The sequence below is a fragment of the Gastrolobium bilobum genome, unplaced genomic scaffold (assembly GCF_033153095.1).
Source record: "Gastrolobium bilobum isolate Gb01-03AN ecotype WA unplaced genomic scaffold, APGP_CSIRO_Gbil_v1 utg5259, whole genome shotgun sequence".
NCBI classification, from domain to species: Eukaryota; Viridiplantae; Streptophyta; class Magnoliopsida; order Fabales; family Fabaceae; genus Gastrolobium; species Gastrolobium bilobum.
Window position 1 is genome coordinate 206,135 of NW_026898073.1, and position 119,457 is coordinate 325,591.

The window sequence follows — 119,457 nt, forward strand, 5'->3', positions numbered from 1 at the left end:
TGTTGCTTATACATCATTTCCTTAAATTTAATAAATAAATGAAGAAATGGAATCAAACTTCAAATAATAGTATGAGCATATTTGATGGAACACGACATCACTCTATTACATAAGATTTTTGAAAATGTGGCCACCCTCAAACTCATGGAGCCAGCTATATTGGCCTACCCTGCGGAGGAAGTTACAGAGGGAGGCCCTATCTATACAGGATGAGATTATCTTGTATGTGGAGGCTATCTTTCAGAATTTCATAGTGGAAAGGGCAATGATGCAAAGAGACTTGTGTTACTAACCTATCAAATAACGTGGTGGATCACTCCTGCCTCAATAAGAGTTTGGTAATTATGCTGCATTAATGTCAAATATAAATATTTTGCATTAACAAGAATGTGAAAAAAAAAGGGTAAAAAAAAAAAAAAAACATTATTGAAAAAGAGAGTTGAGATAATGCAATTGGATCTGGTCGCTTTGTAGATTTTTTGGCATTAACTGCATATGCAAGCACCATAGATGCAAACTGCAGACAGCGGGGCTCACAGATTAAAGTCTGAGTCAGTGAGTTCATGTGCTGATCATTAAGTTAAACAGATTCAGAAATCCTCATTCCTCCCTCCCTCCCTCTACAATACCAAGTATGAATATTCTCTTCTTGTTTCAACTTTGAACCTTTGTGGTAGTACCATGCCTAGTTCCTTTATATACATACACTCATTATTTTTCTTTAATTAATTCAATAATGTTCGATCCTTCTATCTATATTTGTTGAAAAGCAACAATTTCTGGTAAAATAAGACGTTTCTTTAGAATAATTATCATAATTAGATTGACTACGGTGGTTATTATCAATTTTTTTTAATATCCTCCTAGTGTGCAAAATAAATAAATAAATAGAAACATATATCATCATGCATCATTCATTAGAGGCCTACCATGTGAGAGTTTCATTTGCTTTCAGGAAAAGATGATTTTAGGCATCTTTATATATCGAAACAAGAGCAAGGATCAATAGATAAACAGAGAGACAAGTTCGGATCTAAAATGTGAACAGAAACACACTCAGATAGGATGTCCACACATTTGCACAATTAAATTAGATGTCCTATGTTATATTATATAAGAGATTAATATTTTTTATATTGTAGACGATAAAATTATCTTCTACACACACGTAAAAGTGTGTAAATTCACGTGAAAAGAAGAGAGAGAAAAAGAAAATATAAACCCCACACAGTTTTATGTGTGTAAGAGATAAAAATTATCTCTTACTACACGAGAAATATTAATCCGATTATATAATATAGCTCTGCTCTCTCATCAATTATAAAACTATATGATCCAATTTCGTACAAGAAATGGTGGTACGGATCCCCATTACCCCCCATAAGAAAGAAAATGGGATTGAAAATATTGAAAGGGGGGCATTAAATAAAACGGAGTGTAGTGTGTGAATGTGACAAGAACAAAGGGATCCGAGTGGGTCTGAGCACATGGAGTCCCATATGCCCAACACAACAAAATCTCTAATACAATCCCAATGACCCAATACACCCATTGGTTTCCTTCTTGGAAACACCACCACCTCCCTTCTCTGATTCTCCACCCCACTCTCTCAGGGCCACCATCACCAAACACAGGGGACCTTAGCTCACTAAAGCTGTTAACCCAATCACTATAAAATAACATACATCAGTAACCTTACCATCTTATTTATACATCCCTTCCTATCATAAATTTTTTATCATATCAAACTTATAGTGCATGATTGTTTCAAGATGGAAATAATTTCTTTTTTAATTTTCACTAAAAAATTATAAGAAAAATCATTTTCGAAATACATGTTAATTCATACACGCACTTAGATGTTGAGTATAATGAATTCTGATTCTTCACTTAATACATGCAAATTAAAAGGAAAAAGGCTTAAATTTATAGAAGAGATGTGCATAATTAATTCAAAAAGAAAAGTTATGAATGACATGTGTCATTCTTAAGGATTAGTAGACAAAAAGATCAAGTCTCTTACTTCTAATTTAATACAAGCAAAACAGTTGAGATTTAAGAAGAAAATAAATTTAATGTGAAAATAAAAATTAATGTAAAAAAATAGTTAAAATTGAAGAAGAAAAATAAAATCTTAATGTAAAAAAATTGAAAGCAATTATTTTGAAAGTGACAAAATTGAGATTTAGAAATAAAGAAGAGATTTCGTTAAAGAGAAAATAAATTAAATAGTAATTTATAGTTTGAGAAATAAAAAATCTACACAATAGTGAAACAATGATAACAATCTGTAAATATCAATACTTGGAAATGAATGTTATACAAAGAAAAGTAATTTTTCGTGAAATAAGATTCAATTTTATAAATTTATTATTATTGAAAACATCTATGTTTTTTATATGAATAAACTTTCTTATAAATTTCATAAACTTAATTTCATCACCATTTTTTATTTTTGGTTCTCTTTGTTCTTTTATCTTTTGCTCACCATCAATGATCCATTTTTTTTAATGCGTAGTGTCTCACTTTTTTTGTGTATGTTCTGTAAAATTTATTATCTGTGCTGCAATTTTTCAAATAAAATTTGTCATGTAAGGTAGTTGATATTATTCATTTGTTATTACTGATACCATACAAGCAATCATCTAATAAATTACATATATCAAATCAATCGCTTAATAAATTATTTTTTACTTTAAAATAATTGTCGTTTAAAATATTGTGTAAAGATTTAAAAAAATATTAAATACATTCAATTTAAAAAACAAATGAATATATTTCATTATATTAATCTTTCACTCAATTACTCTTGTATCGTTTTAATTAGCAGAGATAATAAAATAAAAAATCTAATTTTAATTTTTTGACAGTAATAAACAATTTAAAATAAACTAAATTTTTTATTGAATAATTAATTAAAAATAAAAGGAAAATATACCGTATTCATATTTCTTTTTTGCTCTCTTTCTTCTAGTTATGTGAGTAAAATGAGAATAGATTCTCTCATGTGAAAAAGTAGTCATGTGATCATGTTATTTGATCACAATCATTCATTTAAAAATTATATATTTTTCTCTCTTTTATCTCATCATCAATGAATAATTAGTTAATCAAGATTTCCTTAAATTCCCCACTTGTTAATTTGATATGAGTTGGAAATTGGAAATAGATATGATTGTGGGTTGTGGCATATTACATGCTTGATTTGGCCTAATAGGGTTAGGGGAGGTTTTTTGGGGCTCAAGGTGGGGTCACTGGAAAGTGGACACGTGGAATTCATGCGAAGGGTGGTGATGCAGATCATAGAGCACATGAAAGAGAAGAGAGTGGAGAGGCACATGGGTGGGTGTTAGGTTCAAGGAATTCATGTGAGAGCACATGTGCTTTCTTCCCTTTGTTTTGTGTCTTGTGGGACCATTTCTTTTTTTCTTTTTCTTTTTTTTAATTTTACGCTCTCACTCACACAACACATCTCCACAAATCAATCCTCACCTCACCCCTTAACGGGGTTGCATTTTCAGTCACATTTCTAAACTTTATACTTTCACTTTTAGCTCTCCATTTTCACTATCTTACTTGCGCGTCTGCTTCTCTCTCAAACCCAAAACCAACATTTGAATCTTACTGGCTAAGAATCCGTACAATCCAATTGCAAGATATTTATAAAGCGTTAGTAAGATGCTGTGTTTGTTATGTCTTATGTGTACGAAAGACCATAAATATCTCATTTGTGCTATGATGTGAGTTATCTACTTTGAAATCCATAGAAATATTAGAAGACTATTGATTCATTTTTTTTTTTCAAACTCTTATGAATAATGTTATTAAATTCGAACCAATTATTAATTCAATCAGGATATTAGATCAACAGATCAATAATTCAAACAGTGAGTCATGAGTTGAGATACTTACATTGAATTTATGTAAAAATATGTAATAAATATATAAATAAAAATAATATATCAACCAAAGTGATGTAACTTTGTATAGTCAGTTAATTGATTAAATTGGATCGGCTAGTGATCTGATTCCCGATTCTACCCGTGGTACCGAGCGAATCGGATCAATTTTGATAATATTGCTTATGAAAGAAATGGTGAGTAATTAAAGTACCGTAACATTTTATATTTAGGGAAGGGTTACGTTACAATTTTTCCAACTTTAATTTGTAGTACATTTTCAAGTATTTTTACTCTTTGAAATATATAGTTAAAATAAAAAAAGTTATAAACATAATTTTGACCTTATATTTATTAATAAATACATGTCAGCTAAATAAAATAAATAAATATACATATGTTAAATTGTGTAGTTAAATACAATCATTATTCTTAGAAATTCAAAATCAAATGTAAAAAGCTGCTAATTAATTAAAACTGCATAATAGTACACACGATTAGACATATAAAACATAGTAAATGGAGTAAGAGGTGATGGATAGACGATAAATTTTTTATATTCGAAAATTATGATTCTCAAAAATATATAGTGAAAAAATTACTTTTCTAAAAATATTATCAAGAAATTATTTAATATGCCAAAATATTTTTCGAATTTTGTTCCAAAAAAAAATATAAAATTTTCTCAACACATGATATTTCAAGAATACCATTTTGGATGACATTTTGAAATAAAAATTATACACAAAATAAAATCAGTTCTTTTTTACCTTTTTGTCATTAATTAATTAATTAATAACAATTTTGCTCCTTATCTAAAACTATCTACCAATATATCCTTCTTGAATCGATTAACTTGAAGATTTAATCGATTAAATGGTCAAAACTAAAAAAAATGATTGACTTGAAGATTTAATCAAATCAAATCTTCAAGTTAATCGATTAAAGAGAAACAGATTAGTAGATAGTTTTGAATAAGGAGAAAATAATTATTAATTAATTATGAAAGATAAAAGGGTGAAAAAGCCAAATAAAATCTCAAAAAAATTAGATTCGTGAATTTTTTTTCCTAAAACCTTATAACAAATATAGATAAATAAAATTACCATTATTACTTAATCTCAAAATATTTTCCTTATCAAACACCCCTTACAAATTTTAATTTAATCATACAGAACAAAAAAACAGTTCTCCATTAGAAAATATTTGCCCATAGACCAAACGTTTTCTAATGGTGTTTAGAATTTCATGGAAGGGTTTTAGAATTATCACGTAACATGATATAACATTATTTTCCTACACACACATTAAAGAGGTGAGGTCCACATATTTTTCTTTCTCTTTCATCATTCCACTTTCTCTCTTCATTTTTTTGTGTGTGTTGGAAACAACACTTAAATCATGTAACATAACACTAATAAAACCCTTCATTGAATCTATCTTATGTGAAATATAAGAAAACAAAAATATAGAAAGAAAGAAGAGGGTAAAAAATGAAGAGGTAAGAGGACGCTCTTGTTGTGGAGCGTGAAGGTCACCAAATTACTCCAATCCAAAACTTGAGGGCTCGTTGTATTGTAAGGCCAAAACGAGTGGGACCAGCTTCGTTGGCATTGACATTTCTAGAGCTCAACAATAATTTTACATCTTCCTCCTTCCCTCCCTCCCTCCCTCACTCACTCATTCATCTTCACAATTCACAAGCACAATCTCATATCATATAACTCCCCAACATTAACTCAAAAACACAAACACACACACTCTCTCTCTCTCTGTTTTTTATATTTTTCTTTTATTTTCTCTCTCACTATTATATATATTATATACATCCATGGAAAATGAAAATACAGAAGAAACACAGAGAATCATACCCTCGTTCCTGAGAAAACCAGAGCAAAACTCTCCTATGGTAACTCACAAGTCTTTGCATGTTTTCCGGCGAAGCCGAATAAGGAGGTTGAGAGAGGGTAACAGGGAACTGAAGATGCAGCAGATTAAGGAAGTGACAACTGTGAAGGAAGTGAATGTGAATGGTTGTGAATGTCTTGTCAAAGAAGATGGAGAAGAAGAAGATGATGATAGGGAAGAGGTAGAGAGTAAGATTCATGCATTGCAGAGGATTGTGCCTGGTGGGGAATCATTTGGTGTTGACAAGCTTTTTGATGAAACTGCTGGGTATATAGTGGCCTTGCAGCATCAAGTTAAAGCCTTGAAGGCTCTTGCTGGTTTCTTTGAAAAGTTGGAGAAGGAGAAGACAAAGTTTGGAGGTTGATTAACATGAAGATGATGAATGAATCCTTTGTGATGGACCTTAGGTTAGGTTCTTTTTCTTTTTTTCTTTTTTTTACCACAGACCCATTAGTTAGATTTGTTTAATTTTTTTGGCTTTTTTTTTTTTTTTTTAATGTACTTTTGGTTGGGATCAAGGAAAATGTTTCCCATGTTCTTAGATTTAATTTTAATTTTTGATGTCCTTAATTAGTTTCTTACCATGTTTTATGACTTTATCTTTATATATCTTGATAGTTGATATTCTTACTCTGAAGAAAGAGGTTTGTGTTAGCATTGCACTGGCAAGTTATGAATTTTGGGCAATTGTTATAGGAATCTATCTTCATCTGTTTTCATGATATCTGGAGTAGTGTGGAATGGATGGAAGTTTATGGCATTATTATTATGTGCGATCTATTGGTGATGCATGTGGGCTGTGGGAGAGTTTTCATCTTGGTCCAGTGGGCCATCCTATTGGGTCTTAAAATCCGGATGAGATCAGACATTTTCAAAAGTAACATGGTACGTACCCATGGAGTCATTGGTCACTTTCTCTTTATTTTTGTTGTGAAAATTTTCCTTTGGGGATTTTGGAATAGGGTTGTTTGACTTTTCTTGCTGTTAGCCATTACTACCACAATAACTTGGACTTAGAATGCGGAATACAGAGAGAGAGAGAGAGCATCCAACTTGAAGGATTGTAAAGTTCACATGGCTTCTCTTGTCATCCGAGGGAGGTTGATCTTGATTTAAGATAAAACCACATATTGGAGTAAATCATTATGCAGACATATGTTGGAAATTGATGACTCTTAACTATCTTACCTCCTGTGTGTATTTCAAAGACGGAATATAACTTGCAAATAACAAGAAGAGTCATTACCGAGATTTCGTTTGGATTCACTTTTTTTTGCTATGCATCTTTTAAAAAAAAAGTAGAACTTGAAGGGTTTATTTTTTATTTTTTTTAAACTAATAATCCCAGCTTTTTGAAAAAAAAAAAAAACTATCAAAAAATAAAAAAAAAAATTTTATTGTAAATTCAACTCTGAGGGAGTTCTATTTTAGTCGAGACTGAAGTAAGTTATAACTATATAAATGAAAGGGATTTTATAAATTTATTATCTTAAGATTTTGGATTAAAACTTGATATATAATTAACTTATTGTGATTTTTTACTTTTTATTTGATAATATTTTATTTTTTTATTTTTAAATACAAATGAGAATTGAGCATATACTTAATACAAACTACCCAGACCCCTCGTCACTAAACCAAATCTAATGGGTTGATAATAGTTCTTTTTTACTATAGACATTTGTTCTGGAGTTGCCAAAAGAATTACCTCAGTCATCCTAGGCTATGTTGCACCAATATCGATACGGGATATGATACTTCGACAAGTTAATTTTAAAAAATATTAGATTTCGACACGTTAGGACACGTTTTGATATTAAATAATATTTTTAATTTATGTAGTGTATATTATATTTAATATTCAATAGTTTAATGAAACTACACTTATAATACCCATCAATTTTGCAAAGATACATAAGATATTCCAAATATTTATATTAAACTCAATAGAATAGTAATCGTAATCCAATGAATCTAATAGTTTGAACTAAACGCAACATAATACAACATTTGATCCTTTTTTTGAATCTCTACAACGCATGTTGGAGTGTCGAGAGGTATCGGACATGACACATAAGAGTTTTTGAAGTGTCGTGCTTCATAGATCCTAGGAGTAAAAACAAGTTAATGATTTGTACCTAAATAAATAAATGGTTTCTCTTTTCTCATGTCACATGAGATAACATCTCTCATGCTATAAACACAACAAGTGATAGGTCCCACCACTTGTTAAAAAAAAAAGAAAAAAGATAGCACAGATTTCAATACCTGACAACATGAGAAAACAATCTCCAACAACATGAGAAAATGATTTTCCATAAATAAAAGGGTATTATTTTTTTCACATTACACGAAAGAAAAATTGTTTCATAGTGGGACTTATATTGCATTTTGTGTATGCATGATAATGTAACATGAGTAAAATAACACCCATAAATAAAATAAAATAAAAACTAAAGAAATGCAGGTAATCCGATCTAAGGATAAAAAAACCAAGCCTGTGATCTGAGTAATCTATACTCCTGTCTGTCACTATACTGTTTTGGAGATCCAGCACCGCATCCTGGCAATCCAATTCCAGCACACGTTGCGGAAACTTGCAAACTTTCTGGAACTATCACAGTCACAGTCACTATGTTTTCATCATTTTGAAGAATCATGAACCCACTGAACACCATATGAAAAAGCTTCTTGCGCCTGACATTTAGCAGTGTGGCATAGCGCACAACAATGCTTATCCTCACTATCCATCACAGCCTCACAGGACACAAAGTATCACCATCATTTATCCTGAATACTTAACTTGTTACTTGTTTGCATGCTAAAGCCGCTGCATAACCTGCAATTTTACCTCCAAAGACCATTTCATTCGTTCTATCACAACCACAACCAGTATTCAACTCATTCGTTCTAATATACAATTATAAGCTTCTAAGTTTAATTTTTTTTTTTTACATAAGATCATTCAGGCATACTCAATAAGAATTGGATTGGAAGGATAACTTGGGCCTGTTGGATTGGGACCAAATAGTTGCTAAAGAAAAGGACTATACATGTATCGATATATTACATAATATTATATAAAACACAGTAGTATTAATAATATGCAAACGGTAGCAAATAACACAGGTCAATTATTAGTTGAAAAACCCCCCTTCAATTCCCACTACTTTTTCATACAAGCGGTTACAATGACACGTGTCAGTATTAAAATTTTAATTATCTAAATTATTATGTACTATTCAAAATTGATGAAATGAAGATAATTTAATTTGTTCCCTACTAATGTTATTTGTATAATTAATATTAGCTATTGATTATAGACTAAATGCATAAGTAATATATTATGAATTGATTTTTTAAATATTCCAACCTAATGTAATAATATCAATGATAAGAAAAACCCAGTATATGTAAGTGGTAAGAAAGAACATGTTAGTCAAAGAAATGCAGCGCGGGGGGAAGATTAATATATTATTATTTTAATAAAAAATTACGAAAATATGGTTGTTTTGCATCAATTTATGGGTTGATTGCACTTAATCGTGCCCCTGCCCCTAGTAGGCGCAACCTATGCAAAATCACACCCCACATAGGCGCGACTTGTTCAATGACGACATGTGGCATAAAAAAGTCAACAGTTTGATCGTAAAATTTTGGAAGGTTAACTTTCGATTCAGGTGTTGGAATCAGGTTTTTTTTATTACACATAACTTTTTGAGATGTACGCAGTAATATCTCATTGAAGAAGATTTGGTAAAAAAAAAAAAATTCGGACATCTGAGCAATAGTCCATGTAATCAGTTACATAAGCTCAATCTTAACATTAAACTTTGGAAGACTATAACTTTTAGCTCGAGAGTCCGAATTAAGTTTTTTTTTTTTATGTAACTTTTTGAGATCTACATATTGAAAAATTCTCAGAGGATTATTTGTTATTGTTGAAAAGTGAAAATTTAAATAACATTATTCACAAAGATAAAATATGCCAAACTGGGCACAAGGAAACATTTTTTGTGAATTTTTTTTTGACCAAATCCCCTACGGATACATGTATTTGCCATGCGTAACTCTTGAAAAGTTATATGAAATAAAAAAAAGAGCATCTGATTCGGACACTAGAGTCAAAAATTATGGGCTTTCGAAGTTTTAAGGTAAAATTCTCAATTTCGAAAAAAAAATTGGAATTTTTTTTGACCAAACCACCTTTAATGAGATATCATTGTGCAGATGTCAAAAATTTATGTGGAAACAAAAAAACACCTGATTCGAATATCCTATTCGAAAGTTATGTCCTTCAGAAGTTTTATAATAAAATATCTCAAATTTGAAAAAAAATTGACTTTTTTTTCCTACTAAATCCCCTTCAATGAGATTTCATTTCTTAGATGTCGAAAATTTGTACGGATTAAAAAAAATCACCTGATTCAAATATTTGAGTTGAAAGTTATGGCTTTTCAAAATTTTACGATCAAATTTTTTATTTTTTTTTATGCCATGTGTCGTCATTGAACTAGTCGCGCCTATGTGGAGGGCAACTTTGCATAGGTGAGCCCGTGTGAGGCGCGACTTGATGCACCTACTAACAGCATAATTAAATACAATAGATACATAAATTGATTCAAAATAGTTATGTTTTTATAAATTTTTATTAAAATAATATTTTGTGTGTGTGCCCATTTTAGCCTACAAACATGACGTTCGCCGACATGTTGCTCTTGCATTCTAGGAATTATCTTTGTTGTATGGTTTGTCCTTCGTTGTGCGTTTGAATTGTTTGAGAAAGATGAATGTAAGAAGTGGAATTGATCCCTAGATAAATTAACTGTTATTTTTTCCTCACTTTCTATCTCAACTCTTAAATTTTTTTTTCTCTCGTCATTGTTAATTTATTTTTAGACGACTGAAATAATCTTATATGACCTGAACATGTTCAATGAGAATACTTCAATTACTTCCAATGGTGGTGAGAAAAAAGGAGAATTAATAATGTGAGATCCACATCTGTTGTCGTGTTGAAATTGAAAGAAGAGTTGAAGATAATATCTTAAGTGTTGACATGTGCCTTGTAGTCAAAAGTATATCACAAAGAAGAAAAGCCATTAAGAATGGGTGAGCGGTGATAATTTGTATGAGGTTATAGTTTATGTAATGTTTGGTTGAAGGTTTATTTTGGGATTGATGGGAAAATGTAAGCGGATATTGAAAAATATTACGTTTGGTTCAAGTTTTTTCAAAAAATACTAGGCAAATAAGATAGATGGGAAAATGACTTTCGTGTTGATTTTTGGATGAAATTCACTGGTACAGAATACCACTTGAGATGTGGTATTTTGAGATATCTGGGAAAATGAAAAAACAGGTGTAAAGTTTTTCTCGAACATATATTTTGCATATTTAAATAAATTTTTCTGGTAATATTTCGGTCAACCAAACAACTTTTTTTACATTTTCCTACCAAACTCACTTTCCAACCATTTCCCTAATAAAAAAAAATTTCTCCTGAACCAAACAGTACCTTAAAAACTTAGTGTCGCTGTTGTATATGAGAAACAATATACTTATAATTTATTTTTGTTTACAACCTCTTTTAATTATATATTAACATTTGATTTTTTCATTTATGATTTTTATTTTTTGTGTTTATCTCTCTTCTAAAATGACATAACTTATGTCATTTAAATTGACAAAAATCAAACCCTTTATTTATTGGGTCATAATTATAATTTAATTGATTATTAATTTTCATAAATTATATCTATTAAATTGATGGAATTCAAATGTTAAGATTTGGTTAGAAGAATTTGTAAGCAAAAAAGTTTGTAAATATTTCTTATATAATATAGGGTTTTATTTTTCTTATGTTGCAGGACACAAGTTGTCTCATGCAACACACAAAAAGTGGATGAGACCCACTAAAAAGGAAGAGAGAGAAAATAAAAAAAACGAGTCCCACCCACTTTTTGTGTGTTGCATGACACAAACATAAGAAAAATAAAATCCTATAATATTTCGCTGGCGGTGTGTATGAAAAATATTTTGTTGGTAGAGACAAAACTCAATTCGATAATCTCTACATCTTCAAGGATTAATCGGTCGGAATATTTCAACGAAACTCAAAAAAAAAAAAAAAAAAAAAAAAAAAAACTATCTCTATTTAAAGAGTTTGCGAATCCGATCATAAAACGGTGGATGGAAATGGAATACCCGATACCCAATCGACATTGACATCACAAGCATGCATGCCCAACCCAGAAGAGCATTTCAAATCTGAACCGTGGGTTGGTTATCGCTTAAGCCTTTTCTGAAAAAAAGTGAAAATGATATTCATTTACAAAACATAAAAATAAAAAAAAAATGAAAAGAAAATTATAAAGTTGAAGATATTTTCACGCAGACAGCGCAGAAACCCTAGTCCTCCTCATATCCCAAGCCTTTTTCATACAACAAAGGCTTGCCTCCTTTTGTCGCTTTCCCGGAAAATCTTCCCCTTTTTTCCCGGAAAATTCATCCTCCATTTTCTTCCTAATTCAAACTTCTCCATCCTCTACACCGCACTATTCTTCGGGTTTCTCTCCCACTATGCTACTCTTAATTTTTCTCTTTGTTTATTCAAAATAATAGGACAATTTTCCCCCCCTCTTTCCTAGTATAATATGATCCATGGATCTTTCATAAGTAACTTTTTATTTTTATTTATCTCTGGAAATCAAACGGTGTTCTCCTTGATTTTCATTTCTGTCTTGCTTGGTTGATTTATGTATATTTCGATTTTTATGCTTTTTCTCCTTGTTTCTGCAGAATTAACCATGGCGGAAGATGGCTTTGTCAACAACGGTGTTGACAATCAGTACTCTGAAGAATTCGTTATGAAGATGAAGGCGTTGGAAGAGTTAGGAGAGTTGGGACCAACAGATGAATTGTTGAGTGAAAACACTGATAGATCTGAGGAAATCAAGAAGTTGAAGATGGAGCTTGAGGGGTTACGAAGCAGTGATGATAAGATGAGGAAAGAGATGGAAGGAATGGAGAGAGAGGTGCTGAGGTTGCATGAATTCGAGAAATCTGCTGAGGTTATTGCTGCTAGGGCAGCTGAGTTGGAAACTGAGTTGGCGAGGCTCCAACATGATTCCATATTAGAGATGAATGCTGCAGAGGAAGCCAGGATGGAGGCTTCCGAATTGAGGAAGGTTTTGGGAGAGAAGGAGTCTAGGGTTGAGTATCTGGAGAGGGAAATGGAAGGGTTGAAGAAGGTAAAGGTGGAGAGTGAAACAAAGTTGAGAGATTTGGAGAGGAAAATTGGGGTTCTGGAAACTAAGGAAATTGAGGAAAGGAACAAGAGGATCCGGGTTGAGGAGGAGTTCAGAGATAACATTGATGAAAAGGAGAGGGAAATAAGGGGGTTCAGGCTGAAGGTTGAGGATATGGAGAAGGTCATTGCTGAGAGTAAATCTGAATTGGAGGAGAGGGGGAAATTGAACTTGGAGGAAGCACTGAGAAAGTCTGAGGAGAAAGTAGCTAGTTTGGAATCTAATATTGCTCAATTGCGGGAGGAAATAGTGGAAGCTGAGAAGGTGATCAGTTCGCTGAATGAGAAGTCTGTTGAGACTGTCAATGGAGGTGTAAATGGCATTCATGGTGAAGGGAATGGGTTGAAGTTACAGTGGCCATTGGTGGCAGCTACAGGAGCTGTTGTAGCAGGAGCAGCTGTAATCTATGTGTGCCATGGGAAACGTTTGTGATTTTGTGACCAGAGAGTAACCAAGGAAGGAGGGAATTTGAATGGGAGATTGTAGAGGTTAGATTCATGATGTTTTTAGTCACATACATGCTTCAGTTTTGCTGGTCATCAAATAATGTCGGCTTTTGTTTTGAAAGCCTATGAATTTTGATTAATGTCAAAAGGCTTACTTGTTTGGTTGTTAGTTGCTCTTTTTGAGTATCAAACCATTTTGTGTGTTGGAGCAATTCTCTGGTCAACTTACTCTTACTAGATTTTTGTTGTAATGACTATGAGTATATTGTAGTTCCTTTCTAAGTTTGGATTAAATACATAGATTGAAAAGTTGAGGGTTTGATCATTATTAGCGTGGAGGCTAAAAACAGTTTTGGGCGGCTCACTTGGTATCATGGTCATTGCTTAGTTTCTGAAGTTGATACTTCTCTGCTATTGGTCTTTTTCATGGTAAATTTCACTGCATGTGTTAGAACATAGAACACATGTAGAACCTAGCTTGTGAATCCTCTGTGATGGTTAGATGATATCACTTACTGTTATTTACTTTTGGATTTTTGTCAGTTATTGGTGCGTGCCATTTTAGTTCTGATTGATGGGTTTGATGCCACTATTGGAATGCACTCATACACGGATGTTTATCTGTTTTTGCTTGTTCATTTACATGCTTATACCCCCATTTGTAGTGTTTGTTTCTCCAAGAATTCGTATTTGGTTGAAAGTTCTTTCCACTTATTGGTGGTGGCTTTGGCTTATCACTTATGTAAACTTCATGGTGACGTTTGCTTGCATCCTTTCTTTAAACTTTTAAAGTTGTTTCTGTCGTAGTTGACTAGTACTATTAGCGTTTTGCTTTAATTTAAAGCGACCCATGAGCCTATTTTGTGGAACTAAAGATCAATGCCAAACGAGTACGCATTTTAGATAGGTACTCTTGCTACGCTACCGTTGAGATAGCTTAAGGTAGATATTTAGTTACTGTTGACTGCTTGGGAACCGAAATTTTGTGATATTGTAGCATTTTAATTGGAATTTTTATGTCATTTATACAGTGGAAAAGATATATAAGGAGGCATCAAAAACTGTTTTTCTAATTTCAATTTTTATCAATTTCAAATCTCATTAATTACGAGATCAGACATTTTTAACTACCTATCTTAGCTAATACGGTCAGGTGTGACCTAAATATGGGTTAGATGCTAAAATTTAGAAGGTATTTTTCCGTTTTTCTCATATATTAATTTTCCTTAGAAACAACGTAGAATTATGCTTTCATAGCATAATAACAGCCTGTTCTAACCCTCGGCTTTGATGTATAAACCAAAAAGTAATATTCATAGACTAACCTCACCCAATGAGAATTGAATGGCCGAGCGTTTTTTGCAATATAATTTTCTTAAGCACTCATTTATGTTTTTAATTGGTTTTTGTGTGAAGAAAGTCTGATTATATAACATTAATCATGTGTAAAAACCTAACGGCTATGAATATATCTGCAAGCTACAAAACATAGGGCAACGAGATAGAATCAATAGAACCTTATGTAGGATATAAATATAGTGTATGTAAAATTCATTTAATAAACATTTTCAGTTCACGGAAGTTTAGAATGTAACAGAGACTGAAACATACAAAATTTTTCGCCTCCCTCTCATTGTGAAACGAAAAACTAATTATACGGGATCCAAGCAGTAAAGCACAGCACAATAGAAATTAGAAGAATATATAAATATAATTAATTTATTTTTATTTTAGGAAGAAGATTCTTTGATGAAATGATAGGAGTATGTTTGAGGATCCACTCGTAGCGAGAAAGGCAACAATTTGTTTCTGAAACAGTTTGTTAAAAAAAAAATTGAATTTATCGGTTTTATGAGTAATAAGACAATTCATTATTCATCATGGCTTGGAGGATTTTTAATATAAAAATAGAAAGGAATAACCGAGCAAATTAGTCTCCAATTTAAGGTAACATGGAAGTCAACGTTATGCAGTGCCTTAAGAAATCAGCGTAAGGTGCAACCTTTTCATATAATTTTGTTCTTATGCTAACATCAATTACGGACGGAGCTTAATTTTTTTCATATAATTTTTACGTTGTTCAAAAAGTAAAAGCAGACATCAAGAAGGCATATGATCACATAGTAACTTGCTTAAATTTAAAATGAATTGGAATTTTAAAAGGCATTTCTATCTCTATACGAAAATGTAGGGAAGAAGCTTAAAGAAACACATATGAACTTAATTCATATATAATGTGCTGATTGTAATTAATGGAAGTGTACCGTATACCACAACTGAAATGTACCATACATTTTTTTGGAAATGAAACAAAATAACCACTCTGGAACCAATCAGTAAAGCAAACTACAACATATAACAATACATGCCTCTTGATGTGAGGCTCAAAGTAAACAAACAGAACAAATTTTGACTCCTTTAGAAGGGTGCCATCACAGCCTATGATTGTGCAATGCCTCAATACCTTAGCTCAATTTCTAACCTTTGAAGATTCTCTGCCCTATAATGTTGAAAAATCAAATAAACAAAACGATTCACAAGTTAGAAAATGGCCACAAAGCAAAGTTACAACTCAAGAGCCTAATTCTAAATAGATTGTAACCCTGTTTGAAGGGAGTTGTAAAATTTGATTTGAGAAAGCACGAGAGCTCTAAACCATTGTTATTTCCAAATCCACTTTTTTTTCGTTTCAGATTTAACAGAACATAAACAATTAAAGACATTCTGATACCAACTAGATTATACTCTTTAGTGGGTAAGGCAATTTTTTTGAAAATGTATGCAAATAGGTCTCCAAGTCAAACCGACAAAACAAAAGGTATCCATATCCCCATAAAGTTAATATTTTATCATAGTGACAATTAATAACAATAATACTTCAGATCCAAATGAAGAGATTGGTCAATTATTTAACATTTATTATGGCCTAAAGCAAAAAACCATTAATTGAGGTTTACTCACCTTGAATTATCTATCACCACGACTCAGAATTTCAAAGAGTCCGCAGCAACTCTTCCAAGAGGTGTATTGCCTTTGAGTCACAGGAGGGACAATGGTCTGACAAAAATAAAGAATAGTATAATCATTTAAACCTTGAAACAAATCGCATATAAAATAAAAAAAAGAAGACAACCTTCTAAAACTTTATTAAATGAAATTATCATAAAGTATGAATTACCAACCGGATTTTCAGTGCTTCTAGGTGCTTCAGTCTGGTTTTTCACAGTGGCACTAGTGCTTTCATCATCAGTAACATTTGCCGATGGTTGAAAAGAATCCTTAGCAGTTTCATAGGATGACTCTTGGGCATCTAAATGCTCCTCATCTTTCTCAACCATAGATGGCACCAATGATCTCTCAATTCCCTTTGGTACTTCTCCTGTTATGGTTAAAGGAACCTTGTCACTCTCGTCTGATTTTGGAATACTTGCCTCCTGAGTTTCCTTTGAAACCACATCAGTTGGAGGCTGAGAGGAAAAATTATAGATCTCATTTGGTTCTTCACCCTCCTTAAGTAACCCCTCTGTTACAACTGAAGACAAATCATTCTTCTCCTCTTCAGCAACAGTTAAGTCATTAACTGTTTCAACCTCTTCAGTTTCTTGTAAGCCCTCATTTCTTGAAACTGAAGAGAGCTCATTGTTATCCTCTGAAGGAGGCAATTCTGTTTCCTTTACCCCATGATCTGAAAAAATCCCACCAGTATCTTCAGGAGATTGAAAATCTTTTCCTTGATCTTCCTTCAATTCCAATTCTACAGTATCTGAGACCATTATATTGTCAACTTGAGCAGCTTTTATTAGATCACTAAAATCATTAGGCTCCTCAGAAACATCTTGTGTCTCTTCCACTTTGCCTGACTCAACAAGCCCGCTATTCTCCTCACTTTGTGTTGCATGTTCATCGCTGAGAGACTTGGATATGCCATCATCAGCATCAACTTCAACACTCACCTCCTTATCTTCACTTAAAGATTCTACTTTCTGGGCTTCTTCACTTAAAGATCCTTCCATTTTGCTATGATTTGCACAAACAGTAGACAATGCAGATAAAGAACGCCCCTTTATCTTGCTTTTATCCACTTCAACTACCACATCCTTAAGGGGTTTAAGATCACTGTTGCCTAATCCAGTTTCTTAATTGTTGTCGAATGAGAAACAAGAAAACAAAAGGAGGGTGTGAAAGGCAGATTAAGGAAATTAACTCAAAACATAAGGGATACCCAACAAGGATGTAAATAGAACAGACAGAGATACAAAGAGACATAAAGAGAAAAAGGGAAGACAGGTGGGTGGGGATGGTAGATGGGGAAATAATAAAGAGAGTGATCATCACCTTGGAGTTGAACAGAAGGTGAAGAATGGTTGTTGGGTGTAGTCAAAGTTCTGTTTTTCTTGCCATTTTTTGCTTTCCTTCTTGGAGCTGAAGGCATGACTAGTTGCTGGTTCTTTCAACGAGAATGGTGGATAAAGATGATGTGTGTTGGGGTCAAAGGTTATGTTGTGGCTTCCCTTTTCTTTTTCGTGTTTCTGTTTATATAGGAAAAGTGCTTTTAAATTGAAACACTTATGGAGGGAACTCAAGTAAATGACACGTTGAATCTACAATAAACTCCCCAAAGGCCAAAGTCCTAACACACCTTGAAGGAATTGGTTCGAGTATGTGTACATAATAGATGCATACAATTTTCATCTGAAGTAAAATTCGTTCACATTGTTTTTTATTTTTGTTATAATTTTTCAAATTTTATTAGAACTGATTTAGTGACGAGCGGTTTGATAGTTTGTATTAGGTTATGTGTCAATTTTCACTAATTGTATAAAAAAAATTAACCAAGAAACTTTAATTTGTAAATATTTTTAGCACAACAAGCATCAAAATCATATGATTAGTTTTAGGAAAATATTACTCTCCTTTTATATAAGATTACTTCTCTTCTACTCTCTCACTTCGATTTTCGCACCTCACTTTTTTCTTTTTTCTTGTAATGGTGGGACCCACCTATTTTATCTCTACAACATAAGATACTTATCTTATGTTGAAGGAGAATAATAAAACCCTTAGTTTTACGGAGAAACAATAAATATTTTTTCCTACCAAGACGTTATTTCTTGATTCTTATTTTCATTTTCTTGGTAGACTTAAATTTTGACCAGCTGTACCCAAGAAGCGGAGGGCATTTTGAGTATAGTGGTATTGAAAATTAGGTTCAATAGTATGTTTTATGAGAAAATATTATTTATGCTTTAGGAGAGTATTTTTCTCTCCTACACATATATCAATTTTCATGTTTTTTTTTTTCTTTAAGTAAGTGAGTCTCACTCATAACTATCTCTATGACATAAGAGAACTTCTCTTATGTCACATGAGATTAATAAAGTCCATATTTTATATTAAGTTTTACTAATAACACTTTAGTGTAAAGTATCTAAGTAACTTTTTTCTTTCTTTCTTTAATACAACACATGCTAACGCGGCACGCTCCCATTGGAAGGATCTACCTACGACGGTGGTATTTAAAATTTTTCCCAAGAAGCGTAACCCAAAAGATGAGGTAGTCGGCAAAAGTGATGATCGAAATTTGATAATAAAAATAAGGGAGGAGTTATATTAACAAATTTTTTTCCTCATAAATTATACTAAACATGACTGATCAGACTTTAATTAAGAGTGTATGATCAGTGTTTAGTTTGTAAGAATTTGTAAATAAATTTTTATAAATATAACCTTCTCCTAATAAAAGAGTTAAAGTTTCTCTTGTTATAAAAGATAAAATTATTTTTTACACACATAAAAATATATGAGATTTAATTTTTCTTTTATTTCTTTTCTTTTTACGTAGCTTCACATAAACCCTACACATTTTAATATGTGTATAAGACATAATTTTATCTTATATGCCATAAACTTTAAACTAAAAATAAAAGAGTCAGTGTGGTTTTGCTAGTACATTCGTCTGGCAGGGGATTTTTTTTGTTTTTTTGCATATTAATATGGTAGTTCTTATGTTCTGTTTTGGTCATTTTATCATTTACTGATTTAATGTCAGTGTGTATATTGGGCTAGCAGTTAATCATTAAATGATTATCAGGTTAGGTCAGCAGCTTAAAAAAATTGAAATATATTTTTTATTTTTATTGCATAAGTATTATTTTTATTACATTTATATAAAAATAAATAAGTCATATATATATATATATGTGGTTTTATAGTTTTTCTGTCACTGTAAACAAAAATTCTGTAACAATATTAAAATACGGTTTGGTATCTTGGTATGCTTTTTTTTTTTAAAAAAATAAATGAGACTCACTTGCTTTGTGTCCATTGCATTCAATAAGATTTTGCAATGAATACAGAGATGCAAAGCCCATATATATATATAAATATATTGTATAATATATGGGTTCCCTTTTTGTCATTTGACATGACAAGAGCATTTTCCTACACACACAAATCAAGTGTGGGTCCCACGCTTAAAAAAAAAGTCAGACCAAAGTCAGGATACGACGCCGTATCCTTGTTGCAGGAATGAACAGTGCCATTCCTGCAACATGATTCTTATATTTCTCATAAGATATATAACCGGTACAAATTCTTAATTTGTAAAATTTATTTTACTGCACATCAGATGTTATGTAAAATGTAACTGTTCAACTGAAATTCCTTTTCATGAAAAGATATATTTTCTCAAGTATTGTTAAATTAGAAGATTTTTTTCAATATTATTAAAATTTAAACGTGTAAAACATTGGTGGGATACCTCCAGCTTATCAACCAAAAAATAAATATAATTAAAATAAGAAACAATGATGACTCGTACACTTGAAATAATATACATTCAATGATAATGTAAAAATCTCTTAATCGAAGGAAAACCAAATAAGCTACCATCTCGGATGCATGGTTTGCACATAACAATATTGATGAGGCAGCATGATTGCAACCTTTATTCCAAAGCTGAGTGAACATTGTTCTTGCGGCATTCATATGGAAGACCATGAGCATATCGTCTAAAATCGCGGCAATAGTCGTAAACTGCCCATTTTGAATGGATCTCTTTGAGTTTCTTCCTGGTTTCAGCACTAAGACCTTTATTTCGTCCACCATTGAAACCAACACAAGATGCCCCAGATCTTGGTATGCATGCATTGGCATTGAAATTTCTGAAACCTGCTATGAATGGAGCTTGTGACCAATCGAGCTTCACCTGCCCCCATCTTGTTGCCCACGAGTCTCCATTCCATAGAGTTGTATAAACTCTCATGGGTTGCCTTGTTGGGAATGGAACACCAATGCTTTGCCTGTTATGCATCACTCTTATGGGTATGTTATCCACCAATATTCTGCAAACACAAAACATACATATAGTTAAAGTTATATATGTCATGAACCTATTTTTATTAAAAGAATGATGCGACAAAGATTAAATCCTAGACCACTTATTCATGGAGACTTTGATATAATGTCACGAACTTATTCTCCAAAATCTTAAGCAGATAGACAAAAGATATACGAATTATTATTTTCTTTTGATAAATAATATGTGAATTATTTTATTATATCAACCCCTAACATATTTATATTATGGTCAGATTATTTTATACTTGTATAAGTTATACTCTTAATTTAGATTGTTGATATCATTTATATCAAATCTATCTAATTTTTTAGCTATGTGAGTCACGTTAGATACAGATGAATCAATGACCAAGATTAAATATAAGGCTTCTTTTAATATCTTATACTGATTTAAAAATTAACTACCCATTGTATATTATACCTAACAATCTACATGCGTATAGTTCCAGGAAAAGAATTATAATATCACATGTATATTTTGTTACTTACATTATGCGCTGAGCATTCCAATCAATAGAATAGGTGTGGAAGTCCTGTGTGGGATCAAACCAAAGATAGAACTGCATCTCGCGACCCCCATTACCATTGGCATATATATTGGTTGAGAGAAGATATGGATCACCGGACAAGTTGCCCAAGAACTCTAGATCAATCTCATCATGGTGATCTCCTTGAGAACTTAGCTGCATATAATTAAAATAGAAATCTGTGTAAATATGCATGCAATATGTGTGTGTATGTGTGTAAACGCATGGATGGGAGAGAATATAATAAGCAACTTAATTAATTAATGATGGGTTTGGAACAAATCATACATAAAATGTAGTGACAGTGCCTGCCGAGTTCCCTGGTATAAGCTTGATTTGCATGTCAAATCGTCCAAACAAATACTCAATCTTGGATACTATGCCAGAGCCAGAATATTTGTCCATTGTGAGGGTCATACTTTTGCCTCCATCTTTTATGTTAGCACGTTTATCTCCATAGAGAATGTCAAAATCGTTGTAGAAATTTCCACCCAAAGCAACTGTGCTAAAGGCTAAGCAGAGAGAAAGCAGGAAAAAAATTGAACTAGAATATGAAGAAGCCATGTTTAATTTCGTTTGTGGAAATGAATCCGAAAAAATGATTTATATAGAAGTTACATTCAAAGATTGCGATTATTAATTACAGTTAATGCAGTGGACTCAGATCAATTTAGCTGTCACCTAAGGCTGTAATAACTGCCTCAACCGCAATGTTATGTTGTCACAATTTACAGTTGCAAACCGCAACTCAAAACCTTTAAGAAGGAAATATGTTTTTTAATTACAAATTTTTTTAGGGGTCATATGGCCGTGTCTTGAAGATCAACGTTGGAAACAAGTCAAGTCCAAATAAAATAGGTTAATACTTAAAATAGAAATGCTAAATACGATGATGGGATCTAAATCTAATATGTTCTGGATTACAGCTCCTTTTTTTATAAGACATGAATTGTATAAATTAAATTCAAGTCGTCTAGAACTGTGACTAATTAATTAAAGGGTTTTGCGATAGTCCTGTTATAGGACCTCCATTCCCGTTCCTGCAGACACGTGCACATTTTTTTATTAAGTTGTTTTTTTCAAAAAAAAAAAATACATATATTGGTGGACCCCATAAATATTGTGTCTGTGATATGATACAACAAATATCCTGTTACATGATACTTCTATTACTCTTAATTAAATTCACTTTATATTCTTTTTAAATAAATTGATTGTTTTTTGTGTATGCACAAGGGAAATATATATATAACTACTGTATCTGCTAACTAAAGATGAGCCATAACTTGAAATGTTCATGCCAACATCCCGTCTCTTATAATAACGTGAAAATTCAATCATATATATATATATATATTAAATTTGAGCTTTTTTTTTTAAAAAAAAAATTACTTAATTTTTTGTATTTGGTTTTGAGCTATATTGGGATGAGAGCTAGGTCTATTTCCCTCAAGTGGTATAATATATGCATGTAAGGTTGCTCAAGGGGTAGTGGTATAGACCAGGGCTTTTGGAGAGTCATCATAAATGCAGTTGTGGAGATGGTTGTGATTGAGGTAGTTTTAAATTTCGACAGAGTAACAGCTGATAAAAGTGTGTGATCTCAGATATCTTTCCAATGAGAGAAGAGAAATTTATATAAGTGAGAGAATATTCTTTTTTTTTTTTTTTTTTTTTCTGGAAACTGATCCTAATTACCTCTTTGTATTACAACTTGAATCCATAAAATGAATAGAATCTGAAAAACTGTATTGATACTATGGTTTACTGATATTTATATCAGTAGTTATACAAAAGAGTAAGAACGAAAGCTATTAGTCACGTACTAACAAACCTACTAACTGAAAAACGATCTAAGCTAACAAACTAACAAAAATAACTGCTCAGATAACAAGAGTCAGTTAATACATTACAGCTGGATTAAATTAAAAATTTTAACCGTAACACCCCCCCTCAAGTTGGGAGGTGGATATCAACAAGTCCCAACTTGCCAACAAGAAACTTGAAAGGAGAAGGCTTCAAAGGTTTAGTGAGAGCATCGGCAAGTTGAACAACAGAAGGTATAGGAAGTAAACGAACTAAACCAGTTTGAATCTTTTCTCGGACCAGATGGCAGTCGAGTTCGATGTGTTTGGTGCATTCATGGAATGTTGGGTTGTGAGCGATATGGATGGCGAACTGGTTATCACAATAATTACAGGAAGCATCAGAAGGAGATAAATGTAAATCACATAACAAATAATGAAGCCACTGCATTTCACACGTGACAGCAGCTAAGGCCCGATACTCAGCTTCACATGAGGATCGAGAGATGGTAGTCTGTTTCTTGGATTTCCATGAAACCAATGAAGAACCCAAGAAGACACAATAGCCGGTGATGGAGCGTCGTGTATCAACACAAGCAGCCCAGTCGGCATCAGAAAAACCAGTAGGGACTAGATCATTATCGGCTGCAAAAAAGACCCTTTCCAGGAGAATTCTTCAAATATCGAACTACCCGAAGTGCAACATGCGTATGAGTATCCATGGGATTGGACGGAAATTGGATCAGCTGTTGAACGACATAGCTGATGTCAGGACGAGTGTTAGTGAGATACAGAAGACGTCCCACTAAGCGTATGTAACTCAAGGGATCATGGAAATGAGAACCTTATGCCTTCTGCAACTTAAGAGAGGAATCCATGGGTGTGGAAACTGCCTTGGCACCTAATAAACCAGAATCAGCCATGATTTCAACAGCATATTTACGCTGATTCATAACAATGCCTTTCGAAGAACGACAAATTTCAAACCCAAGGAAAAAACACAAAGCTCTGAGATCTTTAATCTTGAACCGATCATCCAGTTGAGCCTTAACATATTCAATCTCTTTGAAATCATTACCAGTAAGAACAACATCATCCACGTACACCAGTAAAGCAGTAAACAGAGCACCATTTGACTTGATGAATAAAGAGTGATCAGAAGGAGATTGAGTATAACCAAAAGATAACAAAACGGATGTGAGTTTAGCGTACCATTGCCGACTAGCTTGTCGGAGACCATAGATCAATTTCTGTAGCTTGCAGACCTTAGAGGATTTAACTGAATCAAGGAATCCAGAAGGAAGAGACATGTAAACTTCCTCATTTAGTTCTCAATGCAGAAATACATTATTGACGTCAAGCTGTTCTAAGTGCCATCCTTTGGCAACAGCGACAGAGAGAAGAACTCTAATGGTAGTCATTTTAGCTACAGGGGAGAAAGTATCAAAGAAATCAACTCCCTCTAGCTGGGTAAACCCTTTAGCAACTAGGCGAGCTTTATGACGTTCGATGGAGCCATCAGCTTTGCGTTTTATCTTGAAAACCCATTTACAACCAATGAGTCTCTTATTAGCAGGAAGATCCACTACTATCCAGGTGTTATTCTTAGCAAGAGCATCGAGCTCAACTTGCATAGCCCTTTGCCAACAAACATGTGTGGCAGTTTCTGAGTAGGAAGAGGGTTCTACATCAGTACTGATGTTGAGGCAATAAGATGTATAAGGATGAGAACATTTGGCAAAAGATAAGACAGAAGAAAGAAGGTGGGAAGTAGATGAGGTAGATGAAGGTGATTGAGTGTGTGAATAGTTGCAATAAAAATCCTGGAGATAATGTGGTTGTTGGTGTTGTCTGTGGAACGACGCATAGGTAGGGTATCTGTTTGTGAGGTAATAGCAGGGAGTGGTGCATGGGAAACAGCTAAGGACGAGTTTGGATTTGTTTGTGGATTTGTTGGCGGGTTGGATGGATGCAACAAATCGAAAAAGTCAATGGGTTGGTGTGTGATAGGATGGGCTATATTAGTAGTAGGATGTGAGGGTGTATGGGTCTGTGATTGAAAGGGAAATGTCATTTCATAAAAGTAACATTGCGTGAGACAAAAATTTCTCTGGACATAATGTCCAAAACAATGTACCCTTTGGTTCCTTCTTTATAACCCAGGAAGATACCTTTACGTGCTCTTGAGGAAAACTTGGATCTATGAGCAGTCAAGGTACTAGCATAGCACAAGCAACCGAAAATCTTCAGATGAGAAAAGGTGGGAACACAACCGTGTAAAACTTCATACGGTGTTTTATTAGCAAGCAGAGGAGTGCATAGTCTATTTATGATATGGACAACGTGGGATATACAATAGGACCAGAGATTTAATGGAAGATGTGCTTGGAAGAGAAGGGCACGTGCCACATTTAAAATGTGCTGGTGCTTTCGCTTAGTGACACCATTTTGCTGTGGTGTTTCTACACATGTTCTTTAATGTAATATGCCTTTTTGTGAATAAAAAACAGGCATGATAAATTCTTTGCCATTGTCCGAACGAATAATTTGAACAAGATGTTCAAACTGGTTCTCAATCATGTTAATGAAAGACTGCAGATGACCACGAGTTTCTCCCTTTGAATTCATCAACACAGTCCAAGTAAACCTCGAAAAATCATCAACTATGGTTAAAAATTAATGATGATTATGTATAGATGAAATTGCAAACGGTCCCCAAATGTCAACATGCAATAAGGCAAAGATGCGAGCAGATTGACTAACACTGCAAGTATAGGGTAAACGTCTTTGATGTGTGTGCAAATTGGCATACATCACAAACATCACTATGACTACTGTCAATATAGGGAAAACTCTTATGCATATGTTTTAAAACGTTTTGGGAAGCATGTCCCAAATGAAAATGCCACAATACATGGGCTGGAAATACATCCTTATTTCTATATTCTGTACTATTACTGTAAACCAGTGATTTCTTCCTTTCACTGTCACTTTTATTCAAGGCTCCACCATCATTTGATCTCTCAGCCTTCATGACAAACAGGCTATTGTACCTCTCAGTTGTACCAATCATCTGCTGAGTAGGTACCTATTTTATCCAACAACCAGATGCATGAAAATCGAGTACACAATTAGCTGAGTTAAGTAACTGGTTCGCAGATATCAAATTGACAGAAAAATCCGGAACATATAGTACACTATCCAACATAAGAAATGAGGAGATAGAAATGCTTCCAGATTCTCTAGCATAGACTCTTGAACCATTGGGAAGTGTAATTGCAATTGGTTTAATTGATTTCATATTAGTAAACTGATCTGTATCATATGAAATATGATCCGTGGCAGCAGTGTCTAGGAACCATAACAAAGATTTCTTACCAGTATTGTTTGCATCAGCTGTCAAGGCTGTGTTGGTGGTTTGAACCACGTTCGAGGAATGTACATTGACCTCATTGGGATTGTGATGTTCAAGAAGTCCAAGAAAGCGCTGATATTGGTCCTGTGTGAGCATAACTCCTGGATTCTGATATGTAATGAGTTCTTCATTCAAATCTTGCACAACTGTATTTGCTGAGCGCAGATTCACCGGTACTTTGTATCCAAGAGGATAGCCATATTTCTCAAAACATGTATCCACTGTGTGATTGACTTTTCCACAGTGTGTACATAGTTTCGTGTTGTGTCCTCTTCCTGGACCACTGTTGCGTCCTCTTCCTCTTTGTGAAAAGGAACCTCGAATTGGAGCTCGATTTGAAATGAAGACTCTCGACTCAACAAACAAGTCTACTTGTGAATTCGAGTTCATCTGGCGTTCTTGTTGAGAAACAAGTGCAAACACCTTATTCAGATCCGATAAAGGCTCCATGAGCATGATTTACGAACGAACCTGAATGAACTGATCGTTGAGTACTTTCAAGAGACGTATAACTTGGATCCTTTCTCTTGATGTGCGTACTTCCACCATTGCACCATAAGTACATGCAGGAACACATCTGCATATTGGTAATGGTTGGAGAGTTTCCAACTCATCCCACAGTGACTTCAGTTCAGTAAAATAATCTGAAACTGAACGATCTCCTTGTTGCAAACGAAAAACGTCTTCAAGAATTTCTGCAATTCTGAAGACACTGGACTGAGCAAAACGCTGCTCAGGTCATTCCAGACATCTGAAGCGTGTTCCATCCACATGACTGAGTTGATGATTGAATCTGCAATCGAACGATGAATCGAAGAGAGGACCATGTTGTTGCAGCGTTTCCATACCGGATAAAGAGGATCAGTAGCTTCGGGTGCATCGATCGAGCCATCTACAAAGCAAAGTTTATTTTTGGAAACTAAAGCCGTACTCATAGCTCTACTCCAAGTGTGGTAGTTCCTTCCATTCAGCAGGGAAGAAACTAGAGCTAAAAATGGTGATTCACTTGGATGTAGGAAGTATGGATGTGATGGATTCGTGAGATATTCTGGAAGAGAGTTCTGGTTTTGATTTGCCATTGTGAATGCTATCTTGCAGTAACAAGAACAATGAGAAAGTGCAAGAAAATAGCGAGAAAAGGCAAGAAAGTGGCAAGAAAGTAACAAGAAAAATACGAGAGCTCTCTTCAGAGCTCTGATACCATATTACAACTTGAATCCATAAAATGAATAGAATCTGAAAAACTGTATTGATACTATGGTTTACTGATATTTATATCAGTAGTTATACAAAAGAGTAAGAACGAAAGCTATTAGTCAGAAAAACGATCTAAGCTAACAAACTAACAAAAATAACCGCTCAGATAACAAGAGTCAGTTAATATATTACAGCTGGATTAAATTAAAAAATTTAACCGTAACACTTTGAGGCGAATCAGAATCCCCGGTATCCCCACGGGTTCGACTCTTTGAGCAGCCTATGGGACTAATCCAAAGTTCGGGTGCGAGTCCAAGGATTACGGTACTTATGCCCCTCCCCAGATGGTATTGGTGGGATTCGAACCGAGGTCCTCTCCCACTACTTAGTCCTATGCTACCAACTGAGCCACCACACTTGGATCAGAGAATATTCTCTAATAATGATAGAGGTGAACAAAAAATTATTCAAATCCTCACATTTGTAGCGAGATACCATCATGCATGTACGATGATAAACTGTGCGGTGGAGAAAAAAATCCCCAGAAGAAGAGGTCCATGAACTTATCTAGGGTGTCACTGAATTAGACCCCTAATGGGTCATTTACGGCCGGCCATTGCAATGTGCCTATAGAATGAATAATGATCGGCATCAAATATTTCTTCTATTTCTGTCATACTTTGAACTTATCAGAGCATCTGTTTCTCTTCTCATTTGTGTTTTAATACTTAAATATTTAATTGTGAGATTCGGAATTTTATAAATTCCATAAGCATAACAAATCATGAGTTTCAAATCAAGTTCCTTATCAGTGACCACTTGCCACAATTTTTTGTCAGCAATTTAAGGGAGTTATTTTCTCGGAAATGGTAACACCAATATCTTACCAAGATGTTATATTTCTTGATTCTTATTTTTATTTCTTGGTAGACTTACATTTAGGTCAGGAGTAACACTAATTTAGTTACATTTGTTCACAAGCCCAAGCAGCGTAACCCAAAAGATGGGTAGTCAGCAAAAGTGATGAACGAAATTCGATAACAAAAATAAGATAAGAGTTATATTTACAAATTTTTTATTTATAACTTTTTACAAATTACATTATGTGTTTTTGGAAGTATACTAGATTATTATACTATGTACTCGAAAGTAGATAGTGTAATTTGTAAAAATTTGTAAAAAAATTTTACAAACGAATTCTTCCACTAAAAATAAATTATATGTTCATTTTGAGGATGAAGAGTCACTGTGGTTTTGCTTGTGCATTCTTCTGCCAGGGGAATTTTCTAAATTTTTTTCCGCATATTAATAAGGTAATGTTCTGTTTTGGTCATTTATCATTTACTAATTTAATGTCACTGTGCATATGACGGTTCATTGAGCTATGCAGTTAATCGATAAATGATTGTCAGGTTAGATGATCAGCTGCTTAAAAAAATGGAAAAAAATATTTTCTATTTTTTAGCATAAATATTTTTTCTGAGTTCTATTATCAAATGAAAAAAAGAGAAAAATTATCAAATTCTTTTGGCATGGGTGGTAACGAGTTTTGACCATTTAACCAGAGGTCTCGAGTTTGAGTCCTGAGAATAAAAAAAAAAAGGAGAGTCACCCCAGAAAGATCCCTAAAAAAGATCTGACGGTGCTCGATGAGGATTAGTCTTCGATTACGGTTGAAGAATACCCTTTTAAGTTTATTGAAAAAAGAAAGAAGAGAAAAATTAATAAAAACAAAGGGAAAAAAGTTTCTGATGTTACTTTAGACAACTTTGTCTAATGTTCATTAAAACGACGTCGTTTTAGGGTTGAAAAATTAAAAAATTAGAATGATAAAGACTACTATAACCCTAAAATAAATTAAAATTACAAAAATACCATGATTTCCGTCCCAAAACGACGTCGTTTCAATGAACATTAGATAAAGTTATCTAAAGTAACTTTAGAAAAAATAAACCCTAAAACATATTCACTTTTATATAAATGTGACATAACCTCATAAAAAAAAGTGACAGAAATTATATTTATATTTTTAAAAACAGAAATGTCAAATCCTCACTAAATATGTCCTAACAATCATGTTCACTTGTTTTTATGATTTATTATTTGACATGCATTATCCGACATGTTTAGTTTGAATTATTCTTAATATTTCTGGAACGCTATTAATAAGGGAAACTCTGAATAACATATTATGTTCAAATTGATTGTATAAGATGAGAAAGATTATTTTATATTAGTATAAATTATACTTTTCATTTTAGTTATTGATTTTATTTATATTTAGCGGTTCAATTTTATTAATTATATGAGCTATTAGTTATAAGAGAATGAAGAAAGATAATGGAGAATAATTCACCTAGTATAGGAATAACTTTCAAATACATATATACTTTATTCAATAATTTTTTATAATATACGAATAATAAATTTAACCATTAAATTATGTGATGTTATTTTCATGATCATATGCACTATAAATTAAGCATTTATAAATATGTAATTTTATAATTATACTTTTTAATTTTTAAAAGCATATAATGTAGTGTTAAATTTAAATTGTCAATTGAACAATAACAAAAAAAAAAAATTGTCTATTGAACTCTCAATTAATTTTTGATTATTTAACGTGAACTTTTAATTCAACGGTTAAACTGATAAAATACGTCTATAAAAAATTATTAAATGAATCCCATCACATCTACCAAAAAAAAAAAAAGGATCCCATCACGTACGGTCACCCATATATAAGTAACTTTTTAAACTTTGCTCTAATAAGATGTACAACCACTGGAGTTTTTTTGTTTGTGCGAGGATTGCTGAAATTCTACCTGTTGGTGTGAATATTGGACATTTCTGACCTAAAATATTTTGCTACATAACTCTTTACACGGCTTTTTAATCTTTTTACTCTTCATTAATTAATTAAAAATTATTTTGTCCCTTATTCGAAATTATCTATCAATATGCTCATCTTTAATCGATTAACTTAAAGATTTAATCAGTGTTTAAAAACTCGGACCGGTCATCGAACCAGTCGAGGTACTGGGTCACTGGTTCAACCGGGTTGAACCGGTTTTACTGTTCACATATTAAAAATATAAAAATATTGCTTATATTAATAAAAATTCACATCAGAAAACTATCTATGTGCTTCAAAAAATAAATTGGTTTTCAATGATAGCAAATATTATATACTTCTGAGCTTCTAGCTCTAGACCGTTGAGATGAGATCATGAGACCATCACTGTTTATCACCATTTAACTTCATGAGATCATTATAAGTACAACTAAATTACATAAACGATCTACACTAATCTAAAATACCTTATTATTTTCACCTTACTTTTAATCATATTCATCATAAAATATGAATATGATTTAATTCAAGAGTTCTTATCAACAAAAAAAAAAAATTACCAAAAAAAGGAAGAAGAAGGAAAAACCGGTTTAACCCGAGTCAACCGGGTCGCCGGGTTTCGGCCGGGTCAACCGGGCCAATCCGGGCTGATTGCATAACCGATCTAACTACCCGCTCGGATCGGGGAACCCACCGGGTCACCGAGTCCCGGGTCGACCCGGCCGGTCCGAGCCGGGTTTTAAAACACTGGATTTAATCGATTAAATGGTCAAAACTGACAAAAATGATTTACTTGAAGATTTAATCGATTAAATATCCCTCTTAATCGATTAAATCTTCTTCTTAATTGATTTAATCGATTAAAACTTATATTTAATCGATTAAATATACCAAATGAGCGTGAAAGCATTGACTGATTGCTTTTTGTATTTAATAGAAGTTGATTGCGTTTTGTATTTAATAGGAGTTGAATGCGTTTTGTATTTAATAGGAGCTGATTGCGTTTTATTAGGAGTTGTCATTTTACGAGTTGGTTACAGATTGTCACCAATTCAAATTTATTTGTAATTTGTAATTCTGAGCCTATTTATGGCAACATTTCAATGAAATGAGTAAGAGTGTACATATCAACATTTATTGGTGACAATCTGTAACAAACTCGTAAAATGACAACTCCTAATAAAACACAATCACCTCTTGTTAAATATAAAACACAATCAACTCTTATTAAATACAAAATTCAATCAACTCCTATTAAATACAAAACGCAATCAGCTCCTATTAAATACAAAACGCAATCAGCTCCTATTAAATACGAATCGCAATCAACTCTTATTAACTTGCTGATTTGCTTCATATGCATGGAATTTGCTTTTCTTTATGGAGGAGATTTGACCTTTATTGTCTGTTGGGAGATTTAATCGATTACATCTTCAAGTCAACCATTTTTGCCAGTTTAGGCCATTTAATCGATTAAATCTTCAAGTTAATCGATTAAAGAGGAGCAGATTAGTAGATAGTTTCGAATAAGGGGTAAAATAGTTATTAATTAATTAATGAAGGATAAAAGGGTCAAAAAGCCGTCTTTACACCCTTCAAAATATTTCTGATATTCTCTGCATCCTCTGTACAACGAGAATCTCTTTGGTACTACGGATGCACCGAAAACTCGGTGCTTCTTTCACTCATATTGTGACAGTGTCTTACTTTATATGAAATCACTCTCTCTCCTAATTTTAAAATAAATTATTTATTATTGATTTGACAAAAGTAAGACACATGTCACAATATGAATAAAAGATGTACTGAGTTTATGGTGCATCGGTAGCACCAAAGAAATTTCCCTATACAAACCCTTTGGGTATACTGTCTTCGAGATGCATTTAATAATAAGAAAACTTGCTTAAAAAATTATATTTATATATATGGTTTAATGTTTCTTCAGTCAATGGAGATAAATTTCTCCATGAGTTTAAAACGACATCGTTATTTTTGCGTTGAAAAAGAAGAATGTATCGTTATTTTTGCGTTGAAAAAGAAGAATGCATTTTTGTAATTCTAATTTATTCTAAGGTTATATTAGTCTTTATCATCATAATTTTTTAATTTTTAACCCTAAAACGAAATCGTTTTAAATTCATTATATTGGAGATAATTTATCTACATTGATAGAAGAAACATTAAACCTTTATATATATATATATATATATATATATATATATATATATATATATTTATAACCGGTACACACTCTTATTTTGTAAAATTTATTTAACAACACATCAGATGTTCAGATGTTATGTAACATATATCCGTTCAACTGAAATTCCTTTACATGAAAAAAATATATTTTCTCAAGTGTTGTTAAATTAAATAGAAGAATATTTTTTTGGGTTTTATTAATCTTATGTCAAAGGAGATAAGTTATCTCATGTCATAGAGACAAACTTGTGAGCTCCACCATCTGAAAAATAAAAAGAAAAGAAAAGAAAAAGGTGACACAGTTATCGAATGGTGTGTATGATAGAAACTGATCACATGTAACATGAGAGTAGTTTTTTTCCTAATTTTTACATTATTAAAGGCGTTAAACATTGGTTAATTACAATATTAAAAAATATAATTAAAATAAGATATAATTTAAGGGTTTATTTTTTTACTTTAGATAACTTTATCTAATGTTCATCAAAACGACGTCGTTTTGGAGCGGAAATCATGGTGTTTTTGTAATTATAATTTATTTCAGGGTTATAATAGTCTTTATCATTCTAATTTTTTAATTTTTCAACTCCAAAACGACGTCGTTTCGATGAACATTAGATAAAGTTGTCTAAAGTAACATTTGATACTTTTTTTCCATAATGGAAATAATAATTTTTTTTTTGGAGAATTATAATTGAAATTGAAATAATATATGTTCAACGATAATGAAAAAATCTCTTAATCTATGAGAATATAAAATTTCCTTCAAATAGGAAGGAAATCCAATAATCTACAATCTTGTATGCATAGTTTGCACAAAACAATATTGATGAAGCAGCATGATATTGCAACCTTTATTCGAAAGCTGAATTGTGCCTGCGGCATTCATATGGAAGACCATGGGCATATCGTCTAAAATCGCGGCAATAGTCGTAAACTATCCATTTATAATAAATCTCTTTGACTTTCTTCCTGGTTTCAGCACCAAGACCTTTTTTTGGTCCACCGTTGAAACCAACACAAGATTCCACAGAACTTGGTATGCAGGCATTGCCATTGAAATTTCTGAAACCTGCTATGAATGGAGCTTGTGACCAATCGATCTTCACCTTCCCCCCTTTTGTTGCCCATGAGTCTCCATTCCATAGAGTTATATAAACCTTCATGGGTTGCTTTGTTGGGAATGGAACACCCATGCTTTGCCTGTTATGCATCACTCTTATGGGTATGTTATCCACCAATATTCTGCAAACACAAAACATACACAGTTAAAGTTACATATGTCATGAACCTATTTTAATCTATTAAAAGAATGGGTGCGACAAATATTAAATTCTAGACCACTTGATCATAGAGACTTCGATATCATGTCACAACTTAGTTATATGAATTGTTATTTTCTTTTGGTAAACAATATATGAATTATTTTATTATATTGATCGCTAACGTATTTATATTATGATTAGATCATTTTATACATGTATAAGTTATATTTTTTTTTTTGAAATATTCCAATCGATTCATTGCTTCGCAACTAATCCGATTCGGGGCGAGTCCAGGATTAAGGCTTTAAACCCCTCCCAAAATCATCGATCTCATTTATATCTAATTTCTCTAATTTTTTAGTTATGTGAGCCCTTGGATATCAATAAATCAATGACTATGAATAAATATAATACTTCTTATTTTTTACACTAATATAAAAACAACTTGCGCATTATATATTATACCTAACAATATACATGTATAGTTCCATAGAAAGAATTATAATGTCACTTGTATATTTTGTTACTTACATTATGCGCTCAGCATTCCAATCAATAGAATAGGTGTGGAAGTCCTGTGTGGGATCAAACCAAAGATAGAACTGCATCTCGCGACCCCCATTACCATTGGCAAACAAATTGGTTGAGAGAAGATATGGATCACCGGACGAGTTGCCCAAGAACTCTAAATCAATCTCATCGTGGTGATCTCCTTGAGAACTTAGCTGCACATAATTAAGATAGATATCTGTGAAATATGCAAGCAATATGTGTGTGTATCTGTGTAAACGCAGGGATGGGATAGAATATAATAAGCAACTTAATTAATTAATGATGGGTTTGGAACAAATCTTACATAAAATGTGGTGACAGTGCCTGCCGAGTTCCCTGGTATAAGCTTGATTTGCATGTCAAATCGTCCAAACAAATACTCATTCTTGGATACTATGCCGGAGCCAGAATAGTTGTCCATTGTGAGGGTCATACTTATGCCTCCATCTGTTATGTTAGCACGTTTATCTCCAAAGATAATGTCAAAATCATTGTAGAAATTCCCACCCAAAACAATTGTGCTAAAGGCTAAACAGAGAGAAAGCAGGAAAAAAATTGAACTAGAATATGAAGAAGCCATATGTTCGATACGGCGAATATGATGATTGGTATGTTTACGTAGGATTTAGATGTCCTCTCTCAAGTACTTATAGGGGAGGTATCTTAAAAAATAGCAGATGACTATACACTATAATAACGGTTGGGATGTGTGCACGATGACAATAAAGAGAGAGAGAGAGGATTTTGAGTTAGTGCATATATGTTTGGCTTAACCATTTATTTATAAATGGGTTACTTAGACTTCTGGGCCTCTAAAGAATATTGGTGGTCCGGTTCTTGATCCATCGCTGTCGCATTAGGATTAATATAATTCAGGAATATTTCCTTAATTTTCCTCTTAACTGTTAGCCCTTCTTGACTTGGTTATTAGTATTGTACGATACATGATTCGATTTATACGATAAGATACAATTCATAAACTCAGCGATACGTATCGTGGGGTGTATCGAAAAAGGAATTGTATGGAACGATACGATACTGTATCATGTATCAGACGATATGAAAATAAATCAATATTTGTGATTCTTAATATAAAAAAAGAAATAAAAATTTGATTTATGTTTTAATTTAAAAAAATCTACAAAAATTATTATTAATAAGGAAAAGAAAATAATGATTTGATTTATAATTTAAATTCAAAAAATCAATCTAATATATATATATATATATATATATTTATATTAATAAAGGAAATAATTAAATAAATATATATTTTATTATGTATCTTTTTATTTTTTAGGTCCTCGAAATCTTAAAGCCGATAGGAATGAAAAATGTAAAGGCATCATTATACAAGAACAGGATAATGACAACTGGCTTGATAAACGAAATGATATTGCCAACAAAAATTATAAGGGAAAAAGATCTCATATTGTTGAATAAGAAATGGAAGATAAATCAAATGACTAAATTAATGAAAAGGATTATGAATTAACTATGTCACTGATTGATCAGATAGTGATGGTACTGTTTAATATTAGTCTTGATGATTGATGAGTAGGAGATTAATTGATTTGCACTTTAGTGATGTATTTTGCTGATCGGATACTTTTTGGAATTTGAATTTATATGGAGGTAGGATCCTTTGACACCGGTGTCAAATTTGAAATTTGACACCTCATCTGAGAGCCGTTAGATCAAAAAAGATCAACGACTCTGATTTATAAGCATGTGACACCATTGATCTTTTTTGATCTAACGACTATCAGATGAGGTGTCAAATTTTGACACTGATGTCAAAGGATACTACCTCATTTATATGATATTAAGTATATTATATATTTTTAAATTATTTTTTTATTATTTTTTTATATTTTATGATTTGATATGATTTACGATACACGATAAAAAAACTAATCAAACGAGATATGATACGTTCTGCGATTCATCAACCTTTCTTCTTGATGCTTTTAGAATATGGGCTTTTATGTATGTCCATAACACTATGTTTAATTCATTTGTGATAATGAATCGGAAAAATGATTTAAATAGAAGTTGCATTCAAAGATTGCGATAATTAATTACAGTTTAATGCAGTGGATTCAGATCAATTTAGCTGTCACCTATGTGATAACTGGCTCAACCGCAATATTAATTATATCGTCACAATTTACAGTTGCAAACTGCAACTGAAAACCTTTAAGAAGGAAAATTGTCTTTTAATGGCAATTTTTTTTTGGGTTTTACTTTTATCCTTTAACATAACACAACAAACTTTCATACTCTTACAACATTTTGTGGGGCCCACACTTTTTAAAACAAAAAAATAAATAAAAAATTAAGGCATGCAAAACGAATCTCTATAACATTACACAATCATTTTTTCTACAACATAACTCTTATAAAACCCTAGGGGTTTATATGGCCGTGTCTTGAAAATCAAAGTTGGACACTAGTCAAGTTCAAATAAAATAGGTTAATACTTAAAATAGAAATGCTAAATACGATGATGGGATCTAAATCTAATGTGTTCGGGATTACGGCTCCTTTTTTACAAGACATGAAGTGTATAAATTAAGGTAAAAATATTTTTTCTTTTAAAGAATATAGGTTGTGGCTTTTTAATTTTTAATATTATATATGACGTGTAGTATATATTTATAATATAAAATGTTACTCTCTTTTTTCTCTTTCCACAGTTACTTTAGCTGACGTAGAAAGTGAAAAAATAATTTTTCATATTATAATTATGTATTATTCGTAGTATATAGTGTAAAAAATTCAAAGGATACAACTTGTATCCTTCTAAAGGACACATGATAAACCCATAAATTAAAATCAAGTTGTATAGAACAATGACTAATTAGTTTAATTTCATTGGATGAAATCAAATCAACGGATATTAGTTGATGCATTTTTTTTTTCTCTCTTCAACTACTTCCCCCACTTTCTCTCCCCTTTTCTTTTGCCATCGTGTTTTGCTAATCACTATACAACGGTTATAAAAAAGATAGTAAGAGGTGATATAATTAATTAGTGATAAGTATAACCATATCTATAAATAAATGGTTTTTTTAGGTATGCATAAGAGAGAAATAACACTACTAGAAAATTTCATTTTTTCGTCGAAAATGGTGAAAATTCTGTCGAAAATTGTATTTTCGACGAAATTTTCGACGGAATTCAGACCGTGGAATTTTCCTTCGTTGATAAGAATTTTTCGACGGAATAAAAACTTTCTTTTGACGGAAAATCAATGAAATTCCGTTAAAATTGTTGTATTAGTTTTCGACGAAAAATGAATTCCGTCGAAAATTTTTGACGAAAAATCAATGAAATTCCGTCGAAAATTGCTGTATTGGTTTTTGACGGAAAATGAATTCCTTTGAAAATAATAGTTTTTTTTTAAAAAATTCTCTTTACAAAATTTATACCAATTTATATACTTTACAAGATAAAAAATATAATCAAAGTAAATAATGAAATCTTCTTAATCAATTCAGTAAATGCATAAAAGTCCATATCATATATTAGGCTAAGTATGAAAAAAAGACATACAATTATCGAGCGGTGTACAATTAGTATATCTTGTAACATGTATAAAATTTAAAAATAAAAATTAATATATCAATACACAATGTAAAACTAACTTCATAATTCAACGAAACAATTTTCTCTGAGTCATTTTTGAACTTCATATCAATACAGAATCCTTCTTTTACAATACATATAATATTCAACTTCACCAAGTACCCAAACCTAAGAGTGATAAGTTTTGCAAACTTGGAATCAGAAGCCTCGTCTTCATACACAAGAATAATGATTTTAAGTGAGTGAACTTGAAATATTTCTCCCTGGTCAAGGTTATACTTGACTTGAACCCTTCTTGGCTTTTTTCTACGTCTCTGACCATCTTCTTCTTTATCAGGAGTTGATGGGGTTGGATCATAACTTTCAAGTTTGAAGGATCGAAACATAAAGAAGCTATTTTGATATTTTACTCTCATACCTGACAGTATGCATTGTTTTCACTTCTTGAAGGGTCGCGCAGTCCACCATCTCATGGCTCTGGTGGTGGCTATGGAAGCACACCACCATCTCATGGAACCCCATCACATGGAGGTGGCGGAAGTTACAATCCAAGTCCATCCCATGGAGGTGGCTATGGAAGCACAACACCCTCTCATGGAACCCCATCACATGGTGGTGGTGGTGGAAGTTACAACCCAACTCCATCACATGGAGGTGGTGGAAGTTAAAATCCAACCCCATCAACTCCCCCAGGCAGTGGAAGTTATGATCCAACCCCATCAACTCCCCCAGGCTTTTTTCTACGTCTCTGACTATCTTCTTCTTTATTCCGTCGAAAAATTCATAAATATAATTTATTTTTGATTTATTTATTTTGTAATGGTTTCCGACAGAATTGCTTTTTCGTCGAAAATCTTCGATGGAATGTGATTTCCGTCGAAAAATTCATAAATATAATTTGTTTTTGATTTATTTTGTAACAGTTTTCGACGGAATTCCTTTTTTGTCGAAAATCTTCGACGGAATGTGATTTCCGCCGAAAAATTCATAAATATAATTTTTTTTGATTTATTTATTTTGTAACAGTTTTTGACGGAATTCCTTTTTCGTCGAAAATCTTCGACGGAATGTGATTTCCGTCGAAAAATTCATAAATATATTTTGTTTTTGATTTATTTACTTTAATTGTTTTCGATGGAATTCTTTGTTGGAAATCGACAATCACACAGAATCGAGAAAACAGAAAAAGAGATAAGAGTAGAGAGATTGACACGATGATTTACCCTGGTTCACCCAATATAGGCTACGTCCAGCTTGTCTGTACTATATTCACTTCACCGCCACTCGTTACAAGTCTCTCGGTTTACAAGGCAAATATAAATAGGATTACAAGAAACCCTAACAGCAGCTATTCATGGGCCCGACAATTAGGGCCAACATCATCATGTGAAGTATGAGCCATACCCAACATTCTTTTCCCGTCGAAAATCTTCGACGGAATGTGATTTCTGTCGAAAAATTCATAAATATAATTTCTTTTAGATTTATTTTTTTGTAGTTATTTTCGACGGAATTCCTTTTCCGTCGAAAATCTTCGACGGAATGTGATTTTTGTCGAAAAATTCATAAATGTAATTTCTTTTAAATTTATTTTTTTGAAATTATTTTCGACGAAATTTCTTTTCCGTCGAAAATCTGCGACGAAATATGTTTTTCATCGAAAATTTTCCACAGAATAAAATTTCTGTCAAAAATTGTCGACAGAATACATTTTTCGTCGAAATTTTTGTAGAAAATTTGAACTTTTCTAATAGTGTAACTAAAGCATCTGTTAACTAAAGATGAGCCATATCTTGAAAGGTCAACATCTCGTCTTGTATAATAACGTCAAAATTCAATCCTTATATTAAATTTGAGTATTATTTTTTTTAAATTACTTAATTTTTTGGATTTTGTTATAAGCTGTAGTGAAATAAGAGTTAGGTTTGTATTCTCTCAAACCGTGGCGGACCTACTTATGCGCAAGTGTGGACACAAACTTTTGAAAAAAAAAAATTACACCCAATCAATCTTAGTTATTACTGCAAACAAAACACGCATACAAAGATAAAGATGGCGATGATACTGAGTGAGAGAAAGAAGAAACTGGGATCGTTTTCTTCTCAAACAAATTGGGATCGACATTTCAAAATGTAAAGATTCCACCTTTTTAGCGATTCAAACAAAAAAAATTAGATTAACAACAAGGAAAAAGATTTTCAGCAATTCAAACAAAAAAAAAATCAGATTTTCAACTATCCCACCACATCGTCGACTAGAAGTTGCGAGCATTCCTCCGACAGCCTTTCAAAAATTTGTATACCCCAACCAAGTCTATGTGCCATCGATGCCAACTGGTCCGGCTACACGGTTTGCTTCTCCGAACTCATAGGATAAGTTGAGAGAGAGGAAGATCAAATACAAGGTCACGGACACCTACACGTCTCAATTCTTATCTAACATCTTTTATTTTTTTTTTATTTTTTTTTTACATATTCCAATACAAATTTTTGACTTCAATCTCATTATTTTTCTTTTATTTGAATTAGCAGAGTAGTTTATTTGTATAATTAATAATAATAATAATTAATTTCTTCTTTATAATTTGATATTTTTAGTTAAATGATGATTTGATTTAATGGTTATTGAATATATTTGAATTAATTTGGATTATTTGTTATTGTATAATTTGGATTGATTGAATTAATTGTTATTATATATATTAAATATAATTTTATATGTTCATGTAATTTTATATGCACATGTATGATTTTATAATCTATGTCGATATTATGATTTATGATTTTTTTATCCCTTATCGATCTTAACAATATTGTCCATGACACACAAATATTAGAAGCAGCCACTTGATGCCGAGTGAGTGATTATATTTCAATTTAAATATAAAAAAATCTATCTCTTTATATATTCTTTTGTTAAGTTGAAATTTTCTTGTTTATATTATTTTATTTTTTAATATATATAATTTTTTTTTAAAAAAAAAAATTCGAGGACCATTAAATATGCGGACATGAATAAAAATTTCTAGGTCTGCCACTGCTCTCAAGAACTGTGGATTCTCAATAATAGGGTGCTTAAGGGGTAGTGATATACATCAGAGCTCTTGGAAAGTCATTGTAAGTGCAGTCACTGAGATGGTTGCAAATTGGATATATAGACTGTGTTGGTTCTAAATTCCAATAAAAGTGTGTGATTTCAGATAACTCTTCAATGCTAGAAAAGAGATTTATATAACTGAGAGAATATTCCTTAATAACAAGATATAAAGATGAACTAAAAATTATTAGTCAAATCCTTACATTTGCATTAAGAAGCTACCTCATCATCGTACACGTGAGCTATGCGGGAAAAAGGATATCACCTTATGTCCATAAACTTAACCTGTGCGATGTCACTGATGGCCGGCCATTGCAATGTGCCAATAGAAAGAATAATGATCAGCCTCAAATATTTATTCTATTTCTATCATACTTTGACTTTATCAAGCATCTGTTTCTCTTTTTTTCTTTTTTAGGGATTTTTTACTGTACTAATGCATTTTTCAAAAAATTCTATTTGTTTAATTTTTTGTTCAAATATATTATCAAATTAATGTAAGAAAACGCACATAAAATATTTATGCATAAAATGCGCGTCTATACACGTATGCAAGGGCTACGCGTTTTGTGCTTATAGACATTACTAAGAATGTGTTTGGTTGGAGGATTGTGGTGAGATAGATACGCAAATTAGAAGTGAGATTGTAAGGTGTCCATGTTTGGTTGACCAACTTCCAAATTTGCCTACCTAAATCAGTTTGCTAAGTATCTCATTTGCATGACTATTTGGATCAAAATTGATGGACAAATATTCTCACTTTAGATGTGGTATTCCCCCATTTTTATGGCTATCTTGGATTTTGTTGGTTGGTGTCTTTGTTTCCCATCTATATTTTACTTACAAATTATAAAAGTTACTTAATTTTTCCGGTTAAATTTTTTTCAACCAAATAACTTTTTTTTATATTTTCTTACCAAACTCACTTTCCTACCATTTCCTACCATTTTTCTATAAATATCATTTCCCTGTTATTCATAAAATTTCTCCTCAACCAAACGCAAACACTTATTATTTTCACGGACATTGCTCTTATATGCTCTCACGGACACAGATTTTCACTCATCACTGTACATGACTTTATTTTTTGTATATGTTATCTTTTTTCATTCATACTCCCTCCGCCACTTGCTGATATAAATAATGGAGGTTGATTACCAAAAATAAAAGATAAAATAATGGAGGTTAATTTGGTACACGTAGACAGATATTAACGCAGCCAGCCAAATCAATGAAATAAAAACAAAGCCTTAGTATTTAAAGTACATTGCTGATATAAAATTAAGTAGTGTTTTAATACTTAATATTTAATTGTGGCAACAGTTGAGGAAGCCAGAGACTTCATTTTTAAATTATTATTCAGTAAATACAAATTCATCTTAGTTGTTTAAATGGTGACCTTTCAAGCAACTGTGTTTATGTTAGGTATGTTCACACTATATGTGAAAGACCATGTGAGATTTGTCTATTTTCGAAACGATGTATATCTAATAGTAATTAATATTCGATCTTGCCCACTTTAGTTTTAGTTCCTATCTTTATTCCTCTTTAAACTTTACATGGTTCGTTTGGTTCCAAAGATTCAGAATTTTATAAATTCCATAAGCGTAACAAATCATGAATTTGAAATCAAGTTCCTTATCAGTTACGACTTGCCACAATTTTTTGTCAGCCATTTAATTGAGTTATTTTCTCGGAAATGGTAACACCAATATCTTTTTGGGTTCCCTTTTTGTCATTTGACATGACAATAGCACTTTCCTACACACACAAATCAAGTGTGGGTCCCACACTTAAAAAAAAAAAGTCAGACCAAAGTCAGGATACGACGCCGTATCCTTAGGATATAACGCCGTATCCTTGTTACAGGAATGAACAGTGTCATTCCTGCAACATGATTCTTATATTTCCCTGTCTTTTTCTATTTTTGTGATTTCAATGGATATGTTTCCCATAACATTCTTTTTCTCTATATTTTTTGCTAGAACATTTTTTCCAGCGGAGCCAAAAATTGGTATATGTTACTTAGAAACCGAATGGAAAACTTATGATCCATGTCCAAATAAGCAGTAACATTTGCTAGCACAGAATGGGATAGAAAACAGAATAAAATTAATTATTATTTTATTGGTAATGCGTGCAAAAGTAAAATCTTTTATGTGATAAAACAAAAGAAAAAAGAAGTATTTTTTTTTTAAATGACACGAACTTGTGTTCTTTTAGGTAATTTACACAAAGTATGTCATACTTTATAAAAATAGTTGCTTTTTTTTTCTCTCCCAATCACATCATATCGCTAACGTGTAAAGTGAAAAAAAAAAAAAAACTTTTCATATTTACGCAAAGTATGACTTTGTGTAAGTCACTAAAATGACCGGTTTAACTGACACACACTAAACCCTAAAACAAATTTGTTTTGAGCTTGTCTCATGTAAACTTGGGAGAAATTCTGATGGGCATTCCAAGAGAAGGGAAGGGCAGGGGATCCATTGTGACTGGCTCATCTGGATACAGTAAGAACCACTCATATTGTGTCACAACATAATGCACAAAGATAAGGATATTTAACTTGGCTAATTGGTACCCTGCACACACTCTTGGCCCTCCTCCAAAGGGAACAAACACATATTGGGGTATTCCCTCCTCAAACCTACTTGGGTCGAAACTCATAGGATCCTTAAAATACTTTTCATTATAATGTGTACCATATGTTGTCCATAGCACCTGAAAAGAGCCAGAAAACCCCATATAATTCCAGTTATAAGATTTAATTCAGAAATTGACAAATGTTGAGTTATTCATGGATTCAGTTTGTGTAAGAAGGCAGGAAGAAAATAGTATTCACCTTCCATCCTCTTGGTATAGTGAATCCTTCATATTCAATATCAGTAATTGCCTTCCTGAATGAGCCAAAGATTGGAGGGAACAGTCTCATGCTTTCTCTAGCAACTTGCCAGGTATACTTCATCTTCTTTATGTCCTCAACTGTGAGATTCTCACCCCCACTTTTGTTGCTCATTATATCAACATGTTCTGCATACAATTAAATTACTTTCAATTATCAACTCCCAAAATTTTGGATAATTTAAAGATGGTGATTTTGAACTGCAAGAAAGCTAAAATTCTATTACCTTGAAGAAGTTTACTATAGCAATCAGGATGCTGAGCCAACATCTTGAATGTCATAGCAACAGCAAAAGAAGTAGTATCATGAGCTGCAAAAACTAGCAGCACCACATTGTCTATGACCTCTTTTTCACTGATCTCCCCTTGGATCATCCCAGATACCAATTTAGAAAGCAGCATTCCATCTTCTTCTCTTTGCAAGCTTTCTTCCATTTCTTTTCTCTTCTCTCTTACCACTTTGACCAACATCTTTTCTATCTCCAACCTGGCTTTTTTTGCTCTCCAAAATTTTGAACCTGGAAACATAATTGCTGGAGAAAATACTCCTTCCAACACTCTTTCAAAGGTATCTAGCATACCTGGCTCCACATTAATCCCCAACAAGCACTCAAACACTATGCTAAATGTCAGGACTTTTGTTGAACGATAAAGGCTAATCTTTTCTTGGCCCTGCCAGTTTGAAGATAAATGCAACTTAACAGAATTGCACAACTTTGGAACTAGTACCTCAAGTCCAGCATAGCCAAGGCTGGTGCCAATAACACCGCGGAGGAAGCGGTGCCGGTCACCGTCTTTCTCCATGATAGAGTCGCTTCCCATGAGCTGGACTGAGGAAGAAGGCCAAGAGCTTTTGACCAACTTGAACTCGTTAGACAATAAAAATTTATTGGCTTCAGCTCCATTCACAACCACAGTTGGAGACCCCATTATCCTTGTTTTGAAGATTTTCCCATGTTTCAGAATGCGAGGATGAACAAAATCTTCAAACAGTTGGTTTCTCCTTTGAGCATTGAAGAACTCCATTGTCTCCCCAATCAAGGGGAACCCCATTTCCCCTGGTGGTAGCTTTCTTTTGTCTTTGTTACAGCATTGTTTTTGCCTCAAGAAATTGAAAGAGACTAGTGCAAGCAGGGGAAACAAGGCACAAAAGATAAAATAGATAATATCCTCAAACATTGGTGAACTTGTAAGGATCAAGAGCTTTGAAAATTTTGAATTCATATCTAGAAATTGTTGTAATGCTCAAATTCTGGTTTACATATTTATAGGAACCTGTGGTTTCTGGAAGATGATGAATGAAGTCAAGTCAAACCCAGTTGAGTTTTATTATAATGTTAATGATTCTTGAAGTCAATTCATTCTTAATAAATTTCTTATTTGAAAGCCTGTGATCTGGTCAATTGACTGAAACAAAAGAATACTTTAGCAGTAGAGCTTATGAAAAGAATACTATGTAGAATTGCTGACACTAATAAATTCATTGTCCCTAAAGAATGACACGTAATCATCATTATGTACCTGAGAAATTCATAAGAGGGAAAAAAAAAAATCATTCATCTCTTCCAGGGTCAACTTTTGAAGTTTTTTAGTTACCCAAAAATCCCTAAGAATCTGGTTAAGTATCAATATTTTGTGAGACTTCGGAACTTGTTTCAGCCATCATGATTGCTCATTATTGCAGCAATGTGAGCAAAAATTAATGGTGCAGAATCACCGTCTCTTAATCTCAATTTTGCAGTATCTTTATAAAGTAATTAGAAAGGTAGGCTGATCATGTTGGAGATAATGTTGTTTGCAACCGCCTAAGTCTAATGGTTGAATAATTTTGAACAAGTTGTTTTCTGATAGAAGAACGGAAATAAATAAGAATCATTGTCAAGTTAGAAAGCTGGATTTTGTTGATCTATTGCTTGTGGATGTTTAGCATACAAGTTTCAGTATTGTATTTGCAAAAGGAACTAAAACTCAAGCTGGAATGTACTGTATACAGTTGTTCTTTTACAATAAATATTATGAGTCAATTAGTAACCATTAAGATAATAGACTCTCATGTCGATCTAAAAAAAAAAAATTTCCTGCCACCCGCTTATAAATATATAATTATAATATTAAAGTTGTTTTTTTTTTTTTTTCTCTTCAGACATTGTCGAATGGTATATAAATAAAAAAAAAAATTTAATATTATAACTATGTCCTTCTCGAATTATATAATTATAAGAGGTGATAGAAGAACTTCTTTTTTACATCAACATGAGAAAAAAGAACTCATACTTGTTCTTATCTTAAAGATTACTAAATCTAAACAAACGTTTTGAAGATTAGAGTTTGAATTAATTTATAATCTTAAAGTTACATTTGAATTATATAAAAGCTAGAAAAAAAAGGAAGTACAATATCATCAAATTTAATGACATATAATTAGATTACAATAAGGGTTTTATTAGTGTTATGTAACATAATGTAAGTATTGTTTTCAACTCTCACATCAAAAGGGGGAGAGAAAGTGGAATGATGGAAGAGAAAGAAAAACATGTAAACATCACTTCTTTAATGTATGTGTAGGAAAGTGAAGTTATATTATGTTAAATGATAAACATAAAACCCTTACAATAATCAAAGACAAAATTATCATTTTTAAGAGAATTACATCTTTATTATTTTTCAAATGATTTTACTAAGATGTATTATGATTTTGTAGTAAATAAAATAGAATCAAAATGTAAAACTGGCTCGGTCATGGAACCTTGCAAGAGCGAATCGGAAATGAGCTGGCTCCGTTGGAACTCCATTTAGTATGATTCTGTTCTTAACAACAATTCTTTTTTATGAATAAATAAAGGGAAAAGTGTGTATAATTTTGAAGGATGTAAAGTTGTGTCATTTTAAGAGAGAGAAAGAGATAGATAAAGGAGGAGATAGAGTTGACAAAAAAAAATAAAGTTGTGGGTCCCACCTCTTTGTGAGAGTGAAAGGATGTAAGTTGTGTAATTTAAAAGTATAGACACTTTTCCCATAAATAAATGGTTTAAAGTTTCTAAAATTATTTTAGATAATTTTATTTACTATTTATCAAAATATACACACACAAAATATGAAGTCCGTATAAATCTATATAAAGAAAAGAGATAGAGAAAGAAAACATGAATCCGTTGCGCATTCGGTATTTTTAACTCTTCGATTCTATCACAACCCAATCCCCTGGGAAATGTTTAGAATATGGTATCCACCGAAACATGCAAACGTGTTGGGTCTTTGGACTTTGAGAAAGTAACACACCATGGTAAGCTTCATTGAAAACACTCATTAATGAGTTGCATGAGATAGAGGTTAGACGGTTGAATTCAATGCAACTAAGACATTGTTATAAAAATAATAATAGTTCAGATGATTAATGCAAATGAGACAGTGTATTATTTGGAAATGCATCCATTCATATTAAATAAAATATGACATAGTTAAGTGAAAAAATCATTATTATACAAAAATATATTAACTGTGATAATTTTGTAACTACATATTTCAATATTTTTTTTCTTTTTCATTATTATCATTGATCCACCTTTATATAATTATAATTCCTTCATATAATCATGTCATGTTTTATTTAGCACGAGAGAATCCACTCATTACAATTTCATTAATTATTTTTCAGATATTTCATATACATTATTTTATAGATCTAGATTTATTTATGATTTATTATAAACATTTTTCATATTATTATTTCATTAATCATCAAAAGAACGACTACATAGCTCTATTAAAAAATTTGATATACAGAAATTTGTCGCCCTTCTAATGCTGCCCAGTTCGAAACGGTGTAGTCATACATCTCCAGTTTCACATCATCTCTTGATTTGTCCATGACTCTCCTATAACCTATATTGCAAGTATTATTAATTATTTAGAAGGGTGGTCCTTGTAAAATATTTTGTTTTCTAGGTAGTCCTGGCAGAATACTGAAAATACCTTGGCTTCTTCCACGTTTTCTCACTCCTTTACCTTTAGATATTCATCTTAACAAGCTTAATGGAGACAATTTTTTAAAAAAGCCACTTTGCTCCTTCAAGGCTAAGGATTATAGAACATTCTCTTCATAAAATTCACATAGAAACAGGTTCTCTGTTTCATATGTCTCAAACAGAGAACATCAGAACACAATCCTTTCAAACAGTGAGCATTCCAAGGCATGAAGGCACCCAATATCTAAACTGAAACCCGGAAAATGAAAGTGTTGCAGCGTTATCCAGAGTTATATTTTATTAGAAATAAAAACAATGTTATTAAATCCGGACCGGTGATCGACCTGGTCGGGGTACCGGGTCAGTGGATCATAGGTTCAACCGTATACATAAATTTATATTTTAAACTTAATTATATAATAAATATTTTAAATGATACAAGTCAACTAAGAACCAAATGTAGCTTAGTAGTAAATACTACAATTTATATCTTCACAACAAGGGTTCGATTTCCACTAGATGCAATTTTTAAATAATTCTATTAAATGATATGATATATATATATATAGGGAAAAATGTTTCTGCAGTTAAAGCAGATAACTTATCTGCATTTATTCTCAAAATGACGTCGTTTTGATATTGAAATCTTAAAATATTATAAATATAAAGACTATTATAACCCTGAAATAAATTAAAATTACAAAAATACCATAATTTCTGCCCCAAAACGACGTCGTATTGAGCTTACTGCAGATAATTTATTTGCAGTAACTACAGAAAAAGCGAACCCATATATATATTAAATGGTGCATATTAACCAACAAACAAACACTGCCCAGTGGTAAGTTGTTATGGGGCATACTCATAAGATTGGAGTTTAAATTCTAGCGGCTGCAACTTTAGAATTATTTTTTCCAAAACCGACCGGTTCACCGGGTCATTAAAATATCCGGTATGTTGCAAGAATCGGACCAGTTAATAGGCCAGTTTCCGGGCCAACCTGTCCGACCGGCTGGGCCGGGCCAATTTTCTCAACACTGAATAGAAATATTATTTAGGATATTTTGGTATATGGTTATTCTAAATAATATTTCTATTTCTAATAAATATTATTATTTTTTTAGTAGGCTCTAATAAATATTATTAATATTCTAATATATTTTTAACTTTCTAACGGGTGCATATAATTTTTCTCATATTTCACAATTTCCTTGTCAAAAACCAAAACCAAACATGGAACATGTTTGGTAACTAAATCAACAAACATAACATTAAAAACCCAATCAATATTATATCGAGAAAATGCTGTCCTCAGTTTCTCTACCGAATGCAAAGCTCAAGAGCAAGTCGCTCTCTCGTCTTTGAATCCAAACTACTATTCTCCAAAAACACTCGTGATGTTGTACAAGAAGCATCTTTATTATAGTCAAAAGCTTAGTATATTTTTTCAGAGACTTGGTTTCGACATGACCCAGAATAAAAAAGAAAAAGTAAACTGTTAAGGGCCTATTTAATAAATGCTGTATAGTCTGCTAGTAAATTTTAGAGACAAATTCACGCACCTATTTAATTTAGGTTCATGTTGGAAAAATATCAAAGCACCTTTCCCAACACAGTCACAATCTATGAACAGTTCACAACAGTAATGAGAGTCTCTCCCACTCCCACTTTACAGTTCCTGCTTATTAGGTTACCATGGCATTTTACTCTCTCAAAGCCATCGTTTACAAACAATAGTCTTGCCCATATGCGAAAGCTCATAGCCAACTTGTTCTCCTCGTATACACTATCCAGTTGAAATAACATTTTCTCATATTCAATTCAATTCTTATATCGTGATTTTTCGATTTGCATGCAAAATTTTCATTTTCTTTTTTTTTTCTTTTTTTAATAAATGTGAGACTCACCACTAATTAAATCACAACATAAAAATTCAATTATCATATAACGTGAAAAAATCAAATCTCTTTATTTATATCAATAAAAATTTGAGTATGAACTCGGAACTCCTCCCCCACTCTCTCACATTGAGAAATTCCTGATAATTTCTTAAACCGTCACGGACTATCACATAGACACCCAAATAAATAATCTTAAATTACTAGTTAACATGTTCTCAAAATTATTAGTTAAATCATGTCTATTTTAGATACTAGATGGTTGACAAATCTAAATGCCTTTTTCTTTGAAATAGGTACATTTCAACATATCATACGCAACCTTACATATATTAGTTGCAAATTTGAGTATTTATAATACAGTACATACTATCTATGTAACAATTTTTCCTCAAATAAAAGACCAAAGCAATGGCAGGTTTTGGGAGTCCCAACAGTATCACCAAATTTGCTACACGATATGACTCAATTGATAAACTGACATACATATGTGCAAACTTTTTTTTTTTTTTAGTATATTCATATGTATAAACTTCACCTGCAATGTAAAAATTCAAATCCATTAAAAATATCTGATACTTGGGACCAAACCGCTCCTCGATAAATCCTAATTTAGGGACACCTCATGATCTTTCGAGCAAAAAAATTTGCTGCTCCTATTTACTACTGTCCCAACATTTTTGTGCAACCTCACCTACTCCCTGTCAATCTCATTTAGTTCGGAATTACTCATTCACACTTGCAATGTCAGATATTAGAAAAATGAAAAATCACAGCAGTTTTTGAGAGTGTCATATTAAAAATATTGAAAAATCTGTACCGATGCATGTTTCCATCAGCCCTCATCAGTGTCGGGGGGCTGGATATTTCGCTGTTATAGTCAAGCGGGCTCCCTAATTTTATTGGAGGAGAAAGTGATATGTAACACTCACTGAGCTTTCAGAACATAAACTTCATTAAAACAAGCATAACTGCAATCATTACCATAATATACAGCATGGGACACGCAAAGTTAATGAGAAATTTCCATAAACTCCAGCTTAAGTTTATGATCAACAGGAAACAAGGCCTGAGTTAAGAGAGAGTACAGAAGGTCATGTTCAACTCAATTCACGTCCTGTGTTTTATTTAAGCTATTTTAGAAAACTCGGGCATTATTGCAGGAAGAAATAGTTAATAATAGAGTAAATGCACCCTGCAAAACATCAACTAACCCGCATACTCCTCCACCTGCTAATATTTACTTCACTCTGTGAACCATTTTATATGTCAGCCCCCCTCCCCAAAGCATTACAAAATCCTCAAACCTCCTCTTTCTCTTCTTTCTCGTAGTGTTCTAAGCTGTCAGTGATAATGGAGAGGAAAAGAAGCAATCCTGCTTTTCTTACCATGTTCACATTGCTGGCTGGATTGCTTTCTCAGAACCTTGTCATCCCTGTAATATCCACCACCGTTGAGGATCAGAAAAACTACTACTCTCCAGACCCACATGCAGGAAGTCCTTCCACAGGTTCATCTAATTCTCTATGTAATTCTCCAACTGAAGTATCTATTTTACTTCATTATTTATGCGAAATAGAGGACAATATTGACAGGCTTTTGAACTTTCCTTGCTAGCTACAGTAGGTCATTTACTTTCAAGTTTGAAGGATCGAAACATAAAGAAGCTATTTTGATATTTTACTCTCATACCTGACAGTATGCATTGTTTTCACTTCTTGAAGGGTCGCGCAGTCCACCATCTCATGGCTCTGGAGGTGGCTATGGAAGCACACCACCATCTCATGGAACCCCATCACACGGAGGTGGCGGAAGTTACAATCCAAGCCCATCACATGGAGGTGGCTATGGAAGCACAACACCCTCTCATGGAACCCCATCACATGGTGGTGGTGGAAGTTACAACCCAACTCCATCACATGGAGGTGGTGGAAGTTACAATCCAACCCCATCAACTCCCCCAGGCAGTGGAAGTTATGATCCAACCCCATCAACTCCCCCAGGCAGTGGAAGTTATGATCCAACCCCATCACCACCCTCAGGTGGTGGAAGTTACAACCCAACCCCATCACATGGAGGTGGCGGAAGTTACAATCCAACCCCATCAACTCCCCCAGGTGGCGGAAGTTATGATCCAACCCCATCACCACCCTCAAGTGGAAGTTACAATCCAACCCCATCAACTCCCCCAGGTGGGGGAAGTTATGATCCAACCCCATCACCACCCTCAAGTGGAAGTTACAATCCAACCCCATCAACTCCCCCAGGTGGCGGAAGTTATGATCCAACCCCAACAACTCCCCCAGGCAGTGGAAGTTACAATCCAACCCCATCAACACCCTCAGGTGGTGGAAGTTACAATCCGACGCCATCAACACCTGGCAACTGTGGATCACCACCACACGAACCTTCTGTTCCAACACCCTCAACGCCCTCAACTCCAGCAACACCATCAAACCCTCCCTCAGGAGGCGGTGGGTACTATAACTCACCACCAACTTATGGAGGTGGTAGCCCCCCAACACCAATCACTGTGAGCCCACCAACCACCCCAATCGACCCAGGCACCCCCACTCTCCCCTCACCCCCTTTCCTTCCATCCCCATCTCCCTTCACTGGTACATGCAAGTAAGTTCCTTTCACTACTACATTGTACTGTAAACTATCATATATACTCCCACACTGTTACGTAACCTTTGGGACCTTTTCCTCTAAACTGCAGCTACTGGAGGACTCACCCAGGAATCATCTTGGGCTTGCTAGGCTGGTGGGGAACCTTAGGCAATGCATTTGGCGTCTCTGTTATACCAGGATCTGGAGCGGCCAGTCTCAGCTTGCCACAAGCACTTTCAAACACAAGAACTGATGGGCTTGGAGCACTCTACAGAGAAGGGACAGCTTCCTTTCTCAACTCATTGGTGAACAACAGGTTCCCTTATACAACCCAGCAAGTCAGAGACCGGTTTGCAACGTCGCTAAGCTCAAATAAGGCCGCAGCCGCACAAGCCCGCCTCTTCAGGATGGCCAACGAGGGGCGAATGAAGCCTCATGCATGATATAATTAATTTGGTTTATGTGTCAGTTTATTAAGAACGTTATATCTAAGACTTCTGCTAAGAGTGTGTTCTTTGGTTTTATCATGTATTAATTTACCTTAAGATGGACATCATGTTACTTTACAACTTAATGTTAGCTTTTATGGTTTCTTATTTTTAAATAAAGTTAATATATTGTTATTTTGATAGTTCCAGATCTTCATTCAGAAGATTCAAGTATAAAGCCTAATATATGAAGCAATGTCAAATTCTTATTAAGAAATCCTTCTTTTCATTATATTAAAATCACTTCAACTCAGCCAAAATGGCAGGCTAAATCAGAATCTGCAATACTATTCATCAATCAAAAACTGATGATTGTCCAATGTTCAGCACAGAAGGTTCACATTAAGGGTGTGCTGTGCATCATCTTCTCACTAAATGAAGGTTTACCTCTAAGGGTGTACATCATCTTTCAAAATAAATTTATTATCCATACAGAGTAATCCAGAAGTAGCCCTAGTCTAGAAATGTTCATTTGTTCATGCTACATGAATTGCATTCAAGTCATAAGCATGATCGGGTGAGCCTTGCAAACATGAACAAGGTCCACACTGTAAAGTGGTCCAGTATTGTTTCCTAGTGAAATGCAAAGGAATGGCTTTGTTGTCAATATATACATATAAACAACGACAACAGATGGGCCAAGATGCTAGAGCGGGTGCCCCTGTACAAAATGGGAAAGTGAGCTATATAGAGGAAGAGGAAGGATTGAAGAGCCATGTGAGGTCCATATACTGTCTTTTTAAGTGCCCTCAACAGGAAGTGTACAAGGCTGTTGTTTGGCTTAGAACAATTACACCGGTAGCTAAACCGTGTAAATAGAGGGTACTCCTCACGAGTAAAGTGGAAAGATTCATTCAACCCTATTTCTGAATATAAAAACAAAACAATAACAAACGCACGTCTTCAGCTTACCACACTTCCCAAATATGAGAAAGATATTAAATGTAACCGACACGAAGCGTAGAAATATCAATATGGTATCACTCAATTAAAATAAGCAAAACTGTAGCCAGTTTTATTCACTGATTCAGTAAGATAATAAAAACTACACCTTGTTACAGTAGTTCTTGCGAGTTTATTAGATTCAAAATCACCTTGATCCTTAACATTGAAGAGCACATGACATAAAACTTCAATTTTAAGAATCCCTGACATTAGAATTTGCATATAATTTTGAAGTCCCAAAAGATTTTAAGCAGTTCTGACAACAAACAAGGAATATTAATTCATCCATATGTCTTGCCTGTAAAAAAAATTGGAATAAAGAATTAAAAGATGTGCTCAACTTTTAATATATATTTATATATCTACTTACTTCAAGTTTATGTATAACGGTTATATATAAAGACTTTTAATTTATAAATATGAATTCTCTATGTTGAATGATTAATGGGTCAATTGGTGGTTGAAAATTTCAAGCATGTCGGTGATAAAAACAGTTATTGACATGCTATGGAAGCTCAATGGTAAAAATTAGAACATAAAAAAAAATAAAAATATCAAGACTAAAGGCTGTGTTTGGATGTTTTATGGTGAATAAAATGGAATCGGTGGATTGAAAAAGGGATGAATTGGAATAATATTCCCAAACCATTGTTTGGAAGTTTAGTGATAGAATGGAAGAAAATCTCCATTCACTTGTTCGGAAGATACAGTTGAAGAGAAATGGAATTACAAAAGTTGCATGTTTACTGTTCCTATATTACCCTTATTTCAAAGACAATAAACCATAGGATTGAGGACGAAAAGGGTGATTTCATAAGCTCCTCCATCCCATACCCCCCTCCCCTTCCAATTTGGAGGGAAAGAATAATCAGGGACTAGACAGGTATGGAGTGGAACGTAATCTCCGCATTTCCATTCCTTTCCATATCTTTTATAAAGATCCAAACAATGGTATCCTTTACCATCTCAATCCATTCCACTCCTCCTCTCCTTTCCATCCTTCATCGTCGTTCCAAACAAAGCCTTAAAAGCCGAGGAAGGTTGTTTGCATTTTAATTAAAATACAATCATAATTCTTGACCTACTAAGATACTTTCAACACTTTACCTAAAATTTAAGAGAGAAAATTATATACCCTTTACTTAGACTTGCTTAAATTACATTCATGTCTCCTCTTGTTTTAATAATTATGTTGTCCTTTCTTATTTTGAATTTATCAGACAAATATTTCCACATTTTTTCCTCACCAAGTATAGCTGTCAAAATGGGTTCAGAGCATAGGGCAAACTAATCTAGCAGTTGAGCTTGCCTAGAATAGTGGGTTGGGCTCATAATTTGACAGCCATATTACAAAAGGGTATTTTAGAACACACCAGGGTTTACAAATTTCAAAGATTGAAAAAGGATTTGTAATTCAAAGCTCAAAAGAAAAAATGGTAGAAAGATCAAAATTTTAACAAAACCTAGAATAACATACAGCAGACTGCTTGCCAAAGCACATACGATATTGGTGCAGAAGATCAAAGGCATACCTTTCAAATTGATAACTTCTGACAGTAACATCCAATTAAGAAATTCCAGCCCTTGAGACTGGGTATCTGATAAAGTAACCACTACAGAAATCTTTACACGTGAGTAACTGTATCTCTGATTGATTTCTAGTAAAATAAGAGGAAGGATAGGTCCCCAATCTCTTTGAATACAAGTGGGTTTTAATTACATAGCAGTCCTGTTGGCTGCAATTTTTTTTTACAGCAGATAGCAATTTAAGCACCAGAGAGTATTGCAAGTATGGTCCGATCAGCTCATATGAGATTCAAACCACTTAAAGATTTGGTCAGAATGCATGCTGGTCATCTCATGGTAAGCAAATGCATGGTTTAGCTCCTCCTGTATATGAGGGACAAGATGCTTATCCAGCAAAAGAGTTTTCTTCTCCTCAAGAATCTTTTTCCATTTTATTTGACGTCCATCTTTCCTCATATATCCATTTGAATCAATAAAACCATTTTCCTTAAAGAATTCAAATAACCTTCTAGAAAGAGTCTGATCTAGACCCGGAATTCTATCAGCTAAAGTATTTAGTGACAATGGGAACTCCATGCACTCAACAATACCAACATCAACCCCTTTATCTTTTAAAATCTTCGTATATTCATCTATTTTCTGCTGCCTATAAAGATCTTTGGGCATGTGAACAAAAAGGGTAGGCGGGTAGTCCCCTTTAATATCCATTTCCCCAAACATCCCCTCAGCAATCATGAGCACAATACTATTAAACTTCATAGCGGTGGCAAGCGCAGATACAAAATACCCTCCAGAAGAAGCACCCAAAGCCACAATAGGTAATTTTTCAAGCTTCCTTCCACCAATCCACCATTTTATAATATCTTTAACAACTAACACTTCCTTACCATATGTCCAACATCTTCTTGCACTTGAAATTGTAATAACAGCAAAGCCTCGGGCAAGACCATGAAGTACAAGTAGTCGTTCTTCAGGCAAACCAATGCAATCAGGACATTCAGGGGATTGATCCCAAAAGTTGATGGCCCTGCCATTGCATCCATGAGCCACAAAGAGAACACCCTTAGGTGATTCAGGTACTTGCCATATCAAATCTGTTCCATTCCGGAATTCTCTCGTTGGATGCAATTGCACCAATGAGTCAAAGCTATTCCACTTTAGCTTAGGAAGTTCATAAGCTAAACTGGGTTTTTCACCACCATTATCATTACGAAATACCAAAAAGAGAATCACCAGCATTAGCATCAATGTAAGAGACATAACAACCACCGGGACCCGGCAATTTTGAGCACCACTCCATGCCTTTGATTTGTATCCACGCTTCAACATGCTGCAAGAAGAGATAATATAGTGCTTTAAATTGAAGTCAAAAAACAAAGCAACAGAAAGTAGAACTAAATGACTGTTTTTTTGTTATGAAGTTTTTCACATCATCATCATCATCAACTGTGGAGTGTATAACACAACCCTTCTTTTTTATTCCAGGTGAAAATAAAAGAAGATCAAACTTTTACCAAAATTTATTGACATAAGATTAATAAACCATAAAGGGTTAATAGCACATAATCCACTGCATCATTCAAATCAGAGGGAGATCAAGCTACGATGTTGAAAACATACTCACATGGAATCATGTGGCGAATCTCCAAAGTTGAATCTCTAAGGACAATCCATTTGGTCAATCACTGAAATTTTGTGCATCGATAAACCTTGCAGTTACTGGATTTGATGTCATGTCATGCGAGCATGTTTTCATGGAAGTCTCTAGAGATTATCACCCAAATAAGTTTTGGGTGGGCTTTACTGAAACTTGGGCCTATTATTTGATCATATTCAAATTGGGCTTTTCCACTTCATTTATTTTATCAACTGTGCTTGGCCTAATATGAATTGGATCACATTAGGAAGTGAAGGATTCAAAGAAAAATCAAGAGAATAGCATCATCATATTCCTCACTTCCTCCTCATCATAATATTTACTACCTTATTTATTATTCGTAAGTATGTTAGAAATATTTCTTTATCAAAATTTAAGGAATTTTATTAATGTATATACTTTTCTAAAACTTATTAATAGCATAAATATATATTTAATGGAAATAACATCTATCCTTTTAAAGGATATAAGTTTATATCCTTTTAGATCTTAACCGTTGATTTCCGTCCATCAACGGTTATAATTTATTGAATTAAAATTATTAATTAATTAATAATAAATTTGGCCCATTAAGTTTGACTTAATAGATTATAACCGTTGATGAACGGAAATCAACGGTTAGAATCTAAAAGATATAAACTTATATCTTTTTAAAAGAATAGATATTTTTCCCATATTTAATTATAATTATTTAATGTACAATGAACTTCCTCTGCCATATGGAAAGTCTTGTTGAAACTGATGCTGACTTGACAATGGTACTAATGGCCATGGGAAACACAAGACGGGAAAAGGAAGGCACTGCTTTAGCCTACCTAGGAATAACGAGGTCCAATCTTAAAATAAAATAAAATAAAAAATCCAATCTTTTTAAAAAACGAAACTTTTATACATTTTTTGTATGACTTAATTTAATAATTTGCTATGATAATTTTTTATATTATTATAAAATTAGGCATTATTGTATTATTAAAAACGTACAACTTTTGAATAATAGTGTAAAAATGATATATTAATTAATAATAAAATTAAATAAAATTATTTTTAATTGTTTTCAAAAAATTTATACTAATTTTATCTTTTATTCCTGTCGTTACCCCATACATTTTTAGTGAGAAACTAATTGCATTTGATACTAAGATTATCCATTATATTAATGCATTGTCGCCAATTACAACCTTGACAATGGAAAAATCCCTAGCCTCTTGTTGGAATAGAAGATTCTATATGTTGTTATGATTTACTGTGATATGTTGTAACCTGTAGTTTGTTAGGATATGTATAACTGAGTCCTATTGTAATTAGGTGTAGTTACTTATCTTTAGGAAGTTGTTTTACTATTTGGTAACAGACTGTTTGGTAACAGCCGTAACAGCCTATTCTATTTAAGATACATTGATGTACAGTTTTAAATCAATGGAAATACTATCAATTGATACCATTTATCATGGTATCAGAGCGATCCCTTGTTAAAAAAAAAAAAAAAAACTTCCGCAACGTGTAGACTCTGAAAACAGTGAGCAGGAGATAGCTTCTGTTGAAGATGGCCAATGAAAACAGCAGCAGGTTGAAGCCATCAGACCCTGGATCACCATTCTATCTGACTGGATCAGATAGCCCAGAGATTCTTTTAACAACCGTTATGCTGAGAGGAGAAGCCAACTACGAGAATTGGGAAAAGTTTGTTGAACGTCCTCCATGCATTCACTGCGGGAAAACTAATCATGAAGCCTCTCGATGCTGGCAAGCATTTGGCTATCCTGGACGTGGTGGTAGCAGAGGACGAGGACCTGGACGAGGACGTGGACGTTTTGGTGGTGATAGGAGCAGTAACCCACAAGGAGGATTCCATGCAAAGCCATTTGGTGCACACGCAGCTCAAACGGAGGAACCACTAGAGCAAGCAAATGCATTCGCCGTTCTGACACCTGACGTGGTGACACAATTGTTATCATTGGTTGACAACCCGCAACGCTCAAAGGACAAATTAAATCGTAAAGATTCCCATTGTCACTGGCTTATAGATAGTGGTGCATCACGCCACATGACAGGGGTATTGGAATTGCTGGAGAATGTTACAGATGTTGAACCTTTGGCAATCGGTTTACCCAATGGAGCTATTACTTATGTTGTGCAACAAGGATCTGTTTCGTTTACTCCTTCTTTTTCATTATCCAATGTCTTATTTGTGCCAAATTTAAAGTGTAACTTGATATCTGTATCTCAGTTGGTACGACAACATAATGTTGATGTGGTATTCACTAATAATAGTTGTGTTTTGCATGGATCTGTTGCTGATTACAGTCACTTAAGGATATTTGGCTGCCTATGTTATGCGGTGACACAACCAAAACCTACAAACAAATTTAGTCCACGGTCTAGGCGGTGTATGTTTGTTGGTTATCCTCATGGGCAGAAAGGTTGGAGAGTGTATGATCTTAATACTAAGGAATTCTTTGTGTCACGAGATGTCAGTTTCCACGAAGATGAGTTTCCTTTTGTTGCTATAAGTGTGCCTACACCTAGCCCATCATTACCTACATTTATACCAATAGATTCTAATGATTCTGCCAATCCAGTATCTCAATCAACTTCAAATGATTGTGAGGCAGAAGTGCAGTTGGAAGATAGGGGGAGTGTCCATCAGTCTGAAAGGGAGCCGAATGAAGATTCTACATCAAATGCTGATCAAGTGCAAAGGAGTGAGGATCCAGCTCCTGCTCTCGTACAAAGGAATGAAGATTCAGCTCACGAACTTGTGCAAAGAAGTGCAGAATCAGCTCAAAACGATTCTCTTCGTCCAGCACGCACACGAAGGCCTCCGTCCTATTTGAGTAACTACAAATGTAATCTGATTGAGGCACATACATACACTCCCAGTCTCACCTCTTCTAGCTCCACCTCAGGTATACGGTATCCAATTGCCAACTATGTGAATACTAACAATTTCTCTTCAAAACATCGAGTTTTTGTTGCTGCTATTGATGCAGGTAGTGAACCTCGGTCATTTAAAGAAGCAATGACCAATGATGTTTGGCGTAAAGCTATGGCTCAGGAGATACATGCACTAGAAGAAAATAATACGTGGACTATCACTGATTTACCTGCAGGCAAACATGCCCTTCCATGTAAATGGGTATATAAAATTAAATATCATTCCAATGGTAGCATCGAGCGCAACAAAGCAAGGTTGGTAATTGCAGGCAATCATCAAGTTCCAGGAGAAGATTTCCATGAAACTTACGCTCCTGTAGCGAAAATGGTGAGTGTTAGAACTCTACTCTCGGTTGCAGCTGCAAAAGGTTGGTACTTGCACCAAATGGATGTTCATAATGCGTTTCTTAATGGAGAACTGGACGAAGAAGTGTATATGCGCATACCGGCAGGCTTTAATCAAGGACAAGGAAGAAAAGTGTGTCATTTGCAAAGGTCGTTATATGGCTTACGACAATCTCCCAGGAATTGGTTTGCAAAGTTGAGTTCCTCACTTATTAAATACGGTTTTGTTCAATCCGAAGCAGATCACACTTTGTTCACTTTGAAGCGTGGTTCTACCTTCTTGACCATACTAGTCTATGTTGATGATTTGGTGTTGGCAGGCAATGATTCCCAAGCATGTCAAGAGGTTAAGATTTATCTTAACAAGTGTTTTAAAATTAAAGATTTGGGTCACTTGAAATATTTTTTAGGCATCGAGGTTGCCCGTAGCAATGAGGGTATCTTCTTGTGCCAACGAAAATATGCATTAGATATCCTCAAAGAAACAGGTTTGTTGGATTGTAAACCGGTTCAGTTTCCAATTGAACAGAATCATCGCTTAGCTCTGGCAGATGGACCTGACTATGATGATCCAGGTCGCTATAGAAGAATTGTCGGCAAGCTAGTGTACCTTACGATCACTCGTCCTGATTTGAGTTATGTAGTGCACACTCTTTCACAGTTCATGCAAGCTCCAAAGGAAGCACATTATGAGGCTGCCATTCGGGTACTAAGATACATCAAAATGAATCCTGGCCAAGGTATCCTCCTTTCTTCCAAAAGTGATCTCAAAATTCATGCTTTCTGTGATTCAGATTGGGCCAGCTGCCCTTTAACTCGCCGGTCAGTTTCTGGGTTCTTCATTATGCTTGGAACCTCACCTGTTTCTTGGAAAACAAAGAAGCAACTCACTGTCTCACGCTCCTCAGCAGAGGCTGAGTACCGTTCCATGGCTGCCGCGACAGCAGAATTGATATGGTTGAAGTCTTTTCTTGCTTCACTTGATGTTATCCATGATGATCCTATGGAATTATGTTGTGATAATCAAGCCGCTATACATATCGCGGCAAATCTTGTGTTCCATGAGCGAACTAAACACATTGAAATTGATTGCCATTTTGTCCGGGAAAGGTTGGTTTCTAAGACGATTCGAACTACTTTTGTTCGTTCTCATTTGCAACTCGCAGACATTTTCACCAAAGCACTTGGTCGTGTTCCATTTCTTGCCGTTCTTTCCAAGTTAGGCATTTCATGTCTTCATGCTCCAACTTGAGGGGGAGTGTTGGAATAGAAGATTCTATATGTTGTTATGATTTGCTGTGATATGTTGTAACTTGTAGTTTGTTAGGATATGTATAACTGAGTCCTATTGTAATTAGGTGTAGTTACTTATCTTTAGGAAGTTGTTTTACTATTTGGTAACAGACTGTTTGGTAACAGCCGTAACAGCCTATTCTATTTAAGATACATTGATGTACAGTTTTAAATCAATGAAAATACTATCAATTGATACCATTTATCACCTCTCTTATTCTTTTTTGTATAAACTTCATTCATGTTTATTTTATGTATGATAGTTAATAACCATTTTTTTGGTTATTAAATGTTTACTTTATAAATAATTATCCCTTTTTATTTTTTAGAGTGATATATGAAATAGAAGGGTTTCATTTCATGCCTCGTGATACAAGTTTAGCTTTCCATGACTATTTGGAGGTAATATTTGTGAGCATCGAAGAGAAGAGATGGCATAATCTCATAAATCTTTGAAGTAAATTCTGAGCCCACATTTGACCCCACCTAATCACAGTCGCTTATGGGGTCATTTCCGAGCCATCTATTTCTACTCACGTTTTAAAACCAACTATTAGATCTAATTCTCTTACCAAACCCATCATGCTTAAAAAAAAAATTATCCGTATCAAATTAAGACTACATTGACTATTATAGGTCTTTTGTGCCTTGAAAAAAAAGACATTACGACTCGTGTTACATGAGACTATGAGAGACATATTTATGAGCTATAAATAGGGATGGTAACAACATTCCATGCTCATTCCTCAGGCTTTGTGATTGGCTCTCTTTCCCTCCTTCTTTTTCTCTTGCTAGCAACATTTTAAACAAAAATCCGTTTCGGCTCCAATTTGTGAATCTTATGTAAGTATTTTGTGGAGTACTATGGTTGAAGATTTTTTTCATCATTGTGTTTCAACTCTTATTTATATTATTAACTACTCTACTCTAGTTATATTTATATTTATCTCCTTCGGTATGTTCAACCTGGTTTTTGTTTAATGTCTAGTAGTTATACATGGTTTTGAAAGTTTACATTTTGTACTTGATAGCTGACTAGAAGTTTTGTTGCATTATACACAGAAGTTTTAAGTTGTGCAGATATGGCTGCCACCTACAAGCCAAAGAATATTCTCATTACTGGAGCAGCTGGTTTCATTGCATCCCATGTATGCAACCGGCTAGTACGTAACTACACAGACTACAAGATCATTGTCCTTGACAAGCTTGATTATTGTTCAAATCTTAAGAACCTCATTCCCTCCCATTCATCTCCCAATTTCAAGTTCATCAAGGGAGATATTTGCAGTGCTGACATTGTTAACTACATCCTTCTCACTGAGTCCATTGATACCATAATGCACTTTGCAGCCCAAACCCATGTTGATAACTCCTTTGGCAACAGCTTTGAATTCACCCAAAACAATATTTATGGAACACATGTCCTTCTAGAAGCCTGCAAAAACACTTGTGGTCAAGTAAAGAGGTTTATCCATGTGAGCACAGATGAAGTCTATGGGGAAACAGAAGAGGATGCAGTGGTGGGAAACCATGAGGCTTGTCAACTCCTCCCTACTAATCCATATTCTGCAACAAAAGCTGGTGCTGAGATGCTTGTAATGGCATATGGTCGATCTTATGGATTGCCGGTTATAACCACAAGAGGGAACAATGTTTATGGGCCTAATCAGTTCCCTGAAAAGCTGATTCCAAAGTTTTTGCTCTTGGCCATGAAAGGAAATACTCTACCAATTCATGGGGATGGATCAAATGTAAGGAGTTATCTCTATTGTGAAGATGTTGCGGAGGCTTTTGAGGTCATTCTCCATAGAGGTGAGGTGGGACATGTTTATAATATTGGGACTAAGAAAGAAAGGAGAGTGACTGATGTGGCAAGGAACATATGTAGTCTTTTCTCTTTGGATCCTGATACACATATCATGTTCGTGGAGAACAGGCCTTTCAATGACCAGAGATACTATTTAGATGATCAAAAGCTGAAGAGTTTGGGATGGTTTGAGCGCACTACTTGGGAGGAAGGTCTAAGGAAGACAATGGATTGGTATGTTAAGAATCCTGATTGGTGGGGTGATGTTTCTGGAGCTTTGCTTCCTCATCCAAGAATGTTGACCAAGCCAGATGTTGAGAAAAATAATGCCCAAGATATGAACAAAGTTGTTTCTTCTGTTGATGCAAACAATTCTACTCAGAATAGAATGGTGGTACCAACTCCAAGGAACAATGTTTTGGCTCAGAAGCCATCTCTGAAGTTCTTGATATATGGTGGTGCAGGGTGGATTGGGGAACTTTTAGGAAATATTTGTCAGAACCAAGGGATACCCTTTGAGAATGGAAGGGGGCATTTAGATGATCGATCACAGATTTTGGTTGATATCCAGACCGTTAAACCAACTCATGTTTTCAATGCTTCTTTTGTCACTGGTGCATTAAATGTGAAGTGGTTTGAAGCTCATAAAACAGAAACAATCCGTGCCATTTTTGTTGGTGTATTAACATTGGCAGATGTCTGCAGGGAGCATGGTCTCCCCATGATGAATTATGCCTTTGGTGGTAATTTTGAAGACAGAAAAAATTCTATTGATTCTTTCTACTCTAAAACACAAGCCAAGGTATGTTCCAAATAATGTGCATTTTGCTTTATAGTTCATGATTTTTACATGAGGTTTTTGCATAGCCATTGAGTTTATATCTCTTTCAAAATTTGGTGTCAGGTTGAAGAGCTTCTAAAGGACTATGAAAATGTGTGCACTCTCAGAATCCAATTTCCAGTATCCTCTGATCTTGACAATCCACGCAACTTTATCACTAAGATGACAAGATCTGATAAAGTGGCTAACATTCCTATCAACATTACTGTTTTGGATGAACTTCTGCCTATTTCTGTTGAGATGGCTAAAAGAAATTGCAGGGGTATTTGGAACTTAACAAATCCTGGTACTGTGACCTGCAACGAGATTCTTGAGATGTACAAGAATTACATTAACCATGGTTTTAAGTGGATCAATTTTACACTTGAACAAGAGGCTCAATTCCCTTCTCAAAGCATTAACGAAATAGATGCATCAAAATTGAAGAAGGAATTTCCTGAGCTGCTTCCTATCAAGGACTCACTGATGAAATATGTCTTTGAGCCAAAAAAGAAAAGCATTGGAATTGAGTAGCTCAAGCATGGATAAATTATATACATGGCGGTCTTTCTATGCATTTGCCCTACTTTTTGGTACTTTGGTTTGTTTACTTTGATATTTTTCTGCATTCAGTTTTCATTCTAAGGTTTTATTTTGTCAATATCATAATGTCTTATGAGCTAATGTATTCCCATAATATTGTATTTTTGTTTTATGTTCAAGAAAATAACATCTGAATAATCCAGAGAATTTTATGAATATAAGAAAGATCTTGTTATATTTGGCGTTTCTTATCTTAAAAAAAATGTTAATCACATTATGAACAGTAAAACCACTGTTATTTTCGTGAATAAATTATATCATGTGATACAGTATTAGGTGTATGTACATATATAATTATTTATCTAATATGTCTCCATAGAGCACTTTGAGTTTAAAGCCTGAATAATTTCATAATTATATCTAAACACATTTTTTTTTTACGAATAAATTCATAATTATCTCATCCAATGTGACAATTAGAGCCGGCAAAACGGACTCGACTCGGCGGGCCAACCCGCCAAACGGGACGGAGCGGGCTGAGTTTTTCAACCCATCTCAAAAGCGGGGCGGGGCGGGGCGAGACGGGACAGACTCATTTTTTGGCGGGCATAGGCGGGCCGAGGCGGGTCAGTGTAAATTAGACTCGGGCAGGCGAGCTAACCCATCCAACCCGCCAAACAGGACGGGGCGGGCTGAGTTTTTCAGCCCACTTTCAAAAGCAGGACAAGACAAACTGACTTATTTTTTAACTGGTTGATGGTTGGGTGGGGCGGGGCGGACCGCCCATTTTGCCATGACAATAGGCCAAATTCCCATGGCTGAAATATTTTTTCCAAACTGGGAAAGCCATAAATGGCCAATGATATATGGGCCAGAGTATAGGGTCCCTTGTAAAAACCCATGTTGTGTAGTTAACCTAAATAAAACGGAAGCCGAAACAAGATGCAGCATGGAAATAAAACTCAAGCATGTGCGTGGCTGTCAAATTAGTCATGAAGGCATCAACCAATTATTCAGATATTTATTTTATGTACGGAAGAAGAGTGACTTCAGTGACATATCACGTTACATTGTCTCGTAAAAAGAAGAGATGAATTTGAGGGATACCATGACCCCTTTTCTCATCTCCTCTCCCCACTCTAAAAAAAAAAAAAAAAAAAATTAATTTATGTTATGAACAACGCTGCACCTTCTTTCTTAGCAACTTGTTTTGAAATAAATTTTTTCCCAAGTTCTCAATAAAATCTCACTTTGTGTGTAAATTATATGAGAAATTCAATCTCAAAATAAACAAATCAATATGCACAGGAGAAATACGTAAAGAAAAATAATTTGTTTGAATAAAAAAGAGAAATAATTTCTTATATCTAAAAAAAAAAAAAAAAACTTATGGTCAAGCTCAAGCTCTATTGCTCGAAAGGATGTTAATTCCGCTGATTTGACTCTTAATAAATGTTTTAAGAGACAAAAATAAAGAGTTACAATTATTTACTAAGAAACTAAGAAAATATATATTAACAATTTCATAAGTTATCTGCCGTAAGCCCAATACAACGTCGTTTTGGGACGAAAATCATGGTATTTTGTAATTTTAATTTATTTCAGGGTTATAATAATCTTTATATTTATAATTTTTTAAGATTTCAATACCAAAATGACGTCGTTTTGAGAATAAATATAGATAACTTATCTGCAGTAACTGCAGAAACATTTTTCCCTTTGTTATATATGTGCAAATATTTTATCATGATCTGATCTATTGATATTTTTAAATAAAAGGTGTTACTTAAAAATTTAGTTAAATTATAAGGACTAATAGAATAATTTATATATTAAAAAAAATAAAATTGAAGTGTATTAATTGATAGATTTGAGACATGCATGTCACATGCCATCTTGCACCTTTTAAAAATGTCAAAATGAGTTAATCCGTCTTATTAGGCCCTAGTTTATGTGAATTAGGGCTAAAAAGTTCACAGGGCCCATATGGTCTAGAGCCAGCTTATGAGCCATCCAAAATTATAGTTTTATAAAATTTTATTTTTTATCATATTTCAATACAATAAAAAATTATTTTAACAAATAAATATTTAATACTTTATTAAAATATTTCATACAAATTATAAATTTTAATAATTTAATTTTTAATAAAATAATATTTGTCTGATGGGATCCTCACAGATAGAAAAAGATTGCAGTTAATGATCGAGTGACATTGCTTCTTCGTCTCGAACCAATGAATCCTTTAAATATGATTCAAAATGGATCTTGTTCTATTGTTGATCAAAGATTTCCCTATAAAAATATGAATCGTAATTTGAAGAAGGAGAATATACAAGTAAAAATGTAAATAAAATTTAAATAAGTAAAGATTTGGTTACTACTTTTACTGAATTTGATGTTAAAGGATGTCATCTCAAATGAATATTTTTGCACAAGTAGTCATAAATTCATAATAGAATAAAGCAACTCTAGTGGAAAATCAAAAGCAATTATGAAAAAAATGATCTTACTACGAATAAATGCTCTTAGTATACTATATATTTAAAAGTTAAATAATTGATTTTCTTCGACTACTATCATTATAAAAATATTTTTACTTATTCTTATCCACAAAATTACCAAGGTGCATTGTATATAATATGTTATAGTGCAAATTTGGATATACAACACAGGTCGATAGAAAATTTTATTTTTACTGATGCGCAAATAAAATTCTTTATTGAAATATATCATTGCAGAAAAATTCATTTTTATTTATATTAAGTTTATAATTTAATTTATATATTTATAAATAATAAAAATTTTAACGAAGGAAAAAGTTTGGTTCGCCGACTAACCCTAACCTAACCTGTTAAATTATATGTCTTTGAGAGTCCGAGCAAAAAAAACAAAAAAAACTCTCACAAAAAAATCCTATGAATTAGAGTCAGTTATAGAGCTTTGTGAGTTGACCACAGTTTAGAGACCTCTACCTTTCAGCTGCATTTGGGGTTAACAGAACAGGGAGCACCATACTATTTATTGGGCCAGAGTAGGCCCCCTTGAACGTTGCATGTTCTCCCTTCTGTGATGGAAGCAGCAAAACAGCAGCAACAACAAATATCAATGACGTGCATGCTTGCTTCATTCAGGCTCCTCCACCTTCGCTCCATAATTTAGCTTTTGACTTTGTGCCCTTAATCACGTTCCCCTTTTGATATGTGGCTTTTGTAAAACCTGAAAGCAGATTCCATTTGGTTTTCAAAATGCTTAATGATGTTGTGACTTGTGACATCGATGTTCTTTCTTGCAATTATAATATTATATACTACTTTTGTTTTAGTTCTTTTGCCTTCCACCCATTTCAGATGATTTGTTAAATCCCACATATAATAAAATTGGACATATAAGATCCAACTTCACAGATACTAACTCTACGCTAACAATTTGGACGCTGTCACCTAATAGAATAACATTAAAATTAATTTCAAATGTTAGGGGGGGGGAAATATTAGTTTGAAATCGCATCAAAATAATAAAAATGAAAACAGAGCTTATGCCGACATTATCAATATAACTCTGTGAACGTAACAATGATGAAGCAATAGTATACATCACTATTCTTCCTGTCAATGTCAGCTGAAAATAATTAAATACTTTGGAATAATTCATCAAAATGGAAACATAATATAATGTGAAGCCACTGACAGTGATAAACCAACTGTCAATATATATATGGGTGATAAAAGACAATGTGTCAAGGCACTGGAGACAGGAGTGATAAGGATTGAGTTTCAATGTAAACAGTGAATATAGCATAAAGGTACACTATACTGTTTATCTATGTAGCACCGATACCGACACGGGACACGTGACACAATACGACACGACACTCCGACACGTTAATTTTAAAAAATGTTAAATTTCGACACGTTAGGACACGTTATGATATTAAATAATATTTTTAATTTATGTAGTGTATATTATATTTAATATTCAATAATTTAACAAAAAAATAATCTAAACTTATAATATTCTTAAATTTTGCAAAGAAACATAAAATATCTCAAATATTTATTTTAAACCCAATAAAATAGTAATCGTAATCCAATGAATCTAATAGTTGGAACTAAAAACTCAACGCAACGCAACCTTTAAATCTTTTTTTGAATTTCTATAACGCGTGTTGGAGTGTCAAGGAGTGTCGGGTGTCCGAGAATGTCGGGAAGTGTCGGACACGACACGTCAAGATTTTTGAAGTGTCGGTGCATCATAGCTGTCTACGTTGATTGAAAATAATATATAGCAAAAATAGAGGAGGAGAGAAAGTCATTTTATTTTATTTTAATAACTGGCTCGATATTTTCTTGCTTATCTCTTCAAATGTCCACTTCATATATTATATGAGGAAGATTTTTAAAGATGTGTAAAGTAGAATGCATCCTCTATAATCTATACGTACACCTTCATAAATATTAAAGGGAAAAACATATATTGTTGCGTGAGAAGTATTTTTTGATATTATAATTTTTTGATTTTGTGTGTACTTTTTTTTTTAAATAAGTGTGGTGTAATAATAATAATATATATTGCGCATTTTATGGTTTATACATATAATTACCTAAGTGCTACTTTTTTTTTTTTATTGATAACAACCTAAGTGCTACTTTTAACGTTAATTTATTGTGTTAAATCTATACATCTGTTAGTGTTCTTACACTTCTCTAATGTTAAAAGGGACTCTGTATTCTTGTTGGAGTTTACCAGAAAATAATCAATGAAACCCTTTCTTTAGTTTTCTCTTTCATTTTCCTTTCTGTTACTCTTATTCTTGATTTTTCCCCTGCAAGTTCTTCAGATAGGAATCTCATTCCTAACATAACAGTATGGTCTATTTCTTTAGGTAAAGATTCACCACAACTAACCATTTTTTTTAGAACTTGCATTTTTCAAATTTTAGGCAAACACTCACTACTAATAACTTCCTTTTTTTTCCTTCAAGTTTCCTTAAAATAAATAGCGTTGCAATTATGAACAGGTCATTTGAAATTATAAAGTTGGTTATATGCATCTTGTGGTTTCTTTCCTAACATCGAATTAAGCATTTGGATGTGGTGCTGTACCAAACCATTTTTTTGGTACGGTACATCGTACCAGATAGGATTGACAAAAACGAGTCAACCCGTCGAATTGGTTCATAATTAGTCAAAAATGAGTCGGGTTGGGTAGGCAAAAATGAGCTGCCAAGTGCCAACCCGACTCGAGTCAGCTCGGAAAAAAACGAGTCAACCCGCGGGTCAAACGGGCCAGCTAGCGGGTTGAGTTTTTTTTAATAAAAAAATACAAAATATAATATATAAAAATGGATTAAAAACCACACATGTCATCGCTTTTCTTTTTTCTTTAAACCTAAGTCCCTAATCTTCTCACATCCCTGCCATTTATATATTGTTAGGTTGTTCTGGCTCTGTTTGGTTCAAATATCTTATCCACTTAGTAACAAGTGGTTTTGATTGTTTCTTGATGTTGATGCAAATTTGTTACGAAGAAAATTCGAAACTAGAATATTTTGCTTTTATTTCTCATTTTGTAACCCTTTATGGAAGCAACATAGTTAGTGCATTAATACTACATATTCATTTAAATAGGTTGAAAACGAGCCAACACGCTAACAATTTTCGAGCCAACCTGTGAGCCAACTCGCGAGCTATTTTTTCAAGCCAACCCACGAGCCATATTTTTGAGCCAACCCTAACCCGACTCGGATCGGGTTGGGTTGAGTTTTCAAATTTTTTTTTTTCGAGCCAACCCTAACCTGGCTCATTGTTTTTGGTTGCATGCGGGTCGAGCCGGGTTGGCCCATTTTGCCAACCCTAGTACCAAATACTTAAAGACATTAATTAAATTTAATCGAGAGAAACCAAATCCCCTTGGTATATATGATAAAGAATTTGGATCTCTTAATCAGATATCTTGAGTTGGGCCCTCAGAATGAAAAAAAGAATTTAGGAGAACTACTTCTTTAATAAAGTCCGATAAATGCTCGAACCTGATATAATCCAATAAATCAAATGGAAAACTAAGAAAAATAATAATAATCTAACTGACAGACATCCAAGTCTCCCTCATAAAATTCGGAATCATAAATAGGAATACAAATTTAAATGGAAACTTTTGAAGATCTAACACTTGCAGATGTTGGTGAATGCTAGAGGTGGCAAAACGGGTCGGCCTGCCCCGCCCCGACGCCAATCCGTCAAAAACGGGTTGGCCCACCCTGTCCCGCATTTTGATATGGATTGAAAATCCCAACCCATTCCAATTTGTGGTGGGTTGGCCGGTCTAAAAAATAAAAAATAATTTAAAATTAAAAATAAATCATATTTTATTAATTTTATAATATTTTTTTTATTTTACAATCCCTTTTCTTTTTTTCCAATCTCAAATCTAAATATATACTAATATTCAGTCAAATATTTTTTAAGAACTTATTTTTGCCTCAATATATGGATAACCTTTGTAATAAATAAAGTTTTTCGTCTTTATTTTTTAGAGGAGTACTAAGAGAAAAAAATTTCATATCACACAAGCTTGATGACAAATAAAATACTACCAATTAGCAAAAAAAAACTAACCCGCGGGCCAACTCTCCCCGACCCACCGCCAACTCGTTTTGACCCGCAACTAAGTGGAGCGAGTTGAAATAGGTTGGTGGGTTGAAAAGTATAACCTCATCCGTCTTGTTTTGATGTATTGACCTGTCGAGTTCAACCTAAATTGCCACCTCTAATGACCGTCACCTCATCATTCACTTTGAAATAAAATAAAATAAAAAATTGCTGAAGTGATACTTGAATACTTCTCTCTCTTATTAGTCTTTGATTGCATTTCAAATAAAAAAATATATTAAAGTCTTAAAAAAATACTATAATAATATTATTCTTAAATTACTGAAAGGTAATAGAGAAAAAACTTAAAAAGCTTAAGGATGTGTTTGGTACAGGAGAAATTTTTTGGTGACCGGGAATCATGATTAATGGGAATTCAGTAGAAATTGAGTTTACTTGGAATCTTACGAAAGATGTGTTTGGTTCGCCAAAATATTACCGGGAATACTGGGTAAAAATTACTGATTCCATATTTGGTTTAGAACGAAATATGACTTGGAATATGAAGTTATTTTACAAAAATAACCCCAAACTATTTTTACTTTTGTAATTGATAGATTGGGTCTAGATTTTTATGTGTATTGGGGTATTTTTGTCTCAAAATTTATTGTTGTGCTTTCCCTTTACTTGGTATTCTGATTGGTATTTCGAATTACCATATTATTTTTGGTAATCTGAATAGTGACTTTTCTTTATAAATCAAATTACCGGTAATCCTTGGATATCCGGGAATCGTAATTTATTCCTTCTACCAAACGTGGTAATTACATTTACCAAAGAAGGATTACCGGTAATCCTCTCCAAAAACTTGAACCAAACACCCCCTAAAGGTAAGGAGTTTGGATTTCTTAATAAGATATCTTGAGTTGAACTCTCAGAACGAAAAAAAAAAAGATTTAGAAGAACTACTCCTTTAATAAGATCAATAAATACTTGAAGATAATGTAATCCGATAAATCAATTGGAAAATTAAAATAATAATAATCTAAGGGGGTGTTTGGTATAAAGAAAAAGTTTAGATTTCTAGAAAAGTTACATTGGCATTCTTGTATTTTCACGTTTAGTAGAAAGAAGTGGAAAATTTTTCCTAAAAATCTTGGTTTTCCAGGATTTTTAAATGTGAAAAAAAATGAAACAAAATCCTAACGAATTATCCCACTGAATATGTGGTATTCAACAAATCTCACACATAGGGAAAATTTTCGAAAATTATTCAGACTAAAATACCGTTCCTAGCTTTGCTTTGTGCATCGATTTGTTCGTCCCAGCTGAAACGCTCTGTGGTTCAAGTTTCTTTCTTTTTCTCTTTTTGTGCCACTCGTAGACTGAGTTTTTGGGTTTCTTTGGTGTTTGCAAAGATTGACACAATGCTTCTTCAAAAGCTAAACATAAATCTTTCCACATGGTTCAATGTTCTTCTTTTGCCCCTTTTTCAGAGTAAAAATAGAGTCTCCAAGCTGTTATTTCACATAATTATCTGACCATATTGTCACATTTTCATCTGTTCCCAGTTCAATATAAATTATTATTTACAAAACTCGCTTTTGATTTTTGATTTTTTATTTTTAATCCGTGTTTGAAAAGTTCATATTGTGGAGGTTAATTTTGTAAATTCATCACATATTTTACCATCAATCAAATATAGACACAGAAAACTTAACTCAACATTGCCGCTAATATTTTGTTCTACTAAACAACTTTTTGGTAATATTTATGAAAAACTTACTTTACCACTATATTCTCAGAAGTCATGATTCTTAAATAAAAAAAATTTCTTCTCTATCAAACGCCCCAAATTCATTCTCATATTTCCATCCTAGTCTTCCTCGTAAAATACAGAATCATAAATACGAATACAAATTCAAATTGGAAACTTTTGAAGATCTAATACTTGCAGATGTTGGTGACCGTCGACCTCATCATTCATTTTGAAATAAAATAAAATAAAAAATTGCTGAAGTGATACTTCTCTCTTATTAGTCTTTCATTGCATTTCGAATAAAAAGAACACTATAATAATTCTTAAATAAGAATAATATTTATCATTTTAAATAACATAAACTTATTTAATTTTAAAAAAGAGATAAATATAAAATAATATATTTTAAAAGATTTAAATTAAAAAAATCTATCCACTTTTTCTTCATAATTTTTATTCTTTGTGTCTGTTCTTTTATGTCATTTAAAATGATGAATATAAAACTGTTCCTAAATTACCGAAAGTTAATAGAGAAAAACCTTAAAAATAATTGTTTTTCTTTTTAAATGAATACCATCCATAGGATTAGGAACTGCCAGCCACGTTATGGAGGTGTCGGTGAAAGAGTGGTAAAAGAGTAAATAACGATAAAAACCAGTGGCGAAAAGCAATAGCGCAAAACTCCCCAAGCCCAACGCATATATATAATTACCGTCGCCATTGTTGCAATCTAACCATTTCCCGCGGCTTTGTTTTTCGCATTTTCCCATTCATTTTCTCTCTCTGCAACAACTTTCTTTTCCCCCATAAAAACGTTCACTTAAATTCTATTCAATTTATCGTTTTCATGTTCCTCGAGCAAATCGATTCCACACTGAAAACAAAAATTCGAAATCCGTGAACTCATTGCTCTATAAATGCAACACACGCAGGCATACACACGCTCTTACTCTCTATGACTGTGACTGAGCCAGTTGTGAAGCTTCAGATCTGCTACTGATTCCATCGTAGGAAGGAAAGAAAGAAGCAAATGGAATTCAGAAGATGAAGTTCTATGTATCTGCCAAGGGAAAAAAGAGGCTCGTCACCCTGTCCAAAGAAACCGGTGTCACCGGAAAAGTATCCGCCAAGACCGATGCTGTTGCGGACGATGCCTCCTCCGCCGCCTCCGCCGTCGATCGCCGGATTTCCAACCGGACTGTTCTGATGCTCGGGGTGGTGTTGCTGCTCGCCTTTATGAAGGTGGCGGTTTTGGTGCTGGAATCTTCCGCGGTTTGCACCTCCTTGGGTAATTTTTTCGATTCGTTTCCGCTTTCTCTTCGTAATTTTCATTTTAGATTTATATTTATTATTTACTCTACTTTAAAAAATTAGTTAATGGTGTATTGTTAGCTGTGTGGGGTTTACACTTCAGTGAATAAATATCTTTTTAGTTGAATTTTGTTTCATTGGAGAGTGAAGTTACGTATGAATTTCAAGTATACAACTAAAAGTGCAAAACGTGTAAAGACGAAATCATAGAGCAACGCGTTTTTTAAAAAAAAACTTAATTTATGGAAAAAAAAAACTTTTTGGCTGAATTTGTATTCTTCTTGAGCCCCCACAGTGACAAGAAATTTTTTACTTATTTTGGAAGTTAAACATTGAAATTTGAATCAAATCTTAATAGTTGATTTTCGTTAATTAATTATTAATTCTCAACAAATAATAATCGTTGATTACGAAAATCAACAGTTAATATTTAGTATTAAATTTTAAAGTTTAACACTAATATTAAAAAAAATTATCCCCTTATTTTTTAAATATTTTCTTTTTCATACGGAGATGTGGTTGTTTCATTTAAAAAAAAAAAGGAGAGAATTCTGTATGTGATTTAAAAAGGACATTTTTATTAAGGTGATGTTTGGTTGGGAGCTTTTCAGCGGATATATATGTTTATCAAGTATAGCTTTTAGAAACACCATGTTTGTTTCAACGTATTTTTACCAAAAACTCATTTATCCAATTTGTATGGATTTATGAGAAATATAGATATCCGCACTGTTTAGAAACTCAATTTGAAGGTGAGATTTTTCAGAAAACCGATTATCTGACTTTTAATGCACTGTTGATTTCATAAAGTTACCTAATTTTCTCAGTAAAGTTTTTCCCCACCAAACAACTTTTTTTATATTTTTTTACCTATCTCACTTTATCTATCTTTCCAATCATTTCTCTATCTATTACATTTTTTTACTATTCCAAAAAATTTTCATCAACCAAACATCCCCTAAGTGTCGTAAAGAAATAAAAGCAAAGTAATAAGCGTAAAATATGTTATAAATTTTAAAACGTTTAGAATTATTTTTAAATAATTATATATACTTAATAAAAAAATGTTAAACAATATTAACTGATTTGTCGAAAAGGTCACCGTCGTTGATGAAAAGTTGATGACAGTATCCATGAAAATGATTGCTGCAGGTTGCGTGGGATCGAGGTTTTTCAGCGGGGGTGACATGAGCCTGGTAAGTGTTTCAAGTTCCAAATCAGATTCCCTCTTCATTTATTCTTCTCTTCCATTTTTCATTTTTTTTATTTCCTTCACTTGTGATTATGCATCTTATACAATTTTTTTTTTTGGTAATTGAGCCGTTTGAAATATTTACTAGACGTTACTTTTTTGTGTGCATAAGAAATTATATTTTTTTTTCCTTGAAAGATAATTTTTTAATCTGTATTTAGTTTCTCATTTGAAAAATTAAAAATTATGGTTTAAATAAAATTTATAACTTATAACTTTTGTCTGAACTTTTAGGGTTTCTAAATGAAAAATATAGGTTGATTGTTTGTAGAGTATTTGATATATTTTTAGATACAAATTCGAAATTGCCAAAACTTTGTAATAGATTTTAAACGTGAATATAGTGGCTAGACGATCTGATTGAAACAAACGAGGCATTTTTATTTTATTATTATAATAATGGTTATTATTGGCAGTGATATAGATGCTTGATTTTATTTTTCTCTCATATGTTACGTGTCGATGTTTAAAAACTCTTCCAATTTTTTTTATTATAGTAAAACAGTGTCCACAAAAAGTATGATAATTGTGGGATCGGGTGATTTTTTTTTACCACCCTAATTATTTTTTTTGGCAAGTTGACTCACGATATTTTTATAAGCTTCAATTCTTTAAGTAGGTTATAAGATTAATCTCGAATCGAAACTTAATTACAGTTAAAATTGAAACTTGTGGGAATACTCGAGGATCGACCTGCCTTAGAGATAATTCGGATCGGTATAAAAAAAATAGTTGTTATTTGGTTAAGATTTATGTTTTTCAATTTCTTCAACCAAATAATTATCTTTCATAACATAATATTCATTTTTTTTCATTATAAATACTTTTTTTTGTGACAATAAATATTTATTTTAAGACAAAGCAAAAATAATTTTGTAGTTGTGACAAAAATAATTTGTTTGCCACGTACACAAAAATGAGAGAGAGAACAAATACAGCATCAGATCTTGGTAAATTTTTTTAAAAAATAAAATAAAATTAGTGAGGCCCTTTTTTGTATCTCTGGGACAAACATTATTTTTCTGCCGTCAGTAATGCTCTTATTTTAAATCCCTTTTCTTAATAAATAAATATGAAATAAAAATATATCCTACACTCATTTTACAATTTTTTTTTAATTTCTTTTGATTTCATTTTTATGTCTTATTTGAATAAGAATAACAGCTTATGAGTATTCATATAAATAATTTTTTGATACATTATATTATCATCAATATATTTTAAGATAAACTGAATAATGTTGGATCGAATACATACTTTTGATAATTTATTCCGGAATCAAAAAATAGTTAACGTTTAAATTATATTTACTTTTTGTAAAAACTTATTTTTTTGTAGTCCTTATTCTTTCTTATAAAAATAAAAAAAAAATCTAAAATAATTTTATAAGTTTCAGGCTTTCAGTTCCCCGAGGAGGCGATTAAGGCCTTGCAAAACTGTAAATCACACAATCATCTCATGTGCATTTTATCTTGAGATCTGCAAATTTATTTTTATTTTTTGCATTTTTTTAAGTAATCACTATTATATATATATATATATATATATATATGGGGCAAGATCATCTTACACCGGTGTAAGAATAATAAATCTTACACCAAATCTTAATCATTGATTTTCTACATCTAACGGTTAAGATTTATTAGGTCTCACTCATTAATTAATTTTTAATTCCCAATAAATCTCAACCATTGGATGCACGGAAATCAACGGTTAAGATTTGGTGTAAGATTTATTATTCTTACACCGGTGTAAGTTGATCCTATCCCTATATATATATATATATATATATATATATATATATTTCATTTTGAGCTTTGAGCCGCTTCAATGTTGATTATTGTTATATATTGATAGCATTTCCTATAATTATGAGAAGTTTAACAATAGAATTAAAAAATCAATGATGCACAATCCAAGTAATAAAAATAGGTAAATTAAGATAAATGTCATTTAAAAAAATTAAAAGTAAAACTAATTTAAATGTTGGCCGTAGTGTGTGTAAGTAGAAACTCAAAGACGAACTGACCGGAGTGCTAATAGAGGCAAATGATGTGTGTAGAAGTAATAAATGGTTGAAAAAATGTAATTTTTTTATGCTTTATGTTCCCGTGACATTCATTCTATTTTTTCCGGTGGTTCGGCATGTATATTTATATGAATAAAGAAACTCAAAGATGAGCTTACCAGAGCGCTAATAGAGGCAAATGATGGTAATTTTAATGAACGAGGAGCAGAGTCATTCAACGAGCTTGTGAAAGTGTTGACGTCAAAACAAGACCTTAAGGCATTTGCTTTCAAGACCAAAGCCATGGTACCTACAAATTTCACTCTCATTAACCTGTTCGCTTTAGCAAATTACTCTTATAATAATGATAATGATGTTTAATTAAGTTGTTTCCTTTGTAAATTTTTTTTCTGTTTGCTTCTGGTGTTAGGTGACAATCTAGCCTGACATTAGATATGAGCTTTTAGCATTGAACCTTAAACCTTGGTTTGCAAAACGAAAATCTGACATTTTTCAAGAAGTTGGTTGCATTATTTGGAATCATTCAAATTCAATTAATTACAGTGATTTTAATATACGAGAAATGTTATATTTATAAATTTTTTTGTTTACAAACTCTCGTAAATTATATTATGTTTTACTGGTAAAATACTGTTGATTGAAGTCAGTAAGACATAACGTAATTTGTAAAAAAAAAGTTTGTCATTATAATCTTCTTTTTAATATATATCATAATTTATCGACAAAAAAGTTATTTGCAAATTTGGCAGGAGTTGGAACCAAAAATAAGCAAACAGAAGATTAATATGATTGGTTTCTGGAAATTTTCGATATATTTGCTGTAGTGCTTAAGTATATCTAATTTTTTATATCTACTTTATTTTAAGAAAAATTAATGATAAGGTGTGTAAAACTTGAAGCAAACACATAATCCAGTGGTTGAAATATTATGTTGATTTCCTATTTGTGTCGTACTAACCTTTGTTGTTACTTATTATTTATTAGGATTTATCATCAATCATTTAACATGACCACAACAAATTTCCTACACACACAATATTTTGTGAGGCCCACAGCAAAAAAAAAAAAAACTTTGGCATGCAAAACGAATCTCTATAACATAACACAATCACTTTTCCTACAACATAACTCTTATAAAATCCTATTTATTATATTGAAATTCTTCCTTCAATTATAGACGGGGAGCTTGAGCCGTTGAGAAGAGTGTTCATAACAAGTATTTGTAAGTTGTAACAAAATCTATTTGACCTCTATTAGGACTTATATTTGGGGAAAGGAGACGGTACTATTCTAATAAATACATTAGAAATAAAAAATTTAAAATTGTAAAAACTATATAAATAAAAGGGAAAAATTCAAAAAAAAAAAAAAAACCTTATGGTTTCCCTTTGAATCACTTAGTTCCCTATGTTTTTTTTTTTAATCACTTACTCCCTTATGATTTTTTTCATTCAAGATCTTACTAACACCGTTAAAAATTTGATAAATTTATCTATTCTATCCTTTATATCATCTTGTTCCTCAAGCTTTGTAAGAGTTTCTAACATTACAAACAATTTTTCTTTAATAAACCAGTTTCTGAAAAAAATTGTGAAGTGCCACATAACTAGTGATAAGAACATAAAAAACAATTGTAAATTAACCTTAATTAATAATTAGAATTATTTGAATATTATTTGTTTATTTTAATACAATAGGTTTACTTCCTACCACATCCTATTGTGCAATCAACTAGTGGTTCTGAACTTCAAGCTAGAAATTCGAGAGTGAGTTAGTTAAGTTGTTTACATACTTGGATCAAAATATTCTTGCCCCCTTTAACTCAAGTGAGAAACAATGTTGTAAAATTAAGAATTTGAGTTTGTATATACTACACAAAGGTACTAAAATCTTCTTTTTAATTTATGCATATTTTAATTTAATCCACAAAATAAGCATTACGAGGAGAGTTATTCAAAGTCTCTCTCTCCGTGAGGTGTTTCTTCATTGAATTGTTTGATGATAACTTAAGCTGAGTTAGTGAAGTCGTAGTCATGTCATCTTAATGTTCATATATATGCAGCTGTCGCGGATGGAACGGGAGGTGCAATCAGCTAGAAAGCAGGAGTCAGTTTTTTGGCATCTAGCTTCACATGGTGTTCCCAAAAGTCTGAATTGTCTTTGTCTGAAGTTGGCTGAAGAATACGCTGTAAATGCCATGGCCCGATCTCGCCTACCTCCTCCTGAATATGTTTCTCACCTTGTTGACCCTACCTTTCACCACCTTGTTCTCCTAACTGACAACGTCCTAGCTGCCTCTGTTGTTGTAACCTCTACTATTGAAAATTCAGATAACCCTGAAAGATTAGTTTTTCACATAGTTACCGACAAGAAAACTTATACTCCAATGCATGCTTGGTTTGCCATCAATTCTATTAAATCAGCAGTAGTTGAAGTTAGGGGATTACACCACTATGACTGGTCTGAAGAAAGGAATGCTGGTGTTAAGGAGATGCTGGAAACTAATCATTTAATTTGGAAGCACTACTACAACAACTATAAAGAAGAGGACCTCGACTATAGTGAAGAGCATAATAGATGTTTGGAATCTTTAAGTCCCAGCAGCCTTTCCCTGTTGAATCATCTCCGCATCTATATCCCTGAGGTAGCCCTCCAATTTTGTAATAACAAGACTAATGCTTAGTGATGATTCATGATTGTTTCATAATCTGATTTTTTTGGACCACCACAGCTGTTTCCAGATCTCAACAAGGTTGTATTGCTGGATGATGATGTTGTAGTACAGCATGACATATCTTCTTTGTGGCAACTAGATCTTAATGGCAAAGTCAGTGGTTCGGTATTCAAGTCATGGTGTGAGGACAGCTGCTGCCCTGGAAGTAAATACGTCAACTTTTTCAACTTTTCAAATCCTTTTATATCATCCAAATTTGACGGTGATCAGTGTTCATGGGTCTATGGCATGAATATATTTGATCTTGAAGCTTGGAGGAGATCAAATATTACTGAGACCTACCATCAATGGTTGAAACTTGTAAGTATATGTTGATGTACTTCATCATATTGAAACAATATGTTTATTTCTTCATCATGAATGGTACTATAAATTTCCTTCTGTTTTGTGATGATGCTATTAACTGTATATATATATGATTTCATACAGAACGTCAAGTCTGGGTTTGCATTCTTTAATCCTGGAGTGCTTCCACCTGCCTTGATTGCTTTTGAGGGTCAAGTGCAACCTATAGATTCATCATGGCTTGTGACTGATTTAGGTTATCGCCATCGATCTGAAGAAATTAGCATACAGAAACTGGAAGCTGCTGTCGTAGTTCATTTCAGTGGCCCTGCAAAGCCATGGCTTGATATTGGTTTACCAGAGGTTCGAAGTTTATGGAATAGATATGTAAATTTCTCCGATAAGTTCATTAAGAGATGTGGGATTACAGCGTGAAGTTATATTCCACCTCCAATATTCATTTTGAGATTGAATCAGTGATACCGTATTGGGTCAAAGGGAAGAAGGTTTTGTCTTCAGTCTCTGACTTCGCACAGTACGGTATCATTGCTCCATGTCCATATAAATAGCGAATAGATGAAGCTACCATACAATACCCTGTTAGAAGAAGCACAGTTGCTGCAGTATAAGAAAGAAGATATAAGCATCATAATCTAATTGTATAACGAAAACTGTAAATTATTTGCTTTTATAAATAGAGATATTGTTATACTATTCTGATAAACATGATTAGCTATTGCTTTATTTGAATTTGCCAGTTAGAGGGTTCCCAAATATCGTTTCATTAAAAAACTTTGGATAGTCACCATTAACCTTGCATCTTGATTTTATCAATCTTTCTGGTAGTTTAATAGCTAATTCTTGGGGACAAAACTCAGGCTTTCTAACATCACTATATATTTGCTCTCTCTTTTCCTTTTGTTCACACACTATCAACTATTTGCATTTTTTTTTTTGATACAAGAACTATCTACTTTTTTAACTGTGAACTTGTGAGCTCCTTTTTCTGAACAAGAAACATAGATTGTTAAGGGAATTGAAAACGTATAATATATTTTTACATAACCTGTGCAAGTTATTTTCTTATTCGTGTGTACTGGCAGTCTGGCACCCCTCCAAAAAAGTAAGCGATTATGGTTTTCTTTTAGTTTCCTGGACTTTTTTCGCTGTTGTCTGCTCGGGTATATATGTATTGCAGTCGATCATTGGATTAAATTAATTTTTTTTTAGTATTAACATAGAGGAATCTCTATTCAACTCCCTTCAGCGACCTTGCACTAGGAGTACAACCATTGGAGCTAGTTGCTCGTTGGTGCAGCGGGTGCATTGGACACTTGTCACCGAAAAGGGAATATGACTAATCTCCTAGTCGAGGCTAGACTTAGAGTGAGAGTGGATTCTCTCGTGTGCTAATTAACATGACCATGCATGTGGCAATCATAACCATACACGGGTGAATTAACGGTGATAAGGGAGGAGAGAGAAAAAATATAAGAATAGAAAATTACACAATCATCACCGTTGTTTTAATTATTAATGGTTAAAATCCTCCCACATGACATAATCATGTTAAATTACACATGAGAAGATCCATTTTCAAGGGTGTCACCTCATCTACCCAGGATTGAATAATGACCCAATCCTTGGGGCACAGTTCACTGTCAACTGTGCCTGCCTAAACCCTAAAATTTAAGGATATGTAACTCAACCATTTTGACCATTTAGGTAATTTTCTTTCTTGGGATGTTGTTATTGATACTTGAGAGTATTTGTTTCAACTCTCATTTATTTATTGGCAGCTTCACCTATTCGGGTGAAATCATCTTATTTCACGCGTTTGGTATCACTGGAATTTTAATTACGATAGAGGTTATTGGTGGATATCGAATCCATTTATTCATAGAAAGTTGTAACACTAATCATAAAGTCAAGTCACATTTGTTGTAAAACATGATTTTCACGTGTGGATAAGTATTTAGATTTCTAAATGTGACTTTTTGTTTGCCATGACCTTTGGTATGAATATTAACCTTATAAGCATAATGGTGCATTTATGTGTAATTACTCTCCATATTCATTCTTGGAGTCCTATACAAAGGCATGTACTCTATGAAAAGAAATAGAACAAGAATTGTTTCATAAGTTATCAGCACAAGCTTGTCTCCACAACCAACTGATCATCAAGGCTACATCTCTACTTGATAGAATTCATAATGGCAAGCCTTACCAAACTTGAATTCATTGCTCTGGATATATCGATCAAGAACTATCTTCCATGGACTCTTGATGATGAAATCCATCTTACTGGAAACAACCTTGGAGAAACAATCAAGGAAGGAAAATGAGGCCTCCCAGTAGGAGTGTGCGAATTAAATCAATGATTTTTTCTCCACCATCTTTTCCATGAAGATCTTAAAGTTAAATACTTAACAGCAAAAGATCCATTAGAATTGTGACAAAATCTAAAGGAAAGGTATAACAATAAAAAAACAAGTAATTTTGCCAAAAGCCCAATATGAATGGATTCACTTACGATTACAAAATTTTAAAAGTGTAAGTGAGTATAATTCAGCAATGTTTCACATCACTTCTGAATTAAAATTATGCAAATAAAAGATTACTGATGAGGATATGTTAGAGAAGACATTTTCTACTTTTCATGCCTCGAATATATATATGCTCCTGCAGCAGCAATATCAAGACTCAAGAGCATGGTTTCACAAAATTTTATCAGATAATATCTTGTCTTCTTGTTGCTGAACAAAACAATGAGCTTTTGATGACAAACCATTGATCATGGCCACATGTTCTATGGCATTCCCTGAAGTGAATGCAATAATGATATTCCCATAAATGAAAGCGACATCATCTCATAACCGTGGACACAGTTGTGGGCATAGCCACTACGTTTCTTGGGCGTGGACGCGAGCATGGGCATAATAATGTTTGGCATCGTGGTGGTCATGACTATAAAGCCAAATCATGTAACGAACAAAAATATGCAAATGTAAAAAATTTGACAGAACAATTCTCAAAGAAATCTGAAACTATACTTGTTATAGATGTGGCATGACCAACCATTGGTCACGTATCTATCGTACGCCTAAATACTTAGTTGATCTTTACAAAGCATCATTGAAGGAAAAGGGAAAAGGTGTGGAAACAAATTTTGTAGATAGAAATAATCCAAAATTGGACATGGACACACACCTGAATGTTTCATATTTCTTCCAGAAGATTGATGAGAACATTGATGGTTTTATTGACGATAGAAATGTCCACTTCAATGCTTAGTTATGTGTTAAGAAATTCACTTTACATTTCTTTCCGTTATTATTATTTTCATTTTTTCTTTATCATGTCAATTTTAAGGTTTAATTATGCAATAGAATTTTTCATTTTATGTTATTTTCTTTTGAAAATTATTTATTTTATCCTTGAAAATTTATTACAGGTCTCTATTTTGAAAAATGAAATAAAATGAAATAGGATAAATAAGTTTTTATTTTATTTTTATTTTTTTTGGTAATCTAAGGGGGTTAATGATGGGACGAAAATTCGTTATCATCTAAGCTCATTTTGATGGCAAAATATCATCTGTTCCCTCATCTGATGAGCAACTTTAGCACTAAAAGCACATGTTTAATATCTTTATGACAAAAACACAGTGGGGAACGAATGGTGACGTAATCCCTTGGAAAATATATAAAAGGGGAACAGATTGGGAACATTAAATACACCTGCTCCACTCATTCAATCTCTCTGACCACTTTGCAAGAAACGTTGAAAAGAAGGTTCTATAAAGCATATGCAATGCAACAATCATGCATGAAGAAACGTGTACAGCAGGGAATAAAGGGTTCTCATTGGTTAAAAGGAAAGCAAGGCATGAGGAAGATCAGAAGGAAAGACAAGTCTCAACAATAAGTGTCCCATCAAAGCAAGTTTCAACCCTCTGAACACTGTTCTCACCGCCCCGTCCATGCAGTCAAGAAAATAACTCCAAGGAAATTACAAGCTTTGCCATTCACTCTTCTGCTATAAATAGGATGCCCCAGCACGAAGAACATCATCGAATTCCTTAAGAAGAGATCACTTAGTTTATTTTGTAGTTTTTCTTTTGTATAGTTTTAGTTGTAGTTAAGTGACAACACTTCTTCTCTATTCTGTATCACCCACTTGAGACTCCTCACGAGCAGCAACCATATTCTCCACTTTCTATTTTGTTGTAACCTAATTTGTTTTCAGTTAAATATAAGTGTTATTTATCTTCTTTCCACTCGTTATCTCTGAACTGAATCTCGGGTCTATTGGATTTCAGTTTAGAATAATTATGTTTAAAGTAGTAGCCATGGGCTAAACTATCTGTGGAACGGAAAAGCTGCAAAGTTCTTAAAGAATTATTTTCAAAACTTTTGTACTGGGCTTTTGTATTTCTCTGGTTAAGTAAGCTATATTCATTGTGTATCAATGGAAATTGAATACGTACTGAGAAAGGAACTTCTATAAGGAAGGAATTTCAGACAACTTAACTAGAGGGGGAAGGCAGTGTTGTGAAAACAACACACAACACTGCTGGTTGCCTTCAGAATAAGGGACCACCTCGTTCATTTGAAGGTCCTGTGCTAAGTAAATGTTGGAGTCAAGGGAGCCATAGGAATATGGAAACTTGTGAGCCATTTAGTCCATGAGCTGAGGAATCAGAGTTGGCAGTGAAGAGACTGGAACAAAGACAAAAGTGTTCAGTCTTGAGTAGAGAAATAACTATTTAAGAATGGAACAGTGAATTCGTTCCTTGTGTTAAAACTGTTTTAAACCATCCACACTGTTGTCTCTTAATTACTGTTATTACTATTGTTAGTTTTTTTCTTTATTTCATCTTGTATCTATAAATCTCTCATGAATATTGTTGTTCCTTCTCTCAACAAGAAGGTTATCATACATAACGAAGCGATGAACTATTTGCTGTCAGATTGAACCTACTATTCTTGAGGAACGTTGTCAAGACAGTAGGGAACGTTTGACTAAACAGGTCAATTACTAATTTTTTTTTTCATTTTCATTCTTTTTAAAATAGTTTAAGGCATTAATTAGAATTCTATCCCCGTGGGAACGATAATTTGGGCACCAATAATCCCTTTATTACTTGATGCGTGCACTTGCGCATTTGGGTTGAAGTTGAGAGAACACAAGTGTTTTTTCTTACTGAACTAGAACGTTCTTCATCATAATATATTTTTCATCCAACAAGCTTTTGACCCAACAAGTTTTTGGCGCCGTTGCTGGGGATAAACACACTAAATTTTGTCCTTATTACTATTTTAAGCACATACTCTGTATATTTCATTTTTATTTTTTAATTTTTGTCACTTATTCTGCTGATTCATATTATCTGTGTTTTATGATTTATGAGTGAAGAGTCTGAAACAGATTCTCATCACTCCACTTAAATACCTGAGTTTCTCTTTGATCCTGAACCAGAACGTACTTTACACAGGAGAAGAAAGAATCTCAGGGAAAATATTTTTGAAAACATGGCTGATCACAACAAGAATAATGATGAAATTCCTCCTGGACAGAACTTCAGAGCTTTGACTGCTCCTTTCAGGAACATACTAGAAATAGGAGTGATCCTTCCCTCATTAGCTCCCAACTTTGAACTCAAATCCATCATGTTTCACATGATTAGGGAAGCTGGAGTCTTCAATGGACTCCCTGCAGAATATCCCTACACACACCTCACAAACTTCCAAGATATCTGTGATAATTTTAGAACTGAGGAAGTAATAGAGGAAAGTATGAGAATGAGGCCGTTTCCTCATTCCTTGGGTTCAAAAGCAAAAATATGGATGAAAACCCTCTCCCCTGGTTCCATACACTCTTGGGAGGAACTTTCTAATAAGTTTATAGAAAGATTTCTCCTTATGTCTCGCCAAGCTGATGTTAGAGCAGAGCTGTCTAACTTTAGAATGTTTTATGGAGAAAATCTCTATGAAGCTTGAGAGAGATATAAAGACATCATCAGAAAATGTCCAAACCATGGGGTGAAAAGTTGGGGAATTTTACAGTCTTATTATAAAGGGTTTGATCATACTTCTCAATCATATTTAGACTTTGCTGCAGGAGGATATTTCTTTACAGGAACTCTTGAATCCAGGTTCAAAATCATAGAGGGTGCTGCAGAAAGATGTCTCCAATGGCTACTAGATGGAATGAGCCCAGTAAGGAAGCTAGACATGCTAGAATTAGACAAACAAACTGCCATGGAGTCCCAACTGGCCACACTGATGAATGAGGTGAAGAATCTGAGTTGGCAGTGAAGAGACTGGAACAAAGATAAAAGTGTTAAGTCTTGAGTAGAGAAAATAGCTATTTAAGAATGGAACAGTGAATCTGTTCCTTGTGTTAAAACTGTTTTAAACCATCTACACTGTTGTCTCTTAATTTTTTTTCTTTATTTCATCTTGTATCTATAAATCTCTAATGAATATTGTTGTTCCTTCTCTCAACAAGAAGGGTATCATACATAACGAAGCGATGAACTATTTGCTGTCAGATTTAACCTACTGTTCTTGAGGAACATTGTCAAGACAGTAGGGAACGTTTGACCAAACTGGTCAATTATTAACTTTTCTTTTCATTTTCATTCTTTTTAAAATAGTTTAAGGCTTTAATTAGAGTTCTATCCTCGTGAGGACGATAATCTGGGCACTAATAGTCCCTTATTACTTGATGCGTGCACTTGTGCACTTGGGTTGAAGTTGAGAGAACACAAGTGTTTTCTCTTACTGAACTAGAACGTTCTTCATCATAATATATTTTTCACCCAACAAGCTTTTGACCCAACAGTTAACAACAACACCCCAAAGAGATCAATTCAATAAAATCGTTCTGAAATTACAAGATAAAGTTAAATCAGCCCAATACAAAGGCCAAATACCAAGGGGAAGGTTTGAAAAAATGCAAAAATTATTCTCAACAATATATTCTAGAGGATATTTAAAAAGCCAATCTGCGCAACTATTTCCTTCTCTAAAAATATGAACCAGGCGAACTTCCCTATTCTCTTGTAACCATGCTCGAATCTGAGTCACTAAGCGAGACTCTCGAGCTGCTCTTCCACTGCTGGAGAGCAAAGTGATAAATGAGCTTGAATCACTTTTTAGGATGCAGCGCGCATCTCCAACCTCTAGTCCAAGCAAATTCAAGACTCTTGAGGATGCCCTATAATTCTGCAACAAAAGCTGAACAATGACCAATATAGTAGGCAAACCCTTCTTTCCAATAACCATTTTCATCTCTTATAATTCCTTTTTAAGCAGCACCCCTGCAATCACTCCTGGCTGCACCATCCGTGTTTAATTTCACCCAACCTGTGTACGGAGGTAACCATCTAATAGGAACAGAAATGTAATTCTTGGTCAGCTTATCCCCTTAGAAGTTATACATGTTTGTGTATACTCACGGACGAGACTCTCTACGGACTCGTATACTAGTACGTAAAGGCTGGAACAACAAATCACACCAGCATCATTCTTCTAGTTGGTATGGATGGAATACCAGTTGCATTATTCATGCAGGACATGCTCCCCTTGCATCATCCTGATCATGTGAAATTGAACTTTAGGTAATAAAAAGCGATGAACAAATTATTTCCCCCAGTACATTCTTGAGAATTATATATCATCTTTTGGTCATGTCATTCACAAATGCATATATTCTGCCTACAGGCTATATCCCAATCCAGCAAGCCCTCGCTTTGAAGCATTTGATATTGCCAACTGACCAAGTTTGTCAGCATCACTTGATACATTCCTTTCGTTGATTGGTGTATAATGCTGCAAGCATTCTCCAATTTAAGCCTGAAACATTAAATGGATTTGATAAAATCGGGGAAGAGAATCATAAGAAGAAAAGCATAATATATATGTTCTAAATCTTCTTTTCGAATTGAACAGGGTAGTTATAGGTGGATCTACTAATCTACTAGAGGTTTACATTATCGTTCTGATGCATTACGCAAATATTTCCAAGTACCAGTGTTAAGAAATGTATAATGCAGCCATGATACAAGTATACAACTAGAAAACCTTTTCAAGTAAACCAAACAATACACAACATGTACAGCCATACAGGAAAAATATGGCTAACTATAATTATGATATAGTTTTATTACGCAAGAATATCATAATAATTTAAAGATAGGAAGTCACCTGTTGAGGTCTCATTATCTTTGTATCAGGATCATCCAAGGACTCTTTCCAATGTGCCAAGTACCCAGCCATTCGAGGGATAGCAACTAAAACTGTGAAATACTCAGGTGGAAATCCTATAGCCCTGATTGCATTAAACCATTAGTTCAAGCCTTTCATGATGTTCTGGAGGAAGCAACATATTTTTATCCTCCCTAGTTAGAATATATAACTGGATGTGATAATAGATTACCTATAAATTAATCCAGAGTACGTAGAAGTCAACATTTGGATATAGCTTCCTCTTGATAAAAAATTCATCAGATAGTGTAATGAACCACTTAGGTGTTGGGTGAGAGTATTTCTAATGATTTATATTATTATCTAACACACCCTCTCATGCAAGACCTCTTTGGACTAGAAGCGTGGATATTTTACAGGCCCAATATTTGATTTACCTTTTGTGCTTCTATTTTAATTCTACTTTAAAGTGGGGGCGGTTAGGATCGAACTTGTGACCTTGTAGTCACTCAAGCTCTGATACCATGTAAATAACCACTACAACCCAAAACCTTAAAGTGTTGGGTAAGGAACTTTTTAATGATTTATATGATTCTCCAAGAGATAGTGCAACCTTCTCCAACGTAACTGCAACCTGAACGATCAAATAATTGCATAGAGAAGTTAGAACTTTTAAAGTTTAACTAAATATGCTGAACCAAATAAAAGTTTAACAAAGAGTTGCTGGAGATTTTGAATGACTTGAGTTTAAGCTTGAGCTTGTTGCTTAGTTGAACAAATGATCAGCTTAATCGAAGCATTTAACATGTTGAGCTCGAATAGTTCATGGATAGCTCAACTCATCTACACTCCCACTAATGACCAGCATAAATAATTTCAGGAATATAAACAGACAGGCAACACATAGACATGAACTACAAAATAAATAAACACCTCAATAAGAGGATCTCGGCCAACTATGGAAAACACTTCTTCTGCCAGTTTTCTTAAGACCTTTACTCTGGGATCATAGTTTTTGTACACTCGGTGTCCAAAACCAGAGAGCTTTCGTTTCCTGGAGGAAAAACACATAACAAGAATATCAACAAAAACTCTTTCCCCCGCTTGCTGCAATGAGACCTCCAAAAGAGGAGGCAACAAGATCAAGGCATTATGCTATACTTCTAGGGTATAACAAATAGGCAAAAAGTAAGAACTATATAACAAAAAGAAAGTAATAGCCACCTGGCTTTGACACCTTCAATGAACTTTGGTATGTTCTCAACAGTTTCAAATTCACTCAGCATTTTGAGGACAGCCTGCAGAATCAACGGGTCACAATAGCATGCTCACATATTAAATAAAAGTATGGTGGTTGTGCTTACTCACTACATCAAGATAAGCAGTACATGAAAGAACACGAGAGCTTCATTAACTACTTATAGTTACCTCATTAGCACCACCATGAAGAGGTCCATATAGAGCTCCAACAGCCCCAGCAATAGCAGTGTATACATCAACGCCACTAAAATAGGATAACAGCTAAGCAATGTCAGATTGACTGCTTTATGTTGTTTGAGTAGAATTGCTGTAAGATGTCTACCTTGACGCAAGGTGTCGGACAGAAGATGTGGAGCAATTCATTTCATGTTCTGCATGTAGAATGAAGGTAATGTCCAGTGCTCGAGTTAGCTGAGGATTAGGTTTATATGACCGATTGTCACAGAAAGCACGTACAGTGGAGATTTTAATTGTGTTAAACTCTTAAGAAAAAAGCAGCAGCAGCAGCAGCTAGTATGTAGCTAATCTATCATCCAAGATTAAATTATAGTTCTTTTGAAAAAAAATTGGATTGGTTCTATATGAGCACAAAGATCAAGCCATCAGTAAGCTACGAAGAATAAATAAATAAAAAAAGGACAAGTTTGTCTTATTCCAAATTATCAATCAGACCTAAAAATACCATAAAGACATACAAAGAATCTAGCATGTATAAGAAGTTCTCTGTGTCAGAAAGGTGGTTGGATGGAAGCACAAGTGGCCTTCCTGCCATTCTAAGATAAATTGCAGCAGCAATTGTTGTTATCTACAGTCAAAACAATAATAATTATAATATTACAATAAAGAAGTAAGACTAAATGTAATACTTCTTATTTTCACATCGGCGGGATTAGCTTACAACAATAAGAGAACAAAAAATGTTACACCAATCTTGCAAAAATTTTCAATTATTTAATTATTTACATTTAATGGTTGTATTTACATGTTGCAGCAGTCACAATAAACCAGTATCAGTGATAACAATCATAATATAAGTGGGACCACAGCTGCAATGTAAAACGTGAAGCGTCAAAATGACTGTCATTATTTATGGAAATTTGCGAAGTTTATCTTAATTTTTGTCAGAGAAAATCTTTCTCACTTTCTTCTCAATCCATTTTCATATTCCTCGTCTTCCTCTCTGAATTTGAATTCTCCTGCAAAGTGAAAATGTTAACCGATTCAGAATCCCCGACGGTTCTTGCTCGTGGCCTTCTGGCCATGCTCATAGCTCACCTATTGCTCTCTACTTGCACCGAACCCATCAATCAGGTCCACCTTCACCGTCTCTCTGCCTAGTCGCTGAGTCGCCGCCGGCGAACCTCGACGGCACTTTGACCATCGTCGACGAGAGGACTGGCAAAAAGTACGAGGTTGAGGTCTCACCTGATGGCACTATATATCAAAGCTACTGACCTCAAGAAGGTAATTCCTGATCATCAATGAAATTTTCCTTTTTAATCTTAGTTTCTGAAGGAGTTTCGGATTTGGCTTGATAATTTGGTGGTAATCTGTATAATTGATCTGCAAATGAATTTCTGGTGCTTGATGGTGTTAAAGCAGTAGACCAAGTTTTTTTTTTTTTCAATGCTTCATTTGGACTTTGTAATCTAACGAGTAACAGGAAAAATCTATTTTTTAATATTCTATTACTTATACTATAAAAATATTAAGTTAAATAAGAGTTTTGTACTAAATACATGATGTTAGCAATCAGTATAAATACTATCTAATGTTTCATCCATGGAAGCTCTCTTCTATCTCATGATGTAGAGGAATCAGTAGGTGTACACTGTACTGACATGCTTTGTGTTCTGCTTGGATTCTGCCAGAAGTGAATACTCTTATTTTTGGAATTGAAACTAGAAGCTAAATATTTCGAATCACGAGGTAGATCATGAATGTCAGTCCAACCTTCTATCTCAAAACGTGATGTAGAGGAATCAGTATGTGTACTCTGTAATGACATGCTTTGTGTTCTGCTTGGATTCTGCCAGAAGTGAATACTCTTATTTTTGGAATTTGAACTAGAAGCTGAATATCCTAAATCACGAGCTAGATCATGAATGTCAGTCCAACCTTCTATATCAACACGTGATGTAGAGGAATCAGTATGTGTATTCTGTACTGACATGCTTTGTGTTCTGCTTGGATTCTGCCAGAAGTGAACACTCTTATTTTTGGAATTGGAACTAGAAGCGGAATATCCCGGATCACGAGGTAGATCATGAATGTCAGTCCAACCTTTGATGGTGTAGAGGAATCAGTATGCGTACTCTGTACTGACATGCTTTGTGTTCTGCCAGAAGTGAATACTCTTATTTTTGGAATTGGAACTAGAAGCTGAATATCCCGGATCACGAGGTAGATCATGAATGTCAGTCCAAGCTTCTATATCAACACGTGACGTAGAGGAATCAGTAGGTGTACTCTGTACTGACATGGTTTGTGTTCTGCTTGGATTCTGCCATAAATGAATACTCTTATTTTTGGAATTGGAACTAGAAGCTGAATATCCCGGATCACGAGGTAGATGATGAATGTCAGCCCAACCTTCTATATCCACACGTGATGTAGAGAAATTAGTAGGTGTACTCTGTACTGACCTGCGTTGTATTCTGCTTGGATTCTGCCAGAAGTGGATACTCTTATTTTTGGAATTGGAACTAGAAGCTGAATATCCCGGATCACAAGGTAGATCATGAATGTATGTCCAACCTTCTATACCAACACGTGATGTAGAGAAATCAATAGGTGTACTTTGTACTGACATGCTTTCTAATCTGCTTGGATTCTGCCATAAGTGAATACTCTTATATTTGGAATTGGAACTAGAAGCTGAATATCTCGGATCACGAGATAGATCAGGAATGTCAGTCCAACCTTCTATATAAACACGTGATGTAGAGAAATCAGTATGTGTACTCAATACTGATATGCTTTGTGTTCTGCTTGGATTCTGCCAGAAGTGAATACTCTTATTTTTGGAATTGGAACTAGAAGCTGAATATCCCGTATCACGTGGTAGATCATTAATGTCAGTCCAACCTTCTATATCAACATGTGATGTAGAGGAATCAGTATGTGTACTCTGTACTGACATGCTTTGTGTTCTGCGATCCTGCCGGAAGTGAATACTCATAATTTTGGAATTGGAACTAGAAGCTGAATATCCTGGATCGCGAGGTAGATCATGAATGTCAGTCCAACCTTCTATATCAACACGTGATGTAGGGGAATCGGTATGTGTAATCTGTACTGACATGCTTTGTGTTCTGCTTGGATTTTGCCAGAAGTGAATACTCTTATTCCTGGAATTTGAACTAGAATTTGAATATCCCGGATCACGAGGTAGATCATGAATGTCAGTCCAACCTTCTATATCAACACGTGATGTAGAGGAATCAGTAGGTGTACTCTGAACTGACATGCTTTGTGTTCTTCTTTGATTCTGCCAGAAGTGAATACTCTTATTTTTGGAATTGGAACTAGAAGCTGAATATCCCGGATCACGAGGTAGATCATGAATGTCAGTCCAACCTTCTATATCAACACGTGATGTAGAGGAATCAGTAGGTGTACTCTGTACTGACATGCTTTGTGCTCTGCTTGGATTCTGCCAGAAGTGAATACTCTTATTTTTGGAGTTGGAACTAGAAGTTGAATATCCCAGATCACGAGGTAGATCATGAATGTCATTCCAACCTTCTATATCACAGATGAAAAATAAAAATTACAAGAAAACAGTGACAAGAAATAAAAAAAACACACAAAAGGGCTTCAATGTGAAGAATAATGAACGTGAAGAATAATGAACCCAAAATTGAAGAAAATATAGTTCCAGAACAATCACGTGATTGAAGGAACAATCACATATCACAGAGCTCCCAAAGCCTTTCCTATTATCAGAAACACTCCAGTTCCTTTTTCCACTGCAACATTAAACTTATTATTTTAATACATGTCTCTGTCACCTTTCAAAGAACAAATTAAAAAAAAAACTATCTATCTCCTATTCTACAGCCTCGAACTATATCATCTTGCACTAGTTGGTCAATTTGTCATCACCATTTCCATCTGTGGCCTGTGGGTCCTCGGTCGTTCATTTTATTTTGGTTCAAGTGTCCATATATTGGCAATTTCTATCCTCATTATTTACCAAAAAAAAACATTATCCGTAGAACGTGTCTTCACAGAACTCTCAATTTCTAACAGCTGCCCCTTGTCGCGTCCTTCAAGATCAATATAATATACGCAGAGAGAGGGGACACAAGATCAACGGTTCAGGTAAAGGCAGAAGTTTATTAGATGCAAATAGATCTTTTGGTATAAAAATTTTTATTTTTATTCTTCCTTATATATATATATACTAATTTATTTTTAATTACCAATTGAGTTTCATCATGTTATTTTAATTAAATATTTGAAATGTTTTAATAATTTTTCTAATTTAATAATGATACCAAAGAGTTGTTCACCTACCATTAATCAAATTTAAGTTTTTAAATAGTTATTACTTATAGTGTTTTCATTTCATTCTTTCTATTTGTTATCAAATTAATTCTATTTTTTTTAAATATCAAATAGATTCAATTATATTTGACTGAATTATATTTTATTATAATATCATTATTATTAATATTATCTCAATTTTTTCTTTTTCTTATCAACACTGAAAGTAAAAGTTAAATATTTTATTAGTATTTCAAAATAAAAAGAAAAAAGAAACAAAAAAAATAGTTCTAGAGAAAAAGATAAATTAAGGAATGGATGGATTGTAGTTAGTTCGAGTTATTGAATAAAAATAAAATCCTATGCAATTCATTTCTTTTGAGATTCTAAATATGTCAGTAAGATAAAATAACTCATACCCTCTTTCATTTCATTAAATTTATTTTATGTTTACATAGATTTATTGGAAAACAAACACGTGATGTAGAGGAATCAGTAGGTGTACTCTATACTGACATGCTTTGTGTTCTGCTTGGATTTTGCCAGAAGTGAACACTCTAATTTTCGAATTGGAACTAGAAGCTGAATATCCCGGATCACGAGGTAGATCATGAATGTCAGTCCAACCTTCTATATCAACACGTGATGTAGAGGAATCAGTAGGTGTACTTTGTCCTGACATGCTTTGTGTTTTGCTTGGATTCTGCCAGAAGTGAATACTCTTATTTTTGGAATTGGAACTAGAAGCTGAATATCTCAGATCACGAGGTAGTTCATGAATGTCAGTCCAACCTTCTATATCAACACGTGATGTAGAGAAATCAGTATGTGTACTCTGTACTGACATGCTTTGTATTGTGCTTGGATTCTGCCAGAAGTGAATACTCTTATTTTTGGAATTGGAACTAGAAGCTGAATATCCTGGATAACGAGGTAGATCATGAATGTCAGTCCAACCTTCTATATCAACACGTGATGTAGGGGAATCAGTATGTGTAATCTGTACTGACATGCTTTGTGTTCTACTTGGATTCTGCCAGAAGAGAATACTCTTATTTTTGTAATTGGAACTAGAAGCTGAATAACCCGGATCATCAGGTAGATCATGAATGTCAGTCCAACCTTCTATATCAACACGTGATGTAGGGGAATCAGTAGGTGTACTCTGTCCTGACATGCTTTGGGTTCTGCATGGATTCTGCCAGAAGTGAATACTCTTATTTTTGGAATTGGAACTAGAAGTTGAATATCTCAGATCACGAGGTAGATCATGAATGTCAGTCCAACCTTCTATATCAACACGCGATGTAGAGAAATCAGTATGTGTACTCTGTACTGACATCTTTGTGTTCTGCTCGGATTCTACCAGAAGTGAATACTCTTATTTTTGGAATTGGAACTAGAAACTGAATATCCCGGATCACGAGGTAGATCATAAATGTCAGTCCAACCTTCTATATCAACACGTGATGTAGAGGAATCAGTAGGTGTACTCTGTATTGACATGCTTTGTGTTCTGCTTGGATTATGCCAGAAGTAAATACTCTTATATTTGGAATTGGAACTAGAAGCTGAATATCTCGGATCACGAGGTAGATCATGAATGTCAGTCCAACCTTCTATATCAACACGTGATGTAGAGAAATCAGTATGTGTACTCTGTACTGACATGCTTTGTATTGTGCTTGGATTCTGCCAGAAGTGAATACTCTTATTTTTGGAATTGGAACTAGAAGCTGAATATCCTGGATAACGAGGTAGATCATGAATGTCAGTCCAACCTTCTATATCAACACGTGATGTAGGGGAATCAGTATGTGTAATCTGTACTGACATGCTTTGTGTTCTACTTGGATTCTTCCAGAAGAGAATACTCTTATTTTTGTAATTGGAACTAGAAGCTGAATAACCCGGATCATCAGGTAGATCATGAATGTCAGTCCAACCTTCTATATCAACACGTGATGTAGGGGAATCAGTAGGTGTACTCTGTCCTGACATGCTTTGGGTTCTGCATGGATTCTGCCAGAAGTGAATACTCTTATTTTTGGAATTGGAACTAGAAGTTGAATATCTCAGATCACGAGGTAGATCATGAATGTCAGTCCAACCTTCTATATCAACACGCGATGTAGAGAAATTAGTATGTGTACTCTGTACTGACATCTTTGTGTTCTGCTCGGATTCTACCAGAAGTGAATACTCTTATTTTTGGAATTGGAACTAGAAACTGAATATCCTGGATCACGAGGTAGATCATAAATGTCAGTCCAACCTTCTATATCAACACGTGATGTAGAGGAATCAGTAGGTGTACTCTGTATTGACATGCTTTGTGTTCTGCTTGGATTATGCCAGAAGTAAATACTCTTATATTTGGAATTGGAACTAGAAGCTGAATATCTCGGATCACGAGGTAGATCATGAATGTCAGTCCAACCTTCTATATCAACACGTGATGTAGAGAAATTAGTATGTGTACTCTGTACTGACATGCTTTGTATTGTGCTTGGATTCTGCCAGAAGTGAATACTCTTATTTTTGGAATTGGAACTAGAAGCTGAATATCCTGGATAACGAGGTAGATCATGAATGTCAGTCCAACCTTCTATATCAACACGTGATGTAGGGGAATCAGTATGTGTAATCTGTACTGACATGCTTTGTGTTCTACTTGGATTCTTCCAGAAGAGAATACTCTTATTTTTGTAATTGGAACTAGAAGCTGAATAACTCGGATCATCAGGTAGATCATGAATGTCAGTCCAACCTTCTATATCAACACGTTATGTAGAGGAATCAGTATGTGTACTCTGTATTGACATGCTTTGTGTTATGCTTGGATTCTGCCATAAGTGAATACTCTTATTTTTGGAATTGGAAATAAAAGGTGAATATCCCAGACCACGTGATAGATCATGAATGTCAGTCCAACCTTCTATATCAACACGTGATGCAGAGGAATCAGTATGTGTACTCTGTACTGACATGCTTTGTGTTCTACTTGGATTCTGCTAGAAGTGAATACTCTTATTTTTGGAATTGGAACTAGAAGCTGAATATCCCGGATCACGTGGTAGATCATTAATGTCAGTCCAACCTTCTATATCAACACGTGATGTAGAGGAATCAGTATGTGTACTCTGTACTGACATGCTTTGTGTTCTGCTTGGATCCCGCCAGAAGTGAATACTCTTATTTTTGGAATTGGAACTAGAAGCTGAATATCCCAGATCGCGAGGTAGATCATGAATGTCAGTCCAACCTTCTATATCAACGCGTGATGTAGAGAAATGAGTATGTGTAATCTGTACTGACATGCTTTGTGTTCTGCTTGGATTCTGCCTGAAGTGAATACTCTTATTTTTGGAATTTGAACTAGAATTTGAATATCCTGGATCACGAGGTAGATCATGAATGTCAGTCCAACCTTCTATATCAACATGTGATGTAGAGGAATCAGTAGGTGTACTCTGTACTGACATGCTTTGTGTTCTGCTTGGATTCAGCTAGAAGTGAATACTCTTATTTTTGGAATCGGAATTAGAAGCTGAATATCCCGGATCACGAGGTAGATCATGAATGTCAGTCCAACCTTCTATATCACAGATGAAAAATTAAAATTAAAAGAAAACAGTGACAAGAAATAAAAAAACACACAAAAGAATTTCAATGTGAAGAATAATGAACCCAAAATTGAAGAAAATACTGTTCCTGAACATGATTCCATGTGATTTTTCTGAGTTGTTGAAAACAAGAGATGGGATTAGAAATAGAAAGAGGAAGGGAAAGAGGGCAATACATGCTTACGACATGGCAAGAAGAGTTGTGATTGAAGGAACAATCACATATCACAGAGCTCCCAAAGCCTTTCCTATTATCAGACACATTTCAGTTCCCTTTTCCACTGCAACAATAAACTCATTATTTTAATACATGTCTCTGTCACCTTTCAAATAACAAATTAAAAAAAAAGAACTATCTATCTCCTATTCTACAGCCTCGAACTATATCATCTTGCACTAGTTGGTCAATTTGTCATCACCTTTTCCATCTGTGGCCTGTGGGTCCTCGGTCGTTCATTTTATTTTGGTTTAAGTGTCCACATATTTGCAATTTCTATCCTCATTATTTACCAAAAAAAATAACATTATCCGTAGAACGTGTCTTCACAGAACTCTCAATTTCTAACAGCTGCCCCTTGCCGCGTCCTTCAAGATCAATATAATATACGCAGAGAGAGGGGGCACAAGATCAACGGTTCAGGTAAAGGCAAAAGTTTATTAGATGCAGATAGATCTTTCGGTATAAAATTTATTATTTTTATTCTTCCTTATATATATATACTAATTTATTTTTAATTACCAATTGAGTTTCATCATGTTATTTTAATTAAATATTTAAAATGTTTTAACAATTTTTCTAATTTAATAATGATACCAAATAGTTGTTCACCTACCATCAATCAAATTTAAGTTTTTTAAGTAGTTATTACTTATAGTGTTTTCATTTCATTTTTTCTATTTGTTATCAAATTAATTTTATTTTTTTGAATATCAAATAGATTTAATTATATTTTATTGTATTGTATTTTATTATAATATCATTATTATTAATATTATCTCAATTTTTTCTTTTTCTTAACAACACTGAAAGTAAAATTTAAATATTTTGTTAGTATTTGAAAATAAAAAGAAAAATGAAACAAAAAAAATAGTTCTAGAGAAAAAGATAAATTAAGGAATGGATGGATTGCAGTTAGTTCGAATTATTGAATAAAAATAAAATCCTATGCAATTTATTTCTTTTGAGATTCAAAATATGTCAGGAAGATAAAATAACTCATTCTCACTATCATTTCATTAAATTTATTTTATTTTTACATGAATTTGTTGGAAAACAAACAAGTAACAATCATAATTTTGTGAAAGAGATTCGGTTTTTTAAACATGTAACTTTTAGTTTGATATCAAGATTTATGTGTAAGAAAAAAATTATTAGAAAAAGTCATCACTAATAACGCTATCACATCGTATTTACGTGTTTGCAGTAGTCACAATAAACCAGCATCAGGATAACAATCATGATATAAGTGGGACCACAATCCACAGCCGCAATTTAAAACGTGCAATATCGATTATCAAAAAAAAAAAACGTGCAATATCAAAATGTAATTTTATAGAAATTTGTGAAATTTATCTTTCTCACTTTCTTCTCAATCCAATTTCATATAGCTGAATTCCAATTCTCCTGCAAAGTGAAATGTAATTTTTGGATGGAGTTTAAGTATGAACTTGGTACTAAACATAGATTTGCAATTTTTAAGGAATTTCTGGAAGAGCCTAAAGATTTTTTTTTTCAATTTTTTTTTGGCATGTGTAGGGGGGGGGGGGGGGCAAACTGTTATTGTCATTCCTAAAATGAGCAAAGAAGGTACTGGTGATTGTGTTTAATTTTATTTTTTATTGAAATTTCAACCTTGCTTCAGACATTGAGGTTTATTTATTTATTTCTCCCAATGATGTTATTTTTTCTGTGATAGATTGAGGAGTTGAATTCGAGCAGAAGGGGTTAGGGTTGGCTGCCCTCCAAAACATTTGAAATTTAGAACAAGGGCATCGCGCCAGAGGTAGCATCGAGTTTGTTATTGAGTTCAGTTGGAGTTCAAGCAAGATTTTTTCTGCTTTTGTATGAGACTAGGTATGCTTCTGATAGGAGGAAGAAATTGAAATACGATTCGCATTTATTGAGTCAATGCAAGATTTTTTCTGGTAAACAATTAAATATGTATTCTCATAATAAGATATTTACTTTCTTTAGATAATTTTATAACAATATCGGGTAATAAATAGGTAAAATAAAATAATATTTGATTTAAATTTATTTTTAAGATAAAAATAAATGAACTTTTTAAAAAAATAAATTTATTTATTTGCCTTAAATGCATTAGATGAGGATATAAAATAAAATAAAAAAATTTATATTTTTTGTACATAATTTTAATTTATAATATGATAATAATATAAGATAAAAGTTGAGGAAAAAAATGTATATATAACATCATAATGGGTCTAAGTGATATATTTTTATAACCACAATAAGTGTTAGTTAAAATTTGAAACTACAAGAGATTAAATGATAAATTATTTAAGCACAATATGTCTAAATAACAAATTTAAAATCACATGGGGTCAAATAATAATCACACAACCACAAGAAAATAAAGTTTTTCTTAATTTATTTATGTAAGAAAAATAAATTTATAATTTTCAGAATTTATAAAAAAGCTATGCTTTTACAAAATTTTAAATTTAAAAAAGAAATTAAATTAAAGAAATGTCCCCCTTTTTAAAAAAATTATTCATTGTGTTAATAGCATAAATGACGAATCGTGTATTGAAAACTTAAACACATGCAATTCGTTTGTTTAATACATAATTAAAAGGGATTAATATTTCTAATAAGGAGATAATTTTATTTCCTACACATAATAAAAGATAAATATATAGAGCCCAATTTTTTTTCTCTACTCTTTACATATTCTCAAATGGGTCCACATATTTATCGAAAGAAAACATTAATCGCTAATAGAAATTAATAAAAACTACACCCAACCAAACCAAAAGCTACACCGGCCATATCAGAAATGTACTGATATGTGCTAAATTCGTATATGGATCCCAATCCCACCATTAGATATCGGTTCGAATTTTTCAACTTTTTGTTTAAAAATTGTTCAATGTATATATAAGCTGTTTGCTACCATTTTAATTATTTTTATACAAGTACCAATATTCCAACAAATTAAGTGATGGGATCGATTCCCAAATTATGATATACAAATTTTTCAAATTTGGAGAACAGTATTTAGTGAGGTTTAAACCCGCCAAAATAATAAAAAAGTTGTAGCAGTATATGCCCTATTGTGGGGGTCTAGAACCTCCAGAAAGTGTAAGATTTGTGGGGATCTGAAACCTTCAGAAAGTGCAACATTTGTAGGGGTTTGAAACCTCCAGAAAATATTCCAACAAATTGTGTCGTTGCACACAAAGACGCCACAAAATATGTTGTGGCACATGCAAAACTGGGAGTTGATGTGGATGCCACAAATGTCTTTTGTGGGGTCAAAAACCTCTGCAATATGAAAATATGACCTCCACAAAATACTTGAATATTTGTAGTGAGAGGTTCATTTGCTAATCAATTATACATATTAATACCTATGAGATCTCTAAACTATGCTTATCTATTAATTACTCTGTACTAATTTTAATAAAACACAGAGTTTAAAGGTAGAATTAGTGATTGCACATTGTATGCTTTCCCGTTATTTTTCACACCACTCACTGCCAATCTAACCAAACAATAACAACAAAAACCAACGACTAGGGGGCATCAAAACACAATATAGATATATTTTGAATATTCAAGGAAAGCCAAGAATCTAAATCAGTATCAAAGAAATCATTTATCAAATTTGGCCTCAAAAGATCAGACCAAACTTTTTTAATCTTGGGACAGTCACGAGCCATATGAATAATCGATTCTTCATGAAAATTACAAATAGTACAGCTAGGAGGACACAGTCTAAAGTTAGCCAGGAAGCTCCTAGTTGATAGACGATGATGAGCAGACTTCCAAGAGAACGAACTTATCTGATTGGGACCTTTTAAATTTCAAATGGCTGACCAGAATTTTCTGTCAATACCATTAGAACTATTCTGATTTAGCAATGTAAAATAAATATTTTTCACAGAAACTTCATCTGATCCAACTAAATTCCACCATTTTCTGTCTATACCATTAGATTCATGAGGAGGCAGCATGCTTCTAATAATTTGAACACAATCATCAGGAAGAAAATTAGATATATTCTCACAATCACAGGTTCCATCATGAGTAACATAATCAATTACTCTCTTACCAGCCTCTGTTAGGGAAATTTGAGCAATAGCTCTGTTTGCAAGTTTTCCCCAATGTTCACCCAATGGTCCTCTCAAAACAGAACAGAAGATCGATCACCCACATCCCAAACCAGCTTGGGTTTAAGTTTACTCCAAACATCATACATAAATTTCCAAAGACGAGAATTACCATTCTTCCAAGTTAAATCAGTCTGAGTATTGGATGAATTTGTGTACTTAGCTTTTAGTACCTTCACCCAAAGCTGATCAGGATCATTGACAAAATTACAAACTAGTTTTCCCAAGAAAGCTTTATTCATTACTTGTAATTTCCTCAACCCCATCCCTCCATCTGCTTTTGGTCTTGTAATTGTGCCCCAACCAATAAGATGCATATGTTTCTTCCTTTCTGTATCACCCCATATGAAGGCTCTTTAAAGCTGTTCCAATTCATTACAGACAGCTTTAGGAATCACATTGTTTTGCATGAAGTAATACAACATAGTAGACAACACTGATTAAGAAATAATCACTCTGCCCGTCTGAGAGAGAGAGACTTGGATTGCCAGCTAGATAATCTTTCTTTAACTCTCTCAACTATACCAGCAAATAATTTTTTAGTAACTCTACCTTGATGTATCATTGCTCCAAGATATCTACCTATATTTGTTACTTTTCTGAATCCACATTGTTATGTGATTTTAGTAGCTAACTCATTTGGAGTATTCTTTGAGAAATATATAGAAGATTTTTGAATATTTACCTTTTGTCAAGAAATATCTCCAAACAAATTCAAACATCTGAAAAGGATATTAAGCTGATCCTCACTGGCTTCTAGGAAAAACATCAAATCATCCACAAATAGGAGGTGAGATATTTTGGGTCGACCCTTACCAGCTCTTATTGGCTTCCAAAGATTCCCATTCACTGCTGTATCAATGATATGAGAAAGCTTCTCCATTGCCAAGACAAACAAGTAAGGAGAGATTGGGTCTCCTTGTCTGACACCTCTGCTAGGTTGGAATTCCTCTGTTAACTTTCCATTCCAAATAATGTTGATATTTGGAGATGTGCAGCTGCCATGATCAGTTTTGAAAGTCTATCAGGAATCCGAATTTCATCAAGCACTCTATGATTGAACTTCCAATTTAAAGGATCATAAGCCTTCTCAAGATCGACCTTAATCACCATAAAACACTTCTTACCCCGCATTCTTCTCATAGAATGAATCAGTTCTTGCACAATAATGATATTATCTTGAATATGGCGCTGGGGCACAAAACTAGATTGAGCAGGAGAAATTACTTTCTACATAATTGGTTTCAGATGGCTCACAATAAGCTTGCTGATAATTTTATAAATAAATGGACATAACGAAATTGGCCTAAATTGCTTGATATTCACCGGATTCTGGACTTTAGGAATTAATACCAGTAGAGTAGAATTTATTGATGCTAAAACTTCAGGATAATTCCAAATCTGATTAATTAAGGAACATACATGAGATTTAATTAAATCCCAATTCTTCTGAAAGAAAAACGCAGGAAAGCCATCAATACCTGGTGCCTTGAATGCTCCTATGCTAAAAGTTATTTGTTTAATTTTCATCTCATCCGGGACTTTGCTTAAAAAATCCTTTTCTAGCTCTAGAAGATCAGGCCAAAGGTTTTCCGAAGAAATCCACCTTCTGTCACATATGTTTTTAGTGAAAAGAGTTTTGAAGAAATTGCAAGCCATGTTTTTGAGTTCATCAGGATCTGAAATCCAAGCCTCACCATCATTTTTAAGCTTGAAGATTTTATTCGAATTTCTTCTGACAACCGTACTGAGATGATAGAAACGAGTATTTCTATCTCCATCCGCAATCCATTTCTTCCTGAACTTTTGAAACCAAAAAAGTTCCTCTTCACGAAGAACATTAATAAGCATTCTCTGATAATCATTCTCCAAATTCATCAGAGCTTGAGAATCATTTTAAGTACAGTTGTTCTGGATGTTGGCTATTTTTTGGGTAATACTATTTTTCTTTCTATCAATATCCCCTAAAACTTTCTTATTCCATATTCTAAGTTTAGGCACCAATCTTTGTAACATATATGGAAAATCAAAATCAGAGTCCCACTTGGCCTGGATAAAACTATTAAAAGCTTAATGATCCTGCCAGGCTGCAAAAAATCTAAAAGGCTTCTTACCTTTCTCATCTGAATTTTCAAATAACTTTATTAATAGAGGATTGTGATCAGATAATATCCAAGGAAGGGAAGACACTCTAGCATCATCAAACATCATTCTCCACTCCAAATTCGCTACAACTCTGTCAAGCCGTTTAAAAATTATTCTCAAATTGGTCCATTTAGGAACTTGCCAGGTGAATAGAGGACCATCACAGTCCAAATCTGACACCTGACAGTCTGTTGAGTCTGTTTTTATTTTAATTTGTTTGTACAATTACTCATTTATACAATTTATTTATTTATTAAAGAAAATATTAATGGATGCGAATGATGCTAAAATGAATGACGGAGATCCCTGCGTGATAGATAGTACAACAACACATACCATTCTGAAAAATGCAAAATATTTTTCTCATCTACAATTGGCTAAGACAAGTGTTAGCTCAATTTCTGGCACTGCAAACTTGATTGAAGGCTCCAGAAGAGTTTGTATTGTGTTACCTGGAGGAACAAATTTTTTATTAATTAAAGGATGCTTTATATTTTAGTAGATCCAGAAAAAGTCTACTAAGCTTTAAAGACACACGCCATAATGGTTATCATGTTGAAACTATAAGTCAAAATAATATTGAATATTGGATCAGGATCATTTTACACCGGTGTAAGACTAATAAGTTTTACACCACATCTCAACCGTTGATTTCCGTGCATCTAACGGTTATAATTTAGGAAGTCATATGAATTAATTAATATGGATTAATCATTAATTATACAACAAATATCAACCGATGATTTCTTTCAATCAACGGTTGTGATGTGGTGTAAGGCTTGTTATCATGTTGAAACTATGAGTCAAAATATTATTGAATATTTGTGCATTATATCTTTTGAATCTGGCCACAAAATTTTTCATGATATATAATGAGATTTCAAATGTTATAAATGTCATAGTGTGTCAAAGTGTTGGGGAGTGTCAGGATGTCGGGAAGTGTTAAATACAACACTTCAAATTATTTGAAATGCCGATGCAATATGGGTTTGAATACTCTTTCCTAAAATATTTTTTTTTAATTTTCAAAATAAAAAAAAAACTTTTGTGATAATGTCTGTTTTGTAAAAATAATTCGAAAAGTTATATCTACTTGAATCAAATTTAGAGAACTTTTAAAATTAAATTTAGAGAATATATTATAGTTGTTTATGTTTTATGTTTTAATTTTTAATTTAAAAAAAAATACAGAAAACAATTTCAAAAAGAAGAAAAATAAAAAGAACGCAAACAAACATGTCCTATATTTAGTATGTAGGACCAAAAAGAACTACAATTGATTGGTTCGATTTCCCTCAATAACTCAAACCTAGACATAAAGAAGGGCTTTTGAACCTGATAAATGCGTTTTTCTAAATATTCCATCAATTTAGATTTTGACCAAACGTATTATCGAATTAATGCAAGAAGACATGTATTAGGTGGCTACACGTTTAGTCGCGCACTTGAAACATTCGCGTTCACGCTCATATGCCTACAACATACATATGGACACGTTAGTACCAGGTGCACGTCTAGACACGTCAGTATTAGGTGCGCATTTTAGTCCGTCTAGTTTGATTGCATCAGTCCAATCTGATCACGTCGGTATTCAGTTCGTCTGCCACGTAATAAGCGCATGTGTCATGTGCACAACTAAATGCATAGCCATCTGATACGCGTCTTCTCGCATTAATTCGGTAATACGTTTGGTCAAAGAACTAAACTGGCGAAATATTTCGAAAAATACGTTGGTACGGTCAAAAACCCCATAAATAAGTGTCCATTGATCTTAATCCTCTCTTTGCTGCCACAGTTGAAGTTTCAAGCTTGAGTTCTTCGAAACTCGGATAACTTTTCTCTAACTAGGGGCGAGTGATGGCATATGAAATAACAATATTTTCAATTATTGATGCCTAGCAGGCCCAGCCAATGTGCAAACACATTGAAATAAGCGCTAGGAGTGAATAGAAACTACATTGAAAGATACATAAACAATATTGTATATGAAGTATATATAGGGGCGAAATAATGCTGGTTCTTTTTCTGAAGAACCTTAATACGTAATGGAAGTTCTAAAGGCATTCTGTAGACAACACTTGCAACTATTCAGATAGATGAAACGATAGTAAGGCTATGGCAGAATTCCAGTGGCTTTCCAGCATATCAGCTGCATCCAAAGGTGAGAAAGGAAGTGACAAATATATCAAAATGGTTAATGTTGCGATTGGAAATAAGGAAGAGATAAAAGTTATTTTTTTGAGAAGTCCAAACAAATGTGCTCTTAAACCCGAAACCGAACAAATCTATTAGGACTTCAAACATAAGTTGCTATATATATATAAAAAAAAAAAAAAACTTAAAATAATTTATTCATGATTTGTTCTACTTATATTGTTATAATTTAAGGGGAAGGATATTGTGACAACCAAGTTGTGTTACTACCAAGTGACTACCAATCAATCTTACCGTTAGATCGATTATATTGATCCAACGATTATATTTATTTCCATCTTTGTATGGTCATGATTCCTCAAATTTAATACTTTATATTTATTTTCACCTTTGTATGGTTATGATTTCTCATATTTAATGCTTTCACTTTAAATATGGAGAATCATGACCATACAAAGATGAAAATAAATATAATCGTTGGATCAACATAATCGATCTAACGGTGAGATTGATTGGTAGTCACTTGGTAGTAACACAACTTGGTTGTCAGAATATTCTTCTCCACAATTTAATTCATTCGTAATCAATGTGAAACCTTATCCCTAGCTTTTGAATTCCCAACAAAGATCTTGCTGCGCATGCTTAAATTTACCTTTAGTCCTTCAAACCCCTTATATATAATGGATTGTTGCATATAAAGGATCAGTATAATGTCGAAATTATTTATTAAGTTGTTTTTTGCAATGGTCATTCAAAATGGCATAAAAGCCTACTTGTTAACGGGAAGAAGATGTGCTTACACTAATTGTAGAGCAGTCTGGTCTTGACGTGAATATTGATTATTGGAATCTAGGAGATTAACAGGGAATAAATTCCGGTCATATGATTGTGAAGGCATGGACTCGCAAACATTTCCCGGCATCACATTCGGTTGCTGTTGTTGTTCTGCTCTCTCATGTTCAGCTATCTGCGTCATCCAGCTTTTACTTTTATCATTCATCAGACACGCACTAATTTGATTTGATTTTACGAAGATTCTTGGTGTGTCTAAGTGCATGTTATTGAGGTAATGAAAGATACCTTTGCTCGCAGAAGATTATTATGGTTTTGCAGCTCAATTTCCTGCAAATTGCCAGTAATACACGTGTTAGAAGAGCTTTACCCATATAAATATCTTAATAAAATTTGGAAATCCTGTTTGGTTAATTCTTACTTTTTGTTTCTACAGAAGATAGAGTGTAGAACATGATCATGAGTTTTTACATTCACTCAGGTAATTAAAGTGAAACGCCAAGTAAGCTTTGTAACTTAAAGGGATTACAGTATATAAGAAAGTAGATGTAGAAGAACATCTAATACGTTAATAGTCATTATATCCAAGAGTACGTAAATGGTTTATTGGTCAGACTTATATAAATTATTTTAATAGTGATCTAGCCTATTAACCTAGGATAAGTTAAATTAAAGGCCTTACCTAACCTATTAATCTATTATAAGCTACATTATAGGCTTGATGTAGTTTATATTTGAAAAATAAAATGTTTTGTATAAAAAAAAAATATGTTTGACCTAGGTTTGTAGTCTATTTAATCCTAGCAAATCTTAAAAACCTATCTAGAAATAAAAATAAGATAAAATAAAATAATATTACTTTAAATTATTTAACTAATAGCTTTATAATTTTATTTAAAATATATAATGTGATATGAACTAACTTATAAGTTTATAGGTAAGGAAAGAACATTTATTGTCTATTTTCTAAATATATAGGCATTTGTTCTGTTACCAAATATATTAATTAAGTAATGCATAGGACGAGCTGATAAATCGTGTGACCTAATTACACTACTAATTATACCAACTCTGACAATGTTTTTACTGACAGAAGAGATTTATAGAGGAATATTTAATATATATTTATTGTTTTTCTTAAGAAAATATATAGTTATTATTTTATTCCAACAAATTGCCACTGCCAGAGTAAAAGCAAGTCTAATTCGGATTGTTATAATTTATAATTTCCGAGGCACACAGCACGCAATTGTTTCATCAATTTTCAGAATTATTGGAATTTCTTTTCGGTTTATCCCCGAACATTGCAGTTTAATTCCAGGTAAATATTGGAGTTTAATGGCGTTAATTCCTGGGACATCCTGAAATGTTATGTTAAAGAAAAAAACACGAACAATAATGTTCAATATTGTATATTTTCTTCGGCGGCTGTAATTAATAATTAATATAGGAGAAGGTTATATTAATAAAAAAAAATTCTTACAAAATTATAAACTACACTAAGTCTGACCAGTCATGTACTTTTTATCGAAGTCTGACTAGTCATACTTAATGTAGTTTGTAAGTTTGTAAGAAAAAAAGTTTTTCAACATAATATCTCCTTTTAATATAATATATATAATAAGTAAAGCAGAAACTATAACACCGAAGGAAATGATGATTACCCGCTTTTGCATGAACTCGACATCAGCATATAATGTTTCATGCTGGAAGAATTTGAGTGCGCACGTCAGTTCAAAGGAATAACTATATTCTAACTTGGAATAAAAAAAATGCATATTTTCAATATAATAAGCAAAGAATTTTGTTCCCAGTACTAATTCAAATTATCTTTAGCTAGTTGTTTTACTCATTTTTGCACATCTATGTTAATGCATGCATGCTTGGGCTTGTGAAGGAAACCTATATGATTGATTCCCTTCAAAAACCCACACGTGTATTGTTAAATATATATATATGAAGAAGCCCACATGACAAATGCCTTACTTTAACCGTGATGATGAGCTTAGAATATACCTTTCTAGATCTAACTCTGCTTAAACCTTTCTCCAATCTGCTCTCAAGGTTCTTTAGTTCCTTCAGACTCAGAGAGCTAAGCGCTTCACCAAGGATGTGCCTGAAAAGAAAACTTCATTGATGATTTTATTCAATGGACAAAGTCTGTTAAAAAATATTTATAAAAAACAGGAATTTACCTGTTTAGATTCTGAATGTCTCTGATCTGTCTTTTTAATTTGGACGATTCCTGCTGATAAAACTGATACAGGTAATTAAATAGTGTTAAGTAGTCACAGAACCTTGTGGAGGAGAATTAATATAAAAGATTAAGGCAAACTACCAACCTCAACAAGGAACCACCAGATTAAACTGCTACTTAGAGTGGGTAAATAGTGTTATTAAAATGCTAGCTTGGCTGAAAAGGTGTATAATTAATCTACTTAGAGTGGGTGCTATGAGATAAAGGGTTTTAGTAGCTTTCAGAATATTATTGCTTGAAACCTCCATGCATTTATTGTATTAAAAATGGACTGTAATTTTAAAACAATATTCATTTATTCTGTTCGAAATTAGAGCATCTTCACCATTTATCTTTGATATTATTATCTGAATAAATTTACCTGTGCATTAGCTTCAGATACAGATTCTGCATTTGAGGAAGCAGCACATGCTTTCTTGTACCTTTCGATAGTTCCTCTAACACTAGCAAATACAAGCAATGACAAAAGCAAAGAAAAATATAAAAATGTGATGATGTACAAATTAATTTTCTAGTTTTTATAAAATACAAAGCCATAATCAAGAAGGTCAATATTGACCACTTTATTATGACATTTATCTATATATATATATATATTCTGTAAACTGCATTTCTTACTTTAGATTCTAATTTTATTATCAGAACCAAGGGACTCATTCCTAATTATGAACCGGTATTAAACTTTTGGAAAATGAACTTTTAACTGAAAGATAAGAGACTAAAATTATAATGAATGTGTAGGAACCAATTTTGTATGAAAAAATTTAATATGAAAAAAGTAATATACAAATAAGTAACACTAACATTTAATTAATTTATATTAAGTAGGATAAGAAGTACTAGTCTATTCTCTCAACCTTAATATTGTCGAGGCGCTGATTGGCTATCCCTGCCTAGGTGGCACAAGATCCAACAATGTCATTGGATCAAATATATATAATAAGTATTCCAAGGTTCAGACATGGTGTCACTTTCTCATTACACATGGTGTAATAACCATGAGAATATATATTTTTCTTCTACCTCGATTGCCACAAAACCCGTTCAACGTCAGCTCGTATATTTCTGCTACTTAAGTACCAAGAGAGTCTTTCAATATGATAATAACCAGTGAACCCTGAAACTGAGAAATGCACGCCATCCAAATCCCAATGCACATAAATAGTTCAGAACTTCATATTGCTCGTACTTTCTTTCTTTCGATGTTACAAGTTACAACTCTTTTGCTATACCCTCTCCAAATATTTCTAATTAAGAACCCAAAAAACTCTATCCGAATATGTATATTTTTAATGGAATATGTTATATCTACAAAAAATTTATATTCAAATTATATTATGTACTATGAGTAATACATATATATATATATATATATATATATATATATATATATATATATATATACTACTCATAATATATAGTTGAGTTTGTAAATATAACTTTGTTGTATTTTTATATATAAAGTTTCGTTTTTTGAATCCTAAAGAATGTTACATCCTTCTCTTCGAGTTTCTCGAAAGTTCAAACACAAACTGGTAAACCCATAGTTAATTCAGGATGTACGAAGAGGCCTACTCTTCTTCTTCTTCTTCTTTGTAGTAAATGAAGAGGTCTATTTAATAAGTCGAGGACGTGTAACTTTCCCTTTTATTGAAATGTCCAAAACACAAAGTTGAGAGTAAATAGAGAATTGACGTTAGGAATTTCCACAAAGATGAAAGCAATAAAAATAGATGAAAAAGAGAGAAGTAATTGGCTTTTAGCTATTTTTAGAATCTGATATCATGGTGTTACTTTTAGCTTTCAAGGTAAAGAAATCAGAAATGAGAGATCCAGTCCAGAAAGAATAATATCTAAACACTATCATATATCACTTCAATTGGATTTTACTATTTATTTATTTTTTAAAATATGAGATGAGATGGGAAGAAAATGAGCCTGAAGATTATAAACGAAAAATGAACGGAAGTAGAAGATTGAAGACAATACCTTCCTGTCCCTAGTGAAAAGCTAAGAAATCATGTCTGACATGACCAAAATATCGTATTTTGTAATTTATCTTAGAAAAATGTCGTATAGTTTTATAAAAAATAAGAAATAAAAAAGACTGACAATTTAGAAACAAAATAAACTCTTACACATTTGCTTTTTATACATTCCAAATTTGTTATGACAAACCTCAAATTTATAATCTTTATTCATTTGTTTCACATAATAAATTAAAGTTAATTATACACATTGGATAATATTTCTAAATCCCTCCGCCAGAAATTTCTTGCAGAAACAATAAGTTATGGACATTGGTAGTACATGTATGGGCTGGGAAACCCTAACAGCAGCATATATGCTTCCTCCAATATATGTAAGGACAACTTTTATGAAAGTGGGTATCAGCCAAAATAAACCTCTAAACACAACACAGTTTATATTTTAATTAGTTTATTTTATGTTAAAAGCAGTGTATAATCAAAACTTTATTAAGAATTTTTTATATATAAAAAAGTAATTATTACTTAAAATTACACTTTACCAAACATGCATTTAACTATGACCCAATGCTGAGAAAAGTTATCTGTTTCATATTTAAAGAAAGCTGCACTCATTTGAGTACGGAAGCTCAAAAACCCTAATATATGGTTTGATTTTCTTATAACCCCCCTTTTTTGAAAAAGTTCTATTTAGATGTAAGATAACCCAGATTTGCAGTTTTGCACTGTCCTATAATCTTAGAATTGAAAAAAAAAAAAAAAAAAAAAAAAACTGAACAGTTTAAGGTGTGACTAGGGAAAAGTCCTAAAACCCTAACTTTCAATTGGATGAGCTGTTTGTGTTGTGTCACAGTATTATTAAGGAAGAGTCATGATAGACAAGAAGGGATTGATTGAGTGCGTGACAGCTTCATGTGGCGTGACAGCATGGGTCGATATATACACAGGAAAGGTAAGATATCTGATTGGAAATCTTTGTAACCCTAATTATGAAAGCTGTTGCTCTTTTTCGCCTGTTGTATAAGGCAACCTTATAATTATAATGTTGAACCTTAACGTTTATTGCTATCGCTTACACAGATCTGCAACCTTTTGAACAAACCATTGGGAAGACACGTGAAAGAGAAACAAGTACATCTCAAAGAATGACAGAATCTTATACACCTCACAAAGACTATATTTTCCAATGAAGCAAATAATCACTTCCAACTCAAATTTAACCTCATAAAAACCGCGTTCCTAAATATCAAATTTTATGGTATTTAATAACTTAAAGCTTCTGAACACACCACACACACACAACAACAACAACAACACAAAAACAAACAACTTAAAGCTTCTGAACACACCACACACACAACAACAACAACAACACAAAAACAAACAACTTAAATATTGCAATTTAAAAAGCAAATTAATTTGCCATTCATAACAAAAAAAAAAAACAAAAAAAAGAGAAGAAAAATATATAAACTTTTAAAGATGTGAAAGTGAGGTTGAAAGAGAGGTATAGCGTATCATGTAAAAACCTGTTGTTGGCATACTCATAGAGACGGCCACGGCTTGAGAAGACAACAAGAGCAACTTCAGCATCACACAATACAGAAAGTTCATAAGCTTTCTTCAACAACCCGTTACGGCGCTTGCAGAAGGTAACTTGCCTATTCGTTGTGTTCTCGATCCGTTTGATTTCTGTTTTCCCTCTTCCCGTTTTCTTCTGAGATGACCCTTCTGATGCATGATTGGGATGCTCCATATGGTTCCAAGCTGAAAATAATTTTTTTAAAAAAAGTTGTTGGTGACATTTCAAAGATGAAATAAATAACCAAAACCAAATATATAATTAGCACTATGAGGTACTACATAAGCTGGTCCCTAGCATGAATGGTAGAGTTATGGGGAAGGAAAAAAGAAAAAAGAAGGGTCTCTGTGTTGGTGATACCTCTACAATTAGAACTATTTCTAGTTCTATGGTGTTATTCCTGCAAGGCTGAAACTCAGGAGAAAAGGTTGCAAAATATGGAAGTGGGTTGAAGAATCAAGACAGGTATTTATGGACTGAAAATAGACCCTCCAACTAAAACCCAACTCTCACTAAAAATAATTTAACTCCTTGTGTAGTGTTGGAGAATAAAAGAAAAAGAAAAAAAGTGTAGGGTGAGGGGCGCTTGGGATTTTCCCTTTCAACTTTCATGCTCTATTAACCGTTCATTTTCTTCGTGTACGAGAAGAAGAAAAAAAGGCGAGGGAGACAAGGGTGTCTTTTTTGAAAGTAACTATGTGTTGGATCATGACTAGCTGGGGTGAGAGCATGTGTTCGACCCTTCTAAGTATCATTTTTAAAAAAGATTTAATGTCTTAATCTTGAACTCGCCTCGAATATTATTACCTCTAGCTCTAGTAGAGACTAGAGATATATGTTGTTTATAAGAAAAAGTAACTTTGTTTATGCATGATTTGATTCAATTCCAATGAGAGGGACATGAATATAATGTTACACGCAAAAACTCGGCAACCTTGGAATTTTTTTAGGCATAATTAAAGGGTTGCTTCTTGGATTTTGAGTTTTGGCCTTTTACCAGTCTAGATTCTTTTCCTTCCATCCGACCCCAGCTTCTCTTTCGTAGTTGAAAGGTGAATGTTCTTAAAAGCTCACTCACTCATTCCTCTCTCTTGCATTATTTGAAATATATTTTTTATTGAATAAATTTTTACCTGCATAGGCTTCCCATGTCATGTCCTAATCATAATCTTAATTCTTCAGCTAAAAACTTGTCATTGGGGTAATTAATAGGAAAGAAAGTTTGATATTTCCTTTGCAATTTTTCTTCCTTGTTACTTTTTAATATAAATTTATGACTTGGTTAATCTTTAAGTTACCCTTGTTAAAATGTTAGGACCACAATGGTGTGACCTTATACTCGCTCCCTTGCGGAGCGATTGGTACGTATACCCATATTTTGCTTTAGATCAAAAAAAAAAATGTTTAAGCAGTAACCACTAACCAGTGTACGTATATCCATATAAGTTTTTGCGGGGAAAAAGGGGACTAATATAAAGTAAACGTCGAAGTTAATTACAAAAAATGATATTAATTTCCACAATTTTGCGACAAACTTAATTATTTTAATAGCCCGTTTATGCTCCGTTAAATTCAGCCAAAATTATCCTTTACCAAGTGTGAATGTGTAGTTGTGGATCAAAAATTTTATAAATAATAATATACTATTTTTCTTCAGAGGGTTCACAAAAGAATCAACCTATGACTTCTAGACCCGTTAAGATTTGAAGGTGATACATGTTTGGTCTAAATTCAGAGCAGTGCTGGGTCTAAATTCAGAGCATAAAGCTTTACGTAACTAGGCTTAAAATGTTGATCACGAGCAGCATAATGAATTATTTTCCAGTGTTCAACCTATTTTTTTGGTTTCTTTTTTTAGATGAACTTTAAACATGAGTCAGATATTTATGATAAAACCACAGTTTCACACAATACATCTGGAATAAAATTAAGCCTCAAGTCATTTATTAGATCTAGCTATATGATCTGCACTTAAGCCTTTCTCTTTTGATCATGCCAGAATTTTTTACTCACACTTAAAATTAATCCAATATATTGTGCATTTTATATTAATTTGATTGAATTTATCAAAGAAAAACCAGAAAAAACTAATCGGAACGGAAGAGCTTAAGGTGCTTCTTCTGTTTCCACGGCAGCCTCAAAGAAAATGAACGTGAAAATGGCAAGGGATCGAGAGTATGACGGAAAGGAGAGTGGTTTGTCCTGTATTATATTGGAACTCACTAATTTGACGCATGCAATTTCTTCGATCTGTTGTATACTATTAGTTGCATCGTATTTCTAATTATCATTGTTCGTTTGTGTGCTTTATGAGGGTAATAAGGGTGTGGACAGTGATCCCATTTTTTTCTTTTTCATGCACTGAACGGGATTAAATTGGTTTGGTTAAAAAAACTGAATTATTTTATTTAATTCAAATCGATTCAAAACTGGATGGGAAATAGTTAGGAATTGGTTTATGTTTCAAAACCAGTTTATGATTTGCAAACCAGAGTTTTGAACAAGTTTCAAACCAGTTTTGTTCAGTCCGGAGTTACCTAGGTTGACCATGATTTGATGAAACTTCCTTTTTAGTGATTTGATGCAATTTTATCCACGTGTCTTCAATGCAACAAGGTAGGAGAGTATTATAAGACCCTCCAACGCTCAAATAAGATTTTATGCAATAATTTCAGTATATAAAAGAACATGTGGGAAAACATAAGTAAACGAGCTTCTGGTGTTCCGTTTTTTCTGGAGTTACTTCGAAAGTAGCCTCTTGCCAATTGATTTTGAGTAGCTTTATCGAGATCAGAAGCGAACTGGACCCCCTCCAATAAGTCTATCGGATTTTTGTTCAAGAATGAAAAAGAATTTAGCAAGCCCATTCAGAAACAAGAAAATGACATTGCGATTTGGGTTTGATCTCGACGAAAACAATACATCAATGAGAAGTTCGTTCAATAAGTTAGCTTTCAATTCGCCTCTGACCATCAAATGAAATGTGTACCTTTATTTAGAATACTCGCATTCATTGATCTCGACGAAAACAATACATCAATGAGAAGTTCGTTCAATAAGTTAGCTTTCAATTCGCCTCTGACCATCAAATGAAATGTGTACCTTTATTTAGAATACTCGCATTCATAATCGGAGATTGTTGGGTTTGCTCTTTTACTAAAGCCCAAATGGGTTATTAGTATGAGAAGAACACAAGGAACCTAGAACCCAATGAGCTAGGGTTTCTTGGAACCCGTATAAATAGTATCTCTTAAATCATCAGCCTCCAAGGTCTTTTTTGTGAGAAAGAGGCAAGCTCAGAATCAGAATCTAATCAGTGCCCACACACTTCCCCTTCCTCCTCGAGAGATAGTTTGAAAGATCTGTCACAGTCCAGCTTCAAGGAGGTTGTTCGTGCTGCGGCGCTGAGGTGAGCTGTTCGTGTAGAGGAATCCTACAAGGGAAGATTCTACACGAGACCTGCGCACCGAGAGGTAATTGTGAAATAAGGATGATTCAGTAAGCATACCAATGTACTAGGTCCTAAACCGCTTTCGCATAAATCAAAGATTTCCTACAGGGATGACCAGCTTTGGGATATCCTTGATTGTTCTCTGTAAGTGGGTGAGACAACAAAGTCTCTATATTGATTCAGATTGTCATCACAAATGAATTGAAGCAGAAGTGTCAGAGCAGCGATTGTTGACTTGGAAAGCCTCTTTGAAGATGTTTTCATCACGGTGAAGGATTAATTAAGTGTGGGTTTTTTTTTGGATTTCCTCCTCCGTTAATCTCATAAGCTTTTTATGAACGAATTCAAAATTTGGTAGGTACACGATTAATGCTTTAAACCTCTTTCAAAGATAATATTATAGAAAGAATTGAACACATGCTCTCAATCCCACCTGCTCAACTAAATTATTATCATTTGGTCGTGTGGGCTTTAATGTATCAATCCAAAACATGTTTGGTCCAAGCTTATTCTTTTCGATTAAGTTTTTAAATTAGTTTATAAAATCACTTCGATTCTTAAAATTGTTTCAAAAAAGTGCAATTCGATTGTTTTGCACTTCCCTGACTGTGTATATATACTTATAAGTTAAAAATAACAGTGTGTACTCTATTGTGGTCCTAACATTTTTTTTGGAGATATAAAGATAATTAATGTTAACAACATAATTCTAGCTTAATTTACGAACATTAATTATATAGGCCACATCCCCATTTCCCCAAGTTTTAGTTGAAATGAGATGTTCAGATGTTGATTTTTTATCATTATTTTTTTTAATTAATAGACTACTCACACCTCTCATTTTTCACGGATCTTAATTTTTTTTTAAATTCCGAAAAGTTAAATTTCTGACGTTAGGTGAATTTTTTTGATAATGCTAGGAAAGTGGTAGATGGGATTCACAAATGACCATGTTTGGTATGGAGTAGGAAAAATTTGCCTACGAAAAAAAATTTGTTGGAAAAAATTTTGTAGTGTAAAATGAAGGAAAATGTCCACTTGGGAATACCACATTGATGGTGGTATACTATTTTGATTTCTCCAGCAAACTCAAACTTGTAACAATTTTACACCAAAATTACTCTGGTAATATTTTGGTCTACCAAACAACATTTTTTAACTTTCCCAGAAAAATCATTTTTCTACCTTTCTCACCAATTCTCCAGTAATTGTATTTCCTTGATAAATTTTTTTTTTTCCTCTACCAAACAATCATTTACGTCATTTATTGAAGAATTTCAAGCTAGTAATCTATTTACTCCCCCTCTTTCGTTTTGTCTATTTCTCTTTCATTTTACACAAATTTAGAAATTTTAGGGTTCAAATATGGGCAAAAATATGAAAATATTAAAATTTTAATAACTAATTACGAATAAGTAATAATTTAGAACCAACTTACGTATCTATTAAATTCACTCGCGCTCAAAATAGACGTGAACTATCTCGCTCAAAGAAGGCGTCACCCATACAAGAAAGACCAATCTCGACATAAGCTGCAATGACAAGGAAAAACGAGCAAATTCTTTTTGTATCTTTTGGCGCATTTGGATAAAAAGCAATTCAAAAGGTCCAGCTAAACAACACGAGAGACTAATACAACTTTTGTGTTTCAACTTTCAAGCATTTCCTTTCATTCAAATAAAAGAAATCAGATCAATACGCTAGAATTTATAGTAATATTAGGCAATTGTTCATTTAAATTTGTAATGTTATGTGACATTATTTAGTAAATAATTTAAATCAGTGTGCTAGAATTTTTAGTAAATTTTTTTCCTAAAAAATTCATATAATTACAATAAATATTTTAAGAATAAGGTTATACTGACAATGTTTTTTTTTACAAACTTACAATTACACTATGTATGACTAGTAATACTTTACTCAAAAGTGTATTACTGGTCAGAAATAATATAATTTGTAAGAATTTATAAAAAATTTATAAATACAACATTTTTCATATTTTAATATATAAATT

The 119,457-nt window shown here is 33.3% G+C and overlaps 11 protein-coding genes across 21 annotated transcripts; 5 read left to right on the forward strand and 6 right to left on the reverse strand.

The window, feature by feature from the left end:
* Positions 1–5,730: 5,730 nt before the first annotated feature.
* On the forward strand, positions 5,731–6,171 carry LOC133312642 (transcription factor PAR1-like). The gene has a single exon (XM_061513875.1). It carries the CDS (start codon positions 5,731–5,733, stop codon positions 6,169–6,171), a length of 441 nt encoding a protein of 146 aa, XP_061369859.1.
* Positions 6,172–12,063: 5,892 nt separating this feature from the next.
* On the forward strand, positions 12,064–13,891 carry LOC133312621 (peroxisomal and mitochondrial division factor 2). 3 transcript variants are annotated; one of them, XM_061513856.1, is made up of 2 exons: positions 12,064–12,088; positions 12,609–13,891. In XM_061513856.1, the coding sequence occupies exon 2, from the start codon at positions 12,617–12,619 to the stop codon at positions 13,547–13,549; it is 933 nt and encodes a 310-aa protein (XP_061369840.1). In that variant the 5' UTR covers positions 12,064–12,088; positions 12,609–12,616; the 3' UTR covers positions 13,550–13,891. The 3 variants fall into 3 exon arrangements, with proteins under 3 accessions (XP_061369840.1, XP_061369839.1, XP_061369841.1); XM_061513855.1 differs by lacking the exon at positions 12,064–12,088 and adding an exon at positions 12,227–12,375; XM_061513857.1 differs by lacking the exon at positions 12,064–12,088 and adding an exon at positions 12,479–12,485.
* Positions 13,892–15,806: 1,915 nt separating this feature from the next.
* On the reverse strand, positions 15,807–17,780 carry LOC133312630 (uncharacterized). Its single transcript, XM_061513864.1, has 3 exons — positions 16,746–17,780; positions 16,525–16,620; positions 15,807–16,063 (listed from the first exon to the last, which is right to left on the reverse strand). The coding sequence occupies exons 1-2, from the start codon at positions 17,574–17,576 to the stop codon at positions 16,531–16,533; spliced, it is 921 nt and encodes a 306-aa protein (XP_061369848.1). The 5' UTR covers positions 17,577–17,780; the 3' UTR covers positions 15,807–16,063; positions 16,525–16,530.
* A 2,729-nt stretch (positions 17,781–20,509) lies between these two features.
* On the reverse strand, positions 20,510–22,013 carry LOC133312627 (xyloglucan endotransglucosylase protein 1-like). Its single transcript, XM_061513861.1, has 3 exons — positions 21,738–22,013; positions 21,412–21,605; positions 20,510–20,906 (listed from the first exon to the last, which is right to left on the reverse strand). The coding sequence occupies exons 1-3, from the start codon at positions 22,011–22,013 to the stop codon at positions 20,510–20,512; spliced, it is 867 nt and encodes a 288-aa protein (XP_061369845.1).
* Positions 22,014–33,779: 11,766 nt separating this feature from the next.
* On the reverse strand, positions 33,780–35,322 carry LOC133312628 (xyloglucan endotransglucosylase protein 1-like). Its single transcript, XM_061513862.1, has 3 exons — positions 35,047–35,322; positions 34,722–34,915; positions 33,780–34,170 (listed from the first exon to the last, which is right to left on the reverse strand). Exons 1-3 carry the CDS (start codon positions 35,320–35,322, stop codon positions 33,780–33,782), a joined length of 861 nt encoding a protein of 286 aa, XP_061369846.1.
* Positions 35,323–43,856: 8,534 nt separating this feature from the next.
* Positions 43,857–45,512, reverse strand: LOC133312595 (taxadiene 5-alpha hydroxylase). Its single transcript, XM_061513819.1, has 3 exons — positions 44,561–45,512; positions 44,275–44,462; positions 43,857–44,153 (listed from the first exon to the last, which is right to left on the reverse strand). Exons 1-3 carry the CDS (start codon positions 45,510–45,512, stop codon positions 43,857–43,859), a joined length of 1,437 nt encoding a protein of 478 aa, XP_061369803.1.
* A 5,783-nt stretch (positions 45,513–51,295) lies between these two features.
* Positions 51,296–53,976, forward strand: LOC133312613 (protodermal factor 1-like). Of its 7 annotated transcripts, none has more exons than XM_061513841.1 (5): positions 51,296–51,724; positions 51,921–52,085; positions 52,122–52,542; positions 52,576–52,824; positions 52,919–53,976. In XM_061513841.1, the coding sequence occupies exons 1-5, from the start codon at positions 51,550–51,552 to the stop codon at positions 53,250–53,252; spliced, it is 1,344 nt and encodes a 447-aa protein (XP_061369825.1). In that variant the 5' UTR covers positions 51,296–51,549; the 3' UTR covers positions 53,253–53,976. The 7 variants fall into 7 exon arrangements, with proteins under 7 accessions (XP_061369825.1, XP_061369824.1, XP_061369826.1 ...); XM_061513840.1 differs by having other exon boundaries at positions 52,122–52,241; positions 52,275–52,824; XM_061513842.1 differs by having other exon boundaries at positions 52,122–52,238; positions 52,275–52,824.
* Positions 53,977–54,414: 438 nt separating this feature from the next.
* Positions 54,415–57,510, reverse strand: LOC133312615 (uncharacterized). Of its 2 annotated transcripts, XR_009751714.1 has the most exons (3): positions 57,394–57,510; positions 55,775–57,099; positions 54,415–54,540 (listed from the first exon to the last, which is right to left on the reverse strand). XR_009751714.1 is itself a non-coding variant. In XM_061513847.1 (2 exons), exon 2 carries the CDS (start codon positions 57,096–57,098, stop codon positions 56,043–56,045), a length of 1,056 nt encoding a protein of 351 aa, XP_061369831.1. In that variant the 5' UTR covers position 57,099; positions 57,394–57,510; the 3' UTR covers positions 55,678–56,042. The 2 variants fall into 2 exon arrangements, 1 of the variants encoding a protein (XP_061369831.1); XM_061513847.1 differs by lacking the exon at positions 54,415–54,540 and having other exon boundaries at positions 55,678–57,099.
* Positions 57,511–63,069: 5,559 nt separating this feature from the next.
* Positions 63,070–65,165, forward strand: LOC133312618 (trifunctional UDP-glucose 4,6-dehydratase/UDP-4-keto-6-deoxy-D-glucose 3,5-epimerase/UDP-4-keto-L-rhamnose-reductase RHM1-like). 2 transcript variants are annotated; one of them, XM_061513851.1, is made up of 3 exons: positions 63,070–64,154; positions 64,233–64,607; positions 64,710–65,165. In XM_061513851.1, the coding sequence occupies exons 1-3, from the start codon at positions 63,081–63,083 to the stop codon at positions 65,157–65,159; spliced, it is 1,899 nt and encodes a 632-aa protein (XP_061369835.1). In that variant the 5' UTR covers positions 63,070–63,080; the 3' UTR covers positions 65,160–65,165. The 2 variants fall into 2 exon arrangements, with proteins under 2 accessions (XP_061369835.1, XP_061369834.1); XM_061513850.1 differs by having other exon boundaries at positions 63,070–64,607.
* Positions 65,166–74,336: 9,171 nt separating this feature from the next.
* Positions 74,337–81,756, forward strand: LOC133312634 (probable galacturonosyltransferase 15). The gene is made up of 6 exons (XM_061513868.1): positions 74,337–74,805; positions 75,981–76,024; positions 78,248–78,394; positions 80,172–80,753; positions 80,841–81,143; positions 81,273–81,756. Exons 1-6 carry the CDS (start codon positions 74,562–74,564, stop codon positions 81,561–81,563), a joined length of 1,611 nt encoding a protein of 536 aa, XP_061369852.1. The 5' UTR covers positions 74,337–74,561; the 3' UTR covers positions 81,564–81,756.
* A 26,413-nt stretch (positions 81,757–108,169) lies between these two features.
* LOC133312600 (agamous-like MADS-box protein MADS1) lies at positions 108,170–114,166 on the reverse strand. Its single transcript, XM_061513823.1, has 7 exons — positions 113,940–114,166; positions 110,784–110,865; positions 110,361–110,422; positions 110,182–110,281; positions 109,830–109,871; positions 108,454–108,495; positions 108,170–108,340 (listed from the first exon to the last, which is right to left on the reverse strand). The coding sequence occupies exons 1-7, from the start codon at positions 114,164–114,166 to the stop codon at positions 108,170–108,172; spliced, it is 726 nt and encodes a 241-aa protein (XP_061369807.1).
* Positions 114,167–119,457: the final 5,291 nt, after the last annotated feature.

Bases quoted from the DNA above. Each gene is read 5' to 3' on its own strand.
- LOC133312642 (XM_061513875.1), top strand. From the start codon at position 5,731: ATGGAAAATGAAAATACAGAAGAAACACAGAGAATCATACCCTCGTTC.
- LOC133312621 (XM_061513856.1), top strand. From the start codon at position 12,617: ATGGCGGAAGATGGCTTTGTCAACAACGGTGTTGACAATCAGTACTCT.
- LOC133312630 (XM_061513864.1), bottom strand. From the start codon at position 17,576: ATGGAAGGATCTTTAAGTGAAGAAGCCCAGAAAGTAGAATCTTTAAGT. The intron at 16,621-16,745 runs GTTGGTAATTCA...TATTTTTGTCAG, and splicing joins CTAGAAGCACTGAAAATCCG to ACCATTGTCCCTCCTGTGAC.
- LOC133312627 (XM_061513861.1), bottom strand. From the start codon at position 22,013: ATGGCTTCTTCATATTCTAGTTCAATTTTTTTCCTGCTTTCTCTCTGC. The intron at 21,606-21,737 runs GTATGATTTGTT...AATTATATGCAG, and splicing joins GCACTGTCACTACATTTTAT to CTAAGTTCTCAAGGAGATCA. The intron at 20,907-21,411 runs GTAAGTAACAAA...TTGTGTTTGCAG, and splicing joins TGGAATGCTCAGCGCATAAT to AATATTGGTGGATAACATAC.
- LOC133312628 (XM_061513862.1), bottom strand. From the start codon at position 35,322: ATGGCTTCTTCATATTCTAGTTCAATTTTTTTCCTGCTTTCTCTCTGT. The intron at 34,916-35,046 runs GTAAGATTTGTT...AATTATGTGCAG, and splicing joins GCACTGTCACCACATTTTAT to CTAAGTTCTCAAGGAGATCA. The intron at 34,171-34,721 runs GTAAGTAACAAA...TTGTGTTTGCAG, and splicing joins TGGAATGCTGAGCGCATAAT to AATATTGGTGGATAACATAC.
- LOC133312595 (XM_061513819.1), bottom strand. From the start codon at position 45,512: ATGTTTGAGGATATTATCTATTTTATCTTTTGTGCCTTGTTTCCCCTG. The intron at 44,463-44,560 runs GTAATAGAATTT...AATTGTATGCAG, and splicing joins CTATAGTAAACTTCTTCAAG to AACATGTTGATATAATGAGC. The intron at 44,154-44,274 runs GTGAATACTATT...GGCTCTTTTCAG, and splicing joins CTATACCAAGAGGATGGAAG to GTGCTATGGACAACATATGG.
- LOC133312613 (XM_061513839.1), top strand. From the start codon at position 51,550: ATGGAGAGGAAAAGAAGCAATCCTGCTTTTCTTACCATGTTCACATTG. The intron at 51,725-51,920 runs GTAATTCTCCAA...CACTTCTTGAAG, and splicing joins AGGTTCATCTAATTCTCTAT to GGTCGCGCAGTCCACCATCT. The intron at 52,825-52,918 runs GTAAGTTCCTTT...TCTAAACTGCAG, and splicing joins CCCTTCACTGGTACATGCAA to CTACTGGAGGACTCACCCAG.
- LOC133312615 (XM_061513847.1), bottom strand. From the start codon at position 57,098: ATGTTGAAGCGTGGATACAAATCAAAGGCATGGAGTGGTGCTCAAAAT.
- LOC133312618 (XM_061513850.1), top strand. From the start codon at position 63,081: ATGGCTGCCACCTACAAGCCAAAGAATATTCTCATTACTGGAGCAGCT. The intron at 64,608-64,709 runs GTATGTTCCAAA...ATTTGGTGTCAG, and splicing joins ACTCTAAAACACAAGCCAAG to GTTGAAGAGCTTCTAAAGGA.
- LOC133312634 (XM_061513868.1), top strand. From the start codon at position 74,562: ATGAAGTTCTATGTATCTGCCAAGGGAAAAAAGAGGCTCGTCACCCTG. The intron at 74,806-75,980 runs GTAATTTTTTCG...TGATTGCTGCAG, and splicing joins CGCGGTTTGCACCTCCTTGG to GTTGCGTGGGATCGAGGTTT. The intron at 78,395-80,171 runs GTACCTACAAAT...ATATATATGCAG, and splicing joins CTTTCAAGACCAAAGCCATG to CTGTCGCGGATGGAACGGGA.
- LOC133312600 (XM_061513823.1), bottom strand. From the start codon at position 114,166: ATGGAGCATCCCAATCATGCATCAGAAGGGTCATCTCAGAAGAAAACG. The intron at 110,282-110,360 runs GTAAATTCCTGT...TTTTCTTTTCAG, and splicing joins GACATTCAGAATCTAAACAG to GCACATCCTTGGTGAAGCGC. The intron at 108,341-108,453 runs GTATCTTTCATT...TGGATGACGCAG, and splicing joins ATAATCTTCTGCGAGCAAAG to ATAGCTGAACATGAGAGAGC.